The sequence below is a fragment of the Epinephelus fuscoguttatus genome, linkage group LG13 (assembly GCF_011397635.1).
Source record: "Epinephelus fuscoguttatus linkage group LG13, E.fuscoguttatus.final_Chr_v1".
NCBI lineage: Eukaryota > Metazoa > Chordata > Actinopteri > Perciformes > Serranidae > Epinephelus > Epinephelus fuscoguttatus.
Genome location: NC_064764.1, coordinates 37,829,773 through 37,973,951, shown reverse-complemented (window position 1 = coordinate 37,973,951; position 144,179 = coordinate 37,829,773). Strand labels below are relative to the sequence as shown.

Below are 144,179 nucleotides of genomic sequence, written 5' to 3'. Positions count from 1 at the left end.
ACACATCTATTTGTGATGTTGTACTGACGTAGTGCTTTTATTTTGAAAGAGATTGTATGTAAACTGTACATTTCCTGTGAAAACAGAAGTGTATTTTGAAAACAGACAATGCATGTAACAGGCTGAAGTTGACACAGCGTCCCGGAACATCAACAACCAACACACCCAGAGTACCTTGGATGTCATATGTGGACGTGGAAAGCCCATGATCAAATGTGGACATGTGACGAGGTCAGAGTGAGAATGTTGGTAGATCAGAGCTGGAGCCGATAAATACTAGTGACTATTGCAGAGTCATTTGTGAGTGAATGCCAATTGTAACTTTTCCCACTGAAGACTAAAGCCAGATGTTGGTGGCACGGGTGGATAATGAGACAAACTGACATTCTCACATTTGTACTTCTGTACAGATCAAATAAACAAGATACACGTGTTAATCAGTGAGCTACAGAGGTGAATTTTTAAACATGGTCAGATCCAGTTTTACTGTTCCTGCTGTTTACAGTCTTTATGCTAAGCTAACTGCCCCCTGGTTCCTGACCTAACACAGAGAGAGAGAGTGGCGTCATTCTCGTAAACTCCTGTATGGAAATTGATTTTTGGTCCTCATCTAAGAGCTCTATGAATTTGACTCTGAGTGGCTCACAGCAGGATATGACATGAGTCATAAAGGTGATTGACCGCTACAAGCCACAGGTGAGTCATCAGAGAGAGGACATGTGGCAGTCACCATCCAACTGATGAGTCATAAAAAAAACTATTAAGAAAGGTTGTTGAATAAATCCAGATTGTTATTCTGTCAGTGTTAAACAGTTAAGATTAGAATCCCCTGAGCTGAACTGCTGCTGCCTGACCTGTAGTCATTAGTGTGGAAGTTATATCCAGACGTGTGCACTGAGATTGACGTGTCAACCCTGTGTTTTAACCCCGTGTTCAGTCATCAGTTTGGACTCCTTAATGTTGAGTTTGATGACATTGTTTGTGTGGGAGCGCTGTTTCCTTCCCTGTAATGACATTAGAGTCTGTTACAGCTGTAATTGTTTCCACGGTATTCACCGGAGCCCCTGGGACACAGCAGCTCCTTCAGCCTGTTACCGTGGAGACCTTGGCGGCTGTGACATCACGAGGTAATCGGTTTTCATGTCGGGGAAACAAAAGAAATCAGGAGAAGAAAGACAAGGCGGCAGAGCATGAAGGAGAGAACTGATGGGACTACAGATATACAAACACTGTAAGCACAGGTGCAGGATTCATAGACGTATGGGAGTGCTGGAATGTAACTAATGTGCTTAAGTACAGTTTAAGGTACTAGTACTTTACTTGAGTATTTACATTTGACAAACTTCACATTAAAATGCTCTTAGTGCTAAAAACAGAAAATAATATAGGCCTAATATTTTGTTCTGCTTAATGAGCACTTTTACTTTTGATACTTTAAGTACATTTTACTGGTAGCACTTTTACTTTACTTTACTATGCTATTTCATGACTGTGGTATTTCTACTTTTACTTAAAGCTGGGTAGGCAGTTTCATTTTAGCGTCACTGGTCAAAAATCCCATACTAACTGGCTCTGTTTTAAGACCTTAGAAAATCTAACCCCTGATGGAGACTTTGGCCAATCACAGGTCATGACAGCAAACTTTCTGTTGCTGCTGTTACACGGGTTGAAGACAATTTACAACTGTGCATCAACTCTATGCAGAGCCTATGTTGTAGCCTACATATGTGGCCTATGTTGTGGTGAGCATTTATACTTGTGCGCTGGTGTGTCTGTGTTGCTCTGCAGTTACTTTCAGAACGTTGGTCGGCAGTGGGTTTTTTTTTTTTGAAGTGTTATAAAGTCTGACTGATTCAAAACACACACATTAAACACACATTAAACATGGCTTAATAGAGACTAACACAACTACGCAAATCAGCTTCACTATAACTGGCAAGATTCACAGACAAAGCACTTGTGTTTTGCGGGACAGGTTTTCCCTTAAATACAACATGGTAACGTTATTAGTACAAGCCTATGGCATTCAATATTGTGTAACTTAGCCTAGCAGCTAACAGAGTTTTCCTCTACTCATATGAAGCCAGGAACAACATTTAAAAGTAGTGACATTACAAATTTCAGCTCAATTACATCTCTCAAGGCTCACAGACAAATTATTAGACACAAATTACCCTCAAATACAATATGCTAACATTATTAGCACAAGCCAATGGCATTTTACATTGTATAACTTAGCCTAGTGGCAATTCCTGCATCTTATCTGTGGAATAAAAGTAAATAAAAGCTTTGTTTTCACTGAGGGAAATGATTTCAGCTTATAAAAACAAACATAAAAGCCATGACATGTGGTTACATTTCTGGAGGTGTACACATCAAGCTACACGTCTATGCAGAGCCTTTGCTGTAGATATGGCGTCAGATCAACGCAGATGTATAAATCCTGCTTTAGACCTGGTGCCACCAGCACACTGTGACATCTGGTGCTGTGGGGGTTTGTGTTGGCTGAATTCGAGCCAACTTAGTCTTCATCCTGAGCTGCTGCCTGCTCTTCTCCCTGTGAAGCAGTCCACAGCAGCAGGGAACAAGGTGGAGGTATTATGGGGTGGCAAGCAGTTGATTCTTGTCTGAAGAAGGATGAGAAGAGCTGAGTGAATGAGCCTCGTAACTGTATAATGAAATGAGATGAAATAAATCAATGTATGTGAAACACTGGGTTACTGTATGAAGGGGGTGCATATGTCTGTGATTAAAAAAACCTGTTACGTTCCTAATGTCATGAGTTAACACTCGCTGAACCAGAGGCGGTCCTGGCTAGTTTTACGCCCTGAGCAAACCATCCCTCGGATGTGACCCCCCGTCCAACCCACAACCGCCAGGATTCGCCTTTCCTTTCTGCTGCTGGTTGAAACGTGATAATCGGGGTGCCCGAGCGCCCACTCCACTAACTTGACATGGAAATGAGCGGTAGTCTAGAAAACTGGCGAGTTTTGGGGGTTTTTGGGGGGTTTTTTGGAGGGTGCTTGTGCGCCCTCACATAGATTGCGCCCTGGGCGGTCGCCCACATTGCCCATAGCAAAAACTGTCCCTGCGTTGAACTGTCTTTATTCTAATCAGGGCTGTTTCCTGCTTTACAGGCACATCCAGAGAGCTTTACATCCTATCACTGAGAACCATCAGAGAACACACAGCATTATGTTTGAAAAAAGACTCTGAGTCTCTGTTCTGTAAAGTCACAACAGTAATCTGTCTAAATTGACCTTAAAGCTTCAGCGCAGCGCCGCTCTGAAGTGAATGTCATCACATTAACAGAGGGGCTGCAGCAGCACAGTGTTAAACACATTCACTGAGGCTCTTGTATTAAGTTAGTCACTTAATTATCAGCTCTTATACAGATGGAAATAAAATCAGTTCAATAAATAGTGAAATAATGTGAATCAGACCTTTTATAAACTGTAGAAATGTTCTCACATCAGATCTGTTTCTCCTCCTCTCAGGTGTCATGTGGTGGCGAAATAGAGACAGACCTCAGAATAATCAAATCATCATCAGACCTTCAGGCTCTGTAAATATAAAACTGCAGTATGAATTTGCAGCAAACCACTTTTTAGAGGAAAAAGCAGTCAATTACAGTCTGTCAGACTTTTGTGCTTCATCTGAACACCAGGAGTCTGTTTCTTCAACAACACAACCCAGTCACCTGGAGATGTGGCACTGTATGTTTCTGCAAAACACAGACATGTTACATTTGTATATATGATTTTAACATTTCTAAAATGACATGGTGCATGAGCTGACTCTGTCATCTGCAGGTGGAGGGGGTGGTGGATGGTAAGACACCTGGGTGAGATGCCTGCCAAGCTAAGACCATTACCAAACCCGCTGTGATTGAGCCGCGTCTTTTTAGGCTTCAAATGTAGGTATTTTGTCGCTGTTTATTTCAGTGGGTTTAGAGCCATTAAAAGCGGTTCTTTTTTACTGCAACATTGCTGTGTTTCAAGCAGGGATTGTGCCATCAAAGCCAGGTAATTAAAGCCAAAACTTGATCTTTTCCCTACCAATAACCAAGTAGTTTTTGTGCCTTAAGGTAACCCCACGTTAGCCACAGTGTTGTTGAAACAAAGACATTATTGAAAGTTTTTTTCTGGCGACTGGGTTGAAAAAAATTTTGTGAGCATGTTAATAGCAAATGGTGAAAGCATCATGTTTCAATAGCCCTTTTTAGATAGGAATTGTGCAAATTTGCAGGAAAGCCCAATCAGTCTTTTTTCAGCATTGGCAGTATAAAAACAAAATCGGGGAGTGCAGCAAAATGCCGCCTACCTACTTTTGTTTATACAGAATGCGCCTTTTTCGGGGCAATGGGGGGCGTGAGCAAGTAACAAAACGTGTAGCTCAGCACGTGACGTAAACAGTGACGTGGGAGGGAAGCCGCGGCTGGTCAGGCGGCGATTGTCTCGTAAGTCGGCCTGTTCTTCACCGTCCCCGTCATCTGACGGTTAATGGCCTCTTCGTTTGTGAGGACAAGGAGGGCGCGCAATTCCTTGTCTCCCCAGTTGCTCATCTTTACAGTGTCTGTCAGGTTTGTGTTTCCCTCTTGCTACTAGCTGTTCGCTAATTCCTGCTATCAGCTGTTTCCTGTTTATCCACCGCCAGTGGCTCGCACGTGCGGCGTCATCAACAGCTCCTCCCACAAGTCATCAACAGCCCTCCTGTGGCAGAAGGCCGCCTCGGTCTGTTCAAACTAAAAAGGTTCCACCAATATGTCTACCCTACGAGGCGGAAAATTGGGCACCTCGGATCAACTCGCCAATCTGCCTCTGTCTGTCTAAACGCTCACAGCTTGCCGGCAAAACGGCCCAACATTTGTGGAAAATCTGGCAGTGTAAAAGGGGCTAATGATCTTATGTTGGAAATTGCAACCTGCATGATAGGTGGGGTTCACCCTGGACAGGTCACCAGACTATCACAGGACTGACACATAGAGACAGACAACCATTCACACTTACGGACAATTTAGAGTCACCAATTAACCTGCATGTCTTTGGACTGTGGGAGGAAGCTGGAGCACCTGGAGGAAACCCATGCTGACACAGGAAGAACATGCAAACTCTGCACAGAGGGGCTCCTCACTCCAAGGTTTGAACCAGGAACCTTCTTGCTGTGAGGCAACAGTGCTAACCACTGCATCACCTTGCTGCCAGGAAACTTAGTGGCATAAAGGTGAAAGTTGACAGAAATATAAAAGTTCAAGTTTTTTGGGGGGGAGTACCAGTACTTTACTTAAGTAGTGTAACGAAGTATTATTACTTCACTCGAGAACTGTTTGGTCTGAAAATGTCTAATGATGCATTAAGCATGTGAGCAGAGCAGCAGCATTGTGTGTGCCTTTTAAAAGGAAGCAAAATATACTTGAAGCCTAAAATTGTCCGAAGATGGAAATCCCATATTAAACAAGGAGGTCTCACAAGTGTTTTTGTCAGAGACTGATGGAAGTGAAAGATGCCAAGACTATAATCACTGTCAATTGTGAATCCAAAAAAAAAAAAAGTAACAGAGTGACTTGACAAAAACCTGACACAACCTGGAAAAACCACACACTGTTCTCCCTGGTGCAACAAACAATCCTATTTATTTACAGACATGGCAACAAAATACATGAACTATACGTGTAAAATCATCAGTCAGAAGTGTCAGTGAGTGTGCGTTTGAAAGTGTAAAATAAACCAAGCAGGAGAAAACACAGTGCAGGGGGGAGGGTGAGTCACTGAGGGAGGGAACATGAGGACAGCTGATCCTAATTACACTGTGGATGGAGTGACCAGGTGCACACAGTTGCACTAATACAATCTTCACCTACCAGGACGTGGAGGGAGACACAGAACACAAGAAGCAGCAGCAGAGAGCAAGCCTTTTGGACACAGCCATATTTTAGAGAGGACTCTCGTTTTGATTTCAGCTTTGTGAATCTGTCTTCAACATCATCAGCTGTCAGGAAGAGGAGAACTTTCCTGCATGTCACACTGCTTTCTCTCCTCACATGTCCCGCCTGTATCAACTAAACACTAAACAAATCTTTGAATAGAATAGAAAATACTGTCGACTTATGTGCATACTTAAGGCAGAAATTTGTCTTTGATTTGCATGTGTAACATCTGCTATTTAAAAGGGTAGAATAAAACGATTTACATAAAGACACAGTAGCAGCTACATTAAGAGGAGCACCAGGTGCACCATGGTGACGACTGAATCAAGGTTACATAAATAGATATAAAGTGCTGTGTGCTAAGAGAACAGGCTGGCTCTAAAAAGTGGCTTTGATTGTATGGCAACAGGGACAAACAGTTTTCTGTAGATGTTTTTCTCGGAACAGTGGACTCTGTAACTTGTCCTGAAAGAGGTGATTTAAGGGAAGACTGTGGAAGATTTTGCCATTCAAGGGTCGGACTGCTTTACCACAGTGATGGGAGAGTGAACCATCAAACACCACGAGCAACTCCACGAACAGAATTACAGTATTAGCTGCAGTTGTTTTTCTTCATATAGTAAATGCAGATTATTATTCTCAGCTCAAACTTTTAAAATCAGCTGTTAGAGACAGATTTTAAGGAGCTTGATCAGAGGTGAACGACATCCCAGCACACAGCGGGGATAATCCGTGCAGCTCATTTAATTGACTCTCCCAGCAAAGGACAAGCCGTTAAAAGCTGTTAGCTTTGTCTAATTGTCACTGAGTCATCTCATCAATGTGACCATTTAAAGGTTGTCTGACATATTATTCTGAGCCTTTGCTGCTTCTCTACAGACAGAGACAGACAGACAGAGAGTGAGTCACTGCTTCACTGGCCAGCAGCTAATGCCCAACTCTTAAAAGCAATAGATTTTCCTTTTACAATAAAACCTGTACCAGTTGAGGTCATACATAAGGCCTATTAAATAGATAAAGAAATAGCTACTGAGAAACAAAAAAACATGCTGATACATACATAAGCACATGCCTTAATTTGTACATCCATCCATTTTCAACCACTTATCCAGGGCCGGGTCGTGGGGGCAGCAGACTGAGCAAAGTACTCCAGACGTCCTCTCCCTTGCAACACTTTCCATGTCCTCCTGGGGGATCCTGAGACATTCCCAGGCCAGACAAGATATAACAGGAAGCGCCCAGGAGGATCCTGATCAGATGCCCAAATCACCTCAACTGACCCCTTTCAACACAAATGAGCAGCGGCTCTACTCTGAGCTCCCTCAGAATGTCTGAGCTCCTCACCCTATCTCTAAGGCTGAGCTCAGCCACCTTATGGAGGAAACTAATTTCAGCCGCTTGTATCAGTGATCTCTTTCATTCGGTCATTACCCAGAGCTCATGACCATAGGTGAGGGTTGGGACGTAGATGGACCAGTAAATCAAAAGCTTTGCCTTCTGGCTCAGCTCCCTCTTCACCACGACAGTCCGGCGCTGTGCCCCCATTGTTGCAGACACCACACCAAACTACTGATCCAGCTCATGCCTCTGTTTTTGGTTCTACGACCATGATGTATTTTAGCCACGTGTGTGTGTGTGTGTGTGTGTGTGTGTCTGTGTCTGTCTGTCTGCAGCTAATCTCACAAACTACTGGACCAGTCAGCCTCATATTATATCTACACATGCATGACTGTAGGATCAAGAACTTCTCACAGTTGCAGTGGTACGCAGTTGTGGAAAAACGTGTTTTATTGACTGTTTTATACTCCTATTGACTGCTGACTCCTCGCTCCTCTTAACTGGCTGGTGGGGGCCACAAATCATCAACAAAATCACATGGCAATAGCAGAGAATGACAGGCATTTCTGGCCATCATCTCAGCTAAACACAAGGAGCCTTACCATCTATTGCAGGACACAAGGCTGTTTCAAGACACTCTGGGGGCAGTATCACAGTTCTGAGTAGTATCACGATACCACAGCAAAAATGAGGCAGATGTGCCTTTTGTCATTTATAAAAAGATAAATCATTTTCTATAATACATCAATGATATTTCAATGGAATAAATTACTTATTGAGTTATTCATACTTCGAAAACAGCATCAATAAGTGATTAACATAGGGGGGATCAAAATAAAATAAATAAAATAAAAATCAACCAGCCACCCTCCTCCCCTGACAATTAAAGAACAGTCCCTAAAGTGCGGTGAGGTTTGTGGACCGTTACCTGCCACAAAGAGAGAAATGTGAACGGCTTGTTTCTCCTCTGACACGCCACATACCTGTGTGCCGCCATGGCTTGGCTGTTCAGGTACTACTGGGCAGTCATGAAATCAACAAAGAGGAAATTATTGGACCTGAAACCAGACTTTCCTGTTGCCGGTAAGCCTTATCCTAGGGCATTTTTGACAGGAATACGGCGTCTGTGACCCCCGTTCAACCCACAACTGGCAGGATCCACCTTTTGTTTCTGCTGCTGGTTGAAATCTGTACTTGCATAGCGTGCTGAATGATAGCGTGCTGAATGTGCCGTTAGTGTGCTGAATGTGCCGTTGCACATGGACACTCACCCTCTTGCGATTGGACTTTGAACTTATCCCACAGTAGTGGTACTCCAACAATGCTAGCGCGGGTGGCAACCAATCATGCGGGACATGGTCTCAATTTGTGTGACGCGTGAAAAGAGACAGAAATGCTGTGCAGTCCTGCACAGTGCGGGACGTCTGGTCACCCTACTTAAAGCCACTTGCAAGCAGCAGCTAGTAGGGAGCCCCATTAGGGGGGATTCCAATGTGTTGTCGTTGTTGCGGTGTCTATACGGGTTCCATCATATTGTCATTGATATGGACCAATGTCAGCTGTCTCTGGGGGCCCCCTTCCAGCTCGGGGCCCTAGGCAATTGCCTACTTTGCCTGTCCGGCTGCAACGGCCCTGGCAGGACATGTTTTGACCTTTGGCTCAAAAACTGACATCCATAAAAAAGTTCAGTCTCATTTTGAAGTGGAGCATCTGTGTATTAATTCTGTACCAGCTATGTTATGATCTGCTGAAGTTAGGCACATCACATGATGAAAAAACAATCATCATTCCACTGGCTGCAACTTCGCCACGTGAATTGTCTGGAGTGGCCACAATCAGCTCCAGTGGACGCAGCTGGGACACGGTCGCCTGGCAGAGATCTGCGCTCAGATATGAATATCAGCATGAGCCTCAATAATCGAGTGTGGGTCGGGCTACATTATTTATGTAAGATATCACAGAGCAGGTAGTTTGGTTGGAGAGAGCAAAGCCCTGAGGACCTGGAGACAGCAGACGTTACGGATGTGAGGGAACCAAACCAATACACCACAACCACAGCAACCGTTCTAAATGTAACATACACAAGGAAAACATGTTAAGACGACCTGACAGAGCAGAATATGAAGCATCCTAACATGACACATCACGGATACACACAGTGAGAGTACTACAGCGTGTAGCAGTCCTCACTCTGTGTGCTGAAGCTGTCTTTTGACCTTTGCTGAATGTCAAACCGTCTGACTGTGAACTGGCTGCTAATACAGGCAGACACAATGAAGCTTTGGTCCGTTATCTCATATCCAAAGATGTTTGGTGTGAAAATCGAGGTGGAATAATAATTAACAACACTTCTATAATCTAATGTAACCTCAGAAATGACCGCAGAGATCAGTGAGCTGCTCTCTGAAGGTGTGTTCACAGGTGTTCAGTACATGGGGAAACATATCCTCACACTGAGCTGAATTATTGTTGTGAAGGACCAAATCAGAAGCTTTAAGGACATAATTTTCTCCTTTAAGCCCCGAAAACAATTTTAAAAAGTCAGCTGCCAAACTATTTAAATGCACAACGTTTTTTGTATCCAAGTTTTGCTAATTGCTTAACTAAAGACAACCTGAATTAGCTCCTAAACATTACAGAAGTATGGATGGAGCTCTGGTACGCTCTGAAGAGTGCATTTGAAAGGTGATATGGTTTAGCCTGACAACGCCAGACCAACCTGCAAACGCAAATTAATCTGCAACCTCTCAGTAACTTTCCGACGGGCCTTACAAATGGCCATGGAGGTAAATGCCTTTGGATCAGTGTTAATTTCGTTGACGAAAACTATGACAAACATTTCTCATCTACAACCTTGTATCCATGATAAAAACAAGATGATGACAAGCTAAAAATAGATCTTGAAAATGTGTTCACTATGGACTATCAGACATTAAAGCCAAGAATGGCTGTGCTTTTAATTACCTTCAAATGCCGCGTGAGCAACAGGCTGTTAAACTCCAGTAAACAGTCGGGGCCAGGATTCTTCGAGTTGTGAGCTGTAATTCAGCAGTAAATAATCCGCCGTGTGTGTCTGACTGTGGATGGTGGAGCTGCTTAATGGATTTGTGGAGTTTATCAGTTGCAGTGGTGGTTTGCAGTTAGCTCCGATTGTTAGCCGCTGAATGGTAGCAGAGCAAGCAGCCACCGGCCGCTAGACTTCACAGCTTCACCCTGCAGGACCATCAACCCAGAAGGTTTCTGGGTTGATGGTGTTTGACAGGCAGGTAGGAGGCTCAGTTATCTGTGAGTGTAGCTGTGCTGTAAGTAAACAGTCTGAACTCAGATCAGTTTTCTCTGACAGAGATGAAAGTTTAGTTTGAATCACAGACTCTGTGAGAGGACATGAGTTTAAACCTCCAGACTAACATGTTGCAGATGAAGAAAGAAGTTATGTTTCTGCTTCTGAACAGTCAGATGGATAAGTTTATCAAGTAAGTGTGTGCTTGTAAATCAGCCCTTAAACCTGTCAAGGTTTGTAGTTCTAGAAAAAAACTGTCTAAATGAAAGGTGTCACCTTGAGTCGAATTTGTGATACCTGAATTAGCCTCACTGGATTAGTTTAAAAGTTGCCTAAAACGTTTTAAAGTTTTGTCGACAAAACTAGACTAAAACTGTGAAGGTTAAAATGACTAAAATGTGACTAAGCCTAACAAGCATTTTGCCTCTAGACTAAGACTAAATCTAAAATAGCTGTCAAAATTAACACTGCTTTAGAGATAACTGGATCCACCTACAACCAGTCAGAGCAATAAAATGTAATGTGGTGGTGAACGAGTGTTAAACTGACTGCACTACAGTAACAAAGGTGTCAGGGTCCATGCACACTGTCAACTTCTCCCTAAAAACATTGGTGAAAAAATTATAATATCAAAAGAATGTTATATTACCTATATTTGTACATTAACTTTACTCAACTGAATTTGGGCTTCAGGAAATGATTTCCTCACATTTCACACAACAGTCCTCTGTGTTGGGGCGGAGACGATGGCTTCTGATTGGCCGTAGAGGACCCAGGCTCCTCATGAGGTCACCGGCTGCTGAGTTGGTAAACACATCCATCAAACTGTGGACACGAAGTCCTGACCCGTCATCGGAGCAGAACATCATCACCATTCATCCTCTCAGCTCCGAGCAGCTGAAGTCACAAACACTCCCCACGTCACAATATGAATCTCTTTATTATGGAGTCTCTGTCGGTGGTGTTGGTGCATGAATATGAAGAGTTTGAATAGAAGCAGAGAGACGCACGATGAAGAATGTCATGGCTGCTCCACCAGCTGTGACACACAGAAGCATGATGGATGGAAGTCATTCTTAATAAAGATTAAAGTGGCCTCCAGTTGGTGTTTGTCAGGATGGACTTCTATGGTAATTACCTTCTGTCGATCCACCACTTCGGTCCAGACTGAAATAACTCAACAAATACTGGATGGATTGTGATTAAACTTTCTACAGACATTCATGTTCCTCAGAGGATGAATCCTAAGAACTTTGGTGGTCCCTTAACTTTTCCTTTAGTTCCACACATGAGGTTCATTTATGTGTTTTTTTTAACCCTTCAAAAATGGAAATCACCCAGACAGCCGAGGGAAATTGGTGTTTGCACAATTTTGTTTAAATAGGTCTAAAATAAGAACCATAATAGATAGAACATTCATTCTTCCTGCAGCAGAAAGCTAAGGCTTCTGTCTTCCCATCATCACATCATGACCTTACATCACCTTACCTTATGTGTCATGCAAAAGTGGAATTTTGCCTTAATTATGCCAGAGTTTAACTGTAATGGTCGCAGGAGATTATTGCTTGATCCTCTGTGTGTGTGTGTGTGTGTGTGTGTGTGTGTGTGTATATTGATCTACAATAAGAACCATAATCGTCAGAGCATTCATTCTTTTTGCTGCAGAAAGCTAAGGGTTCTGTCTTTTCCTTCATCTAGTCATTTCCTTACGTTCCATTACCTTACATGTGGTGCAAACATAGTATTTTGCTGTAATTTACCAGTGAATTTCCTCGTAATGGCTGCAAGAGATAGTAGTTGGCAAAATCCTGTTTATATTGATCTATAATAAATTGTATGCTCATAATGCCATCACTGTGCTATGTTACGTGAGGTGCAAACCACATGAGCATGCATGGTGTTGCCAGAGAAATGTGATGAATCCATCACAATGCCTTTTCACTCTGCTCAGAGCATATCTCAAAAATCAAAACTTACAGAGTAAAGAAATATTTTGTTTCTACATTCAAAAATGTGTGGATCAGTATGAGTTGTGTTTTTATTTTGTAAAAACACCAGATTTATGTGTTTTGTTTTGTTTTTTGTTTTTTTTTAAAGACAGTTTCAATACTATGATCAATTATTATGGTTTATTGACTCACATAACCTTTTGACTTAGGTTGTACATATTTTAGGGATATAGTGCACTTGCTGATACACCAAGAAATTACATCGCAGTAACAAAAAATATTGATCAGTACGTTTACATGCACAGTTTAATTCAACTTTCATTCAGAATGAGAGGCCATTCTGATTAAATGTGGTCATGTAAGTGGTCATTCCGATTAAATCCGATTAAAGGGGGTGGTTTATTCCGTTTGTCATTCTGAATGAAAGAATTTTGTGTGCATGTAAATGCTCATTCCTCTTTAAGTTCATTCCGGTCTTTCTGCGCATGCTCGTTTCCTTGCCCTTCTGGTGCGATGGCGTATATAGCGCGCATAGCAACGGGCTGAGATAGAGCAGTCGGACTCGCTGCACTGACCGGTTTTCATTCACCAAAGCACAGTCTTCTATCTCCCTTCTTTGACCTTCTACCTCCCTTCTCCTCCTCAACAGACGAAGCATTAGCAGAACAAGGTTGTTGTCGTACTGCTGCTTCAAGAATATAAGCAAAACAAGCCCGAAAAAGGCACTAAGAACTGCAGCGTCAAGCATCTTGTTATCCAGAGCGAGGACTACAGTGTTTTCTTCCGGTAAACACGTAACATCCGTCCCGCCCCCTATCCAATCAGAAACCTTCCCTGCCCCAAACCTTACGCAGACCCGAATAAAGGTGATTAAACTTTCCCGTGTAAACCCTCATTCGGAATGAATATTTCCCATGTAAACTACCTGGAAAGACTTTAATTCTGAATGATTTCATTCAGATTTATTTCATTCTGAATGAGAGGCCATCATGTAACCATAGCCAATGTAAGCAGTGGCAGACCGTTTCTATTGCAGAGTTCAAAGGGTTTTGAGATTTGTTAACATTAATGAGGTATAGTGTGGTGAAAAATAATACACAAACTACTGTTGCATTTTTTTTTCAAACCTTCATATTTCTCAACATATATTCCATAATTTCTCTGTACGACACGAACACAAACCAGCTGAACAGGACCTTAAAATGGAAGCAAGCTCCTGGCCTTTTGATTGACACCTCACTCGAGCCAATAGGAGCTTCCAGTGCTATTGCTATGGCCTCCATAGCTAACCAGGGCCTGAACTGAAGGAACACATTTCCTGTAATTGAGAGCTTTTTAAAGAATGATTGGTGATTGGCCCACCTCACCCAAGGCTTATGGGTCTTGTAGTCAATGACAGTCTGAAGCTCCACAGCAGTTTTTAAACTCTAAAAAAGTATTTCCTATCAATTGAGGTTTTCTAGAAGGGTTTTTATCTACAGTAAGCTCCTAAATAGACATTTCTGTCTGATTTGTGCTGATTTGTCTTTCACTCATAATCACACATTCAGTACATTGTTTTACCCTCTTTTTTTTAAAAAAGCACCTGCGCAAAACCACAGGAAAACGTGTGAAATGTTTATTTTCTGTGATACTGTTATCTACTTTGAATGTGGACTATATGAGGCTTCGTGATAGGTTCCCATTGTGTTTTCCAGCTAACACCTCCCAGTTCTATTCACAGGCATCACACTTTTTTTATGAAAATATTCAGGTGAAGAAAAAAAATCTATAACTAAATGAGGGAAACACGCACATTGATTCTGACAGGTGGGAGAAACTTCAAAGTGTTACCTTTCAAATGAGACCAGGCATGTACTAAAAAAAAGAACAACAGACATTTTGGTGTATGTTATAACACCATTTTTAAGTTCAGATGCAGCCACCTAGAATCTCTATTTCCTTTGTGACGGTGCCCCAACAGATCCTCGCTGAGACCTTGCCAGGTCCTTGGCTGGAATGAGACCCCCAATACAATTATGCAAAACTATCATTCCCTGTATCCATTCACCTGCTGGTGTCCATTCATTGATAATTAAACCATTTTCCAATAACGTGTGTGTGAGGGCAGATGACAGAGTGTCATGTTTGGGCTGCGGGCTGAAACAGTCATGACCTCTGTCACTGGAGCACAGACATTGTTAATAAAGGTTAATTGACAGTGTAATTGTGTTCTCCACACAGAGCCGTGATCGCTCCTTATGTCTTTAACAAGGTGAAGACATCACTGCACCGAAGTAATTTGCTTATCATTATTTTTCATTCATCATTTCCGCAGCTTGTCAGAAACACTAAGAGTCTATAACAACAAGTGCACAGACCATTAAACTCTGCCGGAGCATCATTGTTTCTTTCATCTCTTGGAAATTCTTTTTCCTTGATGTTAATTTATCTTTCCAGCGTAGCAATGTTTCGCTCTGATGACTGGAGGAGAAGTCTGGATGCCAGAAGGTCCAACTTTAATAACGTACAGACACTAGAGCCGAGGTGGAGCAGCGGGGAAAATAACACTGGAGGGAAATGGAGCGTGACAGCGCTGTACTATTAACCAGAAAGGTGGCACACTTTTCTTTTTCTACTCTGGAGGTGTGAAAAAGGCTGAACCACCTTCTGCTGTGAGAGGCCAGAGGTCCCACTCTGATCAATAACAGGAGGACGACCTCAGTGACCTGCAGCTGGTGTGACATCACAGATCACAGCTGATGGTTTGAAGTCTTATGAGATCTGACTGCCAGGTGTGTCCACAGGTGTGTGTCTGTGTTCTCATATGATTGCACTTGTTTTATAATACAACAGGGAGTTACTATCTGATTATGTTGATGTTGATGGTTTGGGCTTGCATGTAATGAAATGTGCTACATAAATAAATAAATTTGATAATATACTTAACATACTTGTGTACAAACATTAAACATGGCTTAATTTCAAACACAGGTACACAAGTTGGCTTCATTACAACTTGCAAGATTCACAGACAAACACTGTCTTTTACAGGACACATTTTCCCCACAAATACAACATGCTAATATTATTAGCACGAGTCTAAGGCATTTTACATTGTATAAAGTAGCCTAGCAGCTAGCAGGGGTTTCCTCCACTCAAATGAAGCCACGAACAACAGTAACATTTAACAAAGGTAACTCACGAGTTTCACCAGCACATTAATTGTCTTAGATAAGTTTTCCTCACAAATACAACACGCTAACAATATTAGCATATGCCTATGGAATTTTACATTGCAAAACTTAGCCCAGGGGCTGGTGGAGTTTTTCCTCTACTCACATAAAATCACACACAGGACTTAAAATGTAGTACTTTGGTGATATTTTAATTTTGTTTGACACAAGGCGCGTATTACTTTTGACTCTATTGAAGGCAAACTTAAAACATGATGCTTCTCAGGCAGGTTTCTGCAGATATAGGAATGTTTTTTCTATGATAATTGCATTTATCTGTATCTGTGTTCAGAGTTATAAGTCCGAATGACTTGGCTGGAACAATCAGGCTACAGTCAAGCTGTGCATCAACACAACTGCTGACCATCGGCAAAAGTCGCCCCTCCCCCATCGTTACTTCCTAAGCTAAATAAACTCTTTCAAAACCCTCTTGGATCAGCTGGAAAATGCATCGTCACAAAAGCTGAAAACAGGCTGTGTTTCTGACTTTGTAGAGAGAGGTTGTTCTGACAGGACAGCCACACTAAAAAAGATATGACGCTCTCATAGAATACTGAATATATTGTATATAAACGATGAACCTCTATGAACAGTATTTGGAGATTTCATCTGAAACCCAGACGCAGCAGTCACTTGTATGTGAACAGAAAACTGTTAAATATGATAAAGCCACTGAATCTTCATCCTGTTTTATCTCCTGATGTCCTCCTCATGCTCTTCTGGCTTTGATTTTATCTCCACTTTTAAAAATCCCACATGTTGTACTTGTCCTCTTCTGCTGTAGTTTTATCTCTGTCTTAATCTTCTGATGCCGAAACGCCACATTTTCCCCACAGGCATCGTATCTTATCTGTCTCTCCTCAGATTGTTAATTCTACTGTAATTTTATATACACGTACTCAAAAAGAAAGTCGAGCCTGACTTATATCACGCTGCTCATAGTGCAAAAACTGTGAGTAAGAGGATCTGACTTTAAGAGAAGTTTCTCTTTTGTTGCATTTTCAAAATGTTGAAGCCTCAGCAGCCAAGAAATGCAGCTTTGTTTTTGGCTGCATTACATTTTTTTCAGCCCTGCTGTCGGTCTATCGCTCCACATCTTTGGTCAAATATGTTAAATTCTGCTGACTGTCTTATTATGACATTGTAAGAATGAATCCTACTGACTTTGATGATCCTCAGATTTTTCCTTTTTATTATTATCCCTTTTTTACATTTATGTTTTTGACTAAAATACCTCAACAACTGTGATGAAATGTTCATCATTTATGTTCCCCTCAGGATGAACTGTAATAACTGCAGTGACGTTTCATCCAGCGCTATGATCAGGTCAGCATTTTAATGTGACCAATAATTTGGTTTGGCAAAACTTCTGACATTGTCATCAGCCATATGTTTGGACCAGACTACACGATATCAGCCGAAATATAGCCCAAACTGGCTGTCCTACGGTGTTAGCTTGGATTGTGAACGACAATAAGTGTTGTGCATGATGATCCATCATTTTATCCCATGTAGTGTGACAGTAAACAACAACTAATGCTGCCTCTAGGACACTTCACAACATTCCTACATAAAGACAGTCAACAATGATTGGTCTGGACCACCATGTAGTCCGTCCTGTCTGTTGGCCAAGTCATAGCAAGATTTTGTGACTCTGTAATCGCCCAATCTGACATAGTGACTGCTGGAACAAGCATACTGTGTAGTCTGAACCTGGTATTAGCTGTAGCTACGTTGTGTTTACTGCTTATTAACAAATGTTAGCCTGCTAACACGTTGTACAAAGGTGGCAAACATGGTCAATATTGCTGCTGAAACATAAACTGTGCAAGAATTGTTGGTTATCATTTGTACACACATTTTGGTCTGTCCTTCCTACAATACTTGTACGTACACTGCAAGCTACTGCACTATTGTAGGAATGTTAACATTTGTTGTAATGGAAAAGCCAATACTTAAGCCTTCCTTCAGCACCTATCTGTTTAACGGAAAACATGCCAACTCCGTGTTGTACTTAATTCCCATCCTGTCCTTAAGTGCTCACCAGTGAGTGAAAGTAAAAGCCAGCCCGTGATTCGCTCTTGTTTTGGAATGAACTTTGTCTGCTTGGTGTTTATCCTCACTATGTTTCCGGGGGTTTTTTTTCTGCACTGTATCCACGATTTTTAATTCAATGGCCAGAAGAAAAAAAAACGTACAAAGCATTGTACTTTCCCAGAAAGCATGGATACATTACATTTGTACATCATTATGTAGCAGATATGCTGAGACTTTATGTTTCAAGAACGCTGTGGTTAATGTGTGGTTAAGTTTAGATACAAAAAGTACTTGGTTAAAGTTAGGAAAAGATCATGTCTTGGCTTAAAATACTCATGTTTTGGGGGCACAATCCCTGCTGGAAAAAAGCAATGTCTGATAAAAAAAAATGACAATTGTTATGCTTTACAATGATTCGCTAAATCTTGACCAGTTTTGGCATTTGTTTGTTTCAAACAGTGGTCTGCAGGTTGGCTGGCATCTCGCCTAGGTGGCACGCCATCCACCATCCCCTCCACCTCCAGACGACGAAGTCAGCTTAAATTCTATGTCACATTAGAAATATTGATATGATATATGTGATGTATCTTGCAGAAATGTACGATGCAAACATTTTATTGTGGAAACTGGGCTGGGTTTTGTCATTGTTTAACAGGATATGTCCAAAGTACTTGACAGGTTTAAGTTAAATATGGTTGAATGTTCAGCCACAATGAGCGAATGATGCACATTTTGCAGCAGAGCACAGGCTGAGAGAGAGACAGATCAGCTACAGCTAAACAAGTCTTAGTGAGGAACAGTTAACAGACAGTAATGGCTGGAAAGCTGCAGCTACGCCAGCAAAGACAGTGTGACAAGCAGTAGCTCTGAGACTGATTGCTGATAAGCAGGTGAGTAAGTCAGGAGATTTATAGGGGAGGGAGACTGAGAGGAGGCGACAGGTGGGCCACCGAGGAACCACAGAATCTGAAAAATGTCTGAAAAGAGGAGAAACTTGAGAGAGACTCTGAAGTCTTTGGTCAGAGGAATCTGAGTCCTGTTGTCTCCTCATTCTCACTGTGTGTGTAACAAACAGCTGAAGGCTCCCGTGTGGCTGTCTCATTAACACATCATACAGTCAACAAGAAGGGATTACCTTTACAGCTGAGCCTGTGTGCTGTGTCACCGTCTGACAGTAATTACAGGAAACACAAACAGCCACCAGGTTCAAAACACGAGCAAGAAACACGGAATATGCCAGAGATCAAACACACACCGTATACTGGCTTGTACTTTTAATGCAGTTAAGTACAATTAAAAAATCTTTATTTCCACTAACTGTACAATAATTAGCACAGGCATTGAGTTTCAGTCCAGCTGTAATAATCTGGAATTACATTTTCTTCTGTCTGTCATCAGACTTGGAGAATCGGAGATTGTACCCACCCAATGAAATGTAAAGTTGACCAGCTGAAAGGAAAATTTGCCGAAAATCCAATACCCACAGATGAAAGGCAAAGGCACAGGGACCCATAGTATCAAAGGGCCCCTTGGCCTTCACTGGCAAAATGTCAAATGTCAACATGTACCCACCAGGAGGGAACTTCAAATGACCACAAAGAGACACAAAACAACCACGAGGAGACACAAAATGACCAAAAAGAGATACGAAAGGATAAAAAAGAGACACAACAAAACCCACAAAAACATGCATCACGACGACAAAGAGATGCAAAACCACTAAGTCTACGTGTCTTGCTGCTGGGGTGCGACAGCCTTTTGCATTTCTGTGCCCAGGAGCCCTTTGTCTAATAATCTGCCTATGACATCACCACCTTTGTGGCAGTTAATCAACAGATCAGGCAGGTTGGGTCATAAAAATTTACATTCTGATTCATAGTGGATGTGTTGGCAGTGGGTCAAATAACACATTACATGTAATGATGTTCTGTAAAATGTGAATGTAGCAGAGATCAGAGCAGAGCTGCAGAGCTGCTGTCGGACCCCACATTAAGAAAGACGCTGAACATTTACACATGAGGAGCAGCGCTACTTCATTGATTATTTCGGAAGCTAAAAGTTAAGCTGTTTGTCCCTTTGTCAAGTTTTTATCTACAGGTTTTAGTTTGGCTGCTTAAAAGTCCCCTGATAATGTATATGCTGCAGTGACATCACTGAAAGGAGACGCACACACACATCAATAACATGATTAAAAAGCATCATAGCCTGCAGGGCCTGGTAGAGAGGAATGAAATGTAATCTATGCAATGTGGGTCTCTAAATCAGTGAAAATAATTAATTTGGGTGGGTGGCAGGTGGATGATTTATATGTACACTTGGTTTCGGACAACGTCAGAGTTAGTCTGTGCATCGCTACTGTTAGGTTCCTGATCACGCTCAAGGGATGAGGGAAGTAACAATAAAATGTTACTGGGAAAAAGACAGGCAAAAGTAGGTGTATAAACAAACAATAGGGATTATTCCCAAAGAAAACAATAAGATAAAGGTCTATAATAAGTCTTAAAAATTTAAACAAAACACTACTGTCTTTAATGAGGAATTACATGATTGTAAATTAATAACCCAACAAAAACTTTCCATGCCCTTCCTCCAAACAAGAGTGAAGATCACCAACTCCAGTGCACCACAACTCAAGTACTGTGTACTGCATTGGCTCCGATTGTTTCTGGATTTTTTTAATGACAGCATTCTTGATAAGTGATTAGATGCCGGTGTACTCAATCACTTGTCACTGTAAAGAGTGGGGGATGGCAGAAATGAGGTGAAACAGAAGATGGGCACATCAGTCTTTTCTACTGACCATACATTCAGGGGGTGTTTTCTGCGCTTCGTGTGTGAGCACACTACAGCTTGAAGCACCAGATTGAGGTGAATAAGACTTGAAAACAAACTTGGTAGAGCCACATAAAGGTAAAGAAGATTTCAAGGATGGTTGGTTTAGCAAATACAGCTGTGGTTAACTTTCCCATCTCTGATAACGACAAACATCCTACAGGCTGTCTCCTACACAGTCCTAGAGATGTTCTGCACCTGATCAACCGTACAGTGAACTAAACATACAGCTCCCTCTCACACTGAATGTATTTTCTCTCCATCACTGCCCGTCTTGTTGGTGTTTATCTCTCAGCCATTTTGGCTTGACTCCCTGCAGGCCGACACGTTTCCAACAAACCAGTGATTTGCAACATGAACTCACGACCTTTTAATATCTGAGTCAGACAGAGGAGAGCGTAGACGGCATTGCTGCCTGAGCCTATGAGTCATAATTTACACTTTGTGAGCTGCAGTGAATATTCATTCACAAATAAAACAACAACAACACATTTTAAAATGGAGCTGGACTCAACCAGCACAGAGTCTCGTGACATGCAAACTCCTGAGGAATAAATTAATGATGGAGTTCAATCTTGCAGGTGGTACTGAGGGAAACGATTAAAGAAGATTAAATAAAAACATATTTTCTTAATCAGAAATGCTTTAATAAGAAGCTTTGAACACGAATGACATTAGCATTTAGCTCAAAGCACCGCTGTGTCTAAGTGCAGTCTCACACAGCATGGCTGCAGACTCTTAAGTTGTTGACTGTGTCATAACAAGAAATCATTTCTCAGCCAAAAGATTCACATTATTAACTGTGATGTTATGTTATATTATACAGTATATTATTAGAATTAATTATGAAATAATCAAAGTCAAAAGAATTGCACAGGAGCTCATTCTTCACCCTATGGCACTAAGTCCTCACCAACCCCATCACACCTGTATGTGTGTGTGTATAATTACTTGTACTTAATACAAAGTGAGGACCAAGACCTGTTTCTCACCAACGGAGTGAGGACATTTTGGCCGATCCTCACTTCTTCAAAGACCTGTTTGAGCGAGACATTCTCACTCCAACTTTTTCACATGTTGGCGCTTGATGATGGATTTTCCATGTCAAGATATGACGTACAATGTAACCTGGGTGCATTGTCTGTTTTCAAAATACACTTCTGTTTTCAAAATAGTCTCTTTCAAAATAAAAGCACTACGTCAGACTGCAAATTGATTGAAATTCTTACAACAAATGCACATGGTTAGGTTTACAAAAAGAACAAGGTTTGGCTTTAAAATCCATACGCGAAGCAAACACCTGCCTCCCAGGTGAAAGTCGGTGGTTTTTGGCCCCATCCACCACCCCTTCCACCAGCCTTACTCGGTCCCCATCCCCCGCCTTAATTTATGTTGTTTGCCCACATTTCCGCTTGATTGCACTGGGCACCATGAAACAACAATGGCAAATGGCCAGGTATAATGCCGACGTGAAAGGACAGCTTCTTGGTGGTGTCTGATGCTGGAAGTCACTGCCCAAGCACCAGTATTTGACAATCTCAGAGAGAGACCAGGTTGGTTTGAGAGTTAATACTTGGACTAAGACTAAGGTTAGAACTAGAGTTAATTGTGATTCTCTGAGTCATGAAATTCTACTGGCACAGGTCTTAATCTAGATGCTAGTTACTCTTTTTGTATGGAGAGAAACTTTTTGTTTCTGAGTTGTAATACAGGCTCATCATCTACTAACAGTGCTCTGAAGCTTATCTGTCTTTCTGGCAAATATCACATCACTCTAGAGAACTTCAGATTACACCTAATATTTGTCTGTTTTGTGTTGAACTACAATATCTCTTTGATTCTGTTTCTAACAACAAAAAAGAGCCATCAACACCTCTCAAATAATCAAGAAAACTATATGTGACAAAAACAAATGAGGTATTATGTCTAGGTTTACATCTCCCTCATACAATCTAATGTTGTCTATCATTTTCTGTTTTCTTTTTTTTAAACTAATTCTTTCAGTGTTATCAATTATTTTTAAAATTCTTTTCACATCAGTGTTTACGTTCACAAACTCCTCCAGTGACACAGAGTAATGTTGGTGGATTTCCTCTCGGCAGTGAAGCAGTTTTTGTTTTGATTTCAACTCTTTGTGAACTTTTAAGACATGAATTTTGGCTCTTGGCTCCTTTGCTTATTTATCCTCTGTGGAGGCTGAGAATTATTCCTTTGAGAAGTCTCTGAATATGTTTGTCCCTTTTCTTACCAATTAACACAAATCTGGTGTTTTTCTTTTTCATTTGTTTTTCTGTATTTTTCTTCCCCCCATCCTTGATTTGTTTTCTCTATTATCTAACCATCTTTATCTTCTTTTTCTGTTTCACTTCTGTTTTTAATTAATTTGTCCTTGTTGCTTTTCTTTCTTCCCATCTTTCCCCGTTAGTCTTTCACTCTTCTTTCTTCCCTCATTTTTATTTACATTTTCTTTGATTAATTATATGCTTTTCTTCAAATTTTGAGTAATTTTTTTGTTATATGCACGACAATTAGGCAAAAGCAGTTGTTAGATCTCAGGCTCTCTCCAAGAACTATAATTTAATATGTATTTTCCCAAAAAAAGACAATGCAAAACACAAAATAGTGTAAAATATAGGGATAAAATATGACAAATATATAAAATATTAAATCATAAGTTTGTGGTAGACAGGTGTACAGTGATAGCAAAGTGAAGTAACTGTAATGTACACAGGGATGTAGTAAATGTTTATGCTTAACGTGAACTTTTAAATATATGACAGGAAGTATATAAAGTTAACATGACATCCTTTGGTTGTTTCTTTCTTCTACTTTATTCACCACACTGTGGTTTAGTGAGAAGCATTGTTAGAATCTGCCAGCATGTGGGAGCAGGGCATTATTCATCTGGACAGGCGTGCAGTAATGCTATGAATTGTGGGTAAACAGGGAGTAAAGATGGCTGGATTAATGTAATCTGGTAGTAAATCACAGCAGGGGCTCTTCAGGCAGCAGCAGGAGGAGGAGGAGGAGGAGGAGGAGGCTCAGTGCTGTTACACGATCGGAGGAAGTTGGAGAAAATGGTACCAGACGAAAAGTCAGAGGATCAACAGGGAGAGTGCAGTTCATCCTGAGGGGAATGTAAATGTGTGCGCAAAATTTCATGATGATTCATTCAATATTTGTTGAGATATTTCATTCTGGACCGAAGTGGTGGATCATCTGTCATCAGCCATGTGTGGCTAAACACAGATTTATTTGAATTAACTCTCTAAAATGCTCCAGATCTTCACACAAAGTTCTCACTAGGTTCAATCAGCTGACATGACAGCTGTGTCAGCGAGCAAGTGATATTAATTTAGGGTTTTATTCTGTTGATGTCCTTTAAATTAAAGAGGAGCTCTTTATTTTAGGACATGACGCTGTGATTTTGATGATCGTATGAAGAGTTTTGAGAACATGTATTTTCTGTCATGTGTCACCTATTCTCTAAAAACAACAAAAAACAAACTGGAATTTGTTTCTCATGCCGAAACCCATTAGTAAAGTGCAGTCTGTGGTGAGCTACCATGCAGTCTCTATGGAAGTGTGGCCAAAGAATTTCTTCCAACCTAAAATACACATACTGGCATCCTGCCCAAAGAAAAATGTAATTATTATGGTTTCCCCCCAAGAGTCTGAGTCTGACTGAGGCTCAAACAAGAATGGCTGAATTTCTCCAATGTTTCCTGTAAAACTAATGTTTGCCATCTTGATGCACAGTGCTCTTTCACTGCTCAACCTAGCGCAAGTAGCACCATGCTAGGGATGGAGAGACTGGGCAGTGAAATATATATGCAACATGTTTTGAAGTATCAATTTATGAATTAATATGAGTTAAAAATTCATGACAAATAAATAAACTCATGTTTTTTTTAATTAATATTATTCGTTTGTTGGAATGGACAGAAAGAAAACACAAAGTATCCTGATTTTTTTTTGTTGTTGTTGTCTTTTTTGGTAATGATTTATGAGTGCACGTTAAACTTACAATGACTCGAAACCTGTAAACTTATGTCAAAGATATGGGAATAGAGAAACAGCTTTGTGTTGTTTGAGGAAACTGTCCTATTTCCACATTCACAAAACCATGATGACTTTATCTTCTCGTGCTTTATTGAATCAGCTGTAGCTCTCTCTTTGGTGTCATGGTTTGGAAACCTCTAACAATTTGATTAAGAGAGAGTTTCTGTTCTTTAAACGGTCGAATAGACAGGCGGATTGGTAAGTCACAGCTTGATCCAGTGTGTCCCTTCACACCAGACCGATAACGGGCTCGATTTTAAATGACGATTCCCACATTCCCATATTGAATTTCAGCTTCTTTCTTCAGCACGGAGGTTCATAGTCCCAAGGTGAAGGACAAAGGGGTATGAGAACAGCTTTGTTAACGCAACCATCACAGATGAACAAGATGCAATGGAAGCAAAGTTTATTTGTTTTATTTTATTCTATCTTGGTGGTTTAGTGATTTTTGGAGCATATATATGTTGTAAAATTGTGTATCAAGACAAATGCCTTGTCTACTGCAAAACAAATCCACCTGCAGGTACAACTTAAGTAACCTGTACTGAAACCTGAATACTGACGTTCAATGCAACACGCCTGCTCGAACTGCAGTGTATTAACAGTGTGGTGTTAGTACTTTTACTTAAGAGAAGGATGCATAATGACTAAAGTTAAAAATTAAGATCAAATCAATCAAGAAGTGTTGATTCATGTGGGAGACGTGGGAATAAAGCAACAGCTTTGTTGTTGTCTTGTAGGGTGGGGCTGAAGTGAAAATAAACTGGAGGAAAGTGACCAACATGTCCTCACACACACACACACACACACACACACACACACACACACACACACACACACACACACACACACACACACAGAAACTTTCTCTGGTTTGTGGGTGTGTGAGTGTGGGTGTGAGAGATTCAGTTTAGTGGAGCGAGCTCTTTCTTTTTTCTTTTTTTTCTCTCGTGTGCTGATGAGTTGTTTTATTAAAGCATGTCAGTCTGTCTTCTTCCTCCTCCTCCTCTTCCTCCCACCTTCCCTCTCCTCGGATAATAAATGTGGAGCTGTGTGAAGAGGAGTTCTCTCCGGGGATACGATGTTCTGATATAAAAATGTGATAAAAATGTGATAATCAACACTTAAAAAATGTCCCGGAGCTTCTTCCAGAAATCTCATTTCACTGAGGACCATTTCCCAGTTTCTGGTTTTAACATTTCAGCACACACTCATCTTAAATATTTAAGAAAACTGAGTTCTCATGTGAGCCACTCAACCAAGACTTCAACTGTGAAGGTTTCATTGTCCTGACATTTTTCTGATTTCTCTTTCAGGTTTTAAAATACCTTCAGCTTTGTGTCGATCCCCCTCAGTCTCTCTGACTCTGAGTGGAGCTGCAAAACAATGGTGCAAAACTTGTATTACTTCTCTATTAGTAATTATTTTCATGCCAATTTCCTACACTACCTATGTTATGTAACCTAGAAATGATAACATAAGATAATTGGTGCCTCTTTTTAGCTGGCAGGAGTGAAGATTAGTCATCCTTAACATTTGTTGTGTTCTGGTTTCAGAATATTGAAGACAGTTGGAGAAATAATTAGATGTGAAACATGATGGAGACTCTACAGGAGGAGTTTTTTTTCCCCCTGATAACAATTGTGTTTTTTTGTAAATTACCCCAATGTTCAGTAGTTGATGTGTTAAATTCAGCTTTGTAATGTATTTATGTTGCTTTTATTTTTTTTATTTGTCATGAACATGGAAGAGACACTAGACATACAGGTAACAGAGAGTGACATAAAGGTAAACAACACGAAAGTTAGATAGTTTAACTGGAGATCAGCTTCAGTCGAGAGGACAACAAGGTATTACCGTATTTATTTGTGTCTAATAACTTTGAGTTTCTGGTGTATTCATAACTTTCAGGTTTATTTCATTGTTTTGTCTTCTGTTTAAAGCCCCTACAAGGAACTTTCATTTTGAGTTGATTTTGGCGACCCTGTGGACAAAAGCGGTAGTGTTTTGCCAGAATGAAGCCTACATTTCCCATGAGCTCCAGCGTGTATTATCGTAAAGACGCTTACCTGGCTCGCGCATGTGTTTGTTTTGGGGATGAATGAAACAACAAGACGGGAAAACTTTGCCCCCGCTCCTATCGGGGATCCCAGCTCACCTCTGCTGCGCCCCAGCTCCACCTCTCCGGCGTAAGCGCCACCGCCGCCAGGGTAAAAGCAGCGGTCGGCTGGTAAGGCTGAAGGCATGTTTGGCGAGCACTTCCACGGCTTCTTGGACTGAGTATGGAGCGGTGCCTCGCCTCTTTATTTCTTGGCACTCGCTGGACCCTGTCGACGTCTGGCTGGTACCTGTCGTCGGCCCGGATGAGGTGTTCCAGCCCTGCGGCCCCTGCTCTCCTTGTCCCCGCTGGCGCAGGGTGAATCTGCGCAACCTGCGGCCTCTGTGTGTGGCTCCCCGGACAGCTAACGCCATGGACCTGGCAGGATTGGGCTGGTAAATGCTAGATCGCTAGCGAACAAAACGTTTATCCTGAAGGATTTCCTGACTTCCCGAGGATTGGATTTTCTCTGTGTGACTGAGACGTGGCTGACTGTTGGTGAGTCCAGTGCTTTCACAGAACTTTTACCCGATGATTGCTGCTATTTTAACTCCCCGCGGACGTCGGGTCGAAGAGGAGGAATAGCGACTATGTCAGCAGCTAGGTAAGATGACGTGTGCCGTCTGAGTGCCGTAAATCGTTTCGTCCTGGAAGCGACCTGGGGCGGACCCGGAGACAGTTTCCTAAAGGTATGGATATACACTATATAGAAATAGCTTATCTTCACACCGATGGTCATTTGCTGTTGTAGGTCACGCACAGACATCAGCAGGAATGAGAGACTTTTGCATATCCAGTTAAAAGTTCCTTGTAGCGGCTTTAACTTCGGTTTAGCTCTTATGTTGGTTGATGAAGTAAATGAGGAACAAAAATTAACTGCATAGAGTCCAGGCTTGTATTATTTTGACGAGTACGCTACATTTTTTCAACATGATGTATTGATTTTTAGGTATTTTATTATCTAAAATGGCTTGAAAAATAGTGCATATAGCTAACGTAAATGGGGTAAAAACTTCCCCAGACCTCCCAAGTTTTCCGTCTGGCTCCACCCCTGCTGCTCACAAGCGCAAACTAACACAGTGAAAGAAGATGATCTTCTGTGATATACAAGACCATGGGGGAATGATTAAAATAAAAGCGGGGCAAGTATATGGGGCACCTGCTCTACCATGTGAACTAATGGGTGGTCCCCCCACTTGAGGTTTTTAATGCAGTTTGTGACACACGGCTCCTTGGCTGGGGGAGGCTGTGTTAACACAGTCCAATAATTCCAGCACCTGTTGAAGTTTAAAAATCCTATGTTGATACAAAAAAACAAAATAGCACAAGTGGCTTCAGCTGTTCCTCTTTTACTAATTGTAATGTGATAAATGACATGTTAGGGCACGTTAATCAGAGCATACACGGCTGCTTGTAAACAGAAAGATAAGAGAAATATTTATTTTCCTGAGCCATGGGAACAGCTCTGTAGGAATATTTTCTTTTTCGGAATAAGTGCAAAAACGGGACTATTTTGTGCATGCAACAGTACTCGTTAGTGTTGCTGCTGCTGAAGGGACACAAGCTACATATTTCTCAGGATAGCACAAAAGAACAGTGACTGTTTTGACATCAGCTTGAATTTGCAACTCTGGAGGTGGTTTGAACAGTGCTTCTTGGATGTGTTTACACTTTCTGTCCAAACCTTTCCTTGGCCTCTACATTTCTGTGACTTCTGCAGTCACTGCCACTCTGTACCTGTCCAGCAAACCCACCTGACTCCCCACATTTACCTCCTCACCTGTGTGTCATTTCCCTAATCACCCTGTCAGGACTTATACCAGCCACCTCTCCACTCAGTGCAGTCAGATTGTTACTCACAGCTGTTGCATCAAGGCACATTTACCTGTTCGTGTTTTCTTTGTTACCTCTTCTTTAACTTTAACCTGCTGCCCAGTTTGTTTCTGACCATGGCTTTCATTGCCTAAATTTCCTTTCATCTTATCTGCTTGCCTTGTGTTTGTTTATGTGCATTTCAGTCTAACGCCCACTGTTGCCTGAATCTCCCAGTTGTGATACTTTGAGCACATGAAGTGACTCAGGAGTCTAACTTTACTCTAAGCACATGCTGCTGATTTTTGCACATACACAAACAATTTTTAGTTTCTAAACTCTCCAAACATATTTCAGTGCTGGTCTGGTGTCGTTAATGCAAATGCAGATGAGCTGAATTCTACATCCAGAATAACTTTGCAGTGGCCAGTGAATTAATTATTTGCAGTTATGGTTCAATCCTCCATAAGTGATGAAGAAACTCCGGCCGATACGTCGACATAAAGATGATGTACGGCCGCTCAGCAGAAATGGTTTAAATCGAGTCAGGCTGTGGCAATCATGCTGAGTGTAAACACTGTGTGAAAAATGGGAAAAAGCAGCAGCAGAACATGATCAATAACGCTGCAGAGCCTGAACACTGAGGCAAATCTAAAATATAATCCCTGTTAGATCCTCTGGGGGGACGACCGGGAGGAAAGGATCAGGAGGCAGTAAATGAGTCAAATGTTTGGGATCAATTCTGTGGTATCTTCTGCTGCCAACACGCCCTCTGGTTCAGTTGATATCTGCTCTTGTTATATTTGTTTACTCAGAAACATCCTCGGGGGATTCGCTGAAGGTGCGCTGAAATCCTCAGAGTCAATATTTAACCTTAAAAAGCTCTTGATAAACTCCCGATTTCAGATACAATAACACTTTTATCTCTCTGCTGTGTTCACTGAAGTTAAAGTCATTAGAGTTTGTCGCCTGAAGAAGGACTGAAGTGGAAACAAAAGCTTCATAAGATGGTAAATCTCATCTTCTGTGGTTGTTTATAAAGAGTTGAGAGACGATGCGACAGGAAGCTGATGGAAACAAACAAAACAGACTAAAAGCTGGAAGAAGAAAATAATGAAGAACCAATTACTGTAATCTTGAACATTTAGTTAGTGACTTCAGGAGGTAATGGAGGCCTGTCACTGTCACAGAGGAGTAATCACTGGATACAAAGAGCTGCCATGTTTAAATGCTGACAGCAAAACAACTGACTTTAATCTCATCACCTCTTTCTCTTTCAAGGAAATCACTTCTGTGTTGTAGGTTTCTTCTCACAGTATTTAATTAGGGTTTTAACATCTGACACTTTTGCATTCATTCTAATCGTCTAGCCACAGAATTAAGTTGCACTTGTTGCTAAAAACCAGACTAAGAGTCCACAGTCTTCCCAGCGGCTCTGTGGGGAACTTTGAGCTAAATGCTTACTCCCACATGGGGGCCATCCCCATGTTTCCCCGCAACAGTTAATATGATATCCTACAAAAATACACACACAACAGTTCGTATGATATTCTACAAATTAGCAGCTCACAAATAACATTATGCTTTTGCAGAGGTTGGGTTTAGGTGAGTAAAGTTACCGTGGTTCAGTGTAGGAGAAGAAATATGGAGGGCATGTACTTTAAAATGACCCAAAAGCCCTGTTTCCACCAAACACTTTCGGTATGGTACCTTTAGAGCCCAAAGTAACCCTTCAGATATAGTGCCAAGACCCTCGGTCAGTTTAGTGTTTCCACCGCAAACAGTAGTCTCAAATGTGGGTGGGGTTGTTGTCACTCACTGCTCCATCCAGCACTCACTGTATTTCCTCATACTAGATGGAACATCTGCACTTTGTTTATCGGAATGTATCGGACTGCTCAGTGGAAACGGGACTAAAGTTCACTGGAAGTTCACATGGTTCTGAACAGCCAACCCGGTCTCACTCCAGGATCGTCTAATAGCTTGGTCGTCTTCACTGATCTTGCCAGCAAGCTTTTCTTCCTCCACAGTTGACTTCATGTTGAAAGCGTACGACTCCAGGCCGTTCTTAGCAGACACCTTGTCACGCTGGACGTCGTCTTCAGCCTTGTACAAGACACTGACAAAAAAAGCTGTCCTTTCATTTCGGCATGATACGTGGCTGGTTGCTATTATTGTTTAATGGTGCCTGGCGGCGTCAGGGGGAAATGGGATGGGACAACAACATAAGTTAAGGGGGCGAAAGTCCAAGTAGGGCAGGTAGGAGGATTGGTGGATCGGTCCAACAACCACCAACGTTGACCTAGAAGGTCAGTGTTTGTGACTGTGAAGCCAAACCCTGTTCTTTTTTCCCTCAACCCAACTGTGCAGTTTATTACCTAAACCCAATCACATTTGTTGTTGAAGGAAAAAAATGCCAATTCACAGTGCTGTACCAACGTAATGCATTTATTTTGAAAGAGACTGTATGTAAATGGTCCATTTCCTCAGAAAATGGAGGTGTATTTTGAAAACAGACGCATGTAACAGGCTGAAGTTTACACGGTGCTCCAGAATGTGAACAACCAACACACCCAGGGTACCTTGCATGTCATATCTCGATGTGGAAAGTCTATGACCGAATGTCAATATGTGACGCAGTCAGAGTGAGAATGTGTCCAAACAGCCGGTCTCCTGGGGAAAGTCTCAGGGGACAAGTCCTGTGTTTTGTGACCCATTCAACACTCCAACCTGCCTCCTACCAGGACCGCTCGGGACCACTTCCTTCTTTTCTGCTGTGTGCACTGGTCACATGACTGCAAAGCCCATTCTCATTCCCAAGACATTACTGTAATCCGTCCTTACCTCATATACTGCAACGTAATTTTGGGAGCTACTTATCCTGCTCACCTTCCTAAGCTTTGTAGGATAAGGTCTTGAATCTCACCTGCACACCTTGTTATTCCTTTCATGTTGTATTTCTGTTTTCTTGTTTTGTGCTAAATTAAACCTAAAACCTAATTCTTCTCATCAGTCTTCCACAGAAAAATAATCAGGAAACAATCAGCACATTGACGCTCATCTTTCATTTTAATCTCTCTGCCTATAAGGTTGGATTAATAACCAGGCAGATCCTCGGTGGCCCCTGAAGGCTCCAGGTTCATCATATGACAATTGGTTTGTGACAGTATGAATCACTGCAAAGTTGCTAAGGAAACGTGTGCAGTTTTTGTGTCGAGATGAACTTTGGTGTCCTGATGGAGCTGACCTTTGAGTGAACGGAGAGCTGGGGAATCCAGAATGGAGGAAGCTTATGAGCTGCATGTAACCCTCCAGTCGTTTGGAAGCTCATGTGTCAGAGTATAAAGCGGTTTACCCACATTTATGAGACAGAAAGCAATGCTACAGATACATGTGTTTGTACTAACTCTGAACTTATTATGTTTGTGACCAAGCTCAGTAACAGCCTGTTAAGGAAGCTGGTTGGCTCAGCTCTACCTCTTAATTTCAGGTAATGATGATGAATCTTGAGAATAAAATGCCAGGGGGAGTAAATGTTCCAGTGCAGAGACAACAAAAGTAGTTACTTGTAGTAAGAGTCGTCCACTTTGCCACCTCAAGGTTTGACTTGAGACCCATTAAAGTAACAGTCTTTATTAGAAATAACAGAAACATTGGAGCATTATAATGGCATTACAGTGTCTGTAACCTCAAACCAGCCTCACAGCAGGTCTCTTCATCATCTCATGTTTGTGTGTAGAGACAACGAGAGGAGACGTTTGTGACTCCAAATGTTCTTTCTCTGAAGCAGACTGCAAAGAACAACAGAACGCAGAGAGGAGTGTTTGGAAGACGAGAGAAGAGAAAGCTTAAAGTGTATATTGACAAATGTATTGACTACTCAATCCTCCTGTTTCTCTTCTTCCTCTTGAAACCACCTCTTCCTCTCTGTCTAGCATCGTTTCATTTTAAACTCTCCCTTCATCATCTCATCTCCTCTCAATGACCTTCATTTTTTTATTACCTCTTCTTCTTCTTCGTCCTCTCCTCCCTTTCATGCCACCATCTCTCCTCTGGTCCCTCCACTTTGAACATTTAATTCTTGTCGTGTATTTAACATTTTGCCTTGTTTTTCCAAACCTCTCTCTCATTTCACGTCTCCCTCCTTCTCCTCCTCTGATTTGTAATTAATCCCCTCCTCTGCCTACGCCTATCTCCAGAGGGATTTGGGAGGAATCCTTTAATTACCTTGTGCTTACTAAAACCACTTAAAAACTAAACTTTCTACCCCCGATAAAAACCTCGCCTAAGATGACCGTAACTCAGAGGGAAGTCTGGAAGGACATTTTTGAATTTTGGACAAAAGTGTTACTCAGTTAGCTCTGGTTAGTTGAAGTTTTACAGCTTCAGATTTTTCCAGAGAGTAAAGTATTTACCAAACGTTACTCTTAAAGGTTCTTCTCTGTGGCTGGTTTCCGCCTCATCTGTTTTCTTGTGGAGTGGAGAATATTTAAGTGATCACCTGTTTGAATAATTTATAGCTCGATGAAACAAGCTTCAAAAAGAGAAAATAAGTGTGTTTAAAGGGTAATGATGCCAGAGTGTGTGTGTGTGTGTGTGTGTGTGTGTGTGTGTGTGTGTGTGTGTGTATGTGTGACAGCAGGTGCACCAATCAGAGCAGTCATGCTGACTGACATTTCACGACCATGATTTACACCCAGAAAGCAGGCTGATGGATTATGACCCACCCAGAGGATTAAACATTCACAGCCTTCATGAGCTCGTTTAGAAACCAGGGACGACTGACAGCGTGGAGGAGAAGCGGGGGGTGGAGGTGGTGAGGAGGAGCAGCGGGAGGTGTTGTCAGCTTAATGAATGTGTAACAAGTCACAAAAATTCTCAGCTGACTTCTGTACGTTTATCTTTTACTTTCTATCATTTCATTGAGCCCTGCGGGTAGCGCTACTGTGGGGATAGCAGTGTCGCTCTGTCGGTCCATCACATTGGTTGAGACACAGAAAAATATAGCAACTGTTGAATGTACTGCTACAACATGTTTGGCAGACATTCATGGTTCCCATTTTTTTTCCAACAACTGTCAGACGGATTGTGATGTAATGTTGTTTATCATTCATGTGATGATGAATTGTAATAACTAACCTCTGACTTTACCTGGCGCCGTCATCAGATCAACATTTTAATGTGTCCAGCACTCAGAGGATGGGTCGTAACACACAAAACTAAAAAAGTAGTTTTTTTAAAGTGAGTACTTTTCATGTTCCTTTTTAAAAACTGTATTTCTGCTTCTCCACTTTTTTCAGAATGTCCTCAATTTGCAAAAATGTCCTCACTTTCAAAAAAGGTGTCCACTTTCCAAAAACTTCTCCACCTTCCAAAAATGTCTTTACTTTCCCTCACTTTTAAAATTACCCCTTTAGAAAAAAAAGTCCACACCTTCCAGAAGGGCTCACTTTTCAGAAATGTCTCCACTTTCCAAAAATGCCTTGAGTTTCCAAAAACTTTCTCCACTTTCCAAAAAAATCAATACTTGACAAAAATGGTTCCCTTTCCAAAAACTTCTACACTTTCCAAAAATGTGTCTACTTTTTTAAAATGTCTACATTTACAAAACCATCTCGACTTACCAAAAACGTTTCCACTTTTCTAGAAATGCTCTACTTAAAAAAAGTCTTTTCATGAAATTCTCCACTCTCTAAAGACACTTCTCTTCCCAAAAATGTCTGTACTTTCCATAAACTTTGCCACTTTTCAAAAAAAAGACCTGACTTTCCAAAAACTTCTTTATTCTCCAATCATGTCTCTTCTTTCCAAAATGTCTCCACTTTCAACAAAATTCCCATTTTAAAAATGTTGTCACTTTCCAAAAATGTCCAGATTTCAAAAATGTCTCTACCCTCCCTCACTTTTAAAATGACCCCATTTATAAAAAAAAATGTCCGTACTTTCCAAAAGGGCTCACTTTTCGGAAATGTCTCCACTTTACAAAAATGTCTTCAGTTTCCAAAAAAATTCTCCACTTTCAAAAAATCTTTACTTCACAAAAAGGCCTCTCTCTCCAAAATAATGTCTCCACTTTCCCCAAACTTATACACTTTCCAAAAACATGTCTACTTTTTTTAAAAATGTCTACATTTACAAAAATGTCTTTACTTTCCAAAACCATCTCAACTTACCAAAAAATTCTCCACTTTTCTAGAAATGTTGTACTTCTTTACAATCATGTCTCTTCTTTCCAAAAATTCTCCACTTTCCAATAACGTATCCACTTTCCACAAAATTCCCCATTTTAAAAATGTCGTCACTTTCCACAAACCTCTCCAGTTTTCAAAAATGTCCTTGCTTCTTAAAATGTCCTCTTAAGGTAGTTAAACTACATGGTCCTCACAAAGATAGAAATAAAGGAGCATACACACAGCTACTAACATAAATGGATCAACAAATATTCATATTGTGTCATTCAGGCTCAGATTAAAGCTGACTTTGTAATTACGTGTGTGTGTGTGTGTGTGTGTGTGTGTGTGCTCTTGGCCTGTGCTATTTTAAACAGCGGAAGACAGATGGGGCAAAGATAAATTCTTCACAAAGACAAATTGGACGGTTGGACAGTACTTGCTGTGGGCGAATCAGATTAGTACAATATCAGACTCTCTCTCTCTCTCTCTCTCTCTCTCTCTCTCTCTCTCTCTCTCTCCTCCAAAATTTTCATCACAAGTTTCGGCTTGTGCTCCGATTTTTATTTTGGTCTGAAGATGAATCATTAGTAATGAAGCAGAGGAGAGGTGGGTTATTATTATAAAGAGCAGTGGTGTAGGGGGAGCAGCGTTATTGTTAGGAGAGGACGTTCTGTTGTTTGTGATGCAGAGAAACAAGAAACACGCCTCAAAGTAGAAACTGTAACTGACTCAGTTCTTTATGATCTGAAACCTGTGTCTAAATAAACTCTGCAGCTTTAATGTTGAAAGATTTAACCTGATATTAGTTTTTATGATGGCCTCTCAGTAGTTAGTGTCAGAGCCAATAAGAGTCTGTATGTGAGGTTGTGAAAGTGTACAGTTCACTGTATAACAGGTTTGAGTTCCTTATCAAAAAAGTTTAAATGTTTGATCACTGACATCCTCACTTTCAAATTACCATCTTTTCAAATGTCCCCACTTTTTACAGCCATCCCTCCGAAATGTCCCCACTTTGCCCAAACATCTCCACTTTTCAAATGTCCTCTCTTTGGACAAACATCCCCACTTTTGAGATGTCCCCACTTTGCCTAAACATTCCCACTTTTAACAGTGAAGACATAACAATTAAATGATGCAGCTTTGGCAACTTGCAAAGTTGTATTCCTTTGGCTTTCACATTTTCAAAGATGCCCACACTTTCACAGAATTCCTAGTTTTCCAAAAATGTCCTTACTTTCCAAAATATCCTCACTTTCCAAATGTCCCCACTTTTGATATGACCCACTTTACAAACATCCACACTTTGCACAAACATCTCCACATCTCAGACTTCCCCACTGTCACAGTTGGCTGTAATGCAATCAGATTTTGATCTGTCTCTATAGGATCCAGCCTTAACGCATGAAGTGTAAATGGGGTCAAAGTCAGGACACACACTGGTTGTGACTGAAGACTCTTAATAAAGACAGATAGGCCTAAATAAATAAATAAATGAAGGTAAGGGAGCTGAGATGTGCTGGTTCTGGGAGCAGATGTAATAAATTTACAGCTTTTCTGGAGAGCTGGTGTGTGCTGACATAGTGTAGGATGGTGGTGTATCCTGACGTGTTTATGTGGGTCAACCTAATCCACATACTGTAAGTCAGTTTTCTCACATTCACACAGTGAGGAGAAACTGTCTCCGACCAAGAAAAATAAAAAAATAAATCGAGAGCAGACTGGAGAATCATACATTATTAATGCACTAAGAAAGAAATAAGGCAGTGAGTGCTGGACGAGTGGAAACACGGGTTCTTACAGTCACCATGTTTCTGCAGTACATGTAAACACAGTCTCTGATTTCCTGCCGCCGCCCGCTCTCTCCCAGTAACCCACTTTATTTTGTGAATGTAAATGTGTGTGTTTGTGATGCTGCATTAAAACACAACATGCTGTTGTCTCGGGGGATCTGTGCTGGAAGTTATTTGGGTTCAGGGACTTCAAGGACCTCGGGGCTAAACAGGAGAGCTGTGCCGTGTACAAATGCAGGGCCACAGACCAGCACAGGGCCCCGGGACATCTGCTGCAGGGCCACTAATGACTCAGCAACAACAACAAAGGTTGCATAATAATTATACAACTTATTATGCTATTTCTGCAGCTATTACCTTGAACTTGATATTGTTATGCTGTATTTTTCCCAACACACATTCTGTAAATGTCAGAACATAAATTAACCCCATGGGTGCAGGAAGGTGTGAGCACCCTCTATTGACGAGGCGTGGAACAACGCAGTCTGTAAATACTTGGCGATTTCACAATATCTAATAGGCTTTCTAAACATTTGCTTTAGATTTAGAACAGCATATGATGAGGTGCCTGACAGAAAATATATGAAGTAAAGATGTTTAAAATTTGACGTCAGCACATCAGGTCAAAGTGCGAGGGACGGGGACAGCAATGCTACGAAAGAGATTTGCGTTGGCAGGTGTAAGCATTGGCAGAGACTGAGAAAGACCAGAAAATTTGCAGGGCAGATTTGGAGCTGTTTTTTAGATCCATAAAATATCTTTGACACAAAGGACCTCCACTTCAGAGGCATATTAAACTGAATTTATCCAGCACCTTTCAGACAAATCAATGCACTTTAAAGTACCTTGCAAGCCATTGACAAAAAGGATGTTAAAAATAGGAAAATGTTAATAAAATAAAATTTAAAAAAAAATCACAATGATGAGATGAAATAAAATTGAATAAAAAAAAAAACATTTTAATAAAAAAACAAGAGTAAAATGATCAATAATGACAATAATAACATGAAAATAAATAAATAATAAATTCAGAAAATTAGATGAGTTTTCAGTTTCTGTTTAAAATATCTATATTTTCAGCTCCTCAAATTACGTGGAAGGCTGCTGCACAGCCATGTAGTGCCTTTTCAACTAATAAAATAATTTTAAAATCAATGCAACAACTAATAGGTAACCAGAGTAAAGACCATAAGCATCAAAATGAGTTTTGTGGTAGGTAATGATGGAGTGGGTGATGAGTGCAGTCTCTGTGGAGCCCCTGCCCTTCCTCTCGATCTGTTTCTGTTTCAAGCATCTTTTGTTTTTTTGTTTTTTTTCCGCAAAGTCAATTTGCTTTGTTTCCTTATGTCTCTTTCTTTTCTGTCTTTGGAACCAGAATTTCCTTTTGTTGGGAAAGACATGACAGTGTGTGTAACAGCAGTCCAACAGACACTCACTCGGCTCTAGCTGTGTTTAGAGACTGATACCAGTGTAGAGGCGGACTAAACCATTTTGCACCTTTTTTAAGGGGTGTAAGGCGCCTCAGAGGGCTTCCAATATTTTTTTATACAAAGTTCAGTCTTGCATCTGATGTATTCTGCCAATTTGATTTAGTTATGGCACTGAGTATTTAGAAATTTAAAAACATATCAAACAAAACCAAACTTTTATTCCAGGCCCTCCTCCGGCTGGGGCCCTGTGTAATCAGTCCCATGGTTCCCCCCACTACAACGCCCTGAATGAGTGAAAGAGACAACTGGATGTCCAACACCATTTACACTGATGCGTTAGAAATTTTGGCACCTGCAGTCCAGAGAGGAATTGTGTCTGAGGCAAGGGAGCACACATTCTTTGGGCTAACAGCTGGTGGAAGTGCGTCTGACAGCTTTTTCTGTCGCTATTGTTAGAACATGCACATATTTATTCTATGCAGCACCGCCCATCAAAAATATGTTCCCATGCACGATTAATCTGACTCTTTCTCCTCCAACATTAATTCATCCACTCAAGACTTGAATAAATAAAACTCTTACACACGGAAAACACTTCATTTCCAGTTTTTCATTTTACTTTGACAAAAACAGAAACCTGGTCCATACAGCTGACATACAAAAGAAACGTGACTGTCACCATCACACATCAAATTCCAAAATAGACACTGAGTTAAAAAAACAAGAAAAAACAAACCAGAGTTCAGTTTGTGGATCCAAAGTTACGTCAGCAGAAAGGTGTCGATGGTCTTCACATCACTGCAACAGCAACAGAACGACACACAGAGAGCAGCTACGCCATCGTTGGGGTTCAGATCCATGTAAATAAACCCACACTGGGCCTGTTAGCCACCAGGATGAGTTACACAACAAACAAGATGGTCCTCAACCCGCCGTGGCTGCACACAGATACAGAGAAGGCTGATTCTGAAGGATAATTCACTTTACGTGCTGGGTTTTATTTCTGTGGTTCTGTCGATACAGGCTCGGACTGGTATTGCCCCAAAAAACAGGAACATGAGCCACCAGATGACAAATCCAGCAGTAGAAAATCTAAATTATTCACTGATTTCTTGAAGAAGCAGAATTTTAGAAACTTAGATACAGTTATTCAACTTTTCTGGCCTCACAGTCAGAATTGATTGCCAGTGTTTTTCCACTTTATCATTCAGTCTGACATTGTGTTCATGTTTTTCTGTTTGGAAGAACTGTTATTCTTTTCTTTTAATCAAATCAGCAGCTAGAGACATTTTAATTCTAGATGACACAGAAGCCTTGGTAGAGATTGCCAGGAGCAGCTGTCTTAAAGAAATAATTCAACATTTTGGGAAACACGTTTGTTCATGCTCTAGCTGAGAGTTTTAGATCGAGACTTGTCCATCTGTTAAATATGACGCTGTAGCCAGGAGACAGTTAGCTTAGCATAAAGTGTGGAAATGGGGAAACAGCTAGCCTGGCTCTGTCCAAAGATTTGTTTAATCTGTACAAAGAAATGTGCTAAACAGTTGTGCTGGTAGAAAGTTTTGATGGGGTGGCCAGATGGGGCGGTTGTGGGTTCCCATAGAACCCATTTTCTGTCAGATAGATTGAGGTGAGAGTTCAAAGGCACCACTTTGAAAATGGCCATGCCAGTTTCTCCCTTGACTAAATTCTGCCTAAATATTGAGGATTATTTAGAGAAGCTTTGCTGATATCATTGGTACCAATGGATGCCTTAGGTTGTCTAGTTTGCCAAGATACCACCACCTTCATGCCAGCTTAAAAAGTTAGTGTGCCACAGTCTCTTAAAGAAAGTAATGTTGGCCTCCAATTACTTTTTCCTTGGGGCTCCCCTAGGTGTAAAGCAGAAGAGTTATGGTTTTAGGGGATTTCATGCCAAGATTCAACATGTTAATTAGTGAGCTTCAGAGGTTTGAATAACTGAAAACAAATCTGAGATGTGGGCAGAGATGCAGGAGTCTGGAACCATCCTACAGTTTCCTGTGATTGATATTTTTTAAGTGGCAAAATGAAATATATTGTTACATGCACCAGTTCAACCCATTGGAAATAAACCCCCAGTTTCACCATTTGTTTTGGAAGAGAAAAAAAGCAAATCTTAAAGTAATATTACAGTTTGTGTGTAATAAACATCCTTTAGATTTCACTTAAAGACTTAATGGTTCAATTTAAAGTGCAAGCTCTGCACATACACATTTCAATGCAATGGAGAGAGGAGTCCGTTTCACCTCCAAGTGGTTCAAATAATTTAGCTAAACTGATCATCCAAGCCAATTGTGAGAAAGAATGTTGGCATTGGCCAACGTTTGTATTTGAGGCCAAGTGGGCAGTAAATGGGCAAAAAAAATAGGCCCCATATGGGAATGTCCACTGGTTCCATATTGGCCCCCATGCCAATTGCCCACATGGGTGGGTTTACAGAAGTAGGCCCCAGATAAGATGTCCATTTTGGGCCTATTCCCACTTTTGTACCCTGGTAGTCTTAACATAACCCATGTAGAGGCTACTTGGGTAAACTTGCCATGTTGGCAGTTGGCATAGGGTCAGTACTGAACCCATTTTTCAGACCATCTACTACCCACATGGGCCGCACATACACATGTTGGCTTCTACAAACCATAGATACAGTAAATTTGCAGGTTATTATGTAGAGGATATGTTTAAACTTTATGTTTTAACAATGTGTGTGGTCATGTTTAGGCACAAAAACCACTTGGTTATGGTTAGGAAAAGAGCATGGTTTGGCTTAAGATACCTGATTGTGATGAAAATGGCTGGAAACGCAGCAACGTCTCAGAAAAAACAAACACTTTTCGGACCACTGGAAACACAGCAACGGGTCACGACAAATCGCCAATGTTTGGTGCTTAAAAACCCGCTGGAAAAATAGGAATGACTCCATAAATCACAACTGGTTTTGTTGTTTGTTGGTCTCTAACAGTGGTCTCCTTGCTTGTTTACTCCTGTCAGTGTATTGGTCACATGATCGCAGCCTTTCAAAATACGTGGGATATGTACAAAATTGGGTGCATTACTTTTTGGAAGAAAATGTACAAACAGTTTATGAGAATAGCCTCCACCTCAAGGTGAATGTCAGCTCATACACTGCGTCACTTCAGGAACGCTGACATGATAAAATACCCAAAGCACAAAACTATGAAAATAAAACCCAGATCATGAAATAAACTGAATTATCCTTTTGACAAAAAAAGCCAAACAGGTCATCATTCACTTGGACAGAAGCTGAAGAATCAGACTTTGCTGTTTCTATGTAAATGCAGGTTGTGACTCAGCAGGTAGGAGAAAATGCATCACAGCTAAATGTTGCTGTGAAGCTAAAAGCAGCCGCCTGCTGAGCGAATATTTCTCTCCCTTCATTACTGTTGTTTATGAGCAGCCTCGGTGCTCTGTGGCATGAGTCCTCCTGAGCCACAGCTCCCCACTCGCTGCTGTGGTGACGATAAATAACCCACCTGCTGCACGCTTTACCTTCAGATAACTTAGTCACTCTGTCCGACATTTAGTGCAACAATCATCTCTTTCTTTGCCTCTGTATAGACCCTGAGCTCACTGTAGCCTTCATCACTTGTGAAGAGTTCTGCTCCACTATGAAAGCCTCCAGAAAGTGACAGTGATATGATTTATAGTATAAAACTTTAACAAACACTGTTTTTAAAAAGGTTATTACCCTAGTAAAATTAAAAACCTTTCACAAGCTGGATCCTGTAAATCGATATTTAACAAGTTGGAAGTGAAGTCGTCATTACATCCCATTTATCAGGAAACATCAGAACAAATTTGTTGTAAATTCTGGCCAAAAATAACTTGATTTTCTTGTTCTTTATATTTCACTGTACGTCTTACTGCCTTTAGTCTTAAAGGCATTTTGTAACATGGTCGTTATTGTGTGAGCCGTGGATGTATTAACAGAACTGAACATACAGTTGGTGCTTCTCAAAGTCAAGGATGCTTCCTTGGTAGGACGGGTTCTTCCAAGTCAGGCCCTACAGAGACTACGCAAAACTCCTTTCCAGCATTCGGTTAAAACACATCAAAACAGGCTAGTGAGTGCTCAGGTGTGTGTCACTGAAGAGGCCCCGTCTTCAATTCTGGCAAATCATGTGCCAAGAATTCAACGAATTTCATGCCCACAAAGGAAACACACACACATGCATCCATTAAAATTCTCTGGACAAAGGACTCAGTCCTCGGTAGAATTCAAAGGATCCTTGACATTGGAACAGTCCTTCAGCAGGATTCAATGACCTAGCCTCTTTGAAATTCAGCCCTTACAGATCCTGTCTTAACTTTGAGAAGCACCTGGTGTTTCACATTCGGCAAAATTGCCAATTTGTCCCAAGGAATAAATGTGTTGCTGCAACAAAATTAATGTGTGCCCTATATAACCATTTGTCTTGTGAATTTTAAGATTTAGTATTGTAGACGACAACACCAAAGAAATCAGGAGGGGATAGTTCATTTCTTGATGCAGCAACTTTCATTAGAATGAATGACCATTGTCTTGGAACACTGTATCAGGTTTATAAGAGCGTGGAGAAAACATTCACCTCACATAAAGGCACCCTGTGGAGTTCTTGACCACTACCAGCGCTGTGGAGCAATACGATCATAAGAGTGGGTCTCCATTTTGTTTTTCGTGCATAAGGATGCACGATTCAAATCCTGACAACTAGGGATGAGCAAGTGCGTCATTGTCTGTATCTGTACTCTGAATGGGCGGAGTTTAAATTGAAGTGGGTGTGGCTTAACCAGAAGTGAGCTATTTAGCTACCTGAACTGCAAGTTCAGATAATTACACATTTTAATTGAGTAATACTTGTACTTGTACACAGTACATTATCAGTAGTAGATACTCGTGTCATCTGCGTATTTGGCTCAACCCCACTGTTTATAGGTTTGTGCTATTTCACTGATCGACAGGTGGCAGTAGCTATGTTTCCATCCAAAAGAGATTTGAATTATTGGGAAATGTGCATTAAAATAAAAACGTATCCTGTGAGTTTCCAGTAAATGTACAGACTTTGGTGAAAACTACGAACTCGTGCCAGTTTTCCGCAGAACCGGAAACAAAACAAGTCTCGATTTCGAGGTGCGCTACGTCAGACTTAAACTGAACGTAACTGTTTCCATCCCCCATTTTGCGAATCAGCATTTTTTCAAATCAACCAAAACCCGGCTAAAGCGAGTGTATTTTAGTTTGTGCAAATCAGGGGATTTTAATTCGAGTTTTGGCGTTTCCATCATAATTTTCCGATGCGATACTTCTAGATGCGCATCTAAACAGGTTGATGGAAACATGGCTAGTGATGGAAAGTATTTAAGTACTGCACTTGACGTACTTTTCCTTTACCTAAGTTACACTGTTTTCTATAAACTGTACTTCTACTTCACTACATATCAGAGTGAAATATTTTACTTTATACTGCACTACATATTTTTGACTTTTCAAATTCAGATTATTAATACACAATATAATCAACAAATAAATTATTATTATCATAGATTAAACTACTCATTAGTGTATAAAGTAGCTTAATGTCCAGATGCAGCATTTAAGTGATGAAAACATTAATGCAACAATAATCATGATCCAATAAAATTATATAATTTATTCTGAAATAGACCATTTTGCAAAATAAGTACTTGTAATATTGGTAGTTAGTGTAGTTAGTAGTAAGTGTATTTTCATGTTTCGGCTTTTGTACTTTTACTTCAATCAGAGTTTGACTGCAGGATTTCCAACTGAGTACTGCTACACTCTAGTAGCACTACTTTTACTTCAGTAAAAGATCAGAGTATGGGGAAGCAACATTCCAAAAAACAACTCAATGCAACCTGGTCTCACTCTGAAGTCGTCGAAATCCAGTGCGGGGGCAGTGACTGACTCCTTTTAAGGTCAGTATGATACGCAGCCAGTCACCATTACAGTTTAACAGCACCCGGCAGAGTCAGGGGGAGAGGTGACAGCACAGGAACTAAAATAAGGTGGCAAAAGTCTGACTAGGGTGGGTGGGATGGGTGGGATGGGTGGTGAATGGGTCCAGCAAACACAGACTTCCACCTGTGAGAGTGGTGTTCACATCCTGTGAGATTATAAATCCGAGCCCTGTTCTTTTTCTCTAAACCCAACCATGTGTTGTTCGTCAATGTGCAGTGCTCTACTAATGTAGTGTTTATTTTGAAGGCACCCAGGGTACTTTGCACGTTGTATGTGGACGTAGAAAGTCCATGACTAAACGTCTATGTGACAAGGCTGGAGTGAGAGTGTGTCGAGAGAGAGAGGGAAGACGACTGCTGGCTAAAGAGATGGGTGGAAACACACAAACTTTTTTTAATGGCTTTGCAAATGTTTTATGAGGTAAGAAAAGTACTCAACTTTCTTGTTAGACCTCCAGAATTAGTGAACATCACTGAGTGTGACCATAGCTCCAGTTTATTTAGAAGAAAACTCCACAGGGCTCCTTATGATCATTTGTAGAGCAAACTGTTTTTCACAGTCGGTGTTTGTGAATGAACGTGTGCTGCATCCAAGTTTTTCTTTTGACTTTGTTTGCAGCAGCATCTAAAATTCATGTCGTGTTCAAATTCCAACTACAACTGTTTTAATAAGAAGTCTTCCTCTGATCTGAGCTACATCATGTTAATACATCCATGGTTCAGGACAACCTTCGTGCTTTAATCCAGCGTCTGACCTTCCTCCAGGTCCCCCGTCTCACACAACAGATCCATATCAGCACAATTTGAAATAAACTTTAAAAGATGTGGCAACCATGTGTTACAACATGTAAAGACTGAAGGAGAAACCTCAATGCTTCTGGAGAACTGATGCCAATGTGTGCACTGGTAATCTGAGAGGAACACAATGAAAAGTGACTTTTACAGTGGAAACATCTGCAGTTCATTTCCTGCCAATGTAATCTCATTTTACAATCTTCACACTGCATCATCAGGTATCCCCTTCCTACTTGTAAATAACAAAAACCTCAACAATCATTTACATTTATTCACATATATCTGCACAAAATACAAATATAGATTTATTTACGTCGTCTCTCTGTAACATGTTTTCAGACAGAATATTTATTCTCTGTTATTTTCAACAGAAAATACTGAAGCAGCAGGAGCCTTTCCTTCCCTTATTTATCTGACCTCTGTGAGAGTCTGGAGTCCCGGTGTTTCAGGCTCATCCTGGATTTTCCTCCCCTGACTCTAACATCTGATAAGGTGGCAGAAAATCCAGTCTAATCCCCGCTGATCCACCCAAAGGTATGATGGGAGGTAAAGGCCACCTGACTGATGCCAAGGAGCCGGCGAAATGAGGGGGGAGCTGAGGTCACTGCAGCTGAGCATCCGTGAAAAATGAAATAATGTGAAGAATCTATAAAAACTTTTTTTTTTTTTTTACCCTTCTGTCCAAAGAGTTTATAAAGTGGGTAAATTCTGTCACTTTTGTACCGGCAAAAGAGCGTCTCACATCATTTTCATGGACTGTTCCTCGTTCTCATCTCGTTTAGCTCTCAGATTGGAAGATGCTGAACAACTTAGTATCTTTAAAAGATTACTTGACAAATATGTTTTGCTGGCAGTGTGGAGAAGACTCTGAAACCTTTTTGGGGATTTTAAAGCTCCAGTGTGCAGGATTTAAGGGGATATATTGACAGAAATGCAACATAATATAATAAGTATGTTTCCGTTAGTTTATAATCACCTAGAGATAAAAATAGTTGTTGTTTTTTTACCTTTTAGAATGAGCCGTTTACACCTACATAGGGAGCAGACACTGATGTTTTTCCATGTGAAACTACCTTATTATGTATTTTTATTGCCTGTTTCGGAAAGGAAGAGACCTTGTGGATAATTCAGCTCCCAGTAAAACCTCCTGATTGTCTGGATCTTGTGTTATCAAAGGGGGAAAAAAAGGTGACCCATCGTGTTCTCAGTCCAACTCTTCAGATGCCGCCTTAAATCACCTGGTCCATTTGTTTTAGAGAGGAAGAGACCTCTGTGGATAATTCCTGAACGGTGAAGGAATTCTAACCAGGAGAAGTTTAAGCTGGTTGCAATCTGCAATCTTCACTGTTAGACACCACTTAATCCCCCTAAATCTGACACACTTCTCGTTTAATCCATGACGCAAGCATTGATTAACAAATTTTGGGTGATCAAAAGATGTTTGTGTTGTAATAGGGAACTTACAAACTTCACTAAACCGATACAGACTCTGTTGGTGAGTCATGGATCAGAAGCTGACTGCAGTGAAATGTACAAATTCAAACTATATTTTTATTTTCTTGACATGTCGGGGAGCTCATGACCTCAGAGTTTCTAAACCGCTGACTGGGAGGCACTTTGTCTTTGGCACTTTGACTTTAAACCTCGCTCCCACATATGATGTGACCACAGAAGTTTATCTGATCCGTGAGTTTCACAGGATCGACCGTTACATTGGTGTTTATTCACACGCAGCTCTCATCCTTGTCACAGCGACTGTTATCCGACCTGCACTTCTCTGTTTCCTGTCCAGGTAAAGAGAAGTCCTTCATTTCACCACCAGAATGCGTCACTCCGTTTCGTAACTTCCCGACGTCGCCCAGGGGCAGCTGGGTGGAGCTGTAAGCCAGCGGTGGGATGGTGTTCACCAGTATGAGCTGAAGAGGCTTCTTCTCCGGCTGGTACCGGCAGCGGACGTAGCGCAGGAACGCTGCTCGGTATGTTTTATTAAACAGTGTGTAGACCAGCGGGTTGACTGCGGAGGACAAGTATCCGACCCACACGAAAACGTTCAGCAGGCCTCCCATGAGTGCTGCGTCACACACCGCCGGGTCACACACCACCACCAGCACGTTGGTGATGAAGAACGGGCACCACATGACCACAAAGAGAAAAAACACCACCCCGAGTACCTTGGACGCCTTCTGCTCGTTGCTAATGGACTGCATGGTGCGGCGTCCAAACAGCGAGCCGGAGACGCTCCCCCGAGCGCCTCCCAGGCCACTGTTGCTTCCTCTGCCGCCGGCCTCGCGGCTAATTGAGCGTCTGAAGAGTTTCTCAGAGGACAGCGAGGTCTGTGGTAAGAAGCTCAGCGTGAACGTCGTGCTCCATTTGGGCCGCGGGACCAGCTGGTCCAGGCAGAGCGTGGCTTCGTTCTGCAGGGCGTTGATGGTCAGGAAGTAGGTGACGACCATGATGGTGAGGGGCACGAAGAAGGCCACAAAGGAGCCGACCAGCACAAAGTTGTTATCTGTCAGCAGGCAGCTGCCGTCTTTGAAGACCTTGGAGTGGTCTCTGAGTCCCAGCACAGGAATGGGCATGGAGATCCCTGCAGAGGGGAAGGAAGCAGCACAGAGATGAGAGGAAAATCAAAAACCCAGAACAATCGCTGTGATTCATGTCAATATTTGTGGCTGTTTGTGTGAGAGGAGATTTGAGCTGGTGGGTGAGAGGAATTCAGATCCTTTATTTAAGCATCAACAATGTAAAATTCCTCTATTGCCAGTAAAAGAAAAATGTTCTCACACACGTCTTCATAAACCCTCCACAAGGCAAACATGAATTATTGACCTCAACTGACAACTTCATGGTACTGCGAGGGAATAAAGAGACTGATTGATTCGCCGCCTGTAACGGTGTAAACACACCAAAATTCAGCAGAAATACAGAAACTGTATAAAGCAAGACAATAAGACAATAAGGGTGTTAAAGCCAACATGTATAGGCTACAAATATGAAGACAAACAGTCTGACTTGTGACGGGGTGAAAGGTCTTCTCGTTATACGTGTCGGCATTTAATTAGAACAAAAAAGTGTCTCAGAATAAATCCTGTTAATTTCGAGGCTGCAGACAGAAATTGGTGATTATAAAACTTAATAATGCAGCAAAATTAATTTCATACATCAAAGTAAACGACTCTGATTTGAATAATTTAACAGTAATAATGCGCAGATGTTCTGTATCTCAGTATACAGAGATCATCATAATGAGAAGTTTAAACATATCAGGAAGTTGATATGTACATATGAAGCAGCCCAGTTGCCAGGACAAAATGCTGGCATTGTACATTTCTGCAAAACACGAATGTTATATATGCATGTTTTATACATATAACATTAATGTTATTAAAAAAGTAACATAGTTTATAAGCAGCAAAACAGCTTATGATTTTATGACTCATTTCTGTCTTTCCAGCAGCTTTTTGTACATGAAAAACCCTTCTGCTGCTTTTCAAGCCAGGATAGAGGCATGAAAAACTGTTGTTCTTTACAGAGAAATCACTGTCTTCATAACCCCTTTTTGTGCCACTATCCTGGGTAGAAAAGCAGTTATCGTTTACACAGACGTCACTGCTTTTCAGTCTGGATAGTAATACAAAATGTGGTTGTATTTACTGAGACATGCTGCTTTCCACCTGGGATAGTGGTACAAAGAGGGGTTATTATATACCAGGGGTCTGCAACCTTTGCCATTAAAAGAGCCATTTTTGACCAAGAATAATTTGAAAAAATCTGTGTGGAGCCGCAAAACATGTTTGAGCCTTATAATCAAGGTAAATAGCCTATTAAGTCTAAATTAGCGTATACTTATGGTCTAAATAAGCATTTGTTAATATGTTTTACCACAAGGTGGCCACTGTGCAGGGCACTATTTATGATTATTTGGTACTTAAATTTTGCAGAGCTGGCAGTGAGAGCAAACAAATCTGGCCACGCACTACTACATTCTCTATTTTATACGATTTACATTTTTGGATTTGGCATCCATAACTAAACAGCCACTGCTATCGAAGTTCAGCAACATTTGGATTCATGAAATGAATTTCCATAGAATTCTTTTCTCAAAGGCTCAAGGAGCCACTGGACAAGGGCTAAAGAGCCACATGTGGCTCCGGAGCCACAGGTTGCCTACCCCTGTTATATACGCTGACACTGCTGGTTTTCAAGTTAGGATAGTAACACGAAATGCAGCCATTTTTTACCAAACATTGCTTCTTGTCCTTCTGGGATAGTGGCACAGAAAACAGTTGTTATTTACAGAGACTGTGGCTTTTCCTGCTGGCATGAAAAGCCATTGCTTCTTACTGAGATTTGCTGCATTTCTGCCCTGTGAAAGTGGCAGAAAAAAAGTTGTTTTGTACCAAGACAACGGGTCTTTTTCTGCTGGGATAGTTAGATGAAAAGCCGTTGTTTTTACTGAGACAATGCTGCTTTTCTGCCTAACATAGTGGCACCAAAAGTTGTTATTACTCAGAGAGACACCGCTGCATTTCTGGCTGGGATAGTGGAACAAAAGCGGCTTTTTTTTTTTTACAAAGACATCACTGCATTTCCTGCCAGGACGGTAGCAGCAAAAGCGTCTGTTTCATACAGAGACAAGCTGCACATTCAGCAGGAACTGTGCCGCCAAAACTGGGTATTTGAAGCCAAAACATATTTCTTTACTAATCATAACTAAATGGTTTTTGTGTCTAAACATAACTACATTAACTACAGCCTTGCTGAAATGTAAAGTTTCAACGTATCTGCTACATAACAATGTAAAACTGTAAGATAGTTGTGGTTTACAGAATGTCTGAATGCCAGCATTTTTTCTGGTGACTGGGTTGTATAAGATGAAATATGCTGATGATATATAGAATATGATGAATTGCATTTTACACGCTTAAATCCTGTTTAAATCTTTGTGTTAAGTGTTTATTCATCCTTTAACTAACAAAATGTTTACTATATAGTTTAGCATTCCAACATGTATTACTTTTATTTATTCTAAATCAAAGAAATATGGTATATATTTGTTTCACTTTATTAACAGTCTGAGCTGTTACTAGTCCTGGACCTGAACCTATCACTAATATTTTCATTCCTTATTGAATAAAAGTCTAATCAACATAAAATCTACCAAACAGTCAGACTCTTGCTGTGTATTTTCTCCAGTGGCTTCCAGCAGGTACCAGCACATGGTGCAGGTACAGTCCGTCAAATTTTTCACCAGACAAGCACTGCTAGCACTGCCACACTACCTCTTCACTTTTAAATGTGTCAACTTTTCCATTAAGTCTGGTGTAAAGCTTAGTTTTCTCTTCTGTCTGTCTGTCACAGAGTGGGAGGAAGCCACCATTTGACCTCCACCTCCTCTCGTCAGCAGCCCCTCTGTTGGTTGAGCCTGTGGTCACTACGGCAGTTCACTGTGTGTTATTGTCTTCTGCCAATTTCTAACCTACATTTCTGTATCGTTCTCTCAACGGGGACGTCCAGGTAATAGGGTCACTTTGAGTCCAGATCTCCCAGTGAAATGTGCTGCTCATTGTTTAGTTTCCTCAGCCTAAAGTCTTATTCCTGTTCTAACTGTTGTGTCAGATTTTTTTAATGAACTGCCTCTGCAGCCACACATCATGATAAATCTAATGAAAAATTAGCCAAATAAATTCCTGGGTGAGGATAAGAAAGCTGTAAATATTCAGCCCATACCATCAGGGACTGGGCAGGAGGAGATAAACTGAGCAATCTTCCTCACGTCGTGTTCTCATTACCTGTACCGGTAACAAACGCAAGGGAGGTGAGAGAAAGAGATAGAGGGAGGAGGAGGAGGAGGAAGAGGAGGAGGAGGCTGGGGATTGACAGACACAGCGAGGGTGGACAGAAACTGTTGCTGCGCATCAGGTGCAGGAGGGTCAGAGACGGATAATTCTCATTAAGTCTGGATGGTTTGACAGAAAAGCAGCCGGAGGGGTTCAGTCTGAAGGTTTCTCACTTTCCAGCCTCAGACACAAATATTTATTTTCCACCTCATGGGCCTGTTTCATACTCCAGGTCAGCAGATAGTGAGCGAACGACTGATTCTTTCGACCAGTGGACCCTTACGGACTAAAGACATGTGTATATAATCAAGGAATGGATGCATTTTCCGACTAACTAGCTGTTTTGACTTTTGTTTCCACCAAAATTACATTCCTGGAGCTACTTTTTAAAGCCACAGTGTGTAGGAATTTCTCCCATTTAACGCTGAAATCATATATTGCATTCAAACAGATGGCGCACTCTAGCGCCTCCCTGTTTCAAACACGTATTGCAACAACTGTAGCCGCTGTGTACCAAAAAGCTATGATAACACTGATGAAACCATATCATCCGATGCTTCATGGAGTATTCATTCAGGCTCCTACACAGACACACGCGACGTGAGTTGACAAACCCCCTCCTCACCATGCTGGCTGTGTTTACAACGTAGGACTGTGGCGCGGATGTAAATTGAAACAAACCAATCACGTCTTGTCCTTTGACAACTGACAAGTGGCTCAACCTCACACACCTCATCCCTCTCCTCGCATTACTGCGCCGCTAACAGCTGTTAGTGGCCAGCTGCACTACTGCCGCATAACAAAGTCCCACTCTTTGAGCATAATGCAGGATCATGTATTATGCAGCATGACCGGCGAATTAAAAAAACAAGGGTCAGCACTGGGGGTGCCTTTCCCAGGTGGAGAGAGCTGCTGAAGGAGAAAGGTAATACAATCACAGGCCAGCGCTAACAGCGGCTAACAGCTAACAGCGGTGCAGTGATGCGAGGAGAGGGATGAGGCTGTTAGCGACTGGCCGCTAACAGTGGCTAACAGCTAACAGCGGCTAACAGCGGCTAACAGCTAACAGCGGCGCTGGCCTGTGATTGCATTACCATTCTCCCTCAGCAGCTCTCTCCACCTGGGAAAGGCTACCCCGATGTGGGCCTTCGTTTTTTTAATTCGCCGGTCACGCTGCCTTTTCTATTCCCTTTTGCGCTTTCTTGGCGACAAGGATTCCGTCTCCCATGATGCTGCATATGCATGATCCTGCATTATGCTCAAAGAGTGGGACTTTGTTTCAAATTTGCCAGGGTAGTAACGAAGCGCCTCTTGCTCCTCTCCTTCGGCTCCTCAGTCACACAGTGCTGGCCTGGCTCTCAACGAAAACGCCAAAGGTGGTGCTGTATGTCCCTTGCTGGCGGGTGTATTCTCAAGATGGTGAAATGTAATGGAACCCCACAGACGACTTACCTGCACAATGTACAAACAAATCCGAAATTCTCCTTTTACGAGAATAAGTCAGATTATTGGTGGAGGTAACAGTACACCAGTGATGACATATTTATGAATGCAGACATCAATTTTTGCCAATAAACAACTGAAAATGTTACACAATGTCCCTTTAAGGCACTTAAAGCTTCCTTCAGCCCATTTTAATCTACATTTATAGCACGATCTAAAGACCAATTAAGATCAGGCAAATTAGTCCGCTGACATATGAAAGCAACATGACGGGAGAGGGCTATTTGTGGTTGCAGGGGTGCAGTGACGTTAGCAACGTTTGAAACTGACGTATCTACTTCTGCATATAAAGTGAGATAAGACAGATGACATCACAGTCCCGCTCACACTGTTTGACTGGCAGGTGATCTCTTCAAAGAGCAGAGACAGTTATAAGAGCCGTCTGAGCCTGAAGCTCAGGGACAAACACTGTTCTGGCGTCTGCTCTTATTAAACTCCATGGTGATGAGATTCAGGCTCCTCATTACCGACTGAGGTTTACAGGGTGGATACAGGCTGTCTGCTGTGACTATAACGGTTCATGTTTTAAAATACAGGCGATTCAAACTAATCACACGATCACAGGATCCATAATCACAGTCTTTAAATGTTCTGTGTCTGACACACTGGAGGTGAGAGGGAGGAGGGAGCACACTTTATATGCAGACTAAAATATCATTACTGTCTGCTTCGTATCTGCTGATCAAATGTTATTTGTCGTGGTGACGTTGTTGATACGAGCGCCCAGATTCATTGCGTTTTTCAGATAAAATCCCCCGAGCATCCATCACCCCACACCGCTCCGCAATCCACGAATCAAAAGCCAGCTTCCGTCAGTTTTTTGGTCTTCTCCTTTTCTCCCTGATGGCAACTCTCTGCTCTAAATACATGAAATCACAGACACAAGACGGAAGAGAGAAAAACTTGACAGAAGTGGGTGAGGAGATGAAAGGGGATCAAGTGAGAGAAAACAGAGGGGAGGGAGAAGCATCAGACACAAAGGAGATGAAGGAGGAGAGAGACGAGATGGAGACTTTCAGGGTTTCATTTCAAAATGCAGCACAGGAAGTTTAAGAGAAAATCTGCAGCTTGAAAACTGATCCGATTCTTACAGACCCACATCATCCTCTCAGTTTATGTGGAGAAGCTCCAGACAGCAGCTCAGACACCACCAACCAGACAGTACCAGAGCAACAAGAAAGCACTTTTATTTTCTTAATCTGATTTACTGGATGTAGACTGTGGCTATAAACTTGCAACGTATTCTCATAGAATGGTGCACGATATCCTACGAAAACTGCACAACAGTTTGTAGGATATCCTACAAACTTGTGCCCCACGAATGACATTACATCCTTAATGTACAGTTACGTAATTAGCATAACCTTTTGAAGGTTAGGTTAGGACATATCTTAAAATGACTCAAAGTTCACACAGATCCAAACTGATTTCGACCAGGATCAGATGTCGTCAGGTGGTACCCAACCTTCACTGAGTGTTTCAACACTCTCCAGCTGGTGGGTCAGCAGTTGTGGCCAAGTCACTGCCCATCTGATCCTGGCTTCCAGCTTCCCTCCTCTCTCTCTTGCTCCATAGCCAGCAGAAGGCTTGTTCAGCCTCCCCCATCCTTCGAGCAGCTTGCTTTTTGCTCCTCTCGTCCAGGTTCAGAACCGACAGCAGCCGCCATGCTGATTTAGCGGGAAAGCCTCTCCATCCTATTTCCACAGGGAACAGCCATGCCCACCATCCTTTGTCTCTGCACTCCTGGATTAGAGGTTACTATTTCAAGGGCCTTGCTCTCTTGCCTTGCTCTCTTTGGTAAACAACAACAATGTCCGAGCTAAAATCCTTAAGATCTGGATCTAGCAATGAGGCTCACCTGCTTTGTTCTTACGGTTAATTGTTGTAAAGATCTACAACAAATGAAACAACTTGTGTACACGCATTTTAAAAGCCCAGGGGCCTCATTTATAAAGCTTGCTTACGCACAAAACGGGGCTTGAAAGTGGCGTACGCCACTTCCCATGCAAAGGTTGTGATTTATAAAAATAAACCTGTAAGCAAACTCTGAGTCATGCGTGCGCACATTTTGGAGACACTGGGAAGTGGCGACGCAGACAGCGAGGTGGAGAAGTGGAGTCAGATTTTTATTGATGTGTCACAGAAATTTAATGTCACGCTATATCCACCTTAGATCCACGTTATCATTGAAATTAAATCCAGCAGCCTTGTTTTGCGCTGGAGTGAGTGATATTTGTTTCATTAAAACGTTGTAAAATCCAACTCAAATCCCGAATTGAAATTCTTTCTAAATACGTATTTAATCCGCACTGCCTCTAAAGTCTCATTGTCCACTCTGTGAACACAGGAGGGGGAGAGGACGGCGCGACTGCACGGAATATATTTATTTATTTAGCTAAATATTTCCAGTGCATTTATCATGTCTCGAAATACAGCCATTAAGCACAACCGTTACACTCATTTCATCAGCCCTACTTAGACATGTGGTGTTCATGACCACTGACCACTTTTTTTTTCTGTCACTGTCGTGCAGTCCCACAGACACAGCTGACAGCATCAGCAGCGTTGATGTGTTGCCACTTTTTCCGCTTTCTTTTATTAGTGATCCCGCTGCTGTGGCCACCAAATAAAATCTTTCTTCAGTTCTCCACCTCACGTTAAAGGGTCTCGAGCTCAGTCTCGGAGAAATTCCGTTTTTTGGTTCGTTTCTCACCTGTCGCCGTGACTCACACAACACTCGCATGACGGCTTATTTATATGCAGATCGCATTCATGAGGTGATTTGCATGACCATTTATGGTTGAACTAGGGCGTGTAGAGGGCGGAATATGAGGTGGATCTGGGTGCACAAAACTCCAGGAGGTCTGTGATTTATAAAGAGAACATTGTGTGCAAGTGTGCGTGCACACGGTTTTATAAATCAGATTATTTTTTGGCGCACGCCATTTTCAGCTTTTCGGCGCACGTCAACTTTCAGTATGAATACTAAGCACTCTTTTATAAATGAGGCCCCAGGACTCTTATGCCCATTGTTCTCTTTTCTGACACGACCAGTTGGAGTTAGTTTGTCACAGCTTTCAAAATATCACTAGTCAACGAGTAGCTGAATTCTATCCTTTTTTGGAGAGTCTGTTCAGTTAGCAGGAGCTAACACAGCAGCAGCGCTAACACCAGTGTTGTGCTAGTTACTGGAAAATAGTAACTAGTTACCATTACTAGTTACTTCATTAAAAAGTAACTCAGTTAGTTAAACCAAAAAGTAATAAGTTACTGAGAAAAGTAACTAAAGTGGAGTCACTCGTTGTCGGGCAGCTAAATGTTTTACAACTACAGTACTTGGATACAAATATGGAAAATGAGCTAAAGAGAACATTTGAAGAGCTACATGAGTCTGTCGCCCACCGTAGACATTATCTGTCCACAACAAAAGCTTCCTCGGCATAACAATGGATATCATGTCACTGGCTATAACGTTACTGGGACTAAAAATCTACAGAAGCGCTACGGCTTAATGTAACGTTACAGCACTGTGGTGAGGCCAGCAGGTCGACAGTGACTTCAGAGATGGTGAGAGATGTGTTTCATTCAGATGCTCTGGTAAGAATTTTTCATATACCTCTATCTGACTTGACTATCGTTTATTGTTCAGGGCTAAAATGTTTTAGTGAAAGGGAACATCAGTTTATGAAGGAATACTGCATGCTGCACGTCATTTTAAAACCTGGCCAAAAATAACAAGGTAACGCACTGTTTGGTAATGGTAACTGAGTTACTGAATTTAAAAACTAACACGTAGTATTAGTTACTGCCAAAACTAACAGCGTTACTGTAACGCGTTACTAATAATGCGTTACTGCCCAACACCGGCTAACACCCACCACTGAGCCATTATGATAGTGAAACAGTTGGACTGTGTCGTTAAATCGTTTACTTACTGTTATGTAATGTTAGCCATGTGATGCTAAGAGTTAGCCCTGTCACTGTGTGTTCCCCCCGACACTATTTTGCAAGGGCACTGTCACTGCATCCTGGGTTCAGCACCGCCCAGGATGACTGTCATTGGTTTAGAGAAACACAAACAATCCAGAATGTTTTTCCCCCCTGAGCAGAGTCATGCAAACATGGCAATTCCAGACTGACACAACGCTGTGGAGGTCTGACTACATGAGACCATTTTTTACTTGACTGACAGATCCACAGAAGAATCCCAACGCCTTGCACACTTTTACCTTAGCAAATTAAATGTTGTTTTCCGGTGGCATTTCAGACTGATGCTGTGTGGCACCCCCTCTTTTCTCGCCAGTGTCTGACGAAGAAATCAATGACCAAACGGCAATATTTAATGATTTCAGGATGAGAACAGGCTGGGAAAGGACACTGACAGCAGTGAGAGTGAAACAGTGACCTGCAACTCACTATAAAGCTGTATAAAGTGTTTAACATCAACATTAAATTGAAAAGAGATCAATATCAGTATATAAATGTCATTTGTAAGCAACAGTTTGTGACTAAAGACACATTTTGTTGGTAGATATTCAGCCTCCTGTTTGAGGGAACCTGCTCTCTGCTGCTGCGTCTCATCTGTAACTCATGATCTCACATCTGTTCACGGAGGTTTGGGAGGGAGTTATCCTGTTTGAGCTCGTTGTGTCTGTCTGTCTGACGCCTGGAGGGAAACCAGACGTTCTGCTCTGCCTGAGTTACAGTGACTGTGAATGAATTGACGGACGGTGAAAGCAGTGATTCATCTGGAAGATCCAGTCCTAAGGCGAAAAAACTGTTTAACCCAAAACTACTGTGTACTCCTCTGACGGCTCGGCTGTGCTCTGCAGCGCACATACAGATGTTTGTATCACTGTCACTGTGAGAAGATCCTCAGTGGGTTAACGCTCTCTCTAAAGGTCCTCACTGGTATTGTTTCAGATTAAACTCTCTCTGAACTTTGTTCTCTGACTGTCCAGCTGCCAAAATCCAGATGAAAGAAGATCTGAGTTCATAAAAATGTTAATTCACCCACATTATTTTAAACATAAAATATTCTAACAGTACCTGAACTGAACAAGAGTGAAAGTGTCTCTCAGAACGTATCAGTTATCGATGAGGTCACTAAAATGATTTGGAGTAGGTTTAGTGATTGACAATTAAGACGTTTAAACAACATTTCTACTTTTTGTTCTACTCATATTATTATGATATAATTAATCATAATTTGTTACACATTGTAACACAAAGAATATGAATGGGAAGTGAATGGAAACAAAATGGATACTAGCTTTGGTTGCGCTGTATGCACGCCTGACGAATGACTAACGTTCAAAATGAATGTAAATGAAGGTCCAGTAATTCAGAAGTAATCTGACTCGGCTGATTGGATCAGATCTTGAAAATGGGTTCAAAAGAAAAAAAGGACTCTGATAATCCAGTCTTGGTTTTGATCTGGGTCAAACCCTCAGTAAGTCTTGTTCCAACACACTCTTACTCCGACCTCGTCATGGACTTTCCACATAGAGATATGATGTGAAAGGTACCCTGGGTGCGTTCGTTGTTGACGCTCTGGGACGCTGTGTGAACATGTGTGTAACATGCATTGTCTGTTTTCAAAATACACAGGAAATGTTTTCACAGGAAATTTACGGTTGCATATAGTCTCTTACAAAATTCATGCACTCTGTTGGTACAACACTGTGAATTGACACTTTTTTTCCGCCCCCTTAACTTACGTTGTTCTCCCGCCACGTTTCCCCCGACGCTTCCGGACACTGTTAAACTACGGCGACTGTGTATCATGCCTGTGTGAAAGGACAGCCTTTTTTTGGTGTCTGAGGTCACTGCCCAAGCACCGGTAATTGAAGACACCGGGTTGGTTGTCAGAAACTTTTTCAGGGGATTGAGTTTGAGCCAAAAGAATCAGTTTTTGATCCAGATTAAATTTGATATTGAACAACTGGACCTGCGAGATAAACTATTATATTCTGAATAATGACGCTCTGGCATGTGTTCTGGAGTGAATGTACAAATAAATGGTCAAAGTGTGTTCACTTGTTTCTGAACTGCAGCCATTTAGGATCTGCTCTTCACCAACATCAGAGTCCTCCTGAGCTTTCATAACTTCAGCAGTTTAAGTTCAAAGAACTGATAAAAACTGTGGCTTTACTCCTACGTGTGCACGGAGGAGTAAAAGGAGGATTTTTCCTTTATCTTTCACTGAAGTCCAAAATTCCACTCTTAGCAGTTTGATAAAGTCGGGCTCTGATTCTAAACTCAGCCGTCAGACCTCAGCTGGCTTATTGTTGTGTCTACAGCCACATGTTGTTGCATGTATGTGTGTCTCTTATTAACTCTGATTTCTCCTGTTTATCTGCATAAATGTAGTTCGGTTTCTTTGAATTCTTCAGGTCTTCCTGTAGATTTGGTTTGCTTAGTTGGCCTTAGTCTACCCTAATGTGTCCATGTGTGTTTCCTCTGAAGCTGTGAATAAACTCAACTGCTGCCATTTTTCACAGGTTTAAGTTAAAGATCTGAGACTTTTATGCACTAAATAGATGTATTTCTCCTAAATCTGGTCTCAAATTTGTTCTGATCTGTGTTGGTGAGCACTTATTTTCCAAGATAATCCATCCACCTGGCAGGTGTGGCATATCAAGACACTGATTACACAGCATCATCCCACAGGTGTGCCGCGGAATGGTCACAATAAAAGGACACTCCTAAAAAAAAAAAAGAGGACATTCATCAGGATCTTGCACGACTGGTGCGACAGAAACATGTTTTGATCACAGATACCTCAGAGAATCAGTCAGTATCTGGTGTGACCAACATTTGCCTCATGCAGTGCAACTTCAGCACAGATTTGAACACATCTGTGACCAACATTTGACAGAATAAAATCAGAGATCTTAAAGTTAAACCTGTGAACAATGGGAGCAAAAACAAAAGGGCTGCCTATACATGTTTAGTGTCATACAGCATACACTGTACCACAGTGGTAAATGTCAAAAACAGACACGGTCCTGCTGTGGACTGAGGAAGCATTTTGTCCACTTGTAACTTTGATCAAGTATTTTCATGATTAAAAAAAAGGAACATTACAAACACTTGTGTCGCACACTGTACAAACTCTCTCGAAGCCTCAGCACATGTTGCTAACGGTGTACAGCGCTAAAAGTTTGTAGGTGGAGCTAGCGTTTGGGAATATTGGTTCCCACATCACATGCATTAATGTACATTCGGTGTATTCTGCATGTGGCTGCGTTCACCAGACTTTGACCCCCCAAACTGTGATGGCTCGACATGAATAGACAAAGTGTTACATTCCCAGTAAATACACCAGACACACCGTGTTCTCATCCCAACTTGTCAAATACCACCACTTTGTCACTGGCCTTACAGGTCTAAATATGAGGCGCTAACTACTCTGCTGTGTCGAATTGGACATTCAGGGATGGCATGTTAATTTGCACTCGTTACATGCATTGTGTCTGTTAAAATACACTTCTGTTTTCACAACAAATGTACAGTTTCTGGGGCACCCAACAGCTCACCCCGTAGAGCAGGCGCCACATGCACAAAGGCTGTGGCCCTTTGCTGCACATTATCCCCAGTCTCTCTCCCTCTTTCACACTAAATCTGTCCAACAAATAAAGGCAAAAAAAAAAATAAATACGGTTGTTAGTAACATCATGTAACGTCACATGACATACGTCACTACCGTAGCATGCTACAAATACTAGCAAACTAAGTTGTTAGTAAAATAACTCCACTGACTTTTGGTTTCACACAGGAAACAAACAGCAGGTTCTCGGGTGAAAGTCCGCAGTTTGTTTGCCCCATCCACCTCCCCTCCCTCCCGCCCTGAACGGACTTTCTCCTTTTTTATACTACAGTGGTTGCCAGCGGCGTTACAAACTCCCACTGGCTGGTGCATTTCATAAGGTGCCTCTGTGTGCTGGCATCTGATGTGGAAGTCCACTAACAAAGCGACGGTATTTGAAGAGTTGGGTTGTTACCCGCTGCATCAACAACACCAGGTGCATATCATACTGCCGTGAAAGGTGCCTCTGAGTACTCGTATCTGACTCTAAGATCGCTGACAAAGCAGCGAGTTGGGAGTGAGAATGTGCTGTATACGCTGACACCTTTCGCACATCATGCAAACTCTCACACTGACAGAAAGAGACACAAACATTTGCAACAAGACCAAACTTCAGTCGCCCAGTCTGAAGAGTTTTTCTCATCTTTCGGTCCTGATGAAAAAGTTCTGGGTCATAAAAAGGAGGGAAGGAAAGAAGGGTGTAAAGGAGAGTAGCATTTAAACCCCACACAAACATAAAAACTCCAGAGCATTGAGCAACAAATGAAAACACACACACACACACACACACACACACACACACACACAGTGGCCTTCTTTTCCAGCAGCACTCGATGCCAGCCTGTAGCTCTGTGTTGTATCTGCCAGCCTGTGTGATTATTAGACTGTGGGGGTTCAGATGACAACAAGCAGCAGCTCTGGATGGATTAGAGCTTTAATTCCTGCTGTTAAAATGCACCGAAAGACACTTTGAACATGAGTGTTTTGATGACAGAGAGCCAGCGCTGGTCTTTGCTGCTGGCTCTTATTGTTTCACAGGAAAGTAAACAAGTAAATAGCCGGCAGCTTCCACTTCATCTTTGTAGTGTCAGATCTGCTTGTTTACTGTCCTCATATGCATGACTGTGAACACACCGACTGTAGCGCCAGGCGATTCTGTGAAGCCCCAGATTATGTTGGATAATAAAGTTTGTTTATGGTCAGTGCAAATGTTTTTGCAGTTCTTTCTTTGCAAGGTGTGGTGAAAGTGTGGGAAAGATTGTAGGTGTAGCAAACTGTGGTTAAAGGTAAAGTTTGACACTTTGAGATGGCCGTCAGAGATTACAGAGGTCTGATCACGCTCTCCTGTCTGAAGTCTAACAGGTGGTGGTTCCAAGTTTTATTTCTCAGTCGCTCTGAGAAAGAAGATTAGCGTACAGTTCATGCTGCTGTGACCTTTCAGAAAATGCTGGTACCGGTCCAGTGCCTGAAGTCACACCCATAATTCACACAAGGTGTCATGGGGCGAGGAAGAAGGAGGGTTAATCAGATGTGTTTATGGTCGGTGTAATGAGTGAAAATATTAAGCATCTGTGTGAGTCAGAAAATGTTTGATCTGTAAACACAGACAAGAACAGTATATGTCTGTTAATCTGTTTTCTTATGTTCTCGTGTGTGTGTGTGTGTGTGTGTGTGTGTGTGTGTGTGTTTGGATCTGCTGGTCTCCTTCCAGTTTCTGGATGAGCCACTGTAACACTCCCACTGGGAAACACTGAGCCGTCTGTCTGCCCACACACACACACACACACACACACACACATGCTGCAGTGTGTTTTTGTATTGATGTGAGTCACCTCTGAGCTGCTGCATGCAGAGTTTGACTCTATTTATTAACAGAGGGGTGAGAAGCCCTCAGATCTCTCACTGATGCCACGCTGTATAAATTCTGTTACAACTAAAAGTCCTGCACTCAAAATAAAAATGCAGAAGTATGAGCAGCAGTGTTGGGGGAAATGTGTTACCACAGTACCACAGTATGTTTTAGCAGTGACAAAGTACTGTAGTATAAAGCATCACAGAAGCTTGGGTAATATTATTACAAAAAAAAACTTCAGACAAGTGTGAACGCCTGTGATGCTCATCTTTTTTTTGTTTTTGAATTTCCAGCGTTTCCAATTAAAAACAAACAAACAAACAAACATAAAAAAGGGTGGCACCCACTAGCTCACCTGGTAGAGCAGGTGCCCCATGTACAAAGGCTGTGTCCTTCCTGCAGCAGCTGTGGGCTTGAATCCAACCCAAAGCCCCTTGCTGCATGCCATCCATCCTTTCTTTCCCCCTTTCACACTAAATGTGTCCTATCAAATTAGAAACACATTTATTGAAAACCATAGGCCCGTTTCCACTGAAGAAGTTCCTGGTACTATTTGGGGGGCAGGAACTACTACAGGAACGTCCTCTCGCTCGGCCCTCTCAACCGCCGTGTCGCCACTGAGAGAGCGGAGTAGGAGGAAGGTTCCTGTAAAGTTGCCGGGCTCTGGATGTGACGTAATTGTTGCGTGACCATTTTGACTGGGGCGACGTAGGGGCGTAGGGACGCCGTTAGCCGTTAGCCGTTAGCAGTGTCTGAGCTAACTGGAGTAGTTTCATGTCGTATCCGACAACGGGAGGCTTTTAACAGATGATGTCCTGATGTTAGCTTTGCTGCTGCTGTTAGCTGATGCTTTCTAGACATCATGATTTCCCAAAACTGAATAAATACCACACATAGCAACACAAAACTGCTTTGCTAGCTCAATCATGTTGTAACTAAGACATCCGCTGGAAAAAATATTTTTTTCACGGACCATGACCGGAGTTATTACAGACACCACTAACAGCTAACAGTTAGCCCAGCTAATCTACGATAACCATGTTGTTATTTACAAAACATCACATCCCGCCTTGAGTATATCCAATCAGCACCAAGTAAACCCCAAGCCCCAGCCAGGAGTTTCTCAGGGCGTTCTGAGTACCTACTCCGAGGCAGGGACTTGTTTAGCCCCTGTAAAAGTTCCGGAACTCTGTCCTTCGGGGTGGTTCCTGCGATGGAGACACGCACCAACGGCCCCGGCCCCGTAAAATTACCCAGAAGTTCCTGCGGTGGAAACGGGCCTCATGTTTTTTATTTTCAAAAAATCGCTCGTTTAACTTTGGCATCACAAAGGTGCTCTTTGGGTCGGAGTCTGAAGCCAACGAGTTAGAAGAGGCTGGGTTTGCTCATAAGGGTGCCACAATGGAGGACCACATAAGTCATGAACCTGTGATTAGCCCTGCAGTGAACCAGCAGTCTGTGGAGGAAAAGTCTTTTAGTTATTGAGGAGAAAATAAGAGTCTTTTATGCTAAATAATGTGACTGTTGAAGACTGAAAAGCTGAGTAATAATAAATATTGAAGAAAAGAAAACATGTCGTGTCCTCAGTCCCTTGTGTTTGTCCCACTGCACAGTCTGTATGTTTCCTCTCATGTGTTCACTGGTACAATAAATGAAGTCAGGTTAAATCATCAGCAGGAAGTAAAGGTAAAAACTTGACTGCAGAGAGACGCAGATGTCTTCTTCAGACTTCACTGAGCGGAAAAGTGAAAACAAGCCTCGCAGGAAATGGTCTGTGATGAATGTGGTTTGTGTCAAAAGACGTTTCCACTCCAGTGAATCAATATTTGTCGTGTTCAACAAGCAGCGCTGGAAACTCATAACAGTGTTTACACTTTGTTGTTTGTGCAGCAGCAGCAGATGGAGCCTCACATTGGTACAGTTTAACACATTAACATGTTTGTTACTGTCGGCTGCTGGGAGACTCATCCTCCCTGTTTCCTGCATCCTTCCCTCTCTACTGTCATCCTCCCTGTTTCCTGCATCCTTCCCTCTCTACTGTCATCCTCCCTGCTTCCTGCATCCTTCCCTCTCTACTGTCATCCTCCCTGTTTCCTGCACCCTTCCCTCTCAACTGTCATCCTCCCTGTTTCCTGCATCCTTCCCTCTCTACTGTCATCCTCCCTGTTTCCTGCATCCTTCCCTCTCTACTGTCAGCCTCCCTGTTTCCTGCATCCTTCCCTCTCTACTGTCATCCTCCCTGTTTCCTGCATCCTTCCCTCTCTACTGTCATCCTCCCTGCTTCCTGCATCCTTCCCTCTCTACTGTCATCCTCCCTGTTTCCTGCACCCTTCCCTCTCAACTGTCAGCCTCCCTGTTTCCTGCACCCTTCCCTCTCTACTGTCATCCTCCCTGCTTCCTTCATCCTTCCCTCTCTACTTTCATGGTTCCTGCTTCCTTCATCCTTCCTTCTCTACTTTCATGGTTCCTGCTTCCTGCATCCTTCCCTCTTTGCTGTCATCCTCCCTGCTTCCTTCATCCTTCCCTCTCTACTGTCATCATTCCTGCTTCCTGCATCCTTCCCTCTCTGCGGTCATCCTCCCTGTTTCCTGCCTCCTTCCCTCTCTGCTTTCATAGATCCTGCTCCCTGCATCCTTCCCTCTCTGCTGCCATAGTTCCTGCTTCCTGCATCCTCTCATGTCAACTTTCATAGTTCCTGTTTCCTTCATCTTTCCCTCTCTACCTTCATGGTTCCTGTTTCCTGTGTCCTTCCCTGTCTACTTAAATCCCTAATGCTTCCTACATCCTTGCCACTCCACTTTCAAAGGCTGCAGGACAAGGACGAAAGTCAAGGTGGTGAAAGTCCAAGTGGTCCAAGCCACAGCCTGTTATTTTTCCCTAAACCTAACTGTATTCGTTGTTGAAGAAAACAAAAACATTAATTTCCTGTGACAACGAAAGTGTATCTTCAAAAGAAGAGAACATGACACGGCATCTCCGAGAACATCAACAACCAACGCATCCCGGGTGCCTTTCACGTTGTATGTGGATGTGGAAAGTCCATGACCAAATGTCGATATGTGACGAGATCGGAGTGAGAATGTGTTGGTGGAGTGGTGGATGGGTCACAAAAAAACAGATTTTCACCAGGACTTTCCCCGAGTCATCTTAAGGTACGTGTTCACCATGTTTCTTTCCTAAACCTAACGTCCATAACTTAACGTTAATCATGTAACTGTACGTTAAGGATGTAACATCAGTTGCAGGGCACAATTTATAGGATATTATACGAACTGCTGTGCATGCGTTTATTGTAGGATTTCATACAAACTGTCCATGAGAATACACTGAAATAAATATTACCTCCTTTGCAATTCAATATTTTCCTGTATTATTTTTCAAAGAAAATAAAAATGATCAAATATTTGAGTCACTCGCCATCACTTGCAATTATTTCATCCGTCATATTTGAGTATGCTGAGTAAAGTCATGTCTCATACTCAGAAATTCTTTTTAATCTAGTTTACACCCAGACATTCCTCACACACACAAAATCCACATATTATGCAGATCAAAAACACTATGTACAGTCTGTCTTATCCCAAGAACAGGTCTGTGTTTCTGGTTAATGCAGAACTTTTAATGATTTGTCCATGATGTCGTTGTGTCCTTTGAAAATCAGACCCTTGTTATGGTTTAATCCGAAAGGTATTCAGCTCAAAGCAACACAAAGGTCTGATTCCAGTGAGGCAGCAGTTCTAACCACTGAGCATCATGCTGCACCAATAACAACCAACATGAGCTCAACTTGTGATCCACCTAGCTGATGTAGCTCAGCAGGCGGCAGCCTCACAGGAGCTGAAACAAGCATCAAACAACATCACTTACAACGAGATCTGAAGGAGAGACTGTCAATACTGCAGTGTGGTGTGAACTTCTACTACAGTGCTGTAATATTGTAGCTGTGCTGGAGTAAATAAACTCAATATACAGTGTATTTATCAGAGTTTTATTGTGTCATTTAACTTGATGATTTATGTGCTGTTACACAATGTGCCCAAGATTACAACTGCCAGCTCAGACTAAACACACACTATTCTCTGTCTTACATGAAAGACATTAAAATGAATGTGATGGCATCAATAATGTTTTTTAAAATTTAAGTGGAATTGTAAAAGGTGTAATTTTAAAATAGATAAAATGCTACAATGCTGCATGGTTTCCTTTTGTAAATCATGTTTTTCTTGTTTACTGCTGTTTCTCTTGAAGTGAAGCGAAGCGAAGCAAAGGGAAGGGAAGGGAAGCAAAGGGAAGGGAAGTGAAGTGGTGTGTCAGGTTGTAGAGAAACACGATAATTTGTGAAAGAGTGCAAGAATGTGTCAGACTGGATTACGTAATTTTGAAAATGTTCACATGCACACATACACAACACCAGCATGCATTCGTATGTGTGTGTGTGTGTGTGTGTGTGTGTGTGTGAACACCTCCTCTCCTCCTCTGTGCAACAATGTGTAAATCCTGATGTTACGTCCAATCAGATCAGAGCATAACCACGACTCACTGCTGGAACATAAACAGGCTTGATTTAACACCAGCCACCACACTCCCATGAGGAACCATCACGACAAACCCGAGGCGGTGTGTGTGTGTGTGTGTGTGTGTGTGTGTGTGTGTGTGTGTGTGTGTGTGCGTGGATAAAAATTAAAAATGAACCCTGAGATAATCTCATTGGGCTCGTGGGCGACACAGCGTATCACCGCACTGAGGCCTGAGGTGACGCCGCCTGAGGGCGGGACCTTCTGCCCACCACGCTGACATCACATTATTGAAGTCTTCCTCCTGGCGACTCTGCGGAGCTTCAGTTTGTAGCTTTATCTATTTACATGTACGTATTAAAAACATACAGAGGATCAGAAACTGTGTGGGAGCATCGAACAGAACGCTCACAGCGAGGAGGAGCGAACGTGTCACTGAGACTGAGTTACTCTGACAAAATGTAAAAATATCCAAACTCAACTAATTACAAGTCTTCCTCCTGAGGAGAACATTACTGTGGAACAAACTGAGAGCTATCGAAGGAACACACTGCTGTTTTTGCCAATTATTTCCAGACTGTCCTCTTCACTGCAGAGTTTCACTCCACTCCTCAGATTGATGTCTCACCTTCCAGGCAGCCGCTGGTTTCCTCAGCTCAGTGCATAGAACACGTTCTTCTACATTTATATGGTGTTGTTACACAGTTGTGATCAGGAGCAGTTTAAAGGGGCACTCCACTGATTTTACTCATTAAGATCAGTGTACTCATCGCAGTTGCTCAGCCTGTGTTGTAGTATTGTTGCCATCAGAGTCTGTATCAACGCCCTCCTCTTGACCTCGTAGATGGAAATTCTCTGTCAGCTCCAGTGTCATGATTTGTGACGTGTTGGTGATGTTGACTGTTTGACAGATGGTCAGATAATTCACTGTAACTTCAGTCATATTGAGTTTTTCTTTGTAATTTTACATTGTGTCTAAAGAAAATGTTGAACTCCCCAGCGACCTAATGTTCTTCCTCTGTCTTCATATATATTCAGATATAAAAAACCCTTGCTAGCTAACTAAACTATTAGCCACTTAGCTGTTGCCTAGCAGCAGTGCTCTCACAGCTTAACAACTTGGAACGCCAAGCACATCGTGTACACGGTTTCCCATGTCGTTACCACGAGCTGATGAGTTTAATGTGAAGGCAGCATGTGTCTGATGTCCTAGAGACGTCATCAGGGACGTGGTGGAAGAAATACTTAGATTTTTTATGTTAGTAAAAGTAACAATATCACTGTGTAGAAATACTCTGTTACAAGTAAAAGTCCTGCATTAACAGAGGTGGGTAGAGTAGCCAAATATTGTACTCAAGTAAGAGTACTGATACTTTAGAACAATATTACTCAAGTAAAAGTAAAAAGTAGTCATCCAAATAATTACTTGAGTAAGAGTAAAAGAGTATTTGGTGAAAAAACTACTCAAGTACTGAGTAACTGTTGAGTAACATCTGATTTATTTGTAAAATAAGAACATGAATGTAATCAATCAATCAAAAATAATAATCTGCAAATTCATGTATTTTAAACGATACCCCTTTAACTAAAACAAAAATAAATTAAATCTTTACAAACATAACATAAATCAAGGCACAAGAAACACAAATATATTCTTATATACACTGTACATATATATATATATATATATATATATATATATATATATATATGTGTGTGTGTGTATATGTGTGTAATTATGTACTCAGAGGTGGGTATAGTAGCCAAATGTTGTACTCAAGTAAGAGTATTGTTGCTTTAAAACAATATAACTCAAGTAAAAAGTAAAAGTACTCATTACACAGAGTAATATCAATTAGTATAGGTGATCTAATGTGAGACTTTTCAGTGAGCTGTATATGATATCTGTGGCTATACCCACCAAAACAAGACTGACAGCACTGTAAGCCAATCAGAGTCAGCAGAACGCTGTTGTGGGGCATGTTCGCCCAGATTCATTTGAACACAACATGTCCGTCTACCGACCAGGAGAGACAGCAACTAACTGAGGAGCTGGAGTCAGAAAGTGTGCCTTTAAACATAAGGGTCCATGTCACTGGTTCGACATCCCATTAGTCCGACTGTCCGCGGTGCTGAACAGCTCGCGGCGGGCGTATGGTGCGCTGCGACCGGCTTGAGGTGGAGCAGGCTCACGGCTTATGTGTTTGTCACTTTCTTTTTCATTTTAACCCACACCATGATCTTTTCCTGACCCTAACCAAGTGGTTTTTGTGCCTAAACCTAACCAGACCTTAACCACAGGCGCATATGGTGTTGGCGCATATGTGTGGAAACAGTGAGTCTCAGCTTACATTTGAGATGAATGGCGTGTTTTGCATAACGTGGTGTCGAGGTAGAGCCCGAAATATACCGAGTGGGTCGGCACATCGGTGCTGTATGGTGTTTGATTTGTTGTTGTTTATTTAGTTGTTGTTTGAGCTGTGTTTGGGGCATGTAAAAAGGGTTTATACAACATTGTAGCCCAGGTTCTGCTGTTAATTTGATGTGCAGCATCACTATATTCCTCGTGATTACTGCGTTGTTTCACTCTGTGTTTGCAAAGTCGCTTTCAAAATCCTCCAGTTGGGGGACTTTAGGGTTTTTAAGCAACAATTTGAGCAGCCCAACAGAAGACGAGTGCTCATTCTTTGACAAAATTCTTTGTCAAAATACATTAAAATCACGTGTTTAAAAGGGAATTATTCAAAATTTTCCCAGGGGAGACCCCCAGGTAAAAAACACTTTACCACTTCAGGGCTAAAGCTCTGGATGTTTTCAACTCCTAGCAACGCCCCTGGCCATAGACAGTATAAATAATGGAAGCAGCATGTGTGGTTTGTGGACTGCCATTCTGAAGCCCTGACTTTGGCATTTCAGCCGTCCCATCTCAGATTTTTGAAGTCAGAAGTGGCCTTATTTTACGAGAGATTGGTGCTATGGAGGAGTGAGAGGCCGCCCTAAAATATGCATGACTTTGGGCCTTAATAAAATGTAAATGGATGAGTTATAAAAAATAAAAAAAAAATCACCCCTGTACAGAAAGGGAGAAATTAGCTGCAGAGACCAAAACTGTTTTCTGCACCAGGCTGTAAACATGTTTATTTCTGCTGTAAAGTTGGACATTTTAACATCGGGGCGTCTGTGGGGATTGACTCAAAGCCCAGCACAACCCCAAATCTGACCTGAGAGTTGGAAGATGAGCAAGGAGATCTGGGCGCTGATAAGATGGAGGACAAAACCTGCACATCCCTTTAATTGGTGGACGGAAATGTACTTAGTGTTAAGAAAGTTATTTTGTTTTTTTTTGTTGAGTTCACTTCAGTGTTTGCTCCTAAAGATGCACCAACAGGAGGACCAATACGTTTACAGTGCAGTACGTGCAAATTTAAAAATGCAAATGGAAACGAAACCTATTTGATACACCAACAAGTTCTGAACCCAAGATGTCAGATACCACCATTTTGTCAGTGGACTTTCACGTCTAAATATGATGCGCTAGGTCTCATCCTGCATCTGTTATATGCATTTATATATTTATTTGTATTTTCAGTGTGGACCTGACAGGAATTATTCAATCATCTCATTATGATGTTTCTGTTTTACTTTGTTTACATCTGCACGGAGGAGCCAAACTTATCTGCAGATCTCTGATAAAGTCCATAACTGCATTATTCATCTGGAGGAGCATGTAAATGACGAGCGAATCCCAGCTATCGTGTTTGGATCTGGACCAGGAAGGAAGCTAAATTAGCGCTCTGCAGCTCCGGCAGGGCTCGGTCATTAGCAGCCACAGTGCGGAATGACAGAGCTAATGAAGTGGAGGCAACAGGAAGCAAACACAGACCTCGGGGCCGCTGAGGAGCTCAGAGGCATCAGGCGAGGCTGACAACTCACTCCACATGAATTAGTGCCGTTTGTTTTTGGTCAATAAAGTTTGGAGAAAACACAACGAGCGGAGGGAGGGATATTTAGTTTAAAGAAAAGAGGAGTTTTTTATCTGGTTCTTTTCTGCCTAAGCTCTCCTTTTTCTCCACCTGCCCCTGTTTGACTGCGAACAATATAAGAGCTGCTTTTGAACTTCTTCACACAATAATTCTTTTGAACTTGTATAATTGGACTTATTGTCACAGCCCTGTCATATCGACAGACCTGAGTAGATTCATTATAATCCTGCTGCTCCACTGAGTATTAGTGTCAATTGTTACAATATTCATTTATTGTAATCTGACTTTTTTCCTCTCGCGGCTCTTTCTTCACCCTCAGCTATCAGAGGAGGGAGAGTATCTCACTTTCTCTCACTCTGTTATTGTTGTGTGAGAAATCAGGAAGCATTTCAGCTGTGGGCCTGTTGAGACGTGCACATATCAGGCAACACAAATAACCCTGACTAGTGTCTTTCACCTTGATGAACTGATTGCTCTTTAAATTAGGTTCCACCAGTTACAAGAGCTTTTATGTTTAAAGCTACAGCAGATTGTAATAAATTACCTATAATCTACAGCTCTTGTTATCAATAAAGCTGTTTATATGTTATGCTTTTGCATTATGTTTATTTCTGATTGTATGTGGTGATCCACTCTCTACTGTGTATCTTTATTGGACAGTTTGGCTACTTCGCTGATGATGGTCAAGGGCTGTGACGTTTGCTGCTGTTTTTACTCATTTTTTTGCACTTTGAGCACCTTTTTTTGGGCACTGATGTTTTAGATAAGTAGACCATTTTTGCATTACCTGTGTACCTTTTGTAGCTTTACAGTTACATTGGTGTGCAGGTTGGTATCTGGTATTTTTTTATTAACTAATGTTCAAGGTGTGTCTTTTTCTTGATGTTGTTTTGTTTTTGTTTGTTTTTGTGAATTTTTTTCTTTTGTTTTTTTTTTGTCTGCTCTCTGTCCATACATTGCCACATTTATAATTGTATTTCTGTTATCTATTCTTTCATTAATTTATTCTCTCATTCAGTTGTTTTGTAGTGACAAATGTTGATAAATGATAAATGTTGAGACCCCCTCGAAAACAAGATGGCACATCTCAAAAGTGGTTTTGTCGCAGTAAATAAATTTAAACACAAGGTCAAACCTCACAACTCTTCTCTCTTTCTTTCTGCAGAGATGTATGTGAACATATTTTCATACCTACATCATGTGGACAAAGGTGTCAATGTCCAACGTGTCAAACTAGATTTGTGTTGTCCTATTGTGCTTTACACTGACAACACCACCTCAAATTAGCCTCTGCAGTAACACACTTTCATGCACGACCAAAATGAACTTTGACGTGGCATTTAGGTGCTTTACATTTCTGTTTTATATTGCTAAGTTTGGCATTAATCAGAACAAACTGGGGGTTTGTCCATTGCAATGCTCTCTCCTAAATGACAGAGAAGGCCAGTTTCCAAAATGACATATTACCTTTCTACCGTTTGCATTTTGCAGCATCCTTGACATCACATCACAGTTCTGTTTCAAAACTACCTGGTTAGGGTTAGGAAAAACATCATGGTTTCGTAATAAACAATAAATAAGTACTTTTGTCACTAACATGATGTCATGTATGTCACATACGTCACTAGCAATGCATGCTACATATATTAGCATACTGGGCTATGTTGCTATTTAAAGCAGTCAACACTGACTTTAGTCTCCTGGGTGTAAAAAGCCCAAATGCTCTTTCAGTATTTGTACAGCTTTACGCGATTGTTGCTTTTTATGCTACGCCACGTCACGTCACTTCCTCCTCTGGTCCTGTAATAATTACTACGACCACTAGAGGGCGCTACCTTATAATAAACATGAGTTATGAGCTGCTTTCACTGACAACCTGTGGTCAGTTGTTAGTGAGAGCAATTTTATCAAGCGCACAACAATTGAATAGAAGCAGTCATTGTGACAAAAATCTCAAGTCTCATTAAATATTTATGAAAAAAAAAGTTAAAAAAAAACCTGATAAGTCCAAGTTAAAATTAGGGATAAAATACAGCATATTAAATAAAGCAATATAAATTACACAGTATTGTAAATGAATAAACTGAATGTAAACAGTAATGTATAAAATCTATAAATACAGAGGTGTAAACAGTAAATATATCAATGTGTGAAATTTTCTTTTTAGTAAATCTGGTTTAGTTGAGCACTTTGTTTAAACGAGAGCACACGTCATCTTAGTTTAACTGTGTGTGTGTGTGTGTGTGTGTGTGTGTGTGTGTGTGTGTGTGTGATGACTTCAATAGGGAGATTTTTCAAACATCTTTATAAGAAAAAAAGTTTTAAAGATGCAGCACACTTGAGACTTTGTTCAGTTGGGAAAGTTTCTGTGAGATGTCCAAGAAAAAGACGGTCCACATCCTCAAAGTCTTTTCTCTCGTAAACGTGAAACATGAAACAAAATCATTTCAAGACAATATAAATCCTATGTTTATGAATCGTGTCCGTCAGTCACAGACTGTCCTGTCGCTGCTGAAATTTTCTGTCTTTTTGAGTTCCTCATCATCTGTGACAGCACAAACTCTGAGCTGTTTGAAAGATGATTTGATCCCTGATGGTCCGGGCAGGTGAGTGACTGTGTGAAGCTTTCTTTTTTCTGCTAAAACAACAAGTCAGTCATCATCTTTAAAATCTCTCTCAGTTTGAAACCACTTTGACGAAGCAGAAATCTCACGTTTGTGTTTATTAAACTACTTTTTTCACTATTACAGGAGAAAAGACTTTCAGCATAGAGACTGATTGTTTTGATAAATACGTCTGGTTATCTTCTCCTCTGCCTCCCGCAGCTTTTCTAAGAGACCCTCCTCTGGGACTGTCTCCCACACAGTGGATAAGACGGTCTATATTAGAACTGGGACGATTTGGTCCCTGGTCAGTGTCTGCAGTAAAGATGTCAGGAGACGTTTTGGACTCGTTTCACTCGTCATAAATTTATTTCCTTTGAGCATTCACAGTCCCACGGGTTAAACTGATTACGACTCCCTTAAAAAAACGTTCATCCTTGGATGCCGTCCTGACCAAGCTCAGTAGGAAACTGGTTAACAGTGGAGGGTCATTAGTTTATAAAGCTCAGCTGGACCCTCGGGCTCACACACCACCTGCCTCTAATGTTATCAGCTCATTAAATGGACATTATCAGTTGTCATCAGGAGCATACATTTATCGTTAATGTGCTTTTTGACCATAAAGGACTCTTTAATATCTCAGCATCTGCACAGCAGATCATAGATACATTAATGAAAAGGATAACAACATGACCTGAGCGTCATTCATAAAGAAGACAAGGCTTCGAGAAGCATCTGAATGAGAGACGTTCATAAATAGAGCGCTGTCTGCTACCAGAAACCAGAGAAGAAGAACAAAGTAACAGCGTTAATGTGTCGTTGGTGCAGAGAGGCTTTGCTTCCACCATTAGAGCACCATTCAGCGGAACACATCATGCTGATGCTTTTGTTCTGCTTGAGATGTTACATTAAAGGTCATTAAGACCGTCATGAGTTCTCTCTTTATGTCTTCTGTTGGAGTGTGGAGTTAAATGGACTTTAGGTACATTCACCTTTTTACGGTTTGTGCTGACAGATGATTTGTTATGTGCAGGAAAGTGATGTGACACTTTATTCTGTGACAGCAGTCAATCATTTCCAGGAGCTGTGTTCTGAGGGTCAGAAAATCAGTTAGACCGTTGGGCTTTGTTATTGTAGTTTCAGTTTTTGGATTTTGTTTGGTTAAGTTAAGTTCAGTTGAGGTAGTTAGGGGTTGGCCAAGCGACCTCTCCATCTCTTATTTCTTTCGGTCTACATCTCCAGCCCCTTTTGTTTCCTACTTTGACTTTGTAAGTATTGTTTTTGTTTGCCTTTTCTCCTGCAAACTGCATCTGGCATCAAATTCAAATGTTCTAGTCTCTAGTTGAGCCTTTGCCTGTTTAGAGATGCCGTAATAGTAATATATTCATGTAAGTTAACATTAGCCAGCTAACAATGGAGAACGTCAAACAAAATATGTCACCTAATGTTACCTGAAGCTCTGTGTCCTTTCTTGGGATATTCTCGTCTTTCTAGCAGCTGTGAACGTAACTTTAGTGTTGCTGGAAGACTTATCGAACAGAGTAGAACAATGTTGATGCCATCTACTGTGGATGATGTCACCTTCCTCCAAGATAACCCAAAATAAACCAGGATGGATGAATGGTTTAAATATTTCCGTTAACAGCTGTTAGTCAAGAAGAGGTTTTGAAGATAAAGACTTAAAGGGATAGTGCACCCAAAAATGAAAATTCAGCCATTATCTACTCACCCATATGCCGAGGGAGGCTCAGGTGAAGTTTTAGAGTCCTCACATCACTTGCAGAGATCCAAGGGGAGAGCAGGTAGCAACACAACTCCACCTAATGGAGGCTGACGGCGCCCCAGATTCAGACGTCCAAAAACACATAATTGAATCCACAAAATATCTCCATACTGCTCGTCCGTAGTGATCCAAGTGTCCTGAAGCCCCGACATAAAAAGTTGTTTGGAAAAACATTTTAACTCTGTTTTTAGCCTCACTGTAGCCTGTAGCTCTGACTGCCTCTCTGTACACAGCACTCACGTGTGCGCTTGCACGAGACCGTGAGACATGGGCACCGCGTTCATGTGTTCACGTGCTTTCCCTTGGATCACTACGGACGAGCAGTATGGAGATATTTTGTGGTTTTAATTATGTGTTTTTGGACGTTTTAATCTAGGGCACTGTAAGCCTCCATTAGGTGGAGTTGTGCTGCTACCCACTCTCCCTTTGGATCTCCGCAAGTGTTATGAAGACTCTAAAACTTCACCTGAGCCTCCCTCGGCATATGGGTGAGTAGATAATAGCTGAATTTTCTTTTTTTGGGTGCACTATCCCTTTAACGTATGCCAATAGCAAGACTCAAAATTGAAAGGTGAAATGACATTGCCTTTTGACAGTTATTTATAAAGTGCCATGAGTGTATCATGGTAAATAGGCAAGCTGTAACCATGGTAACAACAACAGAGTGACAGGTACAAACTCAGGATTTGCTTTAATGGCATTTAGACAGTATTAACCAACAAAACATCCTAAAGAGGACACTTTAAATTGAGTTCTGTGGCTTCTGAACAGGATTGTTTCCCTGACCGCTCGGGCCGGTTCAATAATCCAATCACACAAAAGTGACATCACATTTCTCAAGGTGATATTTCTCCATATATCACTCTCCATCCTGTAGATCTGACATGTGCGTCACTCTCCTGAACAAAGCTCCGCTCGCCTTTTATCTTGTGAAATCAGGATAAGTCAGTTATGTGGGCTGTAAATCATTAACAGCACTGACGTCGAGCTGTGATGTTCCTGCCATCCATTCAGTAGATACAATCTCAGGGCTGGGCACTCTGCCACCTGGATAAAAATGAACCGTTTCACCATTTCTCTTCTTAATTAGCTTAGTGTGAAAGCATGTCGGCTAACAACCAGAAAAACAAATCAATCAGGACAGGAAGGTGGAAAAGTTTTGGGATAATTCAACTTCAATCAAACAATAACTGATGGTTTGTTTTTGCAGTTTGCTAACTGCAATGTTATCAGAGCTGAAACTGAAATACATTTTCATAGCAATCTTCATTTTCCTCCTTGTTTTCAGCTGGCGAGCTAATGTGCACTCTGCTCGTCCCTCCCACCACTTCCACCGTGTGCAGCCCCATCATTACATTTCCTACTCATCTAGCTCCATTGACCTGAGCAGCTGGATACCAGCCAGGCAGCCAGAAGCCAATTATCAGGACCTGATTGTTCCTTCACCTCCATAAAAATTATATGGAGTCATAAACGTCACTTTTGTCTTGAACAGGGGAAAATTGCATCTTATGAGCAGCCGGCTGCCCTTCTTTTCTCATGGTTAGAGGCTCTGCTCTCTCTCCGCTCTTTATTCCCTCACAGTTTTTAGCCCTGGCCTCTCAACTGAAAGAATTCAGCCAATCAATTTATATACTCAACCCATTATAACCCATTCAACCAACCCACTCTGAGCAGCTATTGTCCCTCTGCAAAGAGGGGGGTGTCACAGTGAGCAAGGACCCACACATCAGAGAAGAACTGTTTCATCCTTGACCACAAAATACAAACACCATTATTATTACAGCCTTGGATCGGTGAATTTATAATGTGTGTGATCAGAGATGTGTCGTACAATACTGCTGCTGCTCCACTTCAACCTTCAAATCAAAGCAAAACCCCAAACTCTCTCTCGGCTCACCGTTTCCTCACGAAACAAAACTGGACTTGTGTAGTTCTTTGTGTTCATCCTCCTCCCAAACAAACATGTAGATATACAGGCAGAATTTGAAAGGGACACTGTGCAGGTTCTTCCTAAAAAACAATGTATAGACTCATACAGCATCGTCACATATAACCCTCTTATTTTCTGTGTTTATGTGCCAAACAAGTCTTTGGTTTCAACCTGTTTTTGTTTCAAACAGTTGGTGTGTTTTCCTGTGTGTGTGTTCTTACCCACTGAGATGGTCCACACCGCCATGATCTTGATGCGGGCCTTAGTGTGGGAGTTGAAGCGGCTGTGGTGGATCGGGTTTCGTATGCCGATGTATCGATCCAGAGAGATGGCGCAGAGGTGCATGATGGACGCCGTGGAGAACAGGACGTCCAGGTAGATCCAGATGGGACAGAGGTCAGAGGGCAGCGGCCACCCGTAATCTGCAGGAGGAGGAAGGAAGAGAGAAGACGTTAAATATTTATTTATTTATTTTTCTTTATTTTATTTTCCACAAAACCTTTCAACCGTCTTTTTAAGAAACATTTCTTTTAATCAAAAGTTGATGTTGTAGTGAACACATGAATCTTTTCATTAGAGGTAGGAAGCGCTACCTCTAGAGCTACCTGACAAATAGGAGGAAGACTGTTTTCTTTAATGGCAGTTTGTCGAAGATGAGGTGTTACATGTGGTGTACCTCAAGGCAGCTGTTTGGGGCCCCTGTTGTCTTCGTAAATCATCTTCCATTAGTTTTAGAAACGGCTCAAACTGCTATGCATGTGGATGATGCTACGTCATCAACAGCAGATTTGAATAGTATTCCAGTTACAAATAGTGGTTGAATGAGTTACAAACAACAAAATGGTACTTAATGTTGGTGAAACAAAGTCTGTGGTATTAGGATCGAGTTATCAGTTAAAAGCTGACCCAACACTGACATTACATTTAAACAGTTTATCCATTTAATATGTAATGACATAAAACTGCTGGGTGTAACCTTAGATACAGACGTTACGCTAGACTTTTTCGTCGCCGGTCATTTTGACCGACAGGTTCATAAAAATCCGGTCATAATCTATTTTTACCGGTCATTTTAATTTTCGTTTTTAAATGATAATAAAGATATTCAAAGACATTTAGTTTTCATTAGTTCTTTTTTAGTAAATCCAACAAGCAAGTTATAAAGTGTGCATTAATAAGGACATGAACGAAAAGATGAACAGACATCCACACACCCGTGCCATTAGGCTTTGCCCTGGACACACCGGACGGCACTAACGCGTCCAGTGTGTCCAGGGCGTTATGTAGTTATGCCTGTAGGCTCGGTGACACAAAATTAAAATTGTAATGAAGTGATTAGGGTATTGAAAAATGTGTTCGGTTATGCACTGTTGTGTTTAAATTATAAACACGGTACGTTCCACAGTGCGTGCTGTTATTTTATTTTGAAAATTCTCTTTTCTTTTCTGTGTCTGACTTCCTGTTTGGTACGATCCGCTCGATCCAGCTTGACAGAAGCGCTCGTGGCTCGCATGAAAAATAGACCAGACGCCGAACTGAAGCGCTGTCTCTGCGGACGCTCCGCTCTGCTCAGCGGCCTGTGTGGACAGTCAGATATGTTAACATGGGTGCTGACTGAAAACTGCCTCCGCTGCTGGGCGCCGTGCTTCGGTTCCACGTCCGGTGTGTCCAGGGCGTCTGGCTACATGAAGCAGATGAATGACTTTTTCTCTGCAGTGTGAAAACACGAGTGGCAGGAGTGGTAATTGCAACCGGTCAAAATGGACGGCCTTCAGATTTTCCAGTCATTGTTGTAGAAAATACGGTCAATGACCGAGAATATCCGGTAGGGCCATAACAGTACATGTATTTGTGTCGAACCGTTCGGTACGCAACTTTCGTTTCGGCACGACCCTGTACCGAATTATTGGGCGCAGGATATTATTTTATTTTATTTTGTTTTATTTTAATTCCGTTTTTGCGAGCCGAACCATTTAAAATATCTAGTTCCCCGACGGACATAATTGAATCTGAGCAGGCTTTAAAGCTGACCAGCTGCACTATACTTTTTATTTTAATTGAGTAAAACTGTTTAAGCAGAAATGTATATTTATATTTTTCATTCAAAAAATGTGTTAAAAAAAAACAGCAGGATTTTATTTTTCACTTTTATATTTCTATTTTCATTCAAACAATGTGAAAAAGCAGGATTTTATATATATCTGTTTCATTCAAAAACTGTGTAAAAAGAGTTAACTGCTGTGGTGGTATGTTTTAATAAGGTTACCAATAAGTAAAAGATATTTAATAGTTGTCTATTTTTTTCATTACTGTACCAAAAAAACACCAAACTGTGACTTGTGTACCGAGGTACGTACCGAACTGAGATTTTTGTGTACCGTTACACCCCTAATATCCGGTTAACGCGAGCCCTGCTTAGATAATATATTATCATGGTCTAAACAAATAGATAGTGAGAAACATGGGAAGGGCTGGGGATCCCAATACAGGAACAAAAGTACAGTACTTGAGTAAATGTACTTCGCCACATTCCAACTCAAAAACAAAACACAACAGAACTAAAAGCCCATCAGGGATAAATAAAGTTTTTTTCAAATTGAACTGAATTGTGTTTTTTACGTGTTATAGCTGTTTTCTTTCATGTGAACAGCCACTAACAACACGCTGAAGCCGAATTTGTTTTTATGTCTGACTGTATTTGTTTTATTGTAACTGCCGCCTGTCATAAAAAGCATTAGCGTGGCCTCAGTGATGCTTTTCATGGACTCGCCACCCGTCTGTAGCCTCTGAAAAGCTAATTACACAGTGACCACACAGCGATAAATGGAGTGAGTCATACAGATGGAACATGGCCGAAGGCTTTGAAACCTGAGCGCACGCTCCACATATATCCACACAGTCGGAGCTGCAGGTGCACGGGCTGGAACTACACATGTTACCTTCACACACACACACACACACACACACACCATCACATCTCCCTCATGGCCGCCTACAGCAGCCGTCTCTAAATATAGTCTGTAAATCGGCCCTGAAACCATTCAGCTGCAGATAGAAACGATTTTATACAATGTTTGGAATATTAACGTAAATGGAGGCAGATTGTATATGTCAAGGTGAGGCTGGCTTATTTGTAGAGGCCATTTAACACAAGGCACTTCAGAGGCGTAGAGCATTATACATCGGAGGAGGATGAGATCATAAGAAACAGATAAAGGAAAGAGATTGCATTCCTTTACTAAAAAAAAAAAAATACTTCAACACGTCTAAAAATGTACAGCCACACTGTCAGCCCCATAAGGACGTAATACTCACTACACCGCAGGAAGAATATTAAAAATAGAGAGACAGCTACTCAGCTCTTCTCGGGTCTTAATCACCAGAGGAGATCAAAAAGGTTTATCCTCTATATGGTGGCTTCTTAAGAAGTCCATTGAGTAGGATTTGGGAAATAAATGGAATATAATATAATAAGTCTGTTTTCTTCAGTGTATAATCACCTGAAAATAAGAATCATTGTGGTTTCAATACCTTAGAATGAGTCATTTCTATCTACATAGGGAGCAGGTCCTCGTCCACAGACATCGCCACATTGCACTGCCATGTTTCTACAGTGGCTCAGAATGGACAAACCAAACACTGGCTCTAGATAGGGACATTCACGTTTTCATGTTTTCACTTTGGTCGCTGTGGTTAGCAGCCCCTCCAGGACGAGCATGGTCAGAAATAAAACATTGATTTGTAACATGAAACTGGTTTATTCAGTGTTTTTACTGGTTTAAATCAGCTGGTCTGTTTGTCTTGGAGAGGAAGAGACCTCTGTGGATAATTCAGCTCCCGGTAAAAACCTCCTGAACAATAAACACTGAAGGAATTCTAACCAGGAGAAGTTTCATGCTGGTTGCAGTCTTCAATCCTCACCACTAGATGTCACTAAATCCCCCTAAATCTGACACACTGTTCCTTTAAGACCAAGTCTAATGCTGCCTTTACACCGAACAACATTTCAAGTCTTTGTTGATTCAGTCAAGTCATCAAATTTGTCTGACTAAAGTCTGACCTGAGTCCAAGTCATGTGACTTGAGTCCACACATCTGTCTCATGCAAATGCTGATCTTCAATGACATGAACATCAACAACCAGTAGCTGCGCTCTCTGCAGCACCACACAGGAAGCAGCAAACTGGGGAGACAGTAAACATGAAGGGGACTGGAGGCGCCAGAATGTGGACAAGCCTCGCCTCTTGTTCTGTGGTAAAAGAGGAGAAACTAATGGACCTGTGAAGTGAACAAGAGCCTGTGTTTAATTCTGATCCATCAAGTAGTGCTTATTTTAGTGAGAAATCTTAATGTTTGAAATGTTCACCTCTCATTCCAACAGTCTCCTCCCAGTAAATTAATCCAGCTCACTTTATCTTTATAGATTATATTGATGCTGAATTTACAAGAATACTGTCGACATGTGACGCCTTTTATCTCGTCTTAAATGGAATCTAGTTGTAGTCTTGCCAATACTGACCCTGCAAGATCCCCAGTCTTTGAGAAATCCTATAGTGTGAGACTACGACCTCACATTGTCTTTAGATGTGAGAGGCTGTCAGACTTTAGAAGACTTTGAAAAGACTCGTCATGAGTTGTACTCTATTTGTCATTTCCCCTTCTTTAGATTTCTGGATAGCTGATGGTGTCACTTGTAAAGTCAGAGGATCACTGAAGTCATTAGGAGTCTCTGCTCCACTGGAGTAAACAGGTGACAGATTGCAAAATAAAGTCAAAGTGGCCGTTAAACTGCCCGGTCTATTTCACTTTTCTGAAAGACCTGAGATATTTTACAGTGTCCTTGTCGTCCTCTGTAACAAGGGTTTAAGATTTAGACTACAGAAGGCCAGATCTCACAGGATGAACAATTCCTTTATCTGTTAAACTCTAGCTAATGATCAGTTTCACATATAACAGGTTGGGTTGAATGGCAGAGGGAAAACCTACTCAAGTTTTTGTTTTTTGTTTTTTGTCATTTCATGTCTTTTATCCTGTTTTTTTTTGTATCTTGTGCTTATGATCTTAAGACCAAGACAAATTTTAAAGACAGATGGTCCTCTGACAGTTGTCTCTATCCATGCTAGCAAAAAAAGTCCCCCTGTAACCCTTCCAACCAATGATATCATCACGCAATTGTTTACTCTCCCCTGACCCCCACTGCTACAGGTGCACGTCCAATTAAGCAGATACTCACTGATTTACATATATCTGTATACGTATATGTACTTGGAATGGGTGGGATTTAAACAGGAAGTGGGTGGGACCTCACCAGAAGTTATTTTAAGGCTGAAATTAATACGGGTTGATTAGAAATGGCTATATTCATTATTTGTTAGAAAAACACAACAATCACAGGGTTGAACTTCAGATCTCTTACGAGAGGAAAAACTTTGAACACAGCTTCCCAAATGAGGATTTTACTATATGTATGGCTACTGACACATTTTACTTGTGAGACACAGAAAAATTGCATTATCCATAAAGAGGACCTCTTTTATGTCAGGTTATAAACATCTGGCCAGACTGCTCCCTATCTAGCCTGGAAATCCAGACCCAAATCTAGAAAGATTTAGAGTCTGGTTATGAGTAATGCAAATGGCCCAACTTGAGGGGCGGCACCAAGCATGCATTTGAAAATATCACTGCACGCAATTGGATAACACTACGACCAATCAGAACAATACACAGGGTGACGTATCCAGAGCTTAGCTACCAGCAGAGCTAACTGGTAGATTAGACTCTTGCCGTATCCAGTCGGCAAAACAGCAAAAATGTCCTTCTTGCAAAGGAAAGACTCGAGCGCCGTCTTCTGTTCCTCTTTTAGAGAAAAAGCCAAGTCTAACTCGTTCATTGTAGCGGCCAAAGCCGTTTCAAACAACTGGTGTTACTGACTGATTCCGGACTTCGTCGTTGCAGCGCTGTCGTCATCTGTTTAGCTCGGTTCTGGCCCACCTATATCAGATACACCGGTGTGATTGGTGCAGCTCGGCTTCAACAGCATGGTTAATAAGCATCATCACTGATTGCCAGAGTGACTCATTGAGCAAATTCAAATTGTGCTCTCGCGAGAACTCTGGATTTCCAGGGTACTCCCTACCTGCCCCCTTGACCCAATCTAGTTTCTGTCATTCATACAGGGCCAGGTCACTGTGGCAGCAGGTGAAGCAAGACTTTCAGACGTCCCTTACCCCAGAAACATTTTCCCAACCCAATCACAAAAACAAATTTGGCATTCTGCAAACCACAGGTACGTTATATTTGTACCTTACTATGTAGCAGATACAGAACAGTGTGGTTAATGCGCACAAAAACCACTTGATTGGAAAAAGATAATGTTTTGGCTTAAAATAACCAGTTCTGGGGGCTCAACTCTGGCAGGGTTTGCAGCAATGTCTCCATAAAGAACAACCCCTTTTTTGTGCCACTTTGCTGGCAGGAAAATCAGCAATGAGTTGCAGAAACACACCCACATTTGGCACCCAAAAAGCCGCTGGAAATACAGCAATGACTCACTAAGAAACAACTGTTTTTTGTTGTTTGTTGGTCTTCAGCAGTTTCTGCAGCTTGGCAGGCGTCTGGCCTGGGTGTCACCAAGCATCATCCTAAGCCAACACTGACGTGCCAAAAACTGCAATGGCTAAAATGCCAAACTCAAAGCTTCAAAACCGCAGTCCACAAACCAGAAGGTGACATCATGTTGGCTGTGTCCACCCTGACGACACTCAGCAGTGTATCATACTGCTGTGACAGGTGCCATCCTGCATCAAACACCACAAAAGGTTACTGTCCTGCCAAGTTACAAACCGACGCTCCTCATCAACATACTGCCATGAAAGGAGGCTTTTGGCATCAGGTGTCTGACGCCAAAATCACCGACAAAGTGGCGGTATTTGATGACTTCAGAATGAGAACAGGTTGGCTTGGCAGGTGTCTCACCATCTATCATCCCCTCCACCTCCAGATGACAAAGTCAGCTCATCACAGACATTAATATGATACATATGAAACATATAAATATATTTATAGTTTGCAGACACGTAAAATGCCAAAATTTTCTTGTGGCGGCTGAGCTGGTTTGCCAACTTCTCCTGGGGGATCCAGAGGCGTTCCATGCCAGATGAACTATATCATCTCTCCATCATGTTCTGGGCCTCCTACCAGTTGGATTTGCCTGAAAAACCTGTAAAGGAAGGCGTCCAGGAGAATCCTGATCAGAAGCCTCAACTGGCTCCTCTACTCCGAGCTCTTCATCTCAAGGAGAGTCCAACTATCCCGCGGAGGAAACTCTGCGGGATAGTTGGACTTGGTCGCTTGGATCTAGAATCTCAAAGCTCATGGCTCTGAGAATAATAAACTAGCTTCTTAAAAAGAAACAATCAATCATGTCCACAGTGTTACTTTCTTTTTAAGTCTCCACAGTTGGCATTAACTCTAAACACTCTAAACAGAGTAAACACACAGACACTACAGTGTATCAGAAGGAATTCAAACTGCGAGCAGACGAGTCGGGAGGCGTCATCACCACCGAGGCTGTCAACAAAAATAGACTCAGAGCCGAGGGGATTAGAGGCAGACCATCAGGGTCAGGATGAAGCATTTCCTCCTCCTCCTCCTCCTAATTCTGTCGTTCCCTCCATACGACAGGTGAGGGACGACCTGGTCCACGCTTTTATTATTTGGGAGGTGATGACTCATCCACGTCGCTCGATGTCACCATGGTCACCGCCACATTCAGCCTCCTCCTCCTCCTCCTCATCGTCACTCCTGTTTTCTGATTTTCTCTTTTCTTCCTGCTTTTCATTTCATCGTCCTCCTCTGATGGTCAAATCGTGTTTGTCCACTGCCTCTTTCACCTTGTTTTCCGTCTGTGAGTCTTTTTTTAGTTTCAGGCTCATTCGGTCTCAAACAGCCTTTTTTGTTCCCTCTACTTCTGCTGCACTCGAGTTTTCATTCAGTCTGAGTTTAGTTTGTCTTTGTGCACTTCAGATGGAGACACTGTGGTTGTTCTCATGTTGTTTGCAGACAGAATCAAAGGAAATGCTGTTGTACAAACACGTACAAACTACCTGAAATCTTTTTCCCAAAACGTACACAAATGGAAATGTCGACCTGGTGGTGCTGCTCGATAAAAAGTTAGTGGTTTATTTGGAACTCTGAGTACTGTGAGAATGTGGGCCACATTTCATGACAATCCATCCGATTTAAGGAATGAAGCACTTCACTTCGTGCATTCTGATGAATTTTCCTGCACTTATTTGTGTCTGTTGTGCATTAGTTTATGGTGTAAATGTACTTCAATTGGTCAAAATAAAAGACATCTGCTACTTTTATACAGGGGCAAAGCACCAAAGTCTGGGTCCTTGGCATGGCATAGGGTCCAGAATTTGGTTTACAAAGTCAGTTTGCTTTCTTTCTTTCTTTCTTTCTTTCTTGTCTTACGTCAACAGCAAAAGCAGTCACTGGACTCTTACTGTATTTAGGCACGTTTAAGGGGTGAAAGGGGCCTCAGAGACATTCAAAGCTCCGTCTTTTAACTGATTTATTCCACAATATTAGCTTAGGTAAGGCACTAATTAGAAATAAAAGCAAATCCAAACAGACCAAACTGAAATTCCAGACTTTTCCAGGGACCCCCTGCCATTTGGGCCCTGGGCAATCAGTTCCACAACTTTGTTGTTACTGGGTGCTGGTCAAATGCACATGATCTAAATATTAAGGGTGATGTGTCCCCTGCGTCCCCCGTGAAATCTACACCTATGGAGTCAAAGCAGAAATTGGCAAGAGAGGAAAAAAGTATGTAAAGTTAAATCAGCTCAAATTTGTGCCTAAGGTTCACTGTGTAGGATTTAAGGGAATTTAGTGAAACTTTTTAATGGGTTAGACAAATGCACATGTTCTAAATATTGAGTGGGACGTGTCCCCTGTGTCCCCCCCTGAAATCTACAGCTATGGAGCATACGTAAAAATTGGCATGAGAGGAAAAAATTAAGTAAAATTAAGTTTTAAAAAAGTTAAGTTAGAATTTAGGTGAGTAAAAAAAGAGTACAATTACTTTAAATTTTTACTCAAAGGTCTATTGTGTAAGATTTGGGGGAATTTAATGGTACGTAATCTACACCTATGGAGCAGAAGAAAAACTGTCATGAGAGCAAAAAACTTGAACTAAACTAAAATTAATTCAACTTTGTACTTAAAAGTCCACTGTGTAAGATTTAAGGGAATTTGGTGGTGTACATAGTGATGAGGTCTGCAGATTGCAACCAGCTGAATTTTTATTGGAGGGGACAAATGCACATGTTGTAAATATTGAGTGGCATGTGTCCCCTGCACCCACCCCTGAAACTCACACCTATACAGCTAAACTAAAATTGAAACCACTTTTCAGTACATTCGGAAATTTTGACTTTATTTTGTGATGTTGCAGCTTTATGCTAAAATAATTTTGCACACAATACCTCAGGCATCATGAGGACGCCAATGTAGGATTTCAAACGTTTTCGCAAAGTTATTAAAAAGAATAAACTGAAATATCACATTGACAGAAGTTTTGAGACTCTTTGCTGTGACATGAAATTGAGCTCAGGTGTTTCACATTTCTCCTGATCACCTGTGAGCTGTCTCTACACTTTGATTGGAGTCCACCTGTAGTCTGTTCAGCTGATTGGACATGTGTTAGAACACCTGTCTATATATAGGCCTGAGGTCTCCCAGCTGACAAGCACAACGCCATGAGGTGGAAGGAGCTGCTGCAGAGCTCAGAGACACGGAGCTGGGGAAGGTCACAGCAAAACATGTCTGCTGCATTTAAGCTTCTCAAGAGCAGAGCAGCCTCCATCGTTCTTCAGCTGAAGGACGGTGTCAGACTTTGAATACCTCTGTTCTAAAGGGACAAATGTGTTAAACTGCTTTTCCAAATTTTCACTCAGAGTGTCAGCAAATAAATCCAACATTTTTAACCTTTTCATAAATAGAAAATTACAGCCACAGCATCATCATGCCTTCTCACAAAAAAAATAATTTAAATTTGTTTGATTTCAAGTTCAAACGTCAGTCAGTCCACGGTGATGGATCACTCATGTCAGGAGAGTTTAAAGCCTGTGAATGTCGATTTTCACAGATCGACTGAGGTAATTGGCTGCACGGACAGCAGGGAATCGATTTAAAGTTAGTGGACTAAAACGTGCATTAACACAAGTTTGGTGCTTTAAACTGGCCGACCCGTGTTTGTTGTTTTCACCTCAAATACTCTCTAACAGACGTTGCTCTACGGTTGATCAACTGTTCTCAGTTTATCCCATCGAGAAGCACAAAGAGAAAAGCGAACTCCCCCTCGGGGACTGATAGAGTATCACGTTATTACCGGCTCCACAACCTCTGATGGTGATGACCTGAAACGAGAGTGAAGTATCCCTCGCAGACACAAACAGAAGAATTCCCACAGGAGCTGCTGAGATGTGACTTTTTGCTGCTGCAGACGAAGCCGTCTTTATGAAAGCGCTGCTGTGGTTTTACACTCAACATGTTGTGGCGTTGTCACCTCGGCCTTGTTCCTCTCAGAGAGCCGGGAGCCAGTTTCTGCTTCCTCCGCTTGTAAAACCTCAACACAGGAAAGGCTGCGACTGCAACATTACTCCTCAGTACCTGACACCAATTAGACCCAGTCAGCTCTGCAGCAGGGTTCAACCTGGGAAAGGACACACTGTCTTCTACCTGTTCACAGCAGCCTGAAGAAGTCGGCGTGTTACACTGATAAACTAATGATTTATGCAGAATAATTCCTTTAATTGATTATGATTCAGACACCTGGCAGATCACACTCTGCTTAGGACAGTGAGGACACGTAACACTAAATTCTGCAGTGCGTCTGATGACACTGTGATCACAGATGACTTTTTCTTTTTATTAAAGTTTAAGAAATAAAATCAACTTTGCTCTTAAGGGTCTTATTTCTTTGCTTCCATGCTCAGATTGCGTTTGAAATATAAAACCTTTAGTCACTTTGCAACCAACAATCATCACAAACACCGGAGCTGAACTAATTTAATCAACACAAAACTAATTAGCAACAACTCTGAGAGTTCACAGCCTCTCTCACATGTGAAGACTGACTTCTTTTAATGTCATTGTAAATTAAATATCTTAAGTTTTGGACTGTTGATGGAACCAGTGGTGTAGTGGAGGGTATACACAGGTGTACCCACTTCTTTCTCTGTCCATTGACAGTATACCCAGCACACCTATTAGTCATAAGACCATTGGAATATAAAGAAGTAGACCCACTTCTTCCTCTGTAACCTTCCTATCTACCTCGCAACCATGTGAACCATCTACACCTCCCTCAACAACTACCACTGTATGGTACAACAAGAGACATTTGCAGACGTCACATTGGGATCTAGGTTTTCAATGTTTTATAGACCAAACAATCAGTTTCTCAAACTCTAAATCTGTTTACTTTAAGTATCACTGCTGCAAAGGGTTGCAAAATCCTTCTGAAAATACATTTAATTGCACTGTGTCTGTCTTTTTTTTCTATTCCTGCAGGTTCACTTTGATTAATGGGCGGGGCCACACAATCAGGCTGAGTGGGAACACCTGGGCCCAGTGCTCCCAGTGCTCCCAGTGTTCCCACTCACTACTACCCCCCCTTGCCCACTACCCCTTGGCCCTCAAAATGAAGCAACGAGGGGTAGGGGTAGAAATCTTTCCCTGGGAACTGGGACACCACTCACTACGTCACTGCGTCGGTTACGTTCACGCATACGTAACTATTTTAAACAGGAAGCTGCGAGCCATCTACATTTCCAACCGGCATCAGCAAAGGAGTCTCATTCATCCGACCAATCGTGTTTGCCGCATTCATTATGTTTCATTTGATAAACAACAGACAACAGGGGACTTCTGCTAGCTAGCTAACCAGCTAACATTACGAGACAGCATAGTTACACTAGCTGGCGTGTTATCGTAATGTGAAAAGTCAGACAATTTTGCAGAACAGGACAGATGACAGACGCCAGATAGTGAGGGCTAGCTAGCTAGCTAACAAGCAACCTGACGACAGTAACGTTAGCTATGCATGAACTTTTTTCCCCGACTCTTGCTCGGTGGTAGCCATGGCGACGTCAGCATCTGAAATCCCTCGCTCCGAAGGGCTAGTTTCATACCCACTACCCCTGCACACAAGAAGGAATTGGGACGCCCCTACCCCTCGCGGGAACGCGCAAATGTAGGGGTAGGGCTAAGAGGGGTATTGGGACGAGCCCTTTGCCTTGCCAAAAAATTCTCTCCATGTGTTTTAATACACGAGTCCACTCACTGATTTAACCAAAGTCCACGCCTTGTCTCTTATTATTTAGTTCATACTTCTGTAAATAAATCAGTTAATTCAACTGATTTTATTTTTTTTACACCACAAAGATATTAAACCTACAAAAGGATGTTTATTCTCTCTTTTTAGTCCAATAATTTCAGTCAGTCGACTTATCAATCAGCCTGCTGAATATGTTTCAGCACTACGTTTGAATCTATTTTGAGATATCTTAATAATAAACTGGACTTAAAATATAAACCTTGTTGGCAACATATCTCTGAATCACTACTTCCTAACTGAAACAACCTGTGGTCAAACACTTCCTGCAGTTACAGGATGATCCAGTGAGGACAGCAGGATGATTTTGGGGGTTTTTATGGTGGAACAGTGAAGGTGAACAGTCGGTCAGTCTTTCAAGCCTCCCTCACTTTTTGATGTGTTGAGTCTAGAGAGAGAAAGTTCAGGAGAACAGAGCACTGAGGATCGATGGTCTGAGCATGAAGAGATTCGATCAGTTGCGTCGTCTCTCGGGGAGGTAAGATCTGGGTGACTGAACGCTGCAGACGGTTAATCACAATGGAGGCTTTCATGTGACACAACCTGCTGGTTAGACTGCAGCTCTGCAGCAGTTTGAGCCCCGAGGAACGACAACAGACAAACATGGAGACCTTTGTACTTTCAGCTGCAGCTAAATAAAACCACGTCTGTGTGTGTTTTGTGTTTGTCTGAGTTACAGTGAATTTTTACCTGAACATGTGCCAGCTGTTGGTTAACATCTGACTCTGCTATACACAGCCACAACTGCTCTCATGCATTTTTAAACTCGTTGAACTCGTGTTGAACCGAAACAAAACAAAGACTGTGAGCGCTCCGTGTAATCTGTGAGAAAATCCAGATTCACCAACAAAAACCATTTAGAGGAAACAAAGTCCGACCACTGGAGAGGAAAAGCAAGCTTCCTCTGTCCAAAATGTGCCGCTTTCTGTTCCTGATTTCTCTTCAAGTTTAGACAGAGAGACGTTAATGGTCTTTGATTAGAAACAAATCACGAGTCCTGATTAAGAAGAAAAAAGAACAGTGAACATGAGAGGAAACATGGAGTGAAGGCTCAGAGACAGCAGCGTGCACGGCCAAGTGTGCATGCTCTCAAAAGCAAAGAAACATGAAAATAATTGATAGAAGAGGAAGAGTGAGTGGAAATGGAGAGCAGGAAAATGAGTTCCCAAGAGGCCAGAGAGGCTCACAGAGACGCTGATTGGATGAAAGAGGAGCAGAGAAAAGACAGAAATCTGGAGAGAGAGCAGAAGAAGAAGAGGAGGAGCAGAGATGAAGAAAGACAGACACACACACACACACACACCTGAATCACAACGCATCGGATTCAGAGACCTGGCTCGGCTTTGTGCTCCTGTCTCCCCAAATCTGACGTGTGTTTACCTCGTCACAAACTCTGCCAGGTGTCACATGACCGAGCCAAGAACACATGCAAATTCATAAAAACACTCCTGTCCGAATGTTTCTATAGACCGACAAGATCAAAGCATTCTTCATAAATCTAAAGTGCACTTGAAAAAGAATACAAAGCCTAGTTGAGACAACACAAGGCTCACTGATATTCATTTTGATAATGATTATAAAAAGATGTGGAAGCATTCATCTGACACTGACCTCATAAAAGAGATTTAGTTTCAGTCAGAAGTCAACGATCCAGAATAAAAATAATTTCCTGCTCTGCATCATTAATTTAAAGTGCTAAGTTAATGATCTAACAGGAATACTGCAACCCCCAAATGCCCCTTTGTACGTATATCGATTACTCGCCCTGTTTCATGAATCTGTAAAGAAACCTTTTTTTTTTTTTTTTTTTTTTTTTTTTTTTTATCACAGGTCTCCATGTTGAATGAAGAATCAAAAAACAGAAAAATTCTTGATAAATTGAAGTCAGTGGGGTCCACAACTCTCACACAACTCGTGCAGGATAATCAAGTCTCAACTGTATGCTCAGTACTTCCCAAACAGTCCATTCTGACGGGGAACTGAACCAAAAGTGAAACTCATCCTCGATCTCCTCAAAGCCAGACTCCTGACAAAAACAGTAATTTTAGTTCACTTCTTCCCACCTTCTCACTCGGAAGTTGTCAAAATCCAGCAGCACTTGGGCAGTGACTTGCGGTGTCAGAAACCACCGAAAAAAAAGGCGTTCTTTAACATCGGGATGATATGCGACTGGTTGCCGTCATAGTTCAACAGTGCCCGGAGGCATTGGGGGAAAATGCAGCTGGACAAGGATGAAGGTTAAGGTGGCGAAAGTCAGAGTGGGGCGGACGGGAGCGGTGGTGGATGGGTCCAACAAACACTGACTTTCACCCGAGAGGCCAGTGTTTGTGTCCCTTGAGATTCTAAAGCCAAACCCTGTTCTTTTTTCCTAAACATAACCACGTGCTGTTGTTGCCGAAACCGAACCATGTGTGTTTGTTGGTGAAGGAAAAAAAAAAGTCAATTCGCAGTGTTGTACCAACATAGTGCTTTTATTTTGTCAGAGATTGTGTGTAAACGGTAAATTTCTAGGGAACATGCGGAACTTGACACAGTTTCACAACCAAACGTACTCAGGGTACCTTGCACGTGAAATTTCCATGACCAAAATGTCAATATGTGACGAGGTCAGAGTGAGAATGTGTTGTTATTAACCACAGCTCTCTGAGCCGGTCATGGCAGCATTATAAATAAAAAAGGTAAAAAGTGGAAATCAAAAGATGATGATCAAAGATCGAAGATGATGTCTTCAAGTTACGCACCAACAGCCACAAAGATATTAAACTTACAAATACGTAAAAAGAAACTGGGACCCAATATTTTTTCATCAGCTCCAGAGAGCCAAACAGCCCCGACTCTCCACCAGGTCAGCAAACTTTCTGTTGCTGCCGTTACACAGGGTAGACCAAGCACTGCTGCTGGCCCGCAACCCACTGTGACATGCGGTGCTGGTGGGTTTGTGTTGCCAACTGGAGGTCTGTCTCCCCCGCTCTCCTTCCATTGAAGCAGTCCACAGTGAAGAGCTGTACAATGAAATAAATCAATGTACAGGAAACACTGAGTAACTATACCTTCATATGCCAGCGGCCATCTGGTGGATGGGGCTTAGGACAGAGAGAAGAGAGCTGCAGCAGGAGGCTGTATTTTCAAATTCTGCCTTTTTTTTCCTCCAGATTTCTGCCAAACCCAGTTTCAGTAATGTGCTTTCCTCCACCTGCATGTCGTTTGTTAGAGAAATATTACCTAATTTGGCTTTAAATCAATGTTTAGAGGGTGACTTGATCATGTTGGTGAACATTTACTGCTGACTCAGCTGCTGAACAGCTTTACATTCAGGTGTTTCCTCAGAGATCAGGCTGAAGAAGCTCCGCTTAAAATCTATTGTCTGATTGTTGTCGAGCACCCAGCAGAGCTGAGAGACAGCTTCAGCTGGGTGGGAAGTGCTCGTAATTATTTCCAGCGTTCCATCCAAAGTATGTTTGTGGCGATAAAATAAGTTGATTGTGCTGGTTTTTCAAGAGCCCGCACTCTCCCGAGGCAGCGGGATGACAGCGCCGCAGACGAGACATCAGCCGAACAATAGACGACAGAGTCGAGTGTGAAGAGAGGAGGCAGGAAAATTGCCAAAGTGCTATCTTGTCTGTGAGTTCACATCCAGGTGGCAAACTGAAGTCAGAATCTCAGCAACACAATGAGGACGGCAGTCACGAAAAGGAAGAAACAATGCAGGTGATTAAAACTCTGAGCGGAGAGAGATGAAGACAAAGAAACAATACATAGATAAGGTGGAAAGTGAAAGAAATAAAACTGTTTCCTCTAGTTTGGGAACAGTTATGTGAACACTGGGGGACTGATCAAAGATTCTGGCCTCGTGTTGAAGGAGAAGTCTGCTGCTTTTCTATGTTTTTGGTATTGTCGACAAACACTAGAATATTCCTAGTCAACCAACAGTCATCATTCAGGTTCATTAGTTGACTGGTCTCCTGCATGTTTCTGATATGAATGTAATTATTAAATGATATATTTTGGTGGTTTGAGTTGAAGGTGTGAGAAAGAATAGTATCAGTAACATTGTTAACACTGTGTTACATTACAGAGAAATACAAACCGTACTAATGAACCTTCATTAATATAGGCCTATATTTTATCTCCAAGTGCACGTCACACACTGAGCGAGCCGCCTGTTAATGACGCTGTGGGCTAATGGGCATGTAGCTACTTCCATGTTTCAGATGATACGTCATGTTTGTAGTCGACCAATGAAGATGAGTTTACATATCACCTTGGGTTCGTCCTTCACCTTCTCAAAATGATCCCACACTTTGGATTTCCTGCCCGACATGTTATTAACTAGCCTGTGGAATAACCGCAGGTACCAGCCCTGGAGATTAACCTGACTCCTGTCTGACTGCTGAGTGTGGACACTTCCTGTGTCTGTCCTTTCAAATTAAAGTCCTACACGGTCCAGTCACATAGGTTTGGATTTATTTTGACATGGTGCAGCTCCAGTTTTAACAGAGTTCCGCCATTAAGTGACTGATAAAATCTTGCCAACTAATGACCTTTCTGGTGCACGAATGTTAGGTCCACTGTCAGGGGGCAGCCTAGTGTTGTGTCGTTCACGAACGAATCGTTCAAAAGAACGAATCTGTTGAGTGAACGTACTGAACTGAATCACTTCCAGAACTGATTCGTTCATTTCTCAGTTCAGTTGAGCTCAGCAGTGAGCGTGCAGGCCAGGAGTTGAACTGCCGATTCGGTCCATGCGAACGATGAATCACTCATGAGTCGCGAGGCAGCCAGGGTGCAGGGAGGGACTGCCTACCGCGTGATGAATCACTTGGTGAACAACGTAACCCCGATCACTGAGTGATTCAAATCATTTCTTCTCAGCGATACACTTTCATAGGGACCGTTTTCTCCAAGCTAACGGCTAATGCAGCCAGGAGTCAAGCCACATGAACACAGTCACACACCTTAATTTCCAGATAAACAAACTTAAAACGATGGGTTGGCCAGTAATGAGACTCACCAGTGCAGGGCAGGGTGTATCAGTTCAGTGAGTCGGACTACTCAGTACACAGTCAGGGTTCCTCCCGCCAAGCACTGAACGATACGGTGAATGAATCTTTTGAACAAATCTTTTTAATGAACTGATTCTAGTGATTCAGTAACATCTAAAGAACTGCTTTGCCCATCACTAGTGCAGCCCTAACAAATAGTGTGAAAAGACCGAACCCAACAACATGTTGGTCTGTCTCCATACTGTCTGACTTCCTGTCTCTCAGCTCAAAGTCCACCTGTTCCTACTGAAGGCATAAATATATAGTTTTATGTTTTAAAAGTCTGAGTAATTTCCTTAAGTACTGTTCACTGACTTTTTATCAAACAAACAGGACGAAAAAGTATGTTGGACTATTTTCAGCAGCGGTTGAATCCAGTTTTAATGCTGTAGTGAGTATTTGTGGCAGCAGGACGGTGTCTGCAGGATTGAGTCTGAATAAGCTTTAACAGAGACACAGCTGGTCGTCTCTTAACTGTCATCTCTTCTTTATGGAAGGTGAAAGGTCACAGAAACAGGATGATGCTCAGAAATGTGAGTGTAGACGTGAACTTTGTGAGAGTGAAAACAAAATAAGTTTCTTCTCCTTCAGATGTGTTGTTCTGTTTGACATTCAGGGATTTGCTTTAGAGATAAAAACAGTATGAGCTGGTCGGACACATCATCACCGTGTTGACACCAGCTCCTCTCCAACATGAATCCAGATGAGCTCATCAGACTCCTCAGCGACCCAGCGTCTCTTTCTGTGTGAAGCTGCCACAAAATTTCTTCATATCAAAAGCACAGTGTGTATTTTATGACTCTCAACACAGAGGCTACGACTTGTGATGAGAATGGAGGAGCGTACCTCTGCAGTGAGGACTTTAAAGCAACCTGTTTGTTTGTTGGGCGTCTTGTGAAGCTTCGTGCCAAGTTGGCTTTAACAAGCTGATTTAATGGAGCCTGTCGTGTAAATCCTCTTTAATCACAGCTGATTGTTTGTTCTGGCTTATTTCTTTCAGCACTTTGTCAAACAGACGAAAACTGTTTTTAATAAAAATAAGGTTATTCCTCAGATAAATCTTGTAAAATGTGTCTGAGTGTCGGCGGGATGCAGAAATCTAAAAGGCGTCAACGCAGATCACAACAGAGGGTGATTAGAATAAAGAAAGTCAACAAAAGTCTTTCATCTGACATCTTGTGCACAGCAGTGCAGTTGGTTTTTTGCCAACTAGACGTGCATCCTCTGACCTGGAGCTCTGTGTCGCTGTGTGTGTGTGTGTGTGTGTGTGTGTGTGTGTGTGTGTGTGTGTGTGTGTGTGTGTGTGTGTGTGTGTGTGTGTGTGTGTGTGTGTGCGCGCTTCCCACTGGAAAGCTGAGGGAAGCAGGTGTGAACTGCATTTTATCAGAGGTGGTGAAGTTAATATTTGTGAGGACAAGAAGTCACACAGTGGAGAGATTTTGTGCTTGATCAGACTTGTTTACAGTTGCTCTTAGTTTTCAACTTCTGTGCAGATGAAGAGCAGCACAGCCGCTTCCCTAAACTCTTACCCAGAGATTCTCACACAGGCCTGGGACAAAACATTCCCACTCCTACCTCGTCACATAGTGACGTATGGTCATGGACTTTCCACGTCAAGGTATGACATCCAAGGTACGTTCTGGGATGCCGTGTCAACATACACTTCTGTTTTCACAGGAAATGTACCCTTTACATACAGTCTCTTTCAAAATAAAAGCACTACGTCAGTACAACACCGTAAATTGATGTTTTATCCAACAACTAATGCATGTGGTTGAGTTTAGGAAAAAAGGTCGGTGTTTGTTGGACCCATCCACGACAGCTCCCCCTGCCTTACTCAGACTTTTGCCGCCTTAACTTTTGTTCTAATCCTGCTGCATTTCCCCATGATGCCGCCAAGTGTCATTAAACTGTAACAGCGACTGGTCACATATCATGCCGACATTTAAGGATGGCTTTTTCGTCAGTGCCAGACACCGCAAGTCACTACCCAAGCATTCTCTGAACCCATCGGCTGTATTCGGCGGCAGACGGTGATACAGCCTCTGGGGGCAGACCCCCGGTTTTTTTCGGCATTCTGGTTTGATTTGGGCGGAGGAGGCGAATTTCCGTTTGCGACTTCCATTTATATATAAGTAAATATGCTGAACCATTGCGATGGATTCAGAGTTTGCAGTGACGCCAATTATGTTCCGCCTCGTTAATTCACCGCATGGACCATTTAACCTGGCAACAACTGCAGCCGGCTCAAACGTGATTGGTCAATATCATGCGAACTACAAACAGCCTACAACCGGAAATCAGGGCTCTTCTGCTCTTCTTCCAGAGGCAAGATCTCCGGGGTTTGTCTACAGACTCTACATTCACTGAATGTAGAGTCTGTATATAGAGACTAATACCCAAGTGCTGGATTTCGACAACTTCAGAGTGAGACCGGGTTGCCTGGGAACACCTCGGGAGCTGGAAAGCATTGTTGGGGAGAGCGATGTCTGGAGTCTAGTTAAGTTGCTTTCTCTGATTCATAGAGGTCCTATATACCTGAAACTACTGTTCCTGCGATGGTAAGACGTAACTGATCACATCATGCCAACCTCAGGATTTTCCTTAGACTGAGTTTGTCATGATGTTGACTGCTCTGTAGTCAGTTTCCACCAATTTAGCAAACGCTGTACTTAACTTTTTTGATTTAGTTTCATCCACAGGTCTGTGGTGATTCACTCACTCCAAATTGGTGCTTTGCCATCTTCAGTGATGCCGCTGCCCGCTGACATCAGTCTGATTAGCGGCACCTGTGTGCTCAGCTCGTAGGTGGAAGCTTAAATTTGAAGAACTTGGTCATATTTAATTTTACGACACAAAGTGCATATGACTTTTGACTTGTTAACTGAGCCCTCTGGGAGTTTTTTAAAGTGAAATGAGCCATTCTGCAGCTCAGTGGTGTCTTATTTTCCATCTCTGCTGCAGCAGGAAGCCGCAGCTTGACTACAAATAAAGGTGCACTGAAGTAACAAAATAGCAGCATGTGGTTAAAAAAAAAGATGTGTTATGTTCAGACCTCGATCACATCTGATTACTGCATTAACGCTGACAGCCCTAATTTTAAGTGAACCTTGACAGAGAGCTGCAAACAAACTTTTCACACACTTTAAACTTAAAGTGTAGTTTTCCAACTCGACATCTTTTGACCTGAAAGCCTCCAAAAACCTGTGACTACTCTCACAAGATCTCTGAATGATGAACCTTCTTCTCCTCCTCTTCATCATCATTTCTCTCTACATCTGAAGTTAAAGCTTGTTGCGTGGTACAGGTTCACAGCCCACTCTAAGTGTTAATGTAATTGCACAAATAAGAGCTGTGATGACTGTAATCAGTACACAGGGAGCTGCGGCAGCAGCCACAACAAAGACGTGGTAACAGCGCTGTGATGACAGATTAATGTTTTCCACCCACACTGACCACTTAATGTGCACATTCAGCAGGAAAACAAAAGCCCTGCAGCCTTCTACTCAAAAGTTTGTTTTTCTTCAACAGCATGCATTTAATCAGTTACTGAGAAATGTTATGCAGAGAAGTTGGTGCTGAAATCTGTTATTTGTGGTTAAAACACAGATATTACTCACAGTGAACCCGCAGTAAACCTGAGAGTGTTGAACATTTCGCTCATCTGTTTCCACACTTTACATTCTGTGTCTGATACTCTGACAACACACAGTCTGTTACAGCATCTTAATAAAAAGCAGAGTCATTTTTCTGTCAGTTAACGTCTCATCTAATAACATCAGTTTCCTCCGGCTTTGTTGGAGCGAAAACAAAGAACACAAGAGATTATTGTAAAGTTATTCCAGGCGAATGTGCTTCACCAGATCCTTTTATTAATGCTCTCTCTCTTTCTTGAGAACACTGACAGATCCGTTCCTCCACCCCGGCCTCGCTGACAGAACATGGACCCAACTGGTCTTTAAAGCCTGGACTGTGAGTTAATGGGTGCATTTCATCATGCTAACGTGTTCAGCTGTTTCCAGCAAGGATGTTGCAGAGATGTGAGGAAGAGATGCGTAGGCTACACCTGTGTTTCCTCGCTCTGTAAGCTCCTACAGAAGCCTCCTCGTCTCCTCCAGACACGTTTAAGGGATTAGAGGGCACTCCATGGCAACGGGGAATTGATTTCCCACGGGAGTTTAGAGGAAATGAGAAAGCATAAGATATCATGATGAAAAGCATCCTATCTTTTCCCAGTTGTTCAGGCAAAGAGGTGGAGCACGAATGAAACTGAAGCATCAAAACTTTTTATCACTCCTGTGAAGCACACTGTTTCAATACGTTGTGTCAGAGCTAATGTCAGATGTTACCATAGCACCAAACCTTCATGTCTCCGGTGTTTTGCAGCTAAACTTTGGATATGGTTCCACGTTGGTAAAATACCCAGATGTGTGGCAAACAAATAAACTCGTATGGAGTCGTTTGTTCACAATCTCCCCTAAATCATCCCTCTTACTACCTTCCGATACTTCAGACATCTGCAAATAAAAACTGATGGCATATACAAATGCTTTTTAACTCAGTGAGACAGTTGTTATCAAGACTGACTGTGTGAACATGACTGACAACCTTCATTTAAAGAATGCAAACACTCCAAAGTCAATCAAACAAATGTAATATCTGCAGGAGGGTTCAAGTCCCTGCTGAGATATTTATTTAGCTTCTATCATGTGAAAGAACTTGTGTTAGTTTTGATAACTTAAGAAGGACACGTGCTCGTGCTCAGCCTGCTGCCGATGTTACATCATGTTCTGTGACCTGCAGCAGAGCAGCAACAAATTTACCTTCAGGTAACAATGAGCACACGCAGACAGTTCGTTCAGTGGATATTTGCTGCTCAGTGATAAATTAGATTTAATATTTTATTTACATTTTAGGTAAATCAACAGGACAGGGTTCATATCTTCCAGCACAGTAGCACCTCTGCACCGAGGTTTGATACTGAGTGAAATAAATATAATCGGAGATGTCTTCATTCTCCACTGAACAAGCTCTCTGAGAAGACTTGACAAGAAATTCAGTGCAGAGGATTCAGATTTGATGATGCTATCGAAGCCCATCCCTGAACTGTACGCTAAACTCTCCTCCTCATACTGTGTTAAAAACAGTCAACCTTCACTTTTCACACATTCCCAAATCACACATCAGTGTTTTGAATTAAACAGCCGTTGGCAGCGCTGTGGTCCAGGCATAAAACGAAATGCCTCGATGTCCCACTAAAAAACAACCAGCATCTTGGCAGCCATATTGCCTAGGTGCCATTCTAACCTCCATCCACTCCACCTCCAGATGACAAACTCATCTTGTATACATGTCACAGCACGTTAAACACAACCTAAACAGCTGTTAACAACATTCCAAACATGATGTAGCAGGAACCTTCTAACCTGTATCTCAACACGTTCACATGGACATACATGTCAAAATATGATGCGCTCTGTACCCTCCTGTATTTGTTTTAGACATTCAGGGATGGCGTGTAAATTTGCATTTGTTGTATGCATTGTTTCCTTTCAAAATACACTTCTCTTTTCACAGGAAATGTACATGTTCTGCTCGTAACATGCGTACAGTCTTTAATGATGAACTTACAATGTCAAGTGAACAGTTTTCAGGTTTATTTCTTTAAGTTTAGGCACAAAAAGCATGTGGTTAGGTCTAGAAAAAAACATAATGACATTATAACAGCAGACTCGAGGGTGAAAGTCCTGGGTTTGTCTGACCCATCCACCTCCCCTCCTGCCCGCCCTACACAGACTTTCTCGCTCTTTATACTACGGCAGTTGCTGACCCAGGGTACGTATCATACCCTGCTGCATCCGTTGTGCATTGACACTGTCAAAACTGCGATATTTGGTGAGTTGTGAGTAAGAAGGGGCTGTATATCTATAATGCTGATAACCACTACCAACACCTTTTTAAATACAGTGAGAACATTTGGCTGTGGTCCATTTTCTCACTCAGTGAAAAACAAAGTTAACTGTTAAAGTTGCATTGCAAAAAGAAGACAAGGACATCGTACAGACAGAGCAGCACAGAGCAGCAGGTGATCAAGCCAGCCTTTATTTTGATTTTGGTGCACATCTATGCATGCTGGTACGGTACCTGAACTTGGAGCTGAGACTCATATTTCAGCAACAGTTTCTCACATTTTATTCACCAAATAAAACCATAAGGAAACAAATCCTAATTTGATAAACAGTTTGATTTGCTGAGAAGCTGCTCAAAATGTTTCTGTGACCATATGAAATGTGAAGTGGCCTCACAGCACATTACTGTTCAGAGAAAGTCAACTCACACCAACACACAAAATATGCTCATTTCTAAACTTGTAAATTAAATATATAATGTTTCCTTTAGAGGTTTGTAATGTAACCTTGTTGAGGACGACCCAGACTGTGACCATGAAACTCTCCAAACTCCAGACTACAAGAAAAATTGTCAGCTCTGGTTCCAAGGTGAAGTTTTAATGAACATCATTGTACTAACTCATCACATTGTGTGTAGAATCCTGACTTCCATTCATCAGCTGTGAACTGAAGCATCTCACCAAGTGTTCACAGATGTTTAATCCACTGTAACAAACACAGTCAAACATCCTCATCTGTCAGCTGACGAATCATCTCCAGCCCGCAACATGGCGGCTTTACTGTCGCCATGGTAACACTTCAGACGCGCTCTCACAACCTCCATCTCTGGGGAGACCAGAGCGCCGCCATGAGGCAAACAGCCGTCCATGAGTCACACGGCCGCAGTGGTCACATGACTCTCCCTTTCACCTGCATTTATTATAACCTCACATACCTTTCTCCAGCGTGTGTGTGTGTGTGTGTGTGTGTGTGTGTGTGTGTGTGTGTGCGCACGTGGAGCCGCAGGAACTGGCATGGCGTCTTAATTGTCTTTGTTGTAGAACACTTCAGAGTGAAACAGGAAAGATGTAAATAGACGTTTAATTAGCCGGCAGAGAATCTGTTTTGCACATGAAAAGGTTTGGCAATGAATGCACAGAGCACACACACATGAACACACACACACACATGAGAACAAAGGTAAACTACCAAACACACTGAGTGATCCTCCTGTGTCATTAAACTGACGTCTAATAACTGAGCTAATATTTGCAGACATGTAGAAGAAAACGGAGGGCTGCACTCAGAGGACTCAGACACATGTACTCCAGGTTTTTTACTTTCCTATTCCCTGACACAGAATAAGGTCCTGCTCCTTTGCATCGAAAGGGGTCAGTTGAGTTGGCATCTGATCAGGATCCTCCCGGGCGCCTCACTGGTAGGAGGCCCCGGGGCAGACCCAGAACACACTGGAGGGATTATATATCTCATCTCGTCTGGGAACATCTTGGGGTCCCCCCGGAGGAGCTGGAAAGTGTTGCTGGGCAGAGGGACGTCTGGGGTGCTTTATTCAGCCTGCTGCCCCTGCGACCCAGCCCTGGATACGCGGATGAAAAGGAATGGATGGATCGATGCTTCTTTTCTCTGTTTTCTTTCATATTAAACTGAAAATTTTAGAATTTTGGACTCTCACATTTTATGGACTGAAGAATTAATGGAGACACAGTAATCAGCAGACTGACATTGAAGATGAGCATTAGTTGCAGTCCTGCAAATAGTCGCAATTAAAAGGTTTCTGCTGTTTGAGCTTTCAAAGAATCTGAAAAACGACAAGGTTCTGCCGAGAGAGCTAATCCAACTTAATGAACACATACAGGGACATAAATCGGAGTTAAATCCGCAGTGATACGGAGGAAGGTTTGAGTGGTGGGCGCAGCGCAGATCAGCAGACTAACCGCCTGTACTCCTGCACAGCATATGACGTTACGAGCTGCACAGCTGTGAATGAGCCCATGACTGTGGAGCACATTATAAACAGCTGATGCAAATAACCAATATAGTATGTGACTAATTTACATTATTAAAAGCCTACCAAATAAAGGCTGAATTAAAATCAGGCTCCAACTCACTGAAGTGGACAGAGACCTGTGGGGCAGACGCAGGACCTGCAGGAGGGATTAAACGTCCCATCAGGCCTCAGGATCCTACAGAAGGGCACCTCCATTTTCATCCACTTATCTGGAGCCAGGTCTTGGGGGCAGCAGGCCGAGCAAAGCACCCCAGACGTCCCTCTCCCCACCAACACTTTCCAGCTCCTCCTGGAGGACCCCGAGGCGTTCCCAGGCCAGATGAGATGTTTCTACAAGGATGTTCTCACTCTTTTTGGTAAACAGTAAATGGACCTGCATTTGTATAGCTCCTTTTTAGTCTTCCTACCACACGCACTCACACAGCCACTGGTCCAGTATCTTGTTCAAGGATGCTTCGACGTGCAGACTGGAGGTACCGGGGATCGAGCTGCTGATGACCTGCTCTTCCTGCTGAGCCACAGCCGCCCCAAACATATACAAACATTACAACAGCTCACTTCCTCTGTTACATACAAGTCTGTGTAACAGGACCCTGCTAATCCACATCTAGGACACTGACAGCCACTAATAACCCTCACAGAACAGAGTTCCTTCACTCACAGGACTCACATCTTTACAAGATGTTTGCTTCATGTTTTTTCCCCAAACAATTCTGGTAATCAGCTGCACAACAATCCATTCTGATGAAATTTGCTTTGTTTGTCTCTGGTTTTTGTTTATTTGTTTGTTAACAAGGAGACATTTTTTCTTTAGCAGTGAGACGAAAGCTCTTCCCCTCAGAGACGGAGACGTGTACAGACGCTGCAGCTCCTTAAAAGACAAAGTGTGTAAGAAGTGTTCAGTAGATATTAATGAGTAGCTGGGTGCCATTTTTTTAAAGAAGCTCCTTCTTTAGCTCTTTGTCTTCTCTCCTCAGAGCCTCCGCCTCTGTAAACAAAGTGCAGCAGGAGCTTCATGTGCTCTTTTGTCACATTATTGTGAGCTTCAAGATCTCTACAGCTACATAAAGAAACCAGAAATAAACAGCTCACAGTTTACAGGCCTGACGACATTATATAAGCGGTGAACACAATGACTTTCCATATAACAGGAGTTCAAGGCTCTGCGCTAATTAACTCATTAAGGAGGACCAATTAAAAAGGAAGCAGCGTGACCGCAGGTTTCAGGCAAAGGAACCACGGCGGCCTGCAGAGTTAATCCCCAGTGATAAAACACAACCTGTGTCCATGTAAGACGTCAAAGGTGTAGAAGAAGAAGAAAAGGTGCAGAGGTTAAATCACTGAGAGAAATGATGTCATTGTTTAGCAGCAGCTTTACAGACTTTTTCTCAATCATAATTAGAATAACAGCGGCAGCAGCAGCGGTAATTATAATAATCAAGTCCATATTTATTGGAACAGACGAGCGCTGAAGCCAAAGAGGAGCTGAGGGGAAACTGTTTGAGCAACTGTTGCAGAGGCAAAACACAAATACAAACCATGAGGGAGAAACATGACAGGGCAGCAGAGACCAATATAAGTCAAATGTACATGATTAGAAAATACCACTGGTGCAACATGGCTAAGTAAAAATATGGCAGGGTGAACACGAGTGCGTTCAACACGGCTATAAACAGAAAAGTGCTCCAGGCCAGAGAGACGAACACAACAACTGGAAGTGCATGAATACAATCAACACACTCACAGATGAAACAGTGTTTAGATGGCCACCGTACATGTGAGGGAGAATCTGATGGGTGTCTTTGACAGAGTAGTGAGTTTGGTCCCCTGAGAGTGAACCAAACGTGCTGGATCCAAATTACAGCGTGCCACAGCAGTGTGTCATCATAAGCTCTAATCATTCACATTAATTACACGCTGCTCTCAGGAGGACGTCGAGAAGTTTCCACAAGCGAACGTCAACAACCATCGACAGCCAGAAAATTTTACTACAGTTCTACACATCAAAACAAGGGTTCAGGGTTCTGACAAGGTTATGTTGCATTTAGAAATCTTGCAAAATTAAATTTATTTAATTGTGGTTGGACTGGGGGAGGTAGCCAGAAAGGCTGACTGTTGGTGATGGAGTCTATGTTAAGAACAGACACACTGAACTTGAGAGAACTAGTGGCAACAAAAGCCCCGTCGCCTGACATCACTGTGCCTCGGCCAAAAAAGTAGCACATGAACGCACCGCAAAGACTACAGCCGATAGCCAACCAACACGTACATTCTACGCCTACGTAAGATGAAGTTACTCACCATACTGTTAGATAGCAGTCACCTGTAGTCCTGTAATCCTCAACATGTTGAATCACCCAAAAAATAGCCAGCCTGGGGGGATGAGGGGCAACAGTGCAAGACACGCTGCTCTAATGAGGGCAGCAGATGCTCACCGACACCACAACTGTGACCAACAGCCAGCTGTCGGCTTCGTGTGTCAGGAACTTTACAACATAGACTGTATAAAATAAAGGATGTCGGCACTGTAACTTCACCCATTGGTTTGTGAAGTCCCATTTTAAGACCTTCAGTTCAACATTTCAACCCTCACTATTTTGAAATTTTGGAGCCATATTTTGGCGAGTAGGTGGATCTGACTGAGAAGCCACGGTCACTTACAGCAGACAGCCTGTCACTCAGAGTGACCCGCCTTTAATTGTGCATAACTCTAAGCCTTGATAAAACATAAACAGGTGAGCTATATATACTGTACAGTTGTCATGAATGTTAAAATTAGACAAAACATTTTTTGTACTAGGCTGTAAACATGTTTATTTCTGCTGTATAGTTGAGCATGGGGGTCTGTTGGGACTAACTTGCTCTTGGAGCCAACCTCAAGTGGCCATAAGAGGAACTGCAGTGAAAGTGACAGTAACAACCAACACGCAGATTTACTCTCATTCGTTTTGCTTTACTATATTAAAAAAAAAAAAAAAAATCTTGGCACTTTGTCTGCTGCTTACTATCTGACACCTGTTCACTGTACCTTTTCATAAAGCCCTGACCTCACCTGAGCACTGTGGGGGTACACGCCAATAAACATCCCAAACAAGAAATAAGAAGAAAATGATAAAGTCCAGGCAGAGGGCAGAGTCTCTGCAGAGTGGGTTATCAGTGACGACTGAGATGGATTACTTTTGTATGAGTCCACACAGCATCAATTATTGATATACTAGCAGTTTCTGCCCATCCAGTTTTGTGCTAAACTAAGGTACACTAAACATGCCCTGGACATACAAATAATAATCAAACTCTCAAAAGAAAAATAATCTGTTTCCTGATTTTTTTGTTCTGTTTTCTTGTTTAGCTTTGAATTTTCCATATTTGCTAAACATGGAAAAAGATACACAGGGATTCAAACCTCACCACATTTTAGCCCCAATAGTGATACTTTTCACCATAGTTACTTCCGCCAAGGAGGTTGTGTTTTCGCCAGCGCTGGTCTGTTTGTCTGTTTGTTTGTTTGTTTGTCTGCAAAATGACTCAAAAAGTTATGAACGGATTTTGATGAAATTTTCAGGTGGATAACGGGACAAGGAACAGATGATAAAATGTTGGTGATGACCAGTTGAAGCAAAGTGGATAAAATAATAAAGTCTATGGTCTGACAGCCTCAGCAGCAATTCCAATTTCTAAAGACAATGAAAATAGCGCCATCTGGTGGCCGGAAAGCATGTCTCGTTCTACTTGCTAAATATTGTTGTAATTCTAAAGTTGAAATTAATGTTTTGTGTTGGAAAAAAAGAAAGTGAAAAATACAAAAAAACATATTATATTCTGTGTTGGTACAAAATAAAAATGAAATAAATACACCAGTGTCTCCACAGTGAAGGCATATATAACCTAATAATGATAGTGATGCAAATAACCTAACTGTGATGCAGGCTGCAAAATCTGGTGCAGAGGGGGAGGGAATATCACTTACCTGGCGGAGGTCTGCACACTCTGAGTGCTTTTCTAGTGTTACATGTCACGTCATTATATTATACTAAATATCTGTTGAGTCATATGATATGTTATAGTTATCTAGACTGTTATTAAAAATTGTTAGTTTTGATTGCTAAATCATTATCTCAAACATTTGACACACATGAATACAAAACACAGCTGTATGTCAAACGTCTAACATCTTCTGCTGTGTTGTTTCCAGGAGGGTTTTAATTACTTGAAGAGTTTGTGTTGAACAGTTACACACAAATAATACATGAAGGGGTTTTGGCTTAATTAGATTTTTGTTTTTCAATTCTTGCTTTTTCCAGCAAAATGATAAAACATTTCAGTAAAGTAAGAGGTGTGTTTTAATCCTGGGAGTGTGGAGAAGGCTTAGAAACATTTACGAAAGATTCATACTGGAAATACAGCTTAAAGCCGCTACAAGGAACTTTTAACTGGATATGCAAAAGTCTCTGGTTTCTGCTGATGTCTGTGCGTGACCTACAACAGCAAATGAGACCATCGGTGTGAAGATAAGCTATTTCTATATAGTGTATATCCATACCTTTAGGAAACTGTCTCCGGGTCCGCCCCAGGTCGCTTCCAGGACGAAACGATTTATGGCACTCAGACGGCACACGTCATCTTACCTAGCTGCTGACATTTATAGTGACTCTTATAAATAGTCGTTATTCCTCCTCCTCGACCCGACGTCCGCGGGGAGTTAAAATAGCAGCAATCATCGGGTGAAAGTTCTGTGAAAGCACTGGACTCACCAACAGTCAGCCACGTCTCAGTCACACAGAGAAAATCCAATCCTCGGGAAGTCAGGAAATCCTTCAGGATAAACGTTTTGTTTGCTAGCGATCTAGCATTTACCAGCCCAATCCTGGCAGCAGCCGGCGGGTCCACGGCGTTAGCTGTCCGGGGAGCCACACACAGAGGCCGCAGGTTGTGTAGATTCACCCTGCGCCAGCGGGGACGAGGGGAGCAGGGGCTGCGGGGCTGGAACACCTCATCCGGGCCGACGACAGGTACCAGCCAGACGTCGACAGGGTCCAACGAGTGCCGAGAAATAAAGAGGCGAGGCACCGCTCCATACTCAGTCCAAGAAGCCGTGGAAGTGCTCGCCAAACAGGCCTTCAGCCTTACCAGCCGACTGCTGCGTTTACCCCGGCGGCGGTGGCGCTTACGCTGGAGAGGTGGAGCTGGGGCGCGGCAGAGGTGAGCTGGGATCCCTGATAGGAGCGGGGGCAAAGTTTTCCCGTCTTGTTGTTTCATTCATCCCCAAAACAAACACATGTGCGAGCCAGGTAAGCGTCTTTACGACAATACCCGCTGGAGCTCATGGGAAATGTAGGCTTCATTCCGGCAAAACACTACCGCTTTTGTCCACAGGGTCGCCAAAATCAACTCAAAATTAAAGTTCCTTGTAGGTGCTTTAACAATTAAACTGTGGTGGTGATTTTATATTTTTATTGGTTCATCAAAAATATCTTTGGGTGGAAAATCCTGGTTACAACACGTCTTCCGGTGAAGCATTAAAAGCCAAAAGAAAAACAGCAATTGTAACATTATCTATAAATCCACAGGTTAATGTATGTAACATATGAACACTGTCCCCTCTGATAAAAGGTTGATCTCCACGTCTCCAAAGCTTTCTCAGAGTGACCTTCTAACCTACATATATAATTCTGTTTTTATCAAACCTAAACCATTAAGTGCCTGGCTCTCAGTAAAATGGGACTTCATCTATATCATTGAGCCACACTGAACAAATCTGCTTTTCTTTTTCCGCTATTTAAATGGATTATATAATGTGTAAGCTATTGTATTTGCTACAAAGCAACTTTAAAGCCTCGTCTCATCTCTCTGTCTCCCCTGTCTCTGGTGTTCATCTGCTGTTACCCTCCCCTCTCTTAATTTTGCATTTCCCCTCCACATCTTGACCTTTTGGCCTGCTGTCTCACATCTGGCCAGCAGAGCCTGATAATGGCTCTGCCCTTTTGTTTGCATCTGTTTCATTTTGTTCCGTCTGGTCATGCGAGAGAGGAGAGGGCCGCCTGCCTGACCGCCCGCTTTGTGCTCCGCTCTGCAGCACAGGGACACACAAAAAGAAAAATCTCCTCAATCTCATGCAGTTGAGCACAAATGGATGAGCACAACACCGGCTATTTTCTACTCAGGGCTCTCTATCTCACTTTGCGCCCGGATCCCTTCCTCATCCTTTCTTCTATCAAGTGAGGAATTAGAGGTTATTGTTGCTCAGGGCAACGGCCTCATCGAACCAGCGTCTGGGGACGTTTCCTCTGTTGTATAAGACTTGTTACCCCCGCCCTACTTCTCAGAGTAAAATGTGAGCTCAGATTATTAAAGCCTAAGCTGTGTCCAGAGCCTGTCACAAGGCTTTAACTCCACTGGAAACAGACTCCAGAACAACATAAAGCAAAATCTTCTCACCCATGTTTCATCTATTTAACCTTTTCTGCTTCTATGACGTCATATGGTTCACCTGCTCAACGATCATGTCATGTAATCACTTTATCTCTAACCGCCATGCTGGCAGGAGGTCTGATGAGGATGATGGTAGTGTGTGTATGCTGCAGCATCCTCAGTGTGTCTCGCTAACTATCACTGCACAGACAGTACTTCTTCCACAGCACTCACTGACCAGAATAAGAAAGTAACTTCTCTGTTGCACCTGTAAGCACACCTAAAAGTGATGTCACAATTGACCGAGATTCCTCCATACTGTACGTTTTCATCCAGTTACCTGGGGCCTGTTGGGGCAGCAGGCTAGACAAAGTGCTGCACGCTTTCCAGCTCCTCCTGGGGGATCCCGAGGCGTTCCCTGGCCAGATGAGATATGTAATTCCTCCAGTGTGTTCTGGGTCTGCCCCGGGGCAGGAACACCTGTAACGGGAGGCACCTAGGAGGATCCTGATCAGATGTCGAACCACCTCAACTGACCCCTTTTCTATACGTGAAGGAGCAGCAACTCTACTCTGAGCTCCCTTTGGATGTCTGAGCTCCTCCTCAAACTCATTTCAGCTGCTTGTACCCACAATTTCATAATTTAGGTCACTACCCAAAGCTCATGGACCAGTACATTTACCTTCCAGCTCTGCTCCCTCTTCACCACAGATCCACATCACTGATTACACCACATTAGGCCGCCTGTCCATCTCACGCTCCATTTTACCCTCACTCGTGAAAAAGACCCCGAGTGAACTCCTTCGCTTGGAGCAGCAACTCTCTCCCAACATAGAGGGGGCAATCCATCACTTTCCAGCAGAGAACCATGGCCTCAAACTTGGAGCTGCTGACTCTCATCCTGACCGCTTCACACTCGGCTGCAAACAGCGCCAGTGCATGCTGGAGGTCACGGTGTGATACAGCGAACAGAGCTACATCATCTGCAAACAGCAGAGATGACATTCTGAGGTCACCAAACCGGACCCCTTCCTCCCCGTGAGATTCTGTCCATGAATTTCACAAATCGGGGACAAGGGACAACCCTGGTGTGGGGCAACACCCACTGAGAACGTGTTTGTCTTTGTGCCAAGTATGCGGACATAATTATTATGATAATCACATTATTATCTAACGATTATTCATTTTTTAAAAAGCTATATACAGTGACACGTTTTGCTCAGTAACATATATTTTAATACCCATACAGTGATGCAGACATGGGCGTCATATTGTTTAAACATTGTGAGGGACACATAAAGTGGCCGGTCTGGAGGTCCTCCCCTTGGAAATTTTGAGCCTCTCCCAACGTAGAGGGGGCAATCCATCATTTTCCAGCAGAAAACCAGGGCCTCACAACTTGGAGGGGCTGACTCGCATCCTGACCGCTTCACACTCGGCTGCAAACAGCCCCAGTGCATGCTGGAGGTCACGGTGTGATACAGTAAACAGAGCTACATCATCTGCAAACAGCAGAGATGACATTCTGAGGTCACCAAACAGATTGGCATTCAGTAAGATCTGAGTAGAAGATAAAACTGTGTTCAAAACATTTCAACCTTCATTCATTTTTATTTCATCCATTCATTTTCTGTAACCGCTTATCCTGTTAGGGGTCACAGAGGGCTGGAGCCTATCCCAGCTGACACTGGGTGAGAGGCAGGGTTCACCCTGGACAGGTCACCAGACTATCACAGGGCTGACACATAGAGACAGACAACCATTCACACTCACATTCACACCTACGGACAATTTAGAGTCACCAATTAACCTGCATGTCTTTGGACTGTGGGAGGAAGCTGGAGCACCTGGAGGAAACCCACACTGACACAGGGAGAACATGCAAACTCTGCATAGAAGGGCTCCTCCACCCTCTTGCTGTGAGGCGACAATACTAACCACTGCACCACTGTGCCGCCATTAAAACCTTCATGAAGGAGATTTATTGCAGGACTGATTAGTTTTAGCTAGGTGTACCTAACAAATAAACTTTCTTACGCTAACAGATGGTGTGGCTTTATGTGGGATTTTAAGGTATTCTTTCAGAAAATAAAATGTTGATATTTTAATTATGTTGTTGTTGTTGGTTTGGAGCTGTGTCAGATTGGGAGCTTTACTGTCATGGGCCACTCTGCCCCTGGTAATCGATATATCAGTCAGTCAGTATATTATAACAATCCTAGAAGTAATTTTTTAAAAAAGAACGAGAAAATCCAAAATCCAAAGGTGACATCACAGCGTTTGACTGACAGGTGATCTGCAGAGTAAATAGACCAGAGATAAAAAGACTTCCAGTGTTTGTCCTCATATGAGATTATTTGTTCCTGAATAACTTTGCAGGATTTAAAGGCAGCACTTGCTTGAAAACTGCAGGGATTTAGCATGAATCACAGAAAAGAAACTGAACCTAATCTTTTCAGTAAATCTCATCCCGCGCAGCTGCCCGTCCACAGAAAGAAGACAAAACCCGAGAGCTTTGAAACACGAGTGTTTGTCTTCTGTCTGTCATACGGCCCGAGGGGAGAGCCAACAACCAGGCAGGAGTGATGGATAGATGGCGGGGTTAAAGTCTTCAAAGTAAAAAAGAGGAGAGACATTAACCGGCTGACAGACATCAGAAGCTCAGAGACAGGGACGACAGAGAAAATCAAGTTATGTGTGAGCCTCTAAAGAGCAGAGGTGGGACTGAAGCGGGGACAGAGATCAGAGCTGGCAGACTGGGAGACTCGGCAGGTTTCCACCGAGCTCAGACTGGAATACTGTGTTCCTGCAGGTCCTCTGTTTCTCTGCTGTTGCCTCTAGTGACCAAAGGACCAAAGGCTGAGAGGCTTTACAGCGAGAGGCACTGATTACTGAGCAACTGCATCACAAAAGCTCTCTCCTGAGTGCAAAGAGACGGGGGGTTGGGAGAATTTACTTTATGCTAAAAGCAAACTGTGTAAGAGCTCCACACACAGATACAGTAGGTCCAGCTCACTTCAACTGCTCAAGGTGTTTGTGTTCTGCTTAATGAACCAGGCTGGAGATGTGACATATGAGAAGACCTTTAACTGAAGGTCACTAAAGAACAAGTTAAATCTGTTCATTTCTCAGCTTCAGCATCAATCTGATGGCAAAATGGGATTTAAGAATTAAGACTAAGAATAATTAATATGTTAATCTTTTTAAAGGATTAGGAATAACTTGATCAACACGACTAGATTACTGCCAGAGGAATCAAATTACTGTAAAACATTTCATGGCAAATCGCCCAATAGTTGCTGAGATATTTCAGTCAGAAACAAACCGACGGACTGATCGAGCGGCGACGCCAACAGCAGAGTCTCCAGAGCTTCCTCAGAGTTGTAACTCCTGCCGAGGAGACAGATCTGTCGTCTGGTGAAACATGGCGTGACTCCAGTGCTGGAGATGCTGAAAAATACAAGTGAAAGCCCCCTGAGGCTAGAGTGTGATTTGTGATACTGGGCTACAAAAATAAAGTGGACAGTCATGTGACATGTCTGTGGTCAGAGTCAGTGATGTCTGGTGTGTTCTGTGGTGCTGAACGGACAGCTCCTGTAAAGTCACTTTACTGTACGTACATGTTTTTAATCTGATAGGACAGGGGACAAAATCTACAGTCTTTGTTCCATACAAAAATATATACCAAAGTTGATCTGAAGTTATTATGAGGATATGGATATGGGTGACACAAAGGGAATATTTAAGACAGACATGAAAAATGGTGAACCTGTCCTTTAAGGCACATGTTCTCAACTGTTTTGTTTTGGGTTTCTTTTGACCAAAGACCCTTACAAGGTAGAGACTACACCAGGGACGCCCTTATCATGTCCCTTGGAATAATTTGACTTGGCCTATTTTTTTACACCTCTATATTTTCAGTTATGTGAAAGAACAGACAAGATAAATACACTAGAAAGACGTTAGACGGGCATCAAAAACATTTGCATCTCGACCCCCAAAAAGCCATAAAATGATGCAACTGGCATCAATTCAGTGAGCTGCATGTCACACTGTACTTAAACAAAATCTATTAAAGACAAATCAAGAGACAATCCCACCCCAGCCCGCTAAGCGGCTGTACCTACACGAGTTGCCAACAGTTGCCAACGGAAGAAGAAGAGGAAAAACTTTGAGGCAACAACAACTTGGATTTGATGGGTGAGTGAGTTTTTTTTATCAAAATCGTCTTATTAAAAATTTGAAAAACTTAATAACGTTAAGCATCCAGATACCCCTTTGAAAGCTGCAAATGAAACTACGGCGGCCGAGACGTATATAAAAGGCTTTTCTCACAGTGTCGGCCACGCTGGAAATAGAGCAGTGGGCTGAAGCAGAGCGGCGCGGCGGCCGGCCCCGGTGTGGGTTTGTTCATAGAATATAATGGAGGCGGGCGTTGTGACGCGTCGCATATGGCGGCGGTGTGTGTTGCACTTTAGTGCACACATACTGTCGGCTGAATGACACATTCTCATTATTTTTAATAACTTAGAATTTGTTAGATTAGATTATGATCCTGTTACCCATTAAATCTAAAAGTCAAAATATCATTTGTTAAACTGCAAAACTTCTTTTTTTATATATGTAAATAATTTTAAGGAGGGTTTGTCATGATAATTTAAGTAAACGCAGGGGTGCTCAAAGTTTTGATGACTGAGGGTCATTTTAAGAAGCCAGCATATGATTTAGGGCTACACGGGAAAAGTGCCGTTGTGAGGTGTCCACTGAGGTCAACACAGTCTCACTCCAACCTCGTAACATATCAATGTTTGGTCATGGACTTTCCATGCGGAGATCCTGGGTGCGTTGGTTGTTACATGCACTGCCTTTTACAAAATACACTTCTGGTTTCACAGGAAACGTACAGTTTGCATACAGTCTCTTTCAAAACAAATGCCCACACATGTCGGTACAACACCGCAAATGGACGTGTTTTCTTTTATCAACTAACGCATGGGATTAGCCAACACACAAACGTGTTTGGGTTGAGGAAAAAGAACAGGGCTTGGCTTTACAGTCTTACAGAAAAGGAACAGTGGCCTGCCAGTTGAAAGTCCCACTCAGACTTCTGCCCCCTTATCTCATGATGTCGTTCCGCACATTTACCCCTGACGCCACTGGGCAGCGTTAAACAATAAGGGTGACTGGCTGCGTATCGTGCTGACATGAAAGGACGGCTTTTTTCGTCAGTGTCTGACGCCGGAAGTCACTGCTCAAGCTCTAGTATTTGATGACTGTGGAGTGAGAACAGGTTGTTGTAATTGCTAACTTTAGCTAACAACAGATGACAGATCATCATCCCTATGACACCCGTTAGGTGTAGTTAGCATGAAACCAGTCAACGAATCCTCATATATATACATATTCCACATCATACAGTGGTTCGTATGATATCCTATGAATCAGCGTCCCATGAATGACGATACATCCTTAACATCCGTTTTGTGACCCATCCACCACCCCAACCTGCGTCCTTACAAGCCCCCTCCCTTCTTTATACTTTACTCTCTTCAGTGCATTGGTCAAACGATTGCAGCCTTCACAAATATATGAATAAACACAAATTACTGGCTCGTGATCACATATGATATGTATGAATTTTGGTGGATGACTTTTCATAGGAAAATGTACAAACACTACATGAGATCAGTCTGAACCAGTGACTTTGTACATGTTGTCATTCTTAACTCCGTGTCCATAATGGATGTGATGCAAGCGAGTGTCAGTGACTATCAATTTGATGCTTTGTCCTAACTGGCTGCCTGTTTCTATTTTATTCCTGTTGCTTGTGTTTAACATGCTGCAATAGATGAGGAACAGCTGATTCAAAAGGTTGAAATGGGGAGTATAAGATACAACATTTCACTACAAAACCTAAATAAGGTGACAGTTGGTTGGAGGGAGATCACCAGGGTGCTGAAAGTTTCTCTAAATATTGTTGTGTGGGATGCTCTGCAGAGCTAGCTTGATTAACAAAGAAGTTGCTGGTATGATACAGTATGGAAGCTACAACAATGATAGATTGGCATACCATAATATTGCACCCCTGAAAGAGATCATTTTCATGACCTAACAGAGTTCTATATTTAATGGATTCAGTGTGGACAGAGAGCGTCAGATGTGATGCAATGCAGCTTGATAGTCTGATGCTCGCTTGCTGTTAAGAGACGGTGTAACCTGACAGACGATTGTTAGAGTTCTGCAGTCTGACACAATAGGGGAGAAGGGTTTTAAATGTGAGCTGTTCAAAGTGAAAGTACTGAAATGGATTAAAAAATTATGCACACATTTCATGTCATGTTCAGGGGCTGCACACAATGATTCTGAGGGCTGCCATTGGCCCTCAAACTTTTCACAGACCACACTTTAAAATACAAAGTCTTTTAACATACCGAGTCCTCCAAGTCTTCTTCTCTCCCTCTGTTGTAGGGGTGTAAAATCTTTCTAAATCTTTGAATTTGCAGTGCACAGGTTGCTGTTGGTGACAGTGTTTATCATGAATCAGTCAGTACAGAGCAAAATGGAATAAAAGTGATTTTAAACCAACACATTAAGGTTTCGGAGGAGTTATATTTGAGCTGACCTTCAACACAATGAATAAGGAACAAATCCAGCGCCATGTCTATTTGTGAGTTCCCTGTTTACAATTCAAGTTTGCCAATTAGCTAAAGTTTCTCTCTGAAGGCTTCTGCCAGTTCTAGACTTTTCACACTGCAGCAAATTAAACTCGACTGAGTGAGATTATTTCTGCCTCCAAAGCAGCTCAGCCGCTGACAAATGTTAACAAATGTGACGAACTGCTGCTGCTGCTGCAGCTGACCTGAGTCTCAGTCTGACAAACTGAAATGAACAATTGGATTTCAAATTGCAGTCGATCTCTCTGGGAAAAGATAGATTTGTCCAATTTCTTTTCAAAATATGCAGGAAGCATCTTTTAAAAGGAGCCAATCACAATCCTTTCCTCTGTTTGAGATGGCAGATATTTAAAAACAGAAGCCCTCAGCTTTACTTCTCCAGCTATCATGGGTGCAAGTTGTAGTCAAGTGAAACCCTAAGTTATTCAAGCTCTTTACACCAGTGAGCGGAGTGTCAGGAGGATTGTGTACGGTGAGAAAGCGCATCAGTCTGTTGAGTTTATTTTGACAGCCCGTCCCCAGGGAACGCACGACAAAAACAAGGCGACGACGGGGAGAAACAAACCAGAACCACACAGCAGGAACGCTCTTCGCCTTCTGTATGTTCATATACAACAGACAGGATTCCAGCTCTTTGTCCATAGTGTACACACAGCCACAGTGCTCGGGCTAATCCCTAATTTCCCAGGACACTCCAAATGCTTGTTTTAGAACTGGATCTCTAAATCATCGCTGGGAAACCTGCCAAAGTGGCCAGACAAAACAAACACATCAGCCAAAGTGTATCAGCATTTGGCTGCAAAGCTGATTAGTATTTGACATGCTCAATAAGCCCCGTCGTATCAGATGTGACTGGACTCCCTCACTGGGTTAAATAACAGAGTAATCCCAAAGACGACAACAACACAAACCCTCATAATGTGTCCCAGAGTGAGATTTATACAGAGATGACACATTTTGGGAGGATAGAAGGTTTCTGGGGCCGCTGTTTGACACGAGGAATCTTTTAAATTATGAATAGTTTTTAATTAGACGCTGGTAAGAAACAAGAATAAAGGGCCATTCCAACACTTTGTCAGCAGACTTTCACCTCTACATATTACACACTAGGTATCCTCTTGTGCCTGCTGTTGTTGTTCCAGGATGCAGCAACCAATGCCAGGACGTCAACAAAAGCACGTTGTTAGGTTTAGAAAATAATTGTTTAGCTCTACATTCATACAGGAAGCAAACACCGGGCTCCTGGGTGAAAGTCCACGGTTTGTTGGATCCGTTCACTGCCACTCCAACCAGCCCAATAGAGACTCTGGAACCATGTTGGTTCAGAAGATTAGCATGTTAAGATATGCTGCTGATGCTGATGGGACTGTCTTTGGTTTATGACCAAATAGTGGGGCGGCAGTAGCGAGGTTCATCCCAATTGACACAAGCCAAAGTTGCCTACAGGTTACATCTGTAACAGGAAACCGATGGGAGCCGGCGATGTTTTTATTCCCACAGCTGGGGAAATCACAAGTTTGCACCATTTTGGTATTCCTCTGTTTACCTACAGCAGCTGACGAGGGTGTGTCATGAGCCTGAGCCGGTGTTTGTGCTGTAGTAGTAGGTATATATAGGGCTAGTACATCTTTTTCCTCACTAATAATAGCCTACTGGTTCTCTGTTGGAAACAGCCGATGAAGTTTTCTATCCTATCCTGTGCACCTGCACGGCGTGGTGATGAACTGTCTAATTGATTTCTGTTGCCATGCTGTCTTGTGGGCCTGCACGGCGGAGTGATACTGGCCAGAAAATAGTTCCAGTTGATAGCAAGGTCTGACGTAATGCGCGGATATTTTAAAACAACTGAAGTAGTCTAACAAAACACATGCATACTTTTTTGTAGCTTAAAACCTTTTGGTTACGTGTCCCCCGTACATCTTCAGAACTACTTTTTCTCCGGTAAGCTACGGGCGATTTCTCAGAGCAGGAGGCTTGTTGACAGTAGTGACACCGTCTCATCAGAGCTACAGATGGTTGTGTGTGTTTCACACAACGTCATGTCCAAAAACCTGAACTATCACTTTAATATATTTCACTAAATAACTAAAAAGTCTACCTCATGGTGTCACTAGAGGTCAGTTAGAGTCATCATCTGGGAACCATCATTATCCCTGTTGGATGCATTTCAAGTTTGACATGTTCAGGGCGCTAAGAAAAGTCACACGTTATTAGGATATAACGTCAAAAAATTGTAAATGTCCCAATCTATAAAATAGATCTTGACATATTTCAATGGACATGAATGAGTGTCCATCCATCCATTTTATGGCCAATCCATCAGATGGTTGTTGAGATATTTCAGCTTCGACCAAAACACTGAACCAAAATTTCCACCTCTAAACAGAACATTTTGTCCTTGGACACTTGTGAAAAATGTGATTACAGGTAACTACAGTTTCCAAAGGGCTCAGTGTCAATTTCCACTGCTCCTGTTGGCGGACGCAAACCACAGTGTCTTCCAGCTGGCAAGGCACTTATCCTCTGTTTCACTCAGTAGCTATTCTCTTTATAAGTCCACCGGGCTGGACATGCCTCATGTTGTTTCTATGACACTATGGGGAGCAGGATTTAAAGTGCAGTGCTCTAAGTAAGTATTTAAAAGACTGAACTGTTATCGTTCAATAAAACATACTGAATTTTAGCATTTGTCATTTCCATGTGAAAATGTTCTGAGGTGAACCTCGTAAAGGAAGTAATTTTGCATTTTATTTTCAGTGAGCTCTTATGGACTGGTTGTACGTGGGGTGGAAATGCAGCTTTAGCAGATAGTTGCTGTCAACATGAGATAATTCTCTGTCTAAATGTAAAATGAAGCACACACTGAATGCATCATTGGCATTAGTAGTCACAGTGGTGGAGCTGGCAGTTGCTGATCGAGGGAACAAATTTGATCAAATCAATATTTTCCTGGAGAGTTGATGTACATGAATGTTTTTAGAATCCAGACAGCGGTTTTAACATGCAGCGTACATCCCTGTTGTGTGTTGAACTTTAGAGGAAATAAATTCATCTCATTTAATTCCTCCATGGACATTTTTGATTGGTTTACAGCTGGTTAGAAAATATCTGGTTCTTCAACACATAAAAGTCAAAGGTACACGCCTGGGGAGAAGTTAACTTTGACTCCCAAGAAACATGCAATTACAGAGTGTGTGTGCCACTTAGGTGGGCAGAAGCTAAATATTATGCTGCTCAGAAAACTTATTCTAAAATCTAAAGCTTAAATGAGTGACACCCACAGGGCCATGAAGACATTCAGGAGAGTTTCTAAAGCCATTTTTAAACAGTTCATGACAAAAGGCACTGCTAGTGACTTTTAACTGTTCACACATGCACTACATGCAGAAACATTATCGTCTTGTGCCTTTACCAGTCCAGTTGCTGAAAGAAAAAGTTGTCAAACCACAAGCACGTAACATTTGCACATTTCATATGTATCGTATCAATGTTTCTAAAGTGACGTAGTCAGCTCATCCACGCATCTTCGTGGAAAGCATAAGACAGAGAGAGCACACTTCTCTGCCCTTCCTTGTGCAAATGAGGAAAGCCTGAGGCAAAGAGAGCAAACCTCCCTGCCCTTCCATGCACCTACATGGAAATCATAAGACAGAGAGCACACTTCTCTGCCCTTCCTCGTGCAAATGAGGAAAGCCTGAGGCAAAGAGAGCAAACCTCCCTGCCCTTCCATGCACCTACATTAAGAGCCTAAGGCAGGGAGAGCAGCAGCAGAGACCCCCCGGGAACAGAACAGAGCAGCATCAATGACAAACAGAAATGACATTGATAAGTCAGACACAGCAAGAAAAGGAGGAGCTGGGGTGGAGGCAGGTTGCAGAGTGGTTTGCAGAGGAAGCAGCAACAGTAGGCAGGCCAGAGCAGTTTAAATGGGGCGCCCTGAATGAGATTTGCATAGAAAGGAATCATGTGATCCATCAATCAGCTGATCATCAGTTGTTCAGTGTAGCTGGGATGTGATCTTGTCCTGCCTAAAGTAACATTATACTCATTCATGTCCTGTTGTTGGTGGTCAACTTCATGATATTTTGTTCATTTAAACAATTAATATTCCTGTTATTACTATTTGACTGGTCATCACTTACTTGAATTTGCTGTCAGCCATCATTGTGACTTCTGACAGCTGTCATTCAGCTGTCAAGCTGTCATCTGTTTGCAGCTCAGTTGATGTGATGAGTCTTCCACTGTGCAGAGGATTGTGGGTGGGAATAGCCTGAAAAGCATGCTGGCTTTCTATACTGCAAAATACGACCGGATTTAGTAGAACATCCCAGCATTTTTGGCATACTGCATTTGACATACTATGTATTGGCACGTACTAAATCTTTTTCTGGCATGCTATATAGTATGGTAGAGAGAGACACCTTGGGAGTCATAGTTGGCTTCATTCTTTCGGCCTTTGTAATCATGGTTTTTATGATATGACGCAAACATGCAACAGCACTGGACGGCACTTCTTAGCCAAATTATCACTGTTTTATTTAGTAAAAAAATTTGTCAATCATAAAATCACATTTTCAAGTATGGACAGAGAGCTGCAATGTCATGTTCCAATGTTTCAGATTGCAGAAAGTGTGCCAGAGGTTGTCTGGAGGATGCCAGTGAAACAGATGCCTAAACAGTAATTTTCCAGTTCCTGCTGCTAGTGGGCGCTGAGCCTTTAATGATGCATCGACTGAATTTGCAGCTGCTTTTACTTAATTTATCTTATTCATATTATATTGTCACGTATCATTTCAGTTTGTCTAATATATTATGTCATTCCTGAAATGATCACCTGTGACATCACATTTTATTTCATGCATGAGCACCCATGACCTCATTAATAATCTAATTTCCACAGCCATGACATCAACCACAAACCAATCTATGACCTCATTAATATCCACTCACAGTCCCATCTCTGGTTTCCCCCTATAATCTTCTTTTTGACACCAATAATAACCTCTCTGGTGGCCGCCATCTCACTGTGATATTATCGTCGTGACCTCTCACCCTGACACAATGCAGTGTTTGCTCCCTCAGTCAGTAAATGAATGTGAAATGCTGTGGCCGTGAAGCAAAACGAGAGAATAACTGCAGCGTGTGTGTGTGTGTGTGTGTGTGTGTGTGTGTGTGTGTGTGTGTGTGTGTGTGTGTGTGTGTGTGTGTGTGTGTGTGTTTGTGTTTGGCGTCGGCGTGGCTAATGACTTCTTTTGTCTTCTCATTAAAGAGCGGGGAAGGCGAGTAATAAGCACTGGAGGTCGTTCTTTTGGAAGTGCTCTTCCTTCTGACTAATTTGCCGCCGCTCGTTCTCATGCAAATGAATTTGCTACTTAGGGCTTAAAGCTCCTTATGTGAGCAGCGGCTCGTGACATTTCCAGAGACACAGAGAGGAAGCTCAGGGAGGCAGAGGAGCGGGGATCCGATGGGCATGGGCGACAGTAAAGGACGGAGGAAGGTGTGTGTGTGTGTGTGTGTGTGTGTGTGTGTGTGTGTGTGTATGTGAGACAGACAGACAAACAGAGACAATGAGGGCGAGCAGAGGAAACATTCAGCTTCCTGAAGCTGACCGCAAGAAGCATTAGTCAGCAGACACCTGAACAGCCAGGAGAGTTTTCAGATACAGAGAAGAGCTGCAGGTTCTGAAGTTATTGTTCCCAACTGTAAATTCACATTTTAAAGATTTATTAGCCACGGCATGGTTTAAGGGATGGCAAGTTCATTCCGTCACTTTGGCCCAGACTGAAATATCTCAACAGCTATTGGATGACATTCATGAATCCTCCTGATTTTTCCTCCAGCGCTGATATGCAGGGTTCACAGTGAAATATCTTGCCAACTGTTTCCTGGATTGCCACCGAATTTGCTGCAGAGATGCAATTTGATAAAAAGTTGGAATGTCTATTTGCACTCTGTGAGAATGGTTGTAGAGTAGGGCTGGGCGATATGGCTTAAAAATAATACTGCCATATTTTTAGGTATCACAATACACAAATATATAGTGATATTTTGAAATCTCCTCCAAAGTACTGTACTACTGAAATTCAAAATTATAAATGTTCTACAATTACAATAAAGTTGAATAAAGCTCATCATAGGCAAGAAGTGTTGCTGTGCTGTAATGGATTTTAGCAGTTAACACAAAGATTAACTGTTGCCACTGCATCCTAAAACGTGAAGACTGATTTACTGTAAGCTGGAAACACCCTCACAGCCCTCAAGTTCATATATTAATAGTGGTGCTCCATGGTTCCAAAATACGACTCTGGAGCCTTGCAGATACAAAAACATGCTTCATCTGCTCACGCTATTGTTAAACTTATTAAGTTAAAGTGTTGTTGCTGTGCTTTAAAAGGTGATGACTTACTCACTGTGAGCTGGAAACAAACTAACAGAACTCCAATTCATATATTAAAAATATTTGTAAGTTGCACTGGTGCTCCATGGTCACAAAATGTGACTGCATAGTCACTGTCTGGAGCTCTGCAGATACAAAAACATACTTCACCTGCTCACACTATTGTTAAACTTCTGGAAACAAACTAACAGTCCTTCACTTCATATAGTTGCAGTTGTGCTCCATAGTCAAAAAATGAGACTAAACAGAAAAGGTCTGGAGCCTTGCAGATGAGAAACACGTCTCACCTGCAATCTCTTTGAAGAAAGTGCTCTGACCTGGTGGAGGAGTGTGTGTGACGTATCTTGATTGTCAGTCTTTCTTCATGTGTGTCTGTCTGTGAGAGTGAGAGAACCAAAACTCTGAAGCGAATCTCATTGGCTTAAAAAAATGACGACAGGTCAATTGAGGTGGTTCAACACCGGGTACATCCAACTGGTAGGAGGCCGCGGGGCAGACCCAGAACATGCTGAAGGGATTATATATCTCATCTGGCCTGGGAATGCCTTGGGATCCTCCAGGAGGAGCTGGAAAGCGTCGCTGGGGAGAGGGACATTGGGAGTACCTTGCTCAGCCTGCTGCCCCTGTGACCCGGCGCCAGATAAGTGGTTGGATGGAGGACTTATAAAGCTGCTGAATGCACACTCTGTATGTAAACTTCCTCCCACTGTACAGAAATGAAGCCAAAATATCCCAGATGCAGCTGGTGCCATCTTGCGCTGGTGACATCATTAGGAGCCAGAGTCTGCGCAGTATCAAGAGGTGGAGGATGCGGCGAAAGCAGCAACAGTGCTCTTCAAAACAGATTCAGGAGGGAGCTTGTTTTGGTGGGAAATTTGCATGTGTGGCAGCGAGCCCTGACATTTACATGCTTGAATTCTGGCAGAAGAAAATGCCACAGATACTGTAGTGTTTTGTGAGAGTAGTTTCACGTAGCAACGTCAGTCTCTGAAATATGTTGCCGATGACAGGCTGATGCCCACAGTCTGTATCCTGTGAGCCAGACTAACTTGTCCTCTCTGGCAACAACAGACACCAGTTTATTATTCTAAGGTCTAAAGGTAAAAGCTGCCTCAGTTTATCACTCCTCCAATTTAAAAAGTGCAGTTTAACCCTCAGGTAAATACTGGACTTTGTTCCTCATAAATCAAATAAATTATAGAGGATTTTAAAACTTCATCCTGCCGGCCAATTTTAAACTTTCATCTTATAATAGATTTAGTGACATCTGTGACTGTCTGTGGTGCTGTCTCTGCTTTGTTATGTGCCTGTGTCCTTCTCTCTGCTGCACTCAGTCTGTTTCTCAGGAGAGGTCATCATCTCATCTCAGTGAGATTAAATAAAGGTTATATATATATATTGTGCTTTGTATTTCTTATGCAAAGACAGAGTGCAGAAAATGTTAACACCCATATGGACGACTGCCCTGAGGCAACAAAGCAAACATCTGGTTGCTGAGAGGGGGGTCCTGCATTATTAAAGCAGCTACTAGGAGTTTTTAATGGTTATGAAACAGTCTCAGTTTAATACTGATGCCTCTGTATGACCCACATAAGCAAACAAGACCATCAGTGAGAAGATTAACTGTTTATATACACTGCTTAAAAATTAAAGGAACAGTAAAACACCAAGTCAGTTAAACGTCAGGGATATCAATGTGTCCATTTATGAAGCACAAGTGATTGTGAATCAGTTTCAGCTGCTTTGGTGCAAATCAAAGTGACAACAGGTGCAATGGAGAGGCAAAAGCAAGACAACACCCAAAAAGGGAATGGTTTTACATGTGGTGTCCACAGACAGCTGCTCTCTCCTCATCCTTCCTGACTGATTCTTCTCTAGTTTGGTCTTCTGCTAGTGTCCTCGTCACTACTGGTAGCATGAGGCCGTACCTGCAGCCCAATCAGGTTGCACAGGTAGTCCAGGTCCTCCAGGGTGGCACATCCATACATGAAGGTTTGCTGTGTCTCCCAGCACAGTCTCAAGAGCGTGGAGGAGACACCAGGAGACTCCATGAGGGAGGCATGAAGGCCCCACGTCCTCTAGAGGGACGTGTGCTCACAGCTCAGCACCATGCAGCTCCACCATTCACTAGAGAACCATCAGCCGACTTGAGTCGAGCTCAGACAGGCCAGTTCTAAAACAGTTTCATCTTGCAAAATCATTGGTCTGAATTGGACTCCGGAATTTACTTATTTGAGTCTGATTCATCAGTTCTTCTTTGACTGAATGTCAAATCATGTTTTTTTTGGTTCATTGGTCTATATCATCATCTAAGACATTAGTTTCCAATTGTTTTCCACACCAGACAAAAAAGCTGAAACAATTTGTCCGAGCCCTGCTTGTTGTGTGTTGCAGGAGCGTGTGTGTGTGTGTGTGTGTGTGTGTGGCAGTGGTGCTGTCCACAGTACTGAATGGGGACAGAAGAGGTTGAGACACTGACAGACACATCACTTAGTTCGGGTTCTGCTCGCTTTACATGGCTGTAGAAAGAACTTTCAATCCTGTCTTAGAATGAGAAAACAAAAGAGAGACTTAAGCAGCACACAACTGTTTCTACACGCCTCCTCCTGTTTATTTTGACAGACGTTTATAAGTACAAAAAATACTTTGAACTCTGCAAGCAGCCATTTCTAATGTGAGTGCTCAGATGCCTAATACATTTATACCAACATAGGTGACATATCATGAATTATTGGGAGAAACCAAGCAATTCTATGTAACATCAGACAGCAAGCACCCCTATTTAGCCCAAGTGGAATGAGCCTTTGTTGCATAACCACATCTTCCTGCAACTGCGACAATTCAGCTGTGAGATTGGCAGTCGAATCAGGCGCCTTAGATTGAAGTGTACGGCAGTAGACTATTTGGGTCAGCTAAATGGGAAACACCACTGCTTTCGTCCGTTGGGGTGTGGGGAGGCACCACAGTCAACAAAAAGTCAAAGCTTCTTATAACTGCTTTAACTGTCTTGTCCAGGACTCTGATGGCAAAATCTAAACTCTAGACTTGAGTGTTATTCTTCATTGACCTTGAGAGAAGCAAATATTAGTGACAAATATTCATAACACAAGGTCCACCTATAGCTTTCGTCATATATGAGCACCTGCTGTTAGAGGGTGACAGCTGAACCAAACCCCAGAGTTTAAATCATTTTGCCAGACTTCATTATTGTGCTCACATAGGAGCATAATAAACACAGGGGAAGGAGGCCCCGGGGCAGACCCAGAACACGCTGGAGGGACTACGTATCTCATCTGGCCTGGGAACGCCTTGGGGTCCCCCAGGAGGTGCTGGAAAGTGTTGCTGAGGAGAGGGACGTCTGGGGTGCTTTGCTCGGCCTGCTGCCTCTCGAATGGGCCACGGATAAGCGGAGGAAAATGGATGGATGTGCTCACACGGTGCATAATCAAATCCAATCAGCACAAACGGACACACTGAGTGTTACTCCAGCAGAGGAGGACTGGTTGGTCTCTGTGAGTCTGCTCTGTGCACTGTATGTAAAGGAAACTAGGAGGTGATAGGGTGCACGCTTCAAACAGGTTGATTTGGAGATCTTTCCCTGCCTTCATGCTTCTTTCATTTCATTTTTCCTCATAGATATTTTTTGCATGAAACTTTTACTGCATCCACACAGTCCTGTGGCCCCTTCACTCATCTCTGTACGTGCACTGGTTTTGCCACCGTCTTTGTGCACTGAAGCATCACTCTGAATAAACACATCACAGTCAACAACAACGCCGAACACCTCCATCACTGCTGCTCTCCATCTGCCCACAGAGTCATGAGGCATGAGCTCTGATACAACCGAGGTCACGTCGCCACAACTCAGACACCTGATCTGAACGGCAGACGTGAGAGACACACAGGGAGCAGAGAGAGGGAATGTCAGATTTAATTTATTTTCTTCCTGCTGTCATTACCATTCAATTTGTCCCACTTGCTCCTGCAGAGAGAGTGAAGCCTGAAACATGCAGGCAGGTGCAGTTTGTGCAGTCAGATAACAATTCAAACACTTGGGGAGGGGGGAGCTGTGTGAACTCGAGTCAGCAGCACACCAAATGTCAACTTAATAAAGCCCAATATCAGTGTCACTCAGAGCTTACCGTAGAGAATGGTCACCATGGAGACCGGCATGACCAGGATGCCCAGGAGCATGTCAGCGACTGCCAAGGACATCAAGAAATAGTTAGTGGCATTCTGCAGCTTCTTCTCCAGAGAGACCGCCAGGATCACCAGGATGTTGCCCATGACCGTGACGGCGATGACGATTAAGATCAGCAGCGCCGCCCAGTTCTTCTCCACCGCCATTTCTTGTTGAGGACACTGAGACCCGTAAATCCTGCCACCATCCTCGCTGTAAACTCCAACGTTACGATATGACCCATTCCCTAACTGCGCGTCAACGCCATTACGAACCATGTCACTTCCCTGACACCCCGAGTTTGTCACGTTGTTGAGTCGCAGGGTGTTTTCCTCGAGTCCACGTGGAGACCAGGTGTTGGACTCCAGAGTGGTAATGGCTCTGACTGTGTTAGAGATCAACTCTGACACGTTCCCACCACGCAGGTTCATGGTGTCGGCTCGGTGACACCGTCACAGCCGGAGACAGAAACGCCTCAGGACCGCCGCCTGGAAATTGGGTCAGAGGGGAGAAAGAAAGAGGAAAGTCTTGTCATCATTTACTTGCGCTCCGTTTCCTCTCCCCAGGTGAAAGCCGTAAATATAACACCATTTATCACCCGAGTAATGAACTGTGTGTTTCAATATGTGCTGTCAGTTATTTGCTCCATCATCTCAGAGGGAACTCTCCGTCAGAGGATCAATGGATCGTCTCCACACGGGGAAACAAAAATAGCAGACTGCTGAATTCAGCACAACAGAAAGAGCAGCTGTTCATTTTCAAAGGACAATGCTGAATGGATAAAAATTAAATCGCCTGGTTAATATCGTGACTGTGCAGCCCCGTCCCACAGTCCTGCAAAAACAAACAGAAAGAAGTGTTCCAGTTGAGCTCGGCTCAGAATATTCCCAAAACCAAATGTTGGAGTTGGAGTGATTTTGACTCACATGTTTTCAGTCTCCTTCTCTTCTCATCTTCTGATTATAGAATCCATTTGAAGCCGCAGCGATGGGGGACACTGTTGCAGGTTTCTCATCCTTGAAGTCTGGCCTCGCCAAAGCTACACTCATGATAAAAACATCACGCCCATCTGAAGTCTTGGATGTTACGAATCTGAATTTCATCTCCTCAAAGTGTCTGTTTCTTTTCAAACAAGATGAAGTCTGACCTTTAGGCTTTGATTTTCGGCAGCACTAATCTTTGCATTTTAAAACTTTTATCAGTTTTGCTGCAGATTTTAAGACGTACTGAGCGTAAGGCTGGGTTTACTCTGCACTACATACCTGCACAGATGTATCACTGTGTGTGCGTGTTCATGAATGTGTGTGGAAATCCTCGAGTGTCCTTGCCGCCTTGTCTCAACTCATCCCTGCACCTGTGAGAGTGCGTCGGCAGCTGACAGAGATTGATGATGAACATGATGATATTTGACGTGTGTGTGTGTGTGTGTGTGTGTTACCCAAAGACACCTCACTAACTTTCTCCTCTCCTCTCTCCTCACACACACTGACACACTCAGTTTGGCGATAAGAAAGTCCTGACTCACAGCAAAAATATTCCTCTTTTCCCACAAACAATGTCAGCCCCCCAGAGATCTTAAATATTCCTTTAATTTTTCCTCCTCCTGCTCGCACAAGCGCTCAGTGGAAAATGTCAGTCACTCCACAGATCCTGGCTCAGTATTCCTTCAGCTCCATAAATCTTCAGGTTTTGGGATATTTCCACACCTCTTTCCTGAAAGAAAACAGAAGAAGAAGAAGGGAAATGTTCCGCGTGTGGACCAGCAGCTCACAGAGGAGGCTCCATGTGGATTTCAGGTTTCCAACGTGAGTGTGTAAGTTGTTGAGTCGTCCTCAGTGATAATCAGGAGCTGAATGATTTTCTGCTCTCACTCTCCTCACGCTGCTCCTCTCCGCAGCTCTCTCGCTGTGCTCCCTCTCCGTCTCTGTACCCAGGGTCTCTCTCCCTCGTATCGTATTGGCTCTCTCTCTCTGTCTTAAGCGTCTCTCGTTCTCTCTCGCATTCATTGCATGCCTTTCTCTCTTTTGCTGAATCTGTAAGTCCTGTTCTCTCTGCTTTTTACTCACTCCTTAAGTCAGCTGAACCTCCGTGAGTCTCCCTGTGCCTCTACGGACAAGTTTCCATCCAAATGTGACACAAAATTTTAACTGACAAGGACGGATACAGGAAGTTCACCTCGGTTCTGTCTAACAAACCTTTCAGCTGTGTAGTTCTGTCCCAGCTAAACTCCATCAGGTTTGCTCTTCTCCCACTCCACCTCACTGCATTACTAAAAACCAAACTTCAACAAATGTGCACACGTTCTATGTCGATATTTTTTATACTATTTTAGTATTATTATTTTAGCACATTTAAAGTGTATAATGGTGTATTCTTCATACTGTATATTCGATGGATATCATATTCATACAGAATATTCATTCCGTAATGTTCCATAACTGCTTATCCTGTTAGGGGTTGTGGAGGGGCTGGAGCCTATCCCAGCTGACGTTGAGTGAGAGGCAGGGTTCACCCTGGACAGGTCACCAGACTATCACAGGGCTGACACACAAGTCGTGCTGTGTTGGCGAGTGGATCCAAGGTGCCCAATTTTCCGCCTCGTAGGGTAGACATATTGGCGGAACCCTTTTAGTTTAAACAGACCGAGGCGGTCTTCTGCAACGGGAGGAGCTGTTGATGACTTGTGGGAGGAGCTGTTGATGACGCTGCACGTGCGAGCCACTGGCGGTGGATAAACAGGAAACAGCTGATAGCAGGAATTAGCGAGCAGCTAGTAGCAAGAGGGAAACACAAACCTGACAGACACTGTAAAGATGAGCAACTGGGGAGACAAGGAATTGCGCGCCCTCCTTGTCCTCGCAAACAAAGAGGCCATTAACCGTCAGATGATGGGGACGGTGAAGAACGGGCCATCTGTATAAACAAAAGTAGGTAGGCGGCATTTTGCTGCACTCCCTGATTTTGTTTTTATGCTGCCAATGCTGAAAAAAGACTGATTGGGCTTTCCTGCAAATTTGCACAACTCCTGTTTAAAAAGGGCTACTGTGACAGACAACCATTCACACTCACATTCACACCTAAGGACAATCTAGACGTTATTAATGCATGGATGGACTTGCATTTACACAGCGCCCCTCTAGTCTTCTGACCACTCAAAGCACTTTCCACACCAGAGTCACATTCACACATTCATACACTGACGGCAGAGGCTATCATTTAAAGTGCCAACCTGCTCATCAGGTTCCAATCTAATCTTCACACATATATTCGCATATCGATGGCACAACCTTCATGAGTAGTTTGGAGGTTTGGCATTAAGCAGCTCAAAAGAAATTTCCCTCAGGAGTCGGTGGAAACCAAAAACAGAGCTAACAGAGGGAGAATATTGGACTGATATCAGTGGGGGATGTTCCCACAGGCAACACAGGCCGCTTCCTGAGCCGCCACCATACCTTATTTTCATTTTTTTAACATAAAGGAAGATCTAAAGACCTGATGCTAACAGTCGGCCCGTCTGTCCTGGCAATGCAGTTCATCTTTATGTGTTTGTCAGTGAGGGATCTTTACAGTCAGAACATAACAGGACAGGTGTGTTAAACAAACTGGTTTTAGTTTGATCTCTAGTGGGATCTCTCAGATTTCGTTTGCTGGGTTTTCTGTTTGTACTCTTCCTTTGTAGATTCACTCCATATGTGTCATGTCTACTTTTATTTCCTGTCTTTGTGACACTTCCTGCCTTGTCAGCCCTGCCCTGATTAGTTTCACTCACCTGTTCTTACTCCCCCAGTTAGTGCCTTTCCTTTATTTACCCAGCTGCACACCTGCCCTGCGTTAGCCTCATTAGTCCGTCCCTGCTCCTGAGTTTCTCCCAGCCTATCAGCTCCCTGCTTCATGACTTTATTTCCCTCACCGGAGCTGCTCTGCCCTTTTCCTCCACCTGCACTTCATCCCCTCATCAGACTAGTTTGTATTTAAGCCCTTTTTAGTTCAGTCTGTGTTTGATTCTTGGTTTGGTTGTGTGATGGGTGGTTGCTGCTTCCTGGAGAAAAAAAAGGGTGATATTTTTGAGCTCCTGTTGTCTCCTGTGTTCACACCAGTAAAGCCATTGCATAACAACACCTCTGGAGGTTTCCCTTGCTTTAGTGTAAAGAAGTAAAAAAAAGTTTCATCCATTTACAAAACAGAAGAAGAGCCTGAGATGTCTCTAGAAAAATACGTGGACTTTCAACAATATGTCTCAGATTTTCCACATTCAGTCAGTTGACTTCTGACTGTCATTACAGGTGCATTTTCCCAAACATTTCCTCTGTTGTAATGCTGGCATCACCACACCAAGCTAAAGTGGAAGCCATTGAGGAAGCACATTAACATGTAGGCAGTTTGCAGTGCCTTGGCATCAGGGCTCCACCTGATACAGACTGTTTTGTGCCGAAGCTGCTGATTGACAATATTTTGCACAATGTTCAATATCTTTAAATATGACCACACTGTTTGAAGAACTGTCTTCTGTTAAGGGTAAAAAAAAGCCTCTGAAGCAGCATTTTTCACGAAGGAAGCTCAATCAATCAATATTATATGTTTAGAGTCATCCTGTGGGCGGAACTGGACCTTTTGGCTGCCTGTTCTGGCCAACTGTCCATATGTTTAACACCCCTGTGCAGAGCACTGATGGGTGTGGTGGAAAGCAAGAGTGTACATGGAAAGCATTAGAGTTAGAGAAAATGAAAATGCAAACTGTTGGCTGACAGGTTCAACAGATCAACTTACTTTACCAAATACCTTTTAATGTTGCATTAATGGTCTTCCAATTGTAAAGTAACTGATTATTTCTACATGATATTAAACACTGTCTGGAGTCTTCATTCATCTCAACTGTATTGTGGTAATATTTGTGCCTCATGCACTCAAGCCGCAGAGATAAGGGACTGTTCTGTATTTAGGGGAAGTGGCTTTTTTTATCCTCCCTGATGCTAGAAATATTTGTCCTTGAGCCTCCCTGAGCAACTGTTGAAAATTCACAACAGTTATTAGATTTTTAAAACTTACTTTTCAACACATTCTCACTTGGACCTCGTCTCATATCAATTAGTCATGGAGCTTTCATGTCCAGATACGATGTGCAAGGTACCCTGGGTGTGTTGGTTGCTGACATTCTGGGACACTGTGTCAACTTCAGTGTCATGATCCTCATCATGGCAGCCCCTCCCTCTCCCTCATGTGTATGTGTGTCATTCCCCGTCTGTATTACTCCTCCTGTGTTTCTCCCCGTCTGTTCTGTGTGTGTGCATGTGGGCGTGGCTTCCCTCCACAGGCAGTGCCAGGTGAATCCACTCCAGTAATCAATCTCTCCATAAAGCCTCTGGATTCCTCCCTACTCGTCGCCAGATCGTTTCATCAGTCTGCGCGGTAGTTTGTGTCCTGGCTCCTCTGTGGTTTTTGCCCTCGTGCTTTGTTAGCTTGTGTAGCTAATGCCTCTGTGTTTTCTCCACCTCAACTCAGATTGCTGTGCTTGCCTCGTGATCTCGTGTGTGCTACTTCACCGCCTGCCTGTGGACCTTCCTGCCGCCGTCAGCTCTCCTGTGTTTCCCCTCGGAGTGAGTACGCTCGAAGACAGAACCTACTGCGCCGTGCCGCAGCACTGCCGCCATTACCACGTGGCGGACGCCACATCACGGACACTCTCACTCTCCTCCTCACCGGTGCCTTCACGGAACACGTCGGGACCCTGGGACCACGCTCCACCCCTCCCCCCTTGCACTATTCTGCACATTCGAACATTAAAGGCTTGTTATTCACTGTGTACCTGTTTCCTGAGTCGTGCTTTTGGGTCCAGGCTTTAAACCAAATCATAACATTCAGCCTGTTACATGCATTGTCTGTTTTCAAAATACACTTCTGTTTTCACAGTCTCTTTCAAAATAAAAGCACTACGTCGGTACAACACCATGAATTGATGTTTTTTTCCTTCAACAGCAAACGCACATGGTTGGGTTTAGGAACAAAGAACAGGATTTGGCTTTAGAATCTTACAGGCCGCAAGCACCACTCTCTCAGGAGAAGCTCAGTGTTTGATGGTCCCCTCCACCACCCCTCCGGCCCACCTATCAGACTTTCACCACCTTATCTTTCATCCTTGTCCTGCCATGTTCCCCCCGACACTGCCAGGCATGCACCATTAAACTATTGATGACCTTAAAGCCTTTTGAAAGTTGAAAGTCCACTTAATGCCTTTTTTATTGGTTTCTGACGCTGCAAGTCACTGCCCAAGTGCCGGTTTTCGACGACTCCGGAGTGAGACCATGTTGTACCCTTTGATGTTTGAAAGTTAAAACTTGATGACGAAATCCTGGAGCTGAAAACAGCCTCGGTTTTTCACTCTTGTCCTGCATGCTGTTCATATAAATGATTTATTTTTGGCCAGAGTTTGAATGAGACATAGGCCTAGAATAAAATGATTTAGATAAAATATCACTATATTAAGCTTATATATGGTTGTGTGTTCTTCTGACGGATGCGTTCATCGCACATCATGTGTCTGAAGAACATCAGGAATTTGAAAATCCAATGATAATTTCAGTTTTTACAGTTTCTGGCTGTAAAAATGGTGTATTTTGGTGATTTTTGAATAAAACATGCTTTCTAAACCCACCCACCAGTTTGGAAGGCATGTCTTCTTAAAAAAAAAAAAACAGTGATAAAATAAATATAAAATGCAACCATTTAAATTTGTGTGAACACCTCTAAGCCAAAATAAGAAACATATGGTTCTGCCAGGTGCTTAAAAAATATTCGACATATGACAAAATATTTGAAATATTGACTCACCTCTTTTTGTACCACTCCTCCCCTCTAGTAAATAACAAACAGTCCCTAATAAACATCTTTGGAAAAACCCGAACAGAAGCCGTTGGTAAACACTATGGCACAGTCTTCACCTTCGCCTTCAAACCCCCTGTGTCTGAGTATTGCACATCATTGTTGCTAGAAAGAGAACCTGACAGCATGACAAGACCCTGTTGCTAAGATATTAGAGCTGTGGGAATGTACGTCACCTGGAATTCACCATGTGACCCCCACCGCGGCCTAATTAGCAACCAGTCCTCATTTGTCCGTGGTGTATTGTAACTGGCCGTAATGAAGGTGCTAATTATCTGTCTAATGGTGACTGGAAAAGACTGGAGTCTTTGTATTTGGCCACATCAAACAGTGTCTCCGCTTCGTTGTTTCAGCTACAAACCAGTTTTAAATCATGTAATTTCTTTGCTCTGCTGACATTTTCCTTTCACGTCCCTTCAGGTGAAGTAAAAGCTGTTTTACGCTCCAGAACAGCTGCTGGAATAAAAAAAAGCCATCATCAGACAGAAGCTCCTCAATGAAGCACAGAACAGTTAAAATCACAATGAAGATTATAAAACATTTCCTCCTGTGACTCACACACACTTAATGGATGTTATGTGTGTTCTCTGACGCAACAGAATAATGTCTTAGCTTCTTTCTTTCTCTCCTTTGAACCATCAGGCATTTCTATATTTTGAAAATTAAAAATAAAACCAGAATGACCACCTTGCTGTTTTATTGACTGTGCACACCAGTTGAGTTTCTCTCACAGTTTCCATCCATGTCAGTGAAAACATGGATGCTTCACACACAGAAGATCTATACAGTCAGCACAGTTTCAAGATTAGAGTCACCAATTCAGTATCTGACCAAATGTCTCCCCTTCTGTTCCTGAGATATGACGTTGAATAATGGACTGGAAAGTGTTTTATGCAGAACATTATGATGTCACAGTGAAGTTATCTTTGACCCTTACGATAAAACGACAAAGCAATCAAACATTTGTATGAAGTTTTGTCATAATCAGCGTGAGAATTCTTGAGTTATGACCAAAAACATTTTGTGAGGTCACACTGACCTTCAACCACAAATTCTAATCTGTTTATTCTTCAGTCCAAGTGTATGTTTTTGTCAGATTTGAGGGAATTCCCTCATTGAGGCGTTCTTGAGATATCAGGTTATCGTCAAGAGTAGGACAGATGCAAGGTCACAATGACCTTGACTTTTGACCTCCAAAATCTAATAAGTTTGTCTCTGAGTCCAAGTGAAAGTTTGTGCCACATTTGAAAAATTTCTTTAAGGTGTTCTTGAAATATCGTGTTCACAACAATGAGACAGACAAGGTCACACTGACCTTGACCTTTGACCTATGATCGCCAAAATCGAATCACTTCATTATTGAGTCTAAGTGGACATTTGTGCCACATTTGGAAAAAAAAAATCCTCAAGGTGTTCATGAGGTATCATGTTCACAAGAATGAGACAGATGCAAGGACACAGTGACCTTGACTTTTAACCACCAAAATGTCATCAATTCATCATTGAATCCAAGTGAATATTTGTGCCAAATTTGAAAAAAATTTCTTAAGCTGTTCTAGAGATACTGTCTTTACAGGAAAAGGACATATACGAGGTCACAGTAACCTTGACCTTTTGACTACCAAAAATCAAAACATTGCTGTGTCTAAGTGGACATTTTTTGCCAAATTTGTGGGAAAAAATCCTTTAAGGTGTTCTTGAGATATTTATTTTACAGGAATAGGACATACACAAAGTCATAGTGACCTTGACCTTTGACCACCAAAAATTAAATCACTTTATTGCTGAGTCTGAGTGGAGGTTTTTGCCAAATTTGAGGCAATTCCCCCCAGGCGTTCTTGAGATATTGCATTCATGAGAGTGAGATGGATGCAAGGTCACAGTGACCTCGACCTTTGACCACCAAAACTAACAAGTATATCATTGAATCCCAGTGAACGTTTTTGCCAAATTTGAAGAGACTGCCTCAAGGTGTTCTAGAGATATTGTGTTTACAAGAATAGGACCTACACAAGGTCAATGTGACCTTGACCTTTGACCGTCAAAATTTACTCACTTCATCGTTGAGTCCAAGTGGATGTTTGTGCCACATTTGAAGACACTGCCTCAAGGCGTTCATGAGAATGGGATGGACGGATAGACAACCCAAAAACTTTATATTCTTGCACATTTTTTTGCATCAAGTTCAACTTAGCAGAATTTTGATTTTGTGCCGATGGCGGTCGTCACAGTGCTGACATTTAAGGAGACGGAGAATCCAAAATGGAGGCATCTATCAGGATGTATTTTAGCATTGTATATGTTGTTGAATATTTTGGATTTGGACTGTATTTGCCCCTCAGACTCTGTATTCTCACTCTTCCCACTCTGTGTTGTAACTGCTGCACAGCGGTTTCCCTTGGGATAAATAAAGTTTAATCTTATCATATCAGCTGTTGCACCATCCACCTTCATTCAGCCTCCTCTGTCGGAGTATAAACTGCTCTGTAAGTGGTTTGCCGACACTTATGAAAACAAATCTTGACACGAATCCTGAAGCTGTTGCGTATTCTGCTGATGAATTAAGATTTCCTCAGTTTAAAACCACATCAGGGACATTAAGTCTGACTCAGAGTGGATGAATGAAACGGTCTGACGGAGTCTCTGTGTGTTTCCACCTCATGCTCCCTCTCAGTCTGAAGGGTAATTACTGTCTCCCTCGTTCACCCGCTCAGTCTCAAAGTGTCTCTTACACTCTCTGTCATTTACTGAATCTCCTTCTCTTTCGAGCTGACTGTCTGTCAACCCCTCTCACTCCGTCTCTCTGCATTTCCATTTTCTGATGTGTCTCCTGCGTCTCTGTGTTGTGCAGCGACAGCAGGAATCACACCATTAAAGAGCCTCTCAGAAAAACTTGATCCATGAATCAATCAAATGAGGTCTCGGCCATGACACACTCGGTCGATTGCTGATGAATGAAAACTGTCAGATTTACTGCCTAAATTTTTTTGAAGCAGTCAGTCTTTGACAGAGGTTTCCCCCTGTGTGATTCCCTGCCCTGCCCTAACGTGTTGCACCTGGGTCTCATTGTGTTCCCTCTCTGAGTGTGTTTCGTCTGTGTCTTCTTCTGTGTCAGATCGTCTTTGCCTCAGTATGCGAGTTGGAGGATGTTGTTGTAGTATTCCTAGTGTGTGTTTCAACATTTGCTCCTGTTTTGCCCACTGATTTGGATCCCTGTGCCTGTGTGCTGACCTGTGCTCCATTAAAACCCCTGAACTTTTATCCCTCTGGTGTGTGGTTGCCATATCAAACTACAAACATTATTAATCATAAAGAAACAAGTTTCAACCATAAAATCTGATCAGGTTTTATACCTTGTCCACTTTTGTGTCGGGGTTGGCTGCACACTGACTTGGCAGAGATGGCTGCCATCTTGTTTTTACATGGATTAGTGTATTGTCCTCTTACGGCCACTAGATGGCACAAAAAAGTGTCCATGAACGAGGACAACAGGTCTGAGTTAAGTAGAATGAAGTGTAAGGTCAGGTAAACAAAAAAGGGGTGTGCTCACATGAGGACACAGGGTCTCAGGAGGATAGACTGGGTTTGATTTCATGGAACTCTATAGAATAATAACTTTAAAGCCGACCAGATATACTTTTCCTTGTTTTCTGTCATATCTAAAATGTCACAATATCAGGTATTAAACACGGTCAAAGTTTCAAATATCCAGGGTTTGCGAGTAACAAGTACAAGTAAGTGCACTGCAGATTTAAAATACAAAATACAAGTAGCTGTAATCCATTATGCTGGGGTCACACCACACGATATCAGCCAGATTATAGCCCAGCGCAGCCTCGTTCGGTGTCGGCTCAGACTGTGAATGACATAGTAAACGACAACCGACGTCACGTCATCCCAACTGAAAGTCTAGCATGTTTGATTCTATTTGTCGTTCACGACTTTTCCCGTCACATCCGTCACTTTGACCAATAGGAACACAGAGTGATCTGCTGTCGTGGAAACTGAACGACAACAACAGCCCAGCCTTTTAGATATTTCCTGTAGGGATGTTAGCACACAGAGTAAAAAGGGAAAAATGATGGCGTGAAACAGCTGAGGCACTTTATCAACCTGCTGTGTACTTTATGTTATCTCTTCATAATGGAGATGAATATAAAAGTAATAACATTAAAAAATAGTGTTGCTATAATAACAGTTCAGCTGGAACATGAACAGCCACAATGACTAAAATAATAGTAATAATTATAGCTGCTGCGCAGCGATGGGTCGGGTCCGGGCATTTTTAGGCAATTCTGAGCAACAAGCAGAAGAACTGGAAGACATTTAGGAATTTAGCAACACAATTTGCCTTTTGCATCAGCTGAGGCTTGAATTCACAACATCTGAGACTAAGAATCAATTTCTGTCTCACTGAGCTAATTAGTCAGTGACAATTCATGTGTAGCCTCACAAACTGACTAATCCAGACGTGCAGGTTTAGCAGCCATCCATGCATGGAAAAGCAGATTTCAAACCACTGTAAAAAAATTCAGTTATCGAAACAAAAATCGGAAAATACACAAATTGCATCTAGACAGCATGGAGATGTTGGTAATTTGTTTGTAACAATGATTGATTTGCTCCATAAGTGAAAAACTGATGTTTAAAATTGCCATTTTTACATTGACTCCAATTGTTCACATTAGAGCAAAATTCAAAATGTCAAAAATTCAGTTTTTGAGATAAAATTCTGAAATTTGCCACACATCATCTACCATGACTCTAGAATTTTGTCTTTTTTCATGAACATTGAAGATTTATTTAGCAAGAATTTGCATGTATATGTTTACAGTACCATTTACAGTCAAACATTTTGATGCACTGTAGGCTCAATTTTTGATAAATCAAAAATCTGAGAAACATAGTTTGTGTAGGACAGTCTGAAGATGCTCTGTAGCAAGTTTGGTGTCAAATGAGCAAAAATTGTGGGAGGAGATAGGTTTAAGAAGTTTTACAGTTTTTGAAAAAAACAGAGTGATGAACTTCATAATTTTTAATAGGTTTAAATGTACAAAAGTTTCTTCAGTATTGGGGCTACAGTTTGATGAAAGTTGTGAAGTTGTAGCACGTATGGTTGATTTGTTATGAATTTTCAAAGTTTCAAACTTTAGACGCTTGCTGTAGCGCCACCATCAGGACTATTGACTTGAGTTTACAGCTGAGGATATCTGGCATGAGACTGGACCTTTGTGCAAAGTTTGGTGAGTTTTCACCCACGGGAAGTATGATTTCCTCGGAAGAAGAAAGAAGAAGAAGAATACCTAGGATTACAATAGTGTCCTGGCAGTTTAGCTGCCCAGACCCTAATGATACTAAAAGAACAACCCAATGACATTATGCACATCATGAAAGATGACTAGCGATGATTGGTTGTGGACCAACGTGTTTGTCATGTCTGTCGGCCGAGTCACGCCACAATTTCATAACCCCTTAATCTCCTAATCTGACAGATCTGACATAGTGACTGTCAGGACAAACAAAATTGTTGTGTAGCGTGAACACGGCTTCACAGTTTAAATTGGTGGCAGCATATTTTGTCTTGTAGGTCCACTGACAAAGTAGCAGTTGGGAAATCCCATTGGCTTTTTGTCGAGGGAACCATGGCAACGCCAACGTCCAGGTTGACCTAAATGCAACAAAAACTTAATCCCTGCAGCACTGATGGTGTAAAGATGCCAATGTGTGGAAGACCCGGAAATGCTGACCAATCAGAGCAGACTGGGCTTTTTTAAGGAGCTTAAAGAGACAGGCACTTAGACAGAGGGAAGGTGTTCCAGCACAGGCGGTGTGAGGAGATGAAGTGTTTTTGGAACATTAAAGCATCTAAACATGTTCTAGTAGGAACCCAAATTACAAGCATGAATCTGAAAACGAGCAGAATAGGTTCTCTTTAAATGGCTGCTTATTCTGAACTCTGTGGGATGGGAGGAATATCTCTCATGCACAGGATAAGCATTGAGGATAGACAGTGCACACACACACACACACACACACACACACACACACACACACACACACACACACACTGACCTGTCTTGTAACATTAAGAGGAGAAGCCGAGATAAGTAGGAGTAAAAAGAGGGTGAAGATAATTTAGCAATAGATGGATGGCAGAGATAAATAGGAGGAAGAGGAGATAAAGAGGACGAGAGGGACGAAGAAGAGGCAGTGGTGGTTTGTGTGTTATCTTCACCACATAAACAACAAAGTCCTCCACACACAGACACACAAACACACAACAGATGCACTTTTAGTTTTGTGCCTCATAAATATTCGTCAGCCTCGCAGAGCAGAACAAGATATAGAAAAATGAAATCGCAGGTAGAACATTTTTTAAATAGCCCGTACCTCGGAGTGAAAAACTCGCCACTCTAATTTTGTTGATTTTCATATTTTGACTCCATCTGACGGATTACATGTTCCCATTGTTGACGGATTCTTTCAGCCCTCCGGCACATGAAGTCCTTTCAAAGCCTCAGTGGATCCAATGAAAAATGCAAACTGGAAGCTGCGTTTTTCTTTGTGCCTGGAAAGCTGACATTTTGCAGATATAACAAGTTTTTCTCACCAGATATGGACTGTACCTCAGAGAAGTGTTCTCAGTATTAGGAGAATATTACAGACACTATCTCAGCTTGTGTTAGCGGTCTAACAGCTGTCTGACACCTTCAATGGAAAAACACTGACAGCTGGAAACTGTCAGATTTATGCTTCTCTGTATTTTTAATTTTATATATGAGCATAAAATTAGACAAATGAACCATGGTACATCAAGTTATCATAAGAAAATAGGCGTTGGAAAGCAAATTGATTCAATTTTTCTTTGTACAATTTCTAATTGATGCAATGCTTAATTATATAATTCAAATGCAGAGGTGGGAAGGAGTTGCAGCTTTTATTGTGGCGATCTACAAGTAATGTGATGTCATATCTCTTTCAAGAAAAACAAAGCTGAAGCGAGAAAGCAGAAAATGGTGGACAGTCCAAGAACAGACCTTCAATCGCTCTAATGGAAGCTCAAATTCAGCCAGCACAGCTCAAACTTGCCACTGGATCAGCAAACTTTCAGTTGCTGCCATTACACAGAGGAGGCCACCAGCCTACTGTGAATCCCAGTGTTGTTCTGACACTGAGGTTTGCACCAGCTCAATTCGAGCTGCTACAGCTGCTACTGAGTCCGTCCCAGCTCTCCTACCAACAGAATTAGTTGAATTGGGGCTTAAGCATATCGTCCCAACTCTAGTAAACAACTGGTAATATCCTAATATAATATAGTGATGATGCAGCATCTTTGACACAACACTTGTCTATTACATTGAAAAAATAAATTAGAATTTGTTGTGCTCCCATGATGCTGTTGAAAACATCAGCGTAACTTGTCCTCAAAAGGACAAGTAAACATACACAAAACGTTGTGACATAAATAAGCGTGTCGCAACCAATCACATGACATTCATGACCATTTCCTGGCACCTGTGTCTACACTGGTCATGAAAGAGTCCACGCTTCATACTAGCTATGTTGGGTCCATGTCATTGGTCCAACATCCCATAAGTCCGATGTCCCGTTGTTCCGATAAGTGATTATTACTGTATTTGTGTACCATAGAGGATCAGCAAACACAACAAAAGTAGGCTACTGGTCGAGATACAAGTGTCATAGAGAGGAGAGAATGAAACACCATAACCTCCTGTTATTAACTCTGGGGTTGTGTGGGGAGCTCTCCGCGGAGCTGAACGGCTCCCGACGGGCATTTTTCTGCCTTGATGGTGCGCCGCGACCGGCTCTGGGTCAGCTGAGAAAGGCTTGAGGCGGAGCAGGCTCACAGCTTATGTGTTTGCCACTTTGTTTTTCATTTTAAGCCACACCATGATCTTTTCCTGACCCTAACCAAGTGGTTTTTGTGCCTAAACCTAACCAGACCTTAACCACAGGGCATCATGATGATTTCGGAACAACGGGACTTCGGAACAATGGGTTTAATACGGTCGGAACAATGGGATGTCGGACCAATGGGTTGTCAGACCAATGGGCAGTTCCCGCTATGTTTCCATCCAAAAGTGATTTGAATCATTAGGAAATGCGCATTGGAAGAAATATGAATCCTGTGTGTTTCCATTAAATGTACGGACTTTGGTAAAAACTACTACTGAGTTTTCCGCAGAACCGGAAACAAGTCTCTCATTCTTCTTCTTCTTCTACGTTTTCTGGCGGTTGGCAACCAGCTTGTAAATGCATTACCGCCTTCCCGACCCGGAGTGTGGATATCACCATGGAGAGAGGTGCGCTACGTCAGACTTAGTTCGAACATAACTGTTTCCATCCCCCGTTTTGCAAATCAACATTTTTTCGAATCAATCAAAACGCGGCTAAAATGAGCATATTTTAGTTTGTGTGAATCAGGGGATTTTAATTAGAATTTTGCCATAATTTTCCGATGCGATACTTCTAGATGTGCATCTAAACAGGCTGATGGAAACATGGCTATTGATGTTCATGTTTACATTTATTGCACACTTATAGAGGTATCATGGGTAACTGTGAAAACGACAGGATAAACAAAAACACTTTCAAGCACAAAGCTCAAAAATAACAATAAACATACATTATGCGTCTCATATTTTACAAACCCAAGCGTAACAGTATTGAAATAGGGTAATTTCTCAAAAAATATTACCGTGTTCGCCTGGTAGACCAGCTGTGGGATCATAGAAGGGAGCATACAAGTCTGCTGGTTACTCTCAACATTTCAGTCACCTTTAGTCTTGGTAAATAGCACCTTTCTAGTCATCCAACCACTTAGAGTGCTTTCACCCATTCACACACACATTCATACAGTGGTGGCCGAGGCTACCATACAAGATGCCACCTGCTACTCAGTTTTCAACACACTCACACACCAATGGAACACCCACTGGGAGCAATTTGGGGATCAGTATCTTGCTCAAGTTGGACCTGTTGGAGGAGAAGCCGGGGATCGAACTGCCAGTCTTCCGATTTGTGGACAACTCACTCTACCTCTGATCCACAGCCGCCCATGTGATGTATAAAGAAAACATATTTATCATCATGAATTTAACAAAGACAACACGATAATATTTCCAGCTCACAAAGCATCCTGAAATGACAGCAAACAAAATCCCCCACAACAGCATAAGAAAACCACTTCACTATTATAAAGGGATCTCACATATGACTTCTGGTGTTGTCATGGCAACGTATTAACAATGCTCTTGTCAGCAGCAGCTACAGCAACTTATATATTTATATCAATCAGGAGAGGCTTAATTACATTAAAATCTAAACTACAGCCTCTAGATTTGATCAAAATGTTAAAACAAAACCCTTTAGAAAACAGGTCTAAATAACACTGACCATCCTAACATTCATTTACTGCATCATTGTTTTATTACACTGCATTAATGAGGTGTTAATTTAGTGCAACTCTAACGCGCTGTGGCCTGGTAAAGGACACACTGAGAGGCGCTGGAGGCAGCTACAGTGGGACCAAAATATGATGAATTCCTTCAAAAAAGTTTGACCACATAAGCCGACTTGAGTCCCCACCGTCTGTTTATGTGTGTGCTGTTGTTAATCAGCAGCATTCTTAGTTTATAAAAATACATTAAGGTCATTAATACACCGGATGGAGGACATTTTCCATTATGAGCTGTTCATTTCCTCAGCATCGCACCGACAACCTGCAGCAGGAAATTGCTTTTTGCAACGTAAATGACACAATCTGAATCTAAATTGTGTTTGCAGCCTAAAATGCATCACAGATCAGTGCTGTGTGAGGAGGCTTTGATATTGTGACTTCCTCACTGAGATGAAGCTGAGACTGGATGAAGATTATCTGTGTGTGTGTGTGTGTGTGTGTGTGTGTGTTCTGATGTTAAGCAGGTATCATGGTTACCATGTGCTGCCATGTCATTATACTGATGGCTCATAATACTAAAACCCCAACAGTCTGAAAAATGTCCTGTTTCGGAGGATAAGCGGCTGTCGGACAAATGGGACATTTTTCAAAAGCACATTGCTCCAAAAATACAAACTCTCTCTGCAGTTATAAAGATTCATGGCCTGTAATCAGTCATCCCTGCCTCGTAATGTTTCACACTTTCTTTCCCTGGTTGATTGGGAGCATGTGGCTGTCAGAACTCATGCTCGGTAACTTACTAACTATAAACCAACAATAAGCCTTTTCTTAAGCAGGATTTATACGTCTACTTTGAATCAACGCTGTAACGATGGTGTAAGCTCTGCGTTGACGTAGAGCCTACGCTGTACCCTGCGCCGTAATCTGGCGTGCACCTCCCCTGACATGTAACTACACAGTGACACAGACCTCCTGTATGTTTCTGTAAGCTGAAACCATTTCCCTCAGTGGAAACAAAGCTTTTATTTACTTTAATTTCACAGATAAGAAACAATAAATTGTGAAGAGAATAAAGCCTATACAAAAATAGCATTTTAAGTCATGTGTGTGATTTATCCTGGCTTCATATGAGTAGAGGAAATCTCTGCTAGCTGCTAGGCTAATTTATACAATGTAAAATGCCATAGGCTTGTGCTAATAACGTTAGCATGTTGTATTTATTTGGAAAACGTGTTTCGTATAAGACAGTTGTTTTGTCAGTGAACCTTGTGAGCTGTAATGGAGCTGAATTTGTAATGTTACCTTTGTTAAATGTTGCTGTTGAGTAGAGGAAATCTCCGCTAGCTGCTAAGCTAATTCCAACAATGTAAAATGCCATAGGCTTGTGCTAATAACGTTAGCATGTTGTATTTGTGGGGAAAATGTGTCCAGATAAAGACAAGTGTTTGTCTGTGAATGCTGCGAGTTATAGTGAAGCTGATTTGTGTTTGACATGGTCTCTGTTAAGCCATGTTTAATGTGTGTTTAATGTGTGTTATGAATCATCTAAACTTCACAGCACTTCACAGAAACCTAGCAACTGACTTGTTTTGAAGGTGTAATTGCAGAGTGACACAGACACACCACCGCACAAGTATAAATGCTCACAGCGGCGTAGGCCACATGCGTCGGCTCTGCATAGAGCTGGCGCACAAGTATAAATCCGCCTTTATGCTGTATTCACGTCAAACACTAAGCAAATTGTCGCCTCGCATTACTTACATGAATACAGCAGCTGCAGTATTTTTTGGAGTGTTTGGCAACTGGTGAATATTCGCCCCTAACAACTGTGTAACAGTTTTGCGAACTCAGAGAAACTGGCCTTCAGAGCAATGCACGTTTGTTTACAGAACAACAGGCTGTCAGACAAATGGGTCATTTATCAGAATAGTGAGCCATCTCAGTTCAGCATGACCGCGTGCTGGCCCAAAAACGTTGATCATGAAATCCATATCAGACATATTGATCAATGCAATATGAGAGGTTAAAGATGAAATGATGATTAGAGTAATGACAGGGATTTGGGGATTAACCTCGACCTTGACATGAGTTCTCCAGAGTAACTTTTTACTTCTCATATTTAGCTTCTATGCTGCATTTTCATCAGCCGAAACATTTTTCATTTTATATGCATATATGTGCAAATTGTGTGTATTTACATTACTTCCTTCTCTGCAGCCTGAAGTCTCGGCCAATTAAAGCTGTCAGTCAGTTGAAATGTCGACGGCACATTTACCTCAGTGACGGGAACACACACTCGTTTGAACAGCACTAACTCGCACACACATTTACATTTGGGCAGTGTGTACATTACGTGTGTGTGTTGGCAAATATTTGCTCCGTATTTTGCTCCAATCTGACGGAGGTTTGAGCACAGCTACAGAGAAACAGTTTGAGAATATTGACCCAGCATTTTTTTATTTTATTTGCCCTGTTTTTCATTAATACAGTGATGTTTTTCTATTTAAAGGCAGCCGTTCCTCT

At 42.2% G+C, this 144,179-nt stretch overlaps 1 protein-coding gene across 1 annotated transcript; it reads right to left on the bottom strand.

The window, feature by feature from the left end:
• Nucleotides 1–43,743: 43,743 nt before the first annotated feature.
• htr2aa (5-hydroxytryptamine (serotonin) receptor 2A, genome duplicate a) lies at nt 43,744–126,399 on the bottom strand. Its single transcript, XM_049594683.1, has 4 exons — nt 126,286–126,399; nt 125,322–125,847; nt 76,558–76,758; nt 43,744–47,321 (listed from the first exon to the last, which is right to left on the bottom strand). The coding sequence occupies exons 2-4, from the start codon at nt 125,788–125,790 to the stop codon at nt 46,459–46,461; spliced, it is 1,533 nt and encodes a 510-aa protein (XP_049450640.1). The 5' UTR covers nt 125,791–125,847; nt 126,286–126,399; the 3' UTR covers nt 43,744–46,458.
• Between the last annotated feature and the right edge of the window lie 17,780 nt (nt 126,400–144,179).

Coding starts and splice junctions, on each gene's coding strand:
- htr2aa (XM_049594683.1), bottom strand. CDS start 125,790: ATGAACCTGCGTGGTGGGAACGTGTCAGAGTTGATCTCTAACACAGTC. Junction 76,759..125,321: donor CATGGTGACCATTCTCTACG/GTAAGCTCTGAG, acceptor CTCCTCCTGCAG/ATTACGGGTGGCCGCTGCCC. Junction 47,322..76,557: donor GGTGTGGACCATCTCAGTGG/GTAAGAACACAC, acceptor TCCCCTCTGCAG/GGATCTCCATGCCCATTCCT.